General features: G+C 37.3%; 2 protein-coding genes across 5 annotated transcripts; one reads left to right on the top strand and one right to left on the bottom strand.

The window, feature by feature from the left end:
* Positions 1–1,945: 1,945 nt before the first annotated feature.
* LOC129924631 (uncharacterized) lies at positions 1,946–106,433 on the bottom strand. Of its 4 annotated transcripts, XM_056020918.1 has the most exons (5): positions 106,179–106,431; positions 40,493–40,552; positions 30,956–31,241; positions 22,588–22,749; positions 1,946–2,152 (listed from the first exon to the last, which is right to left on the bottom strand). In XM_056020918.1, exons 3-5 carry the CDS (start codon positions 31,017–31,019, stop codon positions 1,947–1,949), a joined length of 432 nt encoding a protein of 143 aa, XP_055876893.1. In that variant the 5' UTR covers positions 31,020–31,241; positions 40,493–40,552; positions 106,179–106,431; the 3' UTR covers position 1,946. The 4 variants fall into 4 exon arrangements, with proteins under 4 accessions (XP_055876893.1, XP_055876894.1, XP_055876891.1 ...); XM_056020919.1 differs by lacking the exon at positions 40,493–40,552 and having other exon boundaries at positions 1,946–2,149; positions 106,179–106,433; XM_056020916.1 differs by lacking the exon at positions 40,493–40,552.
* LOC129924714 (putative uncharacterized protein DDB_G0282133) lies at positions 92,324–94,207 on the top strand. The gene has a single exon (XM_056021210.1). It carries the CDS (start codon positions 92,324–92,326, stop codon positions 94,205–94,207), a length of 1,884 nt encoding a protein of 627 aa, XP_055877185.1.
* Positions 106,434–107,966: the final 1,533 nt, after the last annotated feature.

The following is a 107,966-nucleotide window of genomic DNA, read 5'->3' as shown; positions in this document are numbered from 1 at the left end:
AAGAGATGAACTTTTAAATCCAAAGTGATCTCTGATGAAGTCTGACTTCACGTGTTTCCTTCCCTTGAGACGAGCTATGGTTATTAACTAGCAAATTCCATGAGGCAGAAGATCTGAAGGCAGACCACAGCTACGATGGATCAATGATGCCTGAAATATTTGGCAGCAGCTGGAAGCTTGGACTTTGCTGCGAAAAACTCTGAAGATTCCTGAATGGCAGGATGTCGAGGAGACCGTGTTCACTTATCAGCTTAGTGCTACCAGAGTGAGATGAGTAAAACACTAGTTTATTATTTGCTTCTAGATCTTAATCTGTACTGCGTCTCCAGGATACAAAAGTAACGTGGGTAATGAACTCATTTGTTTTAGAGCATCCGATGAGTAGCTCTCCTTACGTCAATGTAACCATTTTGTTTAGTCCACGATCAGACCAAGCGAATACATCCTAAAAGTCTGAATACATCCTAAAAGTCGAATACATTCTAAAAGTCTGAATACATCCTAAAAGTCTGATTACATCCCAAAAGTCGAATACATCCTAAAAGTCTGATTACATCCCAAAAGTCGAATACATCCTAAAAGTCTGATTACATCCCAAAAGTCGAATACATTCTAAAAGTCTGAATACATCCTAAAGTCTGATTACATCCCAAAAGTCGAATACATCCTAAAGTCTGATTACATCCCAAAAGTCGAATACATCCTAAAAGTCTGAATACATCCTAAAAGTCGAATACATCCTAAAAGTCTGATTACATCCCAAAAGTCGAATACATTCTAAAAGTCTGAATACATCCTAAAAGTCTGATTACATCCCAAAAGTCGAATACATCCTAAAAGTCTGATTACATCCCAAAAGTCGAATACATCCTAAAAGTCTGATTACATCCCAAAAGTCGAATACATTCTAAAAGTCTGAATACATCCTAAAAGTCTGATTACATCCCAAAAGTCGAATACATCCTAAAAGTCTAAATACATCCTAAAAGTCTGATTACATCCCAAAAGTCGAATACATCCTAAAGTCTGAATACATCCTAAAAGTCTGAATACATCCTAAAAGTCTGATTACATCCCAAAAGTCGAATACATCCTAACAGTCTGATTACATCCCAAAAGTCGAATACATCCTAAAAGTCTGAATACATCCTAAAGTCTGATACATCCTAAAAGTCTGATTACATCCCAAAAGTCGAATACATCCTAAAAGTCTGATTACATCCCAAAAGTCGAATACATTCTAAAAGTCTGTATACATCCCAAAAAGTCGAATACATCCTAAAAGTCTGAATACATCCCAAAAAGTCCAAATACATTCCAAAGTCCGAATAGATTTGCACTGACGTTAAACTTGAGATCTTTGTGTGAATACGTACAATAGCTGCTGGTTCAAGACTATGCCTTTTATTAGTGTGGTTTTGAATATAAAATGAATGCTATTTTATTTTCATGTCATTTGTTGACGTATTTGCATTTTATTTCAACGCAATGAGGCAAGTTGTACAGGTGAAAGTTAGGTCCAAGGTTCCAGACCTGACGGTTAGAGCTTCTTGCACCTTTATGTCGTGCGTCCAGGCCAAAGATAGAATATAATTCCCCGAGCTAAAGGGCGGACGTCTACAGAAAAGGCGTAATGAGTCAGCATACATGAGGAATGAAAAAGAAATGAATCAATAGATGCGCGCTTATCTCCGTTGATAAATAAAACAACTGAATACATTGCAATTATTTACTTAACATAAGTGATAGTCTAATGCATCCGTAGTAAATATCAATTATAATTATATAGAAAAAACAAACAGTTGATTTTGAAATAGGCATTGCCTTTAGTAGAATGGGAGGTCGGGCAACATTTTGATGACGTGAGACACGTGCTTATGTTTCTCATTTATTTTTGCCTTTCTTAGGATGGCATCAGGGTTCTCCAAAAGTAGCTCCGGCCATAGTCAATGAGTGAATAATGCCAACATGAGCACCAGAGGCAGGAGTGGCGCACGTTGCCTGGCGGTGTTGCATCCGTCGTGGGCGCACGCCTCCAGGCATCCATAGATCATCTGCTCTGTAGCCCCGTCATACTGGTAACGGATGCCTCCGCAGTGGCTGCCCCAGTCTGAGTTACTGCAGTCCCGAACTGTAATCTTTGTGCCATCTTCTGAGGACAGAAAAAAAATGAAGTTGGCGTTAGAGAAGACAACACTAATTCTGATTCGCTTTATAAGAGACACAAATTCTGATTGGCTTTAGAAGAGACATAAATTCTGATTGCTTAGAAGAGACACAAATAAGGTTGGCTTTAGAAGAGACACAAATAAGGTTGGCTTTAGAAGAGACACAAATAGGATTGGCTTTAGAAGAGACACAAATAGGATTGGCTTTAGAAGAGACACAAATAGGATTGGCTTTAGAAGAGACACAAATAAGGTTGGCTTTAGAAGAGACACAAATAAGGTTGGCTTTAGAAGAGACACAAATAGGATTGGCTTTAGAAGAGACACAAATAGGATTGGCTTTAGAAGAGACACAAATAGGATTGGCTTTAGAAGAGACACAAATAAGGTTGGCTTTAGAAGAGACACAAATAGGATTGGCTTTAGAAGAGACACAAATAGGATTGGCTTTAGAAGAGACACAAATAGGATTGGCTTTAGAAGAGACACTAATAGGATTGGCTTTAGAAGAGACACAAATAGGATTGGCTTTAGAAGAGACACAAATAAGGTTGGCTTTAGAAGAGACACAAATAAGGTTGGCTTTAGAAGAGACACAAATAAGGTTGGCTTTAGAAGAGACACAAATAAGGTTGGCTTTAGAAGAGACACAAATAGGATTGGCTTTAGAAGAGACACAAATAGGATTGGCTTTAGAAGAGACACAAATAGGATTGGCTTTAGAAGAGACACAAATAAGGTTGGCTTTAGAAGAGACACAAATAGGATTGGCTTTAGAAGAGACACAAATAGGATTGGCTTTAGAAGAGACACAAATAGGATTGGCTTTAGAAGAGACACAAATAAGGTTGGCTTTAGAAGAGACACAAATAGGATTGGCTTTAGAAGAGACACAAATAGGATTGGCTTTAGAAGAGACACAAATAGGATTGGCTTTAGAAGAGACACTAATAAGGTTGGCTTTAGAAGAGACACAAATAGGATTGGCTTTAGAAGAGACACAAATAAGGTTGGCTTTAGAAGAGACACTAATAAGGTTGGCTTTAGAAGAGACACAAATAGGGTTGGCTTTAGAAGAGACACAAATAAGGTTGGCTTTAGAAGAGACACAAATAATGTTGGCTTTAGAAGAGACACAAATAAGGTTGGCTTTAGAAGAGACTGAGCGGTAAAGTGCATGGCTTCCAAACATGTATACGTATATGCTGTATGCGCGTTTATGCTTAGGGTTAGGGTTTGGAAAAAAATCGCCCCCCCCCCTCAAAAGTTCTGGATCCGCTAGTGGTGTGTATGTGTATAAATCTGACAAGTATCTCTGCCTGTTTTCAAAGTACACTTTTGGAATGTAAATAAGTGATATATTTTGAAGATATTTATTTTAGCTTATTATAAGTTTTGCTTTCTGTTTGCATATTTATATTTTAAGATATCTAAAGTGTTTCCTGCAAAATAACTGAAAAACAATAACATTAAAACAAACAAAACAAATATTGGCCCTATTCATATTTTACGATATCAAAAGTATTTCTTTCTAAATGACTGAAATATTTTTTTTCTACGCTATTTTGTCGGCACTTTTTTATCCGCTCTATTTTGTCGGCACTTTTTTATCGGCGCTATTTTGTCGGCACTTTTTTATCAGCACTATTTTGTCGGCGCTATTTTGTCGGCACTTTTTTATCAGCACTATTTTGTCGGCGCTATTTTGTCGGCACTATTTTGTCGGCACTATTTTGTCGGCGCTATTTTGTCGGCGCTATTTTATCGGCACTATTTTGTCAGCACTATTTTATCGGCGCTATTTTGTCGGCACTATTTTATCGGCGCTCTTTTGTCGGCACTATTTTATTGGCGCTCTTTTGTCGGCACTATTTTATCGGCACTATTTTGTCGGCACTATTTTATCGGCACTATTTTGTCGGCACTATTTTATCGGCGCTATTTTGTCGGGGTACCGTTTCTATCATCTTTTCGTATATCTAACACAGAAAATAAGAAACAAGTGTTGTTGTTTTTTGTCAGGACATTTACATCCTCCCTGATCACACTCACACTATGACCTACTCAAGCTAACGCGTGTCTTCTCTTGTGTAATCTAGTCCTCGACAGGTTCAGTACTAAGAACAAATGCGTAGGAAGTGGAGTGAAAAACAAAAAAAAATTTAAACAGCTGTTAAGTCCGATCTGCCCTAGCAAAAAATGGCTTCTTCTGTATCTGACTGGAAACTTGAGAACCACTGGATTAATTCTGCCATTAAGTGAGACTTGGTAGGGCCAGGGGAGTTCACTCGTGACTTCCCAATCGAAGCCATAAACGATTTTAAATCACCTGAAATGAAGTGGGAGGGTGTGGGGTTGGTATCAGGGAGTGCATTCAACAAAATGATACGCAAACTACTCTAACTACTTTCTGTCAAAGGGAGACAATAATAGAAATGTCTTTTTTTTTGACACACACATATGTCACTGTATGGTGAATACTTTTTTTTTGTACAAACACAAATACAAATAAAGTGTAGAAGAAAAAACAACAGTTTTAAGGGTTTTTTTTTTCAGTTGATTTATTAATACCAAAAAAAAAAATGATAGTAAATTATAGCAATCAGTACTGGGACAATGGGTCTATGGCAACTGCGCTTACCATATGTCAAGTTACAAAATAAAGAAACAGAATATAGAAGTATTAGTAAGTTACCACTGACAACCATAAATGATATATCATAGATTACACACGCTAACATGTACTACATTAGGAACCGGATTTGACAGATATGCAACCTAACGACCTCTATTCACCATAAATCGCAAATTCTATCGAACCTTCTATTTTATTTTATTATCTCCGGTACTTCCCCCAAAAAGCCGCAGTCTACATTCAATGCATTCCAAAAGTATCACGCCTATTCTGTATTTTGTAAGTAATTTTATTTTCTTTTTCCCTAAGTTTACTTTTTATTAATATGCCTGGCGTCACAATTATTCATTGTTCCAAACAAAGTATGAATTAATTTAAAAATAACCAATTGATTAATTAATTAGTGATAATTAATGTATTTTGATATTGATTTGATGTTGATTAAGGGAAATATATCTCACAGTACTGATAAATTGGGCTATAAACTTTAGTTCTTCCCCTTAGATAAGTTTTTATTTAAAGTTTTTTTTTTTGTTAAATTGTATTTCGAATCAATCAATGGCTTAAAGAAAACATCCCTCGTCTAAATGTTGACCAAAGAGGTCCAGACTAATGTAAACTTAAGTTAATCACTTTAATTGCAAGATTTGCTCCCTTTGACATTGTCAGCTTGTAAGAGGAACTTAGCTTGCTAGACAAAAAGGCGTTCCTCGACCCGTCCCTCATCTCGCAATGTTGAGATATCACGTGACTTAGCCAGGGATTGGGCCCTCATGAAATAGACAAGTTCAACACAGCTCTGGTTAGTTTATTCCTCCCCCCCCCCCCCCCATTTTTTTTCACTACTTAAAAGTGTTTTAAAACTATTCTGTGATTCTAGCAAGGCGGGAGGCACAAAAATGGGTGACAACCCGTAGTATCCCGAACCTCGACAATAGATTTGGAAAACAAAGATGTCGGGCAATAAGAGAGAGAGAGGGTCGAAGGAGGGAGTGCGTTGGAGAGAGAGAGAGAGAGAGCGTTTGAGAGGAAAGAGAGAACATTTGTTTGAGAAGAGAATGCAGAGAAAGAGTTTGTGAGGGGGAGAGTGCGCACGTAAGAGAGAGCGTTTGGGAGAAAGATTTCGTGTGAGAGATCGCATGTGTGTGTCTGTGAGGGAGAAAACGTTTATGAATGTGTGTGTGTAAGAGAGTTTGTTTAAGAGAGAATGTATTTAAAGAGAATGTGAGAGATTGCTTTGTGTTTTGTGAGAGAGAGAGAAAGAAAGAGAAAGAGAGAGAGAGAAAGAGAGAGCGTGCAGCGTTATTGAAAGTCAATCTGTGTGTGAGAGTGTGACAGCGTTTTTGTGAGAGAGACTGTGCTTGTGTGAGTATGAGGAACGAAAGACATGTGGGGGGGTGGGCGAGATAATCCTAATGGTTCTTTACATTAAAACGTGGCTGAGTGAAGGAACGCTAAACCTTCTCTAAAGGTCTCAGGTTCAAGTCCCCTCAGCTCATACAAAATAGAAAACGATTCGGTTTGTTGTGCAGGTGACGTCACACCTGGGTAAACCCGATTTACAAACAATCTACGAAAGCTCGAACATTCACAGTCTATAAAATGGCTATTCCTGAACAGAACAGTCCTACATGTTTCTCGAGTGTTAGGTTATTGAACTAAATGTCACACGAGCAGGCAACATAACGAGATACTAGACGACCCGGACTGTTTGTGTGTGTGTGTGTGTGTGTGTGTGTGTGTGTGGACTTATTTGTTCTTTTGATTAGTTCAATATACAAGACAAAACAACTCAGATTGGGCGGACGTATTCCCATCACGTGACAAGTGCGATGACAGTTCAGACGTCAACAAAAGTTGTCAAAGGTTTGTGGCGCAATGGATCGTCTTTTACGCCATGGGTTAAATAATATTTCTCTTTCTTTTTATTTTCGTTTCAAAAACTCTTTTCCTCATATCGTTCTTTATTTTCCCTTTTATCACACTTTTCTTTGTGTGTGTGTGTGTGTATATATATAGCTTTGATTTCACCCGGCTTTTTATTCATTCATCACTTGCATTGGATAGCTAGATAGACAGACAGTCAGAAAGACAGATAGATAGATAGATAGGTAGATAGATAGATAGAAACATAGATAGATAGATAGATAGATAGATAGATAGATAGATAGATAGATAGATACATACATACATACATACATACATACATACATACATACATACATAGATACATAGATACATAGATAGAAACATAGATAGACGGATAGACAGATAGACGGATAGACAGATAGATAGATATATAGATAGATAGATAGATAGATAGATAGATAGATAGATAGATAGATAGATAGATAGATAGTCTACTTTGTTTGATCATGTCGCTCAGATTTGATGAAAACTGGATATTCGACCTTACATTTGTAGAGACGCACTGTAGGTGACTAATAGTGAACGCATAATTGTGACGACATGAATCCAAAGCGAGACTGTAGCTTATAGATTAAACAGACAGTTGAGACTAGACATTCATATAGGTAACATCGTACATGCTAGTGACTGAGACTAGACTGCTCCCGTTATGAATTAAACAGTTAGACTTCTTCCTACGCCTGTTGGTTGTCCACTCTATTTGTGGAGGGATGTTATTTATCAAGTTAGACTTCTTCCTACGCCTGTTGGTTGTTCACTCTATTTGTGGAGGGATGTTATTTATCAAGTTAGACTTCTTCCTACGCCTGTTGGTTGTTCACTCTATTTGTGGAGGGATGTTATTTATCAAGTTAGACTTCTTCCTACGCCTGTTGGTTGTTCACTCTATTTGTGGAGGGATGTTATTTATCAAGTTAGACTTCTTCCTACGCCTGTTGGTTGTCCACTCTATTTGTGGAGGGATGTTATTTATCAAGTTAGACTTCTTCCTACGCCTGTTGGTTGTTCACTCTATTTGTGGAGGGATGTTATTTATCAAGTTAGACTTCTTCCTACGCCTGTTGGTTGTCCACTCTATTTGTGGAGGGATGTTATTTATCAAGTTAGACTTCTTCCTACGCCTGTTGATTGTCCACTCTGTGGAGGGATGTTATTTATCAAGTTAGACTTCTTCCTACGCCTGTTGGTTGTTCACTCTATTTGTGGAGGGATGTTATTTATCAAGTTAGACTTCTTCCTACGCCTGTTGGTTGTTCACTCTATTTGTGGAGGGATGTTATTTATCAAGTTAGACTTCTTCCTACGCCTGTTGGTTGTTCACTCTATTTGTGGAGGGATGTTATTTATCAAGTTAGACTTCTTCCTACGCCTGTTGGTTGTCCACTCTATTTGTGGAGGGATGTTATTTATCAAGTTAGACTTCTTCCTACGCCTGTTGGTTGTTCACTCTATTTGTGGAGGGATGTTATTTATCAAGTTAGACTTCTTCCTACGCCTGTTGGTTGTCCACTCTATTTGTGGAGGGATGTTATTTATCTGCATGTCTGTTGCTCCGAGCTCGCCAGTAATTTGACGCGTACAGAAACATGCAACCTACTTGCTGAACAGTACACTTTATACAGACGCAGGTTAGACATACATCTCTACTCTCTACACATTTGACACTTTACCACACTCAAAGAAAAGCCGAAATACGGACAAGGAATTAAGAGCAGTCTCAAGTAAAGCTGATACAATCTTAATCTAGGTTCCGAAACGTAAATCGCCTTTACGGAATGAAGATCGACCCAAGAGTTACTAGACAATGGAGTTTCATTCTGTGACGGAGGAGCTTCAGCCGCATTCCACTCTGTCACGAGTCTAGGAGGCCTGCCTAGATTCAGCCCCAGGCTAGTTAAAGTACTCATTGCCTAAGCAACGTCAAAATATCTATATATTTGCGAATCAACGTTTCGGCAGTACTCTATTTCTTCATTGTCCCTCTACGTATCAGTGTCTCGGCAGTACTCTATTTCTTCATTGTCCCGCTACGTATCAGTGTCTCGGCAGTACTCTATTTCTTCATTGTCCCGCTACGTATCAGTGTCTCGGCAGTACTCTATTTCTTCATTGTCCCGGGGCGATTCATTTCATGGTCGAGTCCATCACTTGAACAATGGAGCTAATAGCCAACACACAATGGCCAGATAGTGACGTGTTCATGTTCAATATGTTTCTCGATACTCCTGGCCTAATTCTCTTCCTTCCCACTGGCTGCGCACACTAATTAGGTCAAAGGTCATCTCGATAGATTGAACCGACTGCAATTATCTTTTGTAAAGAAGCCGGTGATGCAGCTAATCCGTTCAACAACAACAAAAAAAAAAACCAGAAAGAAACGAAGATAATAGAAGGGGATCAACAACAACGGATTGTTTTCCTTTCGTCTTATTACAAAATAATTTTGTGTGTGTGTTCGACTTTTTGCGCGGATGTTTAGGCTTGTTAACATGGTGTGTGTGTATATAAGTGTGCGTCAATGTTTGAATTTTAGTTTGTATTCTAAATATTCATTTTGTTTTTTCTAGTCGGGATGAGACATTCTGGAGCTAGAAACATGGTACATTATAGATTCATATCAATGATGAAGAAAAGAAAATAGGTTGTTACGAAATAATAACACATTCTCTTTAATTTCAATTGATCAAGATAATGTTGTTTTTGTAAGTTAACCATTACATGGTAATAAAATGACAACAACAACAACAAAAAATGCCAACCAAAAAAAACCCGACATTTTCTAAATTTCCTTGAAGTTTTAACATTTGTGAAAGATGTATAGAAAAGTTTATTGTTTTATTTTCACATTAGATTGTCTCATTAGATTGAACTCGACCACAACAAATCATTTCACACAGAAATCAAGATCACAGATTATATAAAACCCATACTTCAAAGAAATATCATTAACTCGTTTTTTCCCCTTTAAATCTGAAATAAAAGTAAAGATTTTTTATAGAAGTCCACGTAGGGCTCATTCTGTACCGGTTCTGTACTGTCCCTCTGTTTGTATATCACGCTTAGATCTCAAAAACTAAAATGCTTACTATCGGCCGGTGCAACGTTTCTCTTTGATCTTCTGAAAACAAACCTTTTTCTTGTAAAAATTAAAACAGTTTTGAAAATACATTTACACCAACAACACTCTCTATTTTGATTTTGTCATGGGACAGAGCAGGTCATGGGGCAGAGCAGGTCATGAAGAGGGCAGAGAAGAGTCATGGGACAGGGCTGAGCAGGTCATGAAGAAGAGCAGGTCATGAAAGGGGCAGAGAAGGTCATGGGACAGGGCAGAGCAGGTCATGAAGAAGAGCAGGTCATGAAGGGGGCAGAGAAGGTTATGGGGCAGAGCAGGTCATGAAGAAGAACAGGTCATGAAGGGGCAGAGAAGGTCATGGGGCAGAGCAGTTTATGAAGGGGGCAGAGAAGGTCATGGGACAGAGCAGGTCATGAAGAAGAGCAGGTCATGAAGAGGCAGAGAAGGTCATGGGCCAGAGCAGGTCATGGGACAGAGCAGGTCATGAAGAAAAGCAGGTCATGAAGAAGAGTAGGTCATGAAAGGGGGGCAGAGAAGGTCATGGGGCAGAGCAGGTCATGGGACAGAGCAGGTCATGAAGAAAAGCAGGTCATGAAGAAAAGCAGGTCATGAAGAAGAGCAGGTCATGAAGGGGGGCAGAGAAGGTCATGAAGCAGAGTACGCTTGTTTATACAACATTGTAAGTTTGATAAAGTTTTCACTTCCAAGTTCTCCTCTGTTCAACACTTCGTCTCTGTGAGTTCTGGTGATTTACTGACATTTATTCTTGGGTTTAAATACCTATTCTTTTCCACTTTTGATCATCTAGAATATTTGACAATATCAACAAAGGTATCAGAGATATAACACGGTTTCAACTATTATTTTGGTCACTTGTATTCATGGGCGTAGCCGGGGGGGGGGGGTGTTACGTTTCTATTTTCTCCATTTTCTTTTCTCCTCTCCGTTCAACACGCATTCGCACCATTTCACATTTACATTAACATGCGCACGTAACACCCCCCCCCCCTGTTTAACAAGTTCGATGTACATCGAACGTCCAAAATATAAATTGTCGAACTTCCAAAATATAAATTGTCACATATCTTATCAGCCTATTCCAAGTTAAAACTACTTTAAATTCTCTGTAACATAGAGAACCATAATGTACTACAAAACAAAATCATACACAATGACATATTAATACCAATACAATTCTAACATTAGATTTAACATATAGCATTTATATTCACCCATTGTGACAGTAACAATCACAATACTAATTGTTATTATGAACAATTGACACATATATATATCTATGCATATCTCTATGTAATCATGCAGATTTCGTTAATACCACTCCCCGCCTATAATTCAATTTAAATCTATATTTGTTCACTAATCATTGTTGTGTATACTCCCAATTGGACAATCCTCTGTGAAATATCTACTACACTCCGTGCCAGAATTTACAATTGTAAACAATAAAATAGATTAATTCTTAACAGCATGTAAGTAATCATTATATACCCTACACAATCTCACCAACCTAAGTACATCGTGATAATGTATCTGCCACAACATTTTCTTTCCCTGGTATTGTCTTGATCTCAAATTTATAGTCCATCAGTTGTAATGCCCACCTAGCAATTCTATTATTACCACATTTATTTAAATTAATAAATGCCAACGGAGCATGATCAGTCCATAATTGGAATTTAGCCCCCATCAGATAAAAACTTAGCTTTGTTATGCACCACACAATTGCCAGCCCCTCTTTTTCAATAGTTGCATAGTTTAACTCTGCAAGGGTTAGTTTCCTGCTTACATAAAAAACAGGGTGTGCAATTCCACTATACTCTTGCATCAAACAGCCCCCTATAGCTATGGATGAAGCATCCGTTGCCAAAATAAATTCTCTAGTACTATCGGGCAATTTTAATATTGGGTTTTCAGAAAACACCCTCTTAATCTTGTCTAGCGATCTTTGACATTGTTCAGACCAAACTATAATGTTAGATTTCCCTTTCTTGGTAAGATTTGTAAGAGGTTCAATCATTTCTGCAAATTTTGGAACAAATTTTCTATAAAAATTGCATAGACCTAAAAGGCTTCTAATTTGTTTTTTTGTTTTTGGTACACTAATATCCATTATTTTTGCAACTGTTTCTTCCAGTGGTGTAATTGATTCATTTTTTATCTTGTATCCCAAAAAAGGAATTTCACTAAGTCCAATTTTTATTTTTGTTGGTTTCAATGTCAAATTGTTTCCCTTGATAATAGCAAATATCTCTCTTAGACTCTGTAAGTGTTCGTTCCAGTCCTCACTGAAGATGCAGATATCATCTAAATAGCAAATAGTGTCTCTTCTGTGGCCCAGTATCTTTGCCATCATCCTGTTAAAAGTGGCTGGGGCATTTACTAAGCCAAAACTCATCACATTCCACTGATAAACTCCGAATGGTGTCTTAAATGCGGATAGTGGTCTAGCTTCTTCCTTTAGAGGTACTTGCCAGTATCCTCTAGAAAGGTCCAACGTGGTGAAAATTTTCGCTTTTTTCAATTTAGTAAACATTTCCTCTGCCTGTGGCATTGGGAATGGGTCAAATTCTGTAACTTTATTTAGTTGGCGGTAATCTACACACAGTCTAATGTTACCACATTTTTTTTAACCAGTACAACTGGTGCAGCACATGACGAATTAGATGGTTCTATCACTCCCAATTGAAGTAGTTCATCTATTTCTTTCTGTAATGCTTCTCTGTGATGCAATGGTACAGCATATTGAGGTAGTTTATTTGGAACTCTGCCTGTTAATTTGATATCATGTTCTATGATATTCGTTTTTCCTGGTAAATCTGTAAAAATATTCTTAAAATCTTCTAATAATGTTGTTACTTCCTTAGCTCTGTCTGACGAGATTCCCTTCACTTCCACATCTTTCCATGTTTGACTGGCATCGGTTGAAATTGTTTCTATGTGTCCCAATCTTTCTTCTGTCTCAATGTCTACACTCACGGATGTACCCATGACCAATGGGTCTTCTTTACTGCTTTTTTCACTTTTTTGTTTCGACCTAAATTCTTTTAGCATATCCACATGAAATATTTTCAGCCTTGAATCAATATTAATTTCATAATCCACATCACTAATTTTCCTTGTTACCTTATAAGGACCCAACCATTTCGTGAATAGTACATTCTCCTTATCCTTTAGTAATACCAAAACATCTTGACCTACTTCTAGTTTGGTCAATTTCCTGTGTTCATTCACCCTAGACTGTGTTAGTTCATTTTTATCAAGCACATGTTTGCTCGCTTCCTCACAAGCCTTTATTACTTTATTTCTAGTTTCTGTCACTATATCGTAACTTTCTTTATTTCCAACATGTTCTTGTGGGAGTATTAGTTCTTTTAGGATTGCCATTGGGCCTCTTGGATTTCCTCCATAAATCATCTGAAATGGCGAATACCCCGTGGTTTCGTTACGGCTCTCTCTGTATGCGAAAAGGATTGAGGGTAATGCCACATCCCATTCTTTGGGATTGTCATCTGCTACTTTCGACAACGCTTTCTTTAACGTACAGTTAAAACGTTCACAAATACCGTTGCTCTGCGGGTGGTACGGGGCTGTAAACCGTTGCCGAATTCCAAACATTTTCAAAAATGTTGTCGTTAGTTGGCAGTGGAACTGTGTGCCCCTATCTGACAGTACCTCTTCAGGAAATCCAAACCGTGTAAATAATGTATATAACGCTTGAACTATATCACTGGCTTCAATTCTTTTTAGTGGGATCGCTTCTGGCCATCTTGAGCAAACGTCTATTACAGTTAGAATATATCGATGACCCCTATTTGATATCACCGGCATGGGTCCAATCAAATCAATCGCAATCTTCCTAAATGGCCTTTCTGGTATATCTACCTTTTGTAATAGAGCTCTGATTTTTTTAGTGCCTTTCATTTGACAAACTTTGCACGACAACACATAATTTTTGATGTCCTTGCTAATAGATGGCCAATAAAAGTCCCTAAATATTCTTTGTTTTGTTTTGTGAATTCCCATGTGGCCTGCATATGCTTCATCATGCCCATTCTTCAATATAACATTTCTAAATTCAGCTGGTACAACAACCTGTATAATTTTTCTTCCTTGTGACTCAATTTCTCTTACCAAAATTCCTCTTTCTATATAAAATCTTCCTCCTCTACCTCCTTTCTGGGCCAACTGACGCATCTCTGGGTCATTTTTTTGTTCTGTAATAAACCTTTCTTTGTTGAATACTACATCATTAAGTTCTAATGTTTCTGAGTTTCCTATTAATCCTTCTTTTTTTTTTTTCTTATCTGGTAACTGAAATAATTTTTCCAGATCTCCTGCATCCAGGTCCTTACATTTGGATCGAGTAATACTCATTCCGAAACACTTCTTCCAATTTCCCATATCCTTTTCATTGCAATTCTTTATACCTGGAATATTTCCAATAATCAAATCAATATGAGCATGGTCTATTACACATGCATCCACAATTCCAGTAAAATATGGTGTATCAATTTTAATTCTAGCAACTGGTAATTGTACAGTCTTCCCATCAAACATCACACAATTCCTGGTTTTGCCGGTATATTCTTGTTCTTCTACTAATTTCTTATTAATACCCACAATTGTACTGCCTGAATCTCGTATCGTCCTTGCTATTTTGTTTCCCACGAAAGTCTCAAAATACTCAAGGCTTCCTGCACATGTTAACATTGAAAGGCTTTGATCTCTTCTATCTCTCACTCCGCCGTATCTTCCCTGTACATTTCTTTGGTATCGCCCTCGGTTACTATAAAAATGTCCTTGTCTACTACCCATTTGGTTCCTTCCTTGTCCTCTAAATCTATTTTGTTCATCATATCTAAATCGTCTTCCATTGTTGATGTAGTTGTCTCGTGTATCTCTTGTTCTGTTAAATGCAACTATTTCTTCTATGTCACTGCCTCTGGATAGTTTCTTATCGAGATGTGCCACTTTATAAGCCCTTATCAGTCTCACTATGTCTTCTATGGCTTTTGGTTTCCTCTCCAACAAAAATATTTTTAATTCCTCCTGACACTCATAAATTGCTTTGTCTATCATTAGAAATGTCTTTAAACCGTCAAAGGTCTTTTCTATTTTAGCGGTTTCAGTCCAATTTTCAAAACTACTGGTCATTCTGTCCAGGAATGTCTGTGGGTCATCATTTGTTTCTATCGCACAGTTAACAAATTGTTCACGGTAGTACGCCTCTGTTTTTCCGTACGTTCGTAGTAATTGTTCTTTCACCACGCTATAGCTGCTCTGGTTCATGCATATCTTCGATGGAACCTCTGCTACGAATGACTTCGATAATAAGAATGACCATTTGTCTTCGGGGTATTCCAGTTCCCTCATTTCAATTTCAAATTTCTTCAAAAAAATGTCTATGTCCATTTTAGCTTCTTCGAATATTGCACCTTTATACTTTGCTAGTTTGTTCCCTGTAGTTTCCCCTTTTCTTTTATCACTCTCTTTTTCTTGGGTTGTTTTTAACTTTTTCTCGGCCGTCTCTTTTTCGAACGCCAATCTCTCTCTTTCAATGGCAACTAATTCGTTTTTCTTTTCCCTTTCAATGGCTATCTTTTCTCTTTCTCTTTTGTCCTCCTTGTCTAATCTTTCCTTTTCTTTTTCTCTTTCTCTTTTGTCCTCCATGTCTAATCTCTCCTTTTCTTTTTCTCTTTCCATTGCTAATCTCTCCTTTTCTTTTTCTCTTTCCATTGCTAATCTCTCCTTTTCTTTTTCTCTTTCCATTGCTAATCTCTCCCTCTCCATCAACCTTTCTTGTACGTATTTTCTTAGTTCTGCCCCTTCAAGCTCTAACAACCTTCCCTCTTCTTTCAACGCTGCTACCTCAGCCTTGTCCGCCATTTTCTATTACTATTAATCAAATTGAATAGTATCCTATCACTAGATCTAGACTATATAATATGATATCTCTACTATCTGTTGACAGGAGATCAACTGTGTATAAAGGACTACGTAGGTTTTACCTTTACGTTGGGCGCCACTTGTTACGTTCCTTTCTAGAATGAGACTCTTTAAACAGTACATTAACACTAAAACAACAACGTCATCGCTTAGAACTCATTTTAATTCTCATGAACACTAGAACACTATTTCGTTTCTATTTTCTCCATTTTCTTTTCTCCTCTCCGTTCAACACGCATTCGCACCATTTCACATTTACATTAACATGCGCACGTAACAGGGGGGTTTAAAACCCCCTACCAGGGGGGTTCGTTTTTAAAAACCCCTACCAGGGGGGTTTGAGTTTAAAACCCCTACCAGAGGGGTTCAAGTTTAAAAACCCCTACCAGGGAATTTGAGTTTAAAACCCCCCTACCTGGGGTTTTTGCAGTTAACTCGCCCTCTTCTATAAAACAAAACAAAAAAAAATGCATACGAAAATTCCCTAATTCCAAGAGCACAGTTAAGGAAGATTTTGATTTTAAAACCCCTCTAAAATTTACGATAAACCCCCTCTTCAACATAAAAAAAAGCTAATTACGCACTCAAAATGTTATGAGCGTAGCTAAATGGGTTTCGACTCAGTTTTAAGTTTAAATCCCATTTCAGCGGGGTTTGAAGGTAAAAAATACCTCTTTAATAATAAAAACAAAGCAAATTATACACTCAAAATGTTATGAGTGTAGTCAAAGGGGTTTTGAGTTTAAACTCACCACCAGTGGAGTTTGAAGCTAAAAAGTACCTCTTTAATATAAATAAAAGCAAATTACTCAATCTAAAATCTATGAGCGTAGCCAAAGGGGTTTTGAGTTTAAACCCCCCGCCAGGGGGGTTTGAGGCTAAAAAATACATCGTCAGTGTAAGAAAAAAAGCAAATTACGCACTCAAAATGCTAAGAGCGTTGCCAAAAGGAGTTTTGAGTTTAAACCCCCATTCAGAGGGGTTTGATGCTAAAAATACCTCTTCAATATAAAAAAAAGCAAATTACACACTAAAATTATTTGAGCGTAGCCATGCCAATTGGGGGTTTTGAGTTTAAACCCCTCTTCTACAGATGGCTTTTTTTTTAAAGTTTAAAACCCCTCCAGATGGTTTTGAGTTTAAGATCCCCCGACAGAGCATTTTGAGATGGAAAACCCCCAACAGATGATTTTGACGATAAAACTTCCCTTTTCGATATAAAATGTAAAGCAAACTACAGTCACTTAATTCCAAGAGCGTATTCAAGAGAGGTTACACATTTTTACCAGTGGCAGGGCTCCATTAATAAACTGCAGTGAATAGTCATCTGCCGAAATTGAAAAACACTAAATGTGGCTCAACAAAGATGGCTAAGACAGATTTTAGGAGTCAGTTATAGAGATCGGGTCTAATATAAGGAAATCCTATGCCGAACTGGGAGTCGACCCCTTAGTACGATTGTGAGAGAGCGACGCATGAGGTTTGCGGGACATGTTCTCCGACAAAATGAATTACGCATAAGAAGAGTTGCAATGATATCCTAGTACAACTTGACGCCACTCATTCATGGGGGTCCTCATGGCAGGTGGGAAGAGGCTTTAGACATTACCAGTGACAGATTTTTATGGAAACAGCTTGACGGCAAATGCGCCGAACGGCGCGGGAGAGTCTAAGTCAGTAAGAATAGCACATTAGGTTTTTGAAATAAAACTTTTTAATAGCAGGAAAATGCACTGTAGATACCTCAGAAAATGCATTTTGTTGGCTTTCAAAACCAGAAATAGTGCTTGGCGGCGGGGCTTCACCCTGCGCTGGGGGAGCTCCTAGCGCTCCCCCAGACCCCCTTGCTAGTAATGTCGGGGAGTCTACAATTTTATGGAAACAGCTTGACGGCAAATGCGCCGAACGGCGCGTGAGGATATAAGTCAATAAGAACAGCACATTACGTTTTTGAAATAGAACTTTTTAATAGCAGGAAAATGCACTGTAGATACCTCAGAATATGCATTTTATTGGCTTTCAATATCAGAAAGTGTTTGGCGACGGGGCTTCGCCCAGCGCTGGGGGAGCTCCTAGCACCCTCCCATACCCCATTGCTAGAAATGGCGGGGAATCTACAATTTTCCCACTAACTCATGGAAGAACCTATTCTAGGGCACAATAAACGTCTACCGAAAGAATGAAGGGTCAGAATGTAATAAAGATTATGTACACACACACACACACATAAATACATATAAAAAAATATTTCGCGGGGTGGGGGGGGGAGGGGTCGGGGTATGGAGAAAAAAAATCCCCCCCAATCCCCCCCCCCCGAAAAAAAATCCTGGCTACGCCCATGCTTGTATTGATCTTTGTGAAATCAATCCTTGGAAATGTCCTCATCCTTTTGTTCAGTGTGGAAGCAAATAGAACAAACAGTTGCAGTTTATTCTTCTAGTCTCTAAACATTTCTACAAGACTTTTGTTTTTTACACCAATGTGAAATAAAAGATCTTCAATAGGTTACATAAAGGGGAAAGTAAAAATCTGAACCACGTGACAGGAAATCTAATATGGCACGTAAAATATGATTAGATTAAACATAAACCTTACACACTGTATGTTTTGCCTGCACGTGTGTATGTGTTTGTCTGGCTTTAATCAATGCGTAAGTCAGACAGGGGGGAACAACTCTGAATGAAAAGCACTTGAATAGAGACGGGAAGTGAAAAGAAATCATTTCTTTAAGTCGGCCACAAGGTTATGTCCCCTTGATGAATCGATGGACGTAGAAAGACTAGGTAAATGGCCCTCAAATAGTTGCTGTGCCGTGTCCTGGAGGGTTGACCTTTCGCAATGGGTGCCATTTTAAATGCAATCGGGCGCCTCTCTAATAATTCTTTGTACGCCTGAACTACACGCGATAACATGGAAGTCATTTGGACGTCTTTTTGCATTATAATATTCAATTAAAATTTATGGGCACTATTACACTTGGCCTGTCTTGTGTGTGTGTGTTTCAATTGGTATTTTCATGATTTATTCAAAGTGTGTATCAACCCTGCAGTCTCTCGCTTCAATCGAAGAAGGCATACAAGTCAAATCTTCAGACTTAATCGCCGACCACCTTTACAGAGTCATACTGACTTTCTTGCTGCATTGACCTCCTTGTAGAGGGTAAAAAAAAAAAAGTCGAACTTAAGCCATTGTTGACTCTAGACTCTAGACCAAAGGTTCTACCTAGAGGCCAGGAATGAGAGACTGACTCTAGACCAAAGGTTCTACCTAGAGGCCAGGAATGAGAGACTGACTCTAGACCAAAGGTTCTACCTAGAGGCCAGGAATGAGAGACTGACTCTAGACCAAAGGTTCTACCTAGAGGCCAGGAATGAGAGACTGACTCTAGACCAAAGGTTCTACCTAGAGGCCAGGAATGAGAGACTGACTCTAGACCAAAGGTTCTACCTAGAGGCCAGGAATGAGACACTGACTCTAGACCAAAGGTTCTACCTAGAGGCCAGGAATGAGAGACTGACTCTAGACCAAAGGTTCTACCTAGAGGCCAGGAATGAGAGACTGACTCTAGACCAAAGGTTCTACCTAGAGGCCAGAAATGAGAGACTGGCTCTAGACCAAAGGTTCTACCTAGAGGCCAGGAATGAGAGACTGACTCTAGACCAAAGGTTCTACCTAGAGGCCAGGAATGAGAGACTGACTCTAGACCAAAGGTTCTACCTAGAGGCCAGGAATGAGAGACTGGCTCTAGACCAAAGGTTCTACCTAGAGGCCAGGAATGAGAGACTGACTCTAGACCAAAGGTTCTACCTAGAGGCCAGGAATGAGAGACTGACTCTAGACCAAAGGTTCTACCTAGAGGCCAGGAATGAGACACTGACTCTAGACCAAAGGTTCTACCTAGAGGCCAGGAATGAGAGACTGACTCTAGACCAAAGGTTCTACCTAGAGGCCAGGAATGAGACACTGACTCTAGACCAAAGGTTCTACCTAGAGGCCAGGAATGAGAGACTGACTCTAGACCAAAGGTTCTACCTAGAGGCCAGGAATGAGAGACTGACTCTAGACCAAAGGTTCTACCTAGAGGCCAGGAATGAGAGACTGACTCTAGACCAAAGGTTCTACCTAGAGGCCAGGAATGAGAGACTGACTCTAGACCAAAGGTTCTACCTAGAGGCCAGGAATGAGAGACTGACTCTAGACCAAAGGTTCTACCTAGAGGCCAGGAATGAGAGACTGACTCTAGACCAAAGGTTCTACCTAGAGGCCAGGAATGAGAGACTGACTCTAGACCAAAGGTTCTACCTAGAGGCCAGGAATGAGAGACTGACTCTAGACCAAAGGTTCTACCTAGAGGCCAGGAATGAGAGACTGACTCTAGACCAAAGGTTCTACCTAGAGGCCAGGAATGAGAGACTGACTCTAGACCAAAGGTTCTACCTAGAGGCCAGGAATGAGAGACTGACTCTAGACCAAAGGTTCTACCTAGAGGCCAGGAATGAGAGACTGACTCTAGACCAAAGGTTCTACCTAGAGGCCAGGAATGAGAGACTGGCTCTTCATTGATCACGTGTTTTTGGGGTTCCCCATCAACTAAATTATCATTTGATCACATCCGTTTATTTTTGAGTATCGACTTCATGAGGCCGAACTTTGCGTATTCCTACACTGTACTGCCATCAACACGCGAGAGGACCGCAACAGCAGCGCGCAACTGCCGTGTTGAACATTGTGGGTGAGCATTTTTCTATTCTCTCCTCGTGCCAGTCGGTGCTGCACAGTCTACTAAAACACACAATCAAAGCCCACTGATGGCAGTGTTCCTTCCCCTGTACGACAGACTATCTCCTTAAATTGACTTTTCAACTAGGGTTATTATTATAGCTTTTTTTATATAGCGCTACTTTCATGGTTATAGCATGCTCAGAGCGCTTTGGTCCAATCTCATTTGTGGACCAGTGGGGGGAGGGGGTATCTAGGAGTTGGTTTTCCGTGCTGCCTTTAGGCAGCTCAGTAAACACAACTCTGCCCGAGTCGGGTGTCGAACCTCGAGCCCCCTTCTAGGTAGCCAAGCCAAGCCAAGTTCAAGCGCACAGAATTTAAGTCACTGGTTAATATGCATGACTAAATGCATGACGCGTAGGACATAATCATCTTCTTTTTTGAAGTAAGATATAGACTACAAGATAAAGTGTACAGCTCAACTTGAGGTAAGATATAAACTACAAGATAAAGTGTACAGCTCAACTTGAAGTAAGATATAGACTACAAGATAAAGTGTACATCTCAACTTGAAGTAAGATATAGACTACAAGATAAAGTGTACAGCTCAACTTGAAGAGGTATAGGCTACAAGATAAAGTGTACAGCTCAACTTGAAGTAAGATATAGACTAGAAGATAAAGTGTACAGCTCAACTTGAAGTAAGATATAGACTACAAGATAAATTGTTCAGCTAAACTTGAAGAGATATAGACTACAAGATAAAGTGTACAGCTAAACTTGAAGAGATATAGACTACAAGATAAAGTGTACAGCTCAACTTGAAGTAAGATATAGACTAGAAGATAAAGTGTACAGCTCAACTTGAAGTAAGATATAGACTACTAGATAAAGTGTACAGCTAAACTTGAAGAGATAAAGACTACAAGATAAAGTGTACAGCTCAACTTGAAGTAAGATATAGACTACAAGATAAAGTGTACAGCTCAACTTGAAGTAAGATATAGACTAGAAGATAAAGTGTACAGCTCAACTTGAAGTAAGATATAGACTACAAGATAAAGTGTACAGCTAAACTTGAAGAGATATAGACTACAAGATAAAGTGTACAGCTAAACTTGAAGAGATATAGACTACAAGATAAAGTGTACAGCTCAACTTGAAGTAAGATATAGACTAGAAGATAAAGTGTACAGTTCAACTTGAAGTAAGATATAGACTACAAGATAAAGTGTACAGCTAAACTTGAAGTAAGATATAGACTACAAGATAAAGTGTACAGCTCAACTTGAAGTAAGATATAGACTACAAGATAAAGTGTACAGCTCAACTTGAAGTAAGATATAGACTACAAGATAAAGTGTACAGCTCAACTTGAAGTAAGATATAGACTACAAGATAAAGTGTACAGCTCAACTTGAAGTAAGATATAGACTACAAGATAAAGTGTACAGCTCAACTTGAAGAGGTATAGACTACAAGATAAAGTGTACAGCTAAACTTGAAGTAAGATATAGACTACAAGATAAAGTGTACAGCTCAACTTGAAGTAAGATATAGACTACAAGATAAAGTGTACATCTCAACTTGAAGTAAGATATAGACTACAAGATAAAGTGTACAGCTCAACTTGAAGAGGTATAGGCTACAAGATAAAGTGTACAGCTCAACTTGAAGTAAGATATAGACTACAAGATAAAGTGTACAGCTCAACTTGAAGTAAGATATAGACTACAAGATAAAGTGTACAGCTCAACTTGAAGTAAGATATAGACTACAAGATAAAGTGTACAGCTCAACTTGAAGTAAGATATAGACTACAAGATAAAGTGTACAGCTCAACTTGAAGCGAGACCAGTCGTTATAAAAGGCCTCACCACTGACCTGCTTACGTCATAATCTTTGGGCAGGTTGTGACGTTGCAGGTCAGTGTTGAGGTCATCTATAACGTCTGGTCTAACTTGAGGAGTGGCCGCTAATGAAAAGTCTTATTTGATCATGAAAGTAATTAAAACAACCACAGCCACTTGTATGATGTTGAACACAGTACATCATGAGGTGACAACATGACCTTGACAAAAAAAAACGCTTACCCCTTTCACCTTTGAACTTGATGCAGTGTGTGCCCTTGAAGTAGCCGTACTGACAACTCCGCTGTATAAAGTGCACGGTGCTCATCCCAATGTCAAACTTGTCCTCACACTCCTCTGTTGCCCCATCAATGGATGTACATTTGTAGCAGTCGATGGCCTCAACTGGAAACGTCAAGGTGAACAAATGGTAGTCGTTGGTGGTCAAGATATTAAATGACGGAATGGTTGATGATGTCACGGGACAGCGATGTCATAGGACAATGATGGGATAAAACATCTGGTGAAAGGACGGTGATGTCATATGACAATGATTTGAGAGGACAATGATTTCAGAAGACAGTGATTTGATAGGACAATGATTTTAAAGGACAGTGATTTTAAAGGACAAAGATTTGAGAGGACAGTGACGTGATGTGATAGTCAAAGATGTGATAAGGCAATAGTGCGGTAGGACAATTATTTGATAAGGCGTTGATATGATTAGACATTTAATTCTGAACTGGACATTTTATGAGGTCACTCGACGCTTTGTGATGTGACTGGACTATGTGTGAATGACGTCACTTAACTTTGAATGTAGGGATATACCATGTTAGCATTGATAAGCCATTTCCGGATTTGAAATAACTAATGACATATTGTGTTGTTTTGTGCATTTATTTATGCAAGTGTTTTATTAAACATACGCAGCCTATTATAATACCCGAAATAGCTGCAGATTATTATTTTGATTTGTTTCATTTTTTAAATACTAAAGTGCCCGTATCCAGTAAGTAGCCCCCCCCCCCCTCTTTCTTCTGATATACCATCACTAGCCATCGTTGGAAACAGGAGCTGGTAAAGGTCCATAATCCTGATAGAAGGTCATAATGAGGCGCGATCGTAAACCCTCTTGTGGGTTTCGGTGTATTATTTTAACTTGGTTACAAGACCACCCGAGGCGGATTTACTGACATAGAGATCTAGGACGCATACCAAATGGGTTTGTTTTATCCTAGCTGAGTTGCCCTGTGGCGTTCACATTTGTAGTGGGTGGGAAGGGGGGGGGGAGTTAATAGTCTTCGTTGGGTCAGATCGGAGAGATCGCGGTCAGTGCTGTTCTGTTCTTATTACAGTTACAGAGTCCGTCAGTCAATGGGAATTGTTTTGTCTCCAAGGAAATGTACTTTATGTGTGTCAAAGTAGTTGGACTTATAGGTGAACAACATTGAATTTGATCAAACAACATCTATTCGTTTTAGTATAAGCCTCTCTCTCCTCAGGTCCGCCCATCGGTCCAGCGTCCGCATTTGCAGCTATGAAAGGTTTCTTACTTACTTTATAATATTTTCTTTTTAATACGGTTGTGACAATGCTATTTTATTTCATTAATATTCAAATATCCTTTAGGACAGGTGATGTAAAGGCCATCTGTTTCTGTGGCCTACAGTAAACGAGAATGTCATGTAGCCATCACAACTACTAACCGGCTTTACTTTCCATGTGCATGGTTTTGAATTATAAATTTAGTGAATTTAAGTGAATATATGTAAATATTTTTGTGAAAACAATGTATTTATTGGTATAATTGTATTAAAATTGTTCCATTCATGACCAGAAATAAATTATTAGTCTCTTTACAATGAGAAATGATAGAGCAGGCATATACAAACAAGGTGAAATGAATCTAACCTTGTCTTCAGGAACTTATTTGGTTACTTAATCATTTTCTATTATGCACAACTCTGCAACTCGAACCAGAAACAGTTCGACCAAATGCGTACTTGAGGGCTTGGGAGTAGCTTCAAACCAAACAGCTCGACCAAATGCGTACTTGAGGGCTTGGGAGTAGCTTCAAACCAAACAGCTCGACCAAATGCGTACTTGAGTGCTTGGGAGTAGCTTCAAACCAATCCTATGGAGCCACGTCCTACAGATCCACTTAGTACAAAGTCATTGGTTTCCATTGGAAAGTCCATCAGGTCTATAGAAGTTCAGGTCTATAGAAGTTATATCAGACTCACCTGTCTTTGTGTGAGTGTTTCTGTTGCCTAGCTGTATAAAATAAAGACCAATCCTTTTTTCGTTAAGCCAATTTGAAACCATCTTAGGTTCTGGTCTCTTCCATATTGAAACGAAACTCTAAACCCTTGCAACACTACCGATTGATTGTCAAAAGAGTTGAGCGGAAAGCTCTTCGAACTCTAGGTGTGTAAGCCTGCTTGAACAAACCGTTCTGTCTGGAAGAGATCCAAGTCAATGCCTATGTAAGACATTGCTATTTCCGATATATCCGGCACTCCGGGCGCATGGAGTAGAATGCATGGCCGAAGGTCGAGTACACCGGAATCCCCCGCCATTTTCCTATGTTGTGCCAAGCTAAACCTGCAGGACTTGCCATTAATGAAACGGTCCCTTGAGGAACGGCGCATGGATTATCGACAGGGACTTGGAAGATCTCTTTCAACTCCGCACCGTGCAATGGGAAAGCTCTCACATTCCCTTGGACACTCCCACAGGAGTTTTGTTTTGCTATTTATTTAGCTTAATCACTTCCTCAAGTAATCGTTTCCACCCGAGTGCCACGTTGAGGCAGAATAGCGTACCCGGGTGCAACACTACCTGCAACATCTGTAGAAACTCCTGGTAATTCCAAGTACAAATGAAGTTCCATTTAATTTTTAAAAAAATCTAAATCCATTCTTCAAGTCTGTCCCTGTATAACCAAAACGTCTGTCAGCTTCACTAGCACAACACAGTTATTCCATTTCATGGCCATAATGGTAGCACCATTGTAAGGCTAAATACTCATTTTTTTTTACCATTCCTGTTATCAGCTTGCGAATTCTTCATGGGTTAAAAAAAAACTTAGGTGGACACACATCTCAAAAACGGCTCTAACGTTTTCCAAGAATTTTTACAGTTTATGCATATCTTTGAGGCAATTGCGGGCCCTATGCAAAACGGAATGCGCGGGGCCCAGTCTGGGTATGTCAAAATTAAGATTTTGTATTAGAAAACACATTCGTCTCTTCAATAGTTTTTTTATAAATGAAAGCTGACAATGCCTTTTTTTAAACGCGATTTTGTCTATTTTTCAGGAGGCCCTGGAAACCCTGTTATTATATATAAGTTATAATATTAGCGAATTCAGCTTGAAGCACAAGAAGGCAACATCAGAGAGATGTATGGCGGAATCAAAAAGGCTCTCAGACCCATTCAAAAAGAAGTCAGCATGTCTCAAATCAATCACATGGAAACCATCAGACAAAAGCAAAGAAATGCAGAGATGGGTCAAACACTACTCCAAACTCTATGCGACTTAAAGCTCAGTCTCTGCCTGAACCATTGACGCTATAAATGAACTACCCACAATGACTGAGTTAGATGAAGTGCCCATCTTAATAAATCTAAAAAAAGGCCATGGACTAGACTTTTGGCATAGCACCTTGTTGCGATGGCATCACACCAGATCTTCTAAAACAATACAAAAGTACATTAAGCCAACCTCTACATGAACTGCTCAGCAAATGTTGGCAAGGTGGTGTTGTGCCACAGGACCTGCAGGATGCGAAGATCGTCACGATTTATAAGAACAAACATGACAGAAGCGACCGCAACAATTTCAGGGGATTTCCCTACCTAAGTATAGTAGGCAAAATTTTTGCATCCCACTGAGGTGGATTCGGTCAACCCAGAATCCCAATGTGGCTTTCCCTCAGGGAGCTCTTGAAAATCACATGACAAGAAAGAGTGTGTAACATTGAAATACTAGCTCGAACTGGAGTTCCCAGCATCTTTACAATCCTCAGATAACACTTGGCCTGGTCATGTCCACCAAATGGATAGGATAGAAACTATATTGATGTTTAGGATTGTTACTTTATTGCAAGCGATGATTATCATATTCTAGAGATAAAATAACTCCACTGGAAAGAAGATTTTGTTGAACTCTAACTAAAGAATGCGAATTAGTTGGCTCCCTTTTATTATACTTTGTATATCACTGTTAATCTCTATGTTATATTCCTTATTAAATGTTGAACTCTCCTTGTTTCTTAGTCCTCTGTACTCCTCACTTTGTCGGCTAGTTTGAGACTGTATTTTATTGGACAGAGCTGTTTTATACATGACAGGTTATGGATGTCTGTTTAATAATTCGGGTGTCCACAATTTAATTGTCTTCTAAATTATTAGAGTGTATTCAATCTTATGGAAGTGTTTTGAATTATTATTCTGACTGTGATGTCTGATGTAATGATATCTGTCTGACTGGGATGTCTGGTGTAATGACATCCGTCTGACTGGGATGTCTGATGTAATTGTTTTGTCTGACTGGGATGTCTGTCATCTATTTGGTCAGTTAGGTCAGTCTACAATATCAGCCTTCTGCCTCTTGTGTCCGTTTGACCTAGCTGTTTAAAAAAACAATATCCGTTAAATTACCCAGCATGTAGATTGAGGTATGTGATATATAATGATGGTATTGTGTATATCTATGTGGAGTATCAACTTTCTGACAAAACCTCTCTTACCGACGTGTTTTCGTTGTCTATAAAACTCTATGCAAAAAGATTTCAGAACTGCATCACTGGCCTAAGGACATGTGAGTTTATTGTGCCTAATGGTCCTGTTAAAAGCTTTTGCGCAGCAAGCATCCAGTATTAATGCATTCAGTATTAATGCATCCAGTATTAATGCATCCCGTATTAATGCATCCAGTATTAATGCATCCAGTGTTAATGCATCCAGTATTAATGCATCCCGTATTAATGCATCCCGTATTAATGCATCCAGTGTTAATGCATCCAGTATTAATGCATCCCGTATTAATGCATCCAGTGTTAATGCATCCAGTATTAATGCATCCAGTATTAATGCATCCAGTATTAATGCATCCCGTATTAATGCATCCAGTGTTAATGCATCCAGTATTAATGCATCCCGTATTAATGCATCCAGTGTTAATGCATCCAGTATTAATGTATCCAGTATTCATGCATCCAGTATTCAAGCATCCAGTGTGTTGGATAGGGAAATCTATTAGAGAACGTCATGTGATTGGCTGTCATTGCCAGAGTGTTGGCCTATGTCCAGTCCTATCCTAGTTCAAGGGCCCGTCCCCAACGTTTAAAGGCCAGTGTTGTTTTTTCTTGGGTCATTGAATCGTTTGTGTCGCAGTAAAAAAACAAAACAACAAAGCCTCCCGAGAGTTAATTCAGAGGTGTCTCGTCACGTGACCAGACCACATATTACTGTCAGTATAAACACATCAACCAGCTCAATCATGACCGCACAAAGTTACGTAAGAACTGGATATGGATGGATAGGGAACAGAGGCTTTGGTGTGTGTGTGTACATTGTATGTGTGTGAGATAGAAGGAGAAAGAAGTAAATGAGAGAGATTTAGAGAGAGAGAGAGAGGGGAAGGGGTAGAAATGGATACACGTGAAATGTAAGACTAAAGAAACATTGAGTGAGGCAGAAAGACATATAGAAAGAGGAGGAGAGAGGTTTGGAATGACAGAAACAAAAGAACATGAAGAGTCGAAAAAGAAAGAAAGACAAAAGAAATATGTGTGTGTGACAGAAAAGAGAGAAAGAATGAGAGAGAGAGAGAGAGAGTGACATGTATATCAAGTTGAATAAATGGTTTAGAAAGACTATATAATGAAAGGCTGCTAAATGAGACATAGTCTACTTGGTAAGAAGACCTTCCTAATTATATCAGATCTACACAGAACTGTAGGGTCAACATGGGCTTCTGCCTATTTTGTGTGAATGGGCATGCAAGAAAACTTAGGATATAAAAGTGTACGAATACTGGGTTAGGAATATTTAGTTGACTTTGGCAAGGTGCCCCCACCACCCCACCCACACCTCTCCTATTTCGCTCTTATATATTTGTATGGAGCTGTCACGTGTGCTACCCGTCAACGTTGCCAGAGATGTGTAAACAGGAAGCTGTTACTTTCAGTTTCTACACAGAAGAGTCAAAAAAAGGAAAAGTTAGAGAACATTCGATTTCAGAGTTCGGGAACCTATAAATAGAGGAGATAGCCTTATAGCGGGGTTCCTATTGTTCATAAGTTTCAAACTTTATCGAAGTCCACTTTTAAAAATCCATAACTCAATTCAAATTATAAAGTGTATTATTGAATGATTGTGTGATATAAGAGATATAACCAAAATTAAATGTTAACCGATACATTGTCTATTTACTAGTAGAGTCTCTTCAAAGAGTGACACTCCTCTTACATAATTAGAAATAGAAAAGCAAGGGAGATAAATAGAAGAGTCACTCTTGTCATTTTCCGAACACAACGATTCGGGAGGCAATAGCATTAGAATAGATTTAGAGGACGAAATTGTTAAAAATAAAAGCATCATCTCAGAAACAGCCGTCGCAGTGACACTATATTAAAGTGGGATAGAAGGAGTTAAAATGTCTGGATGTTGGGAGCTTGCACGTGGTCGACTCTCACACTCAATGTCATTGGACAGACAGAAGACATGTGACAGGAAATGAACTCTATATTGATTTATAACCGTGTATGTGGTTAATTCATGAGTCTTAACTGTGACGGTTCAACGGTTTTATTATAGTCTAAGCTCGTTTGTTCGCCCATGGTCTAGCCCCCCACCCCCTCTCCCCCTCTCTCTATTTTCTTTTACCGCTCCCTCTTTCTTACTCTCTTCTATCTTTCTTTTTCTCTCTCAATATCACGTGATCAGCTGTGTTAGGCGTGATCCAGCATGTACCAGGCCGTATGGAACACTTATGATTTAGACTTTTTAATAGCGGCCGCCGAAAGGGGAAAAGACACTATTAGTTTTGTGTGGCATGTCCGTCTGTCAGTCCGTCCCGTTTAGATCTCGTAAACTAGAAAAGACAGTGAAAATCCGACATCATAATATTTTAGTCCTTACAAAGTTCTGATACAACGGCTACTTTTTTCTTTTCTGAAAGCGAAAAATCTAATTTTTTAAATCAATTATGCAAGCAGTTTTTTTTTTCATAAAAATACACCACTTTTACAACTATTCACTATTAGTATTAACAAACAGGGAGGTTCTTTGGTAAGGAAAAGAAATATCTACCGAATTTTTAACACATTTACGCAAATGGTTTTAGATTATTTGTCATAAATTATATATTTTTTCTATTTGTATTTGTTAAGTTAAGTAAGTTCTGTCATACTAACTATACATTTACACACAAAAAAATGTTTACCTTTTTTTTTAAAGAGAAAATATCATTTTAGTAAGCATAAAAACTGGACATAATTTAAAACAACAATTAATAAATAGTTTTTCATATTATCGCGTGAACTGTAGATTCACATAAGAAAGTAATTTTTTAATTTTTTTTTTACGGAAATGTTTTTTTTTTTTTTTTTTGAGAATTGGAATAAGAGATTGACCCTTTACAAAACAATTACATTAATTATATATTAATTATACATCAGTTAGGCCAGGTTCACATCTAACTTCCGATTTTAAGTATGTGTTTCCACACAAACTGTTTTTGTAACCTTGTAGTCAATACAGTGTTGGCTTTCTTCAACTTGTACCTGTACATGTGTTGAGTTGTCTCCTTTTCAAACTTAGAACTTAGGACCAGGAACAAAACTAGTTCTTCCACATCTTACTTTTTGTAAAAATGAATGTTTTTTTTCTTTGCTATTTTATCCACACAACATCCAGGTGGGGAGAAATCCATTACCAGGGCCGGATTTAAATAACAGGCAGGATTTTTGTGAAGTTCCCTAGACTTTTCCAAAACCTTCAATAATAATAATGAAATTTTTTTTTAGATGTAAGAAGGTTTCTACATAATAATAGGCCCATATGGTTTTCCATGTTTAATATATATATATTAGTCCAAGAAAATAATTTTGTTGGGCTTACGCACATCCTTAAATTCGGAGCAGCATTTATATATTATGAATACACTACAAGCGGACATTTCTTAACCTCGACAGTTTTGCCAACAGTAAAATTGTAAGCAGTGTCGGTAAAAATGCGAAAAAAATATTTTAAAAAAATACACTGCAAACGTAGCTGACCCATCTCTGTTGTGGGAGCCCCTCTCTTGAAGATCCCCGGGGCAGTAGTCCCGCTTACACTACGACTGGCGCAATGCATAATGAGATCTTTTGAAGAAAATATGCTATCACATATTTTCATCAGATTAGGTTTCTCTTGTATAAATATATTCGATTTAAAACATACAAGAATAAACAAGTGCGTTGAATTGCATAAAACCAACGAAGATTTATATTATATTATATTATATTATATTATCACTTTAAAATACATATGCCACTCACTTTTTCTACAAATAAATTGAAAACAAAAATAAGCAAAAACAAGGGAGACTACTCACCCATTTCGAAAGTGCTAAGGAGTCCCCCGACAAAGAAAGCAACAAGATAACTGACGATGTCCATAGCGGGTAGACAATCTCATGTCAGAGATGACCAGTCGAGACGTGAATGGCAAACAATGGACGGTCAATGCAATTTCGGGACAAGTCCTGTCATCAGTAGAGATTGACCGACCTCCCCGGATTGCAGTGCCTGGGGGCCAACCGCTTCAGTAGAGAATATGCCAGGTATTCTTCAACGTCATGAGGATTTCAGAGCAGCTTATGATGGCGTACATTTAGTCTGCTGTAGAAAAACATTCAATAATTTAAGATAAACAAAAAAAAAAAGAAATACTTGATCATTATATTTGGATTCAAAGCCTACGTATTATAACAATGACCGAAAAAAACTGTAGCAGGGGAGGCAAATAACACAGGTCACTATCAATTGCCCTCGATCGGGCGTGAGTAGCCACACTTGCTTGATATTTGAACTGTTCTGGCAGGAGGCCTAATGCTGATGTAAGCTAAGCCTCATACATTATTGACCTCGTTTAGCGGAATTGAACTGTTATTGTTTAGCCCAAGTGCATGTACGTGTGACATGAATATGTGTTTGAGAATGTGTGTGTGTATGTGTTTACTAACGTGAGTAAGTGCGAATGTCCACTGAATGTGCGTGTGTGTGTGTGCATAAACCTGAAAGAGTGTGGATGTCATGTCGCTTGATTGACGTTACGTGTTGAAAATGTTTCCTAAGTAATCAATCCACTTTAAAGTCTTCCGTGTGAAGTCAAGTTGTGATATTTTAACTAAACACCATTAACTCTAGTCAAATGCTATATCAAAATTATAATGAACTAGAAGAAATACACGCGGTGGCGGGTAGGTAGTAAACTATACGGCTTCCACAGTGGTCATACATTCTTGCAGTTTCACTCAAGACTGGGTCAACCAGTGTGGATTTCTATGAGGAACATACATACACAAGAGATTCGGCTTTAATTTTTAGATTCGAACGAAAATTGTGTGTACGCAAAACATGTTACTATACCAAACAGGCAAAAGCTAACACTAAGATACATGCACACAAGACAATGTAACAAATGATATCGATTATGGCTTCTCCAACACCACTGGTGTGAAGAAAAACATTGATACCTGTAGGCCTACCTATGAAATTCTAAACTTCACAAACATACAATTTTAGTCTTATCTTATCTTATATATTACAGACGTTACTTCAAACTAGAAGATATTTACGTCCTACGCATTTCATGTGTCAATCTAGTCAAGCATGTTAATCAATGAGTTAAACTCTGTTAAGTCTTTGTTTTTTCCTGGCTGATTCAGGCAACCCATTCCTTTCTCTAATGGCACTAGGGAAGAAGGACTATAAAATGAGTTAGGTGATTAGCGACGCACTATAGTTGACGGACTTTGAACGCGACATTTGGAGACATCATGGATAACAGGTTTTAATTTTTTTATATGTTAATTTATTCAGTCGGTCTCGGAGGAAATCCTTATTTTTTTAAGATTTCAAGGTGCATCGATTATTGAAAGAGCCACGACTGAGGACCATTTTGTATTAAACGTTGATTTACATTGTTGACCAGTCTGGACGTGGTTCTTCGTCTGCTAATGTGATGGTAGTCTTTGCTAAGAACTTACATTAGTTAAAATACGCCTGTACAAGACACTCCAGCACCTCCTGAGTAATCGTGGAAGTCAGACACACATTTACATCAGCAAGGAACCATTACAAATAGCGGCTAAATTTGTTTATGATTTTGTCAACTATAAGGACTATGGGTGTTAAACAAAATAACAATATAGCCATATATCAGAGTTGGTGACTAAAGATCCCAAGACTTCTTCAGGATTCCTGTAAATACTTACACTTTTAGTTACAAGTCAGCTGAGACAGCTGCAGACCTGCCATGGCTTGAGGAAATGCCTCAGATGAACTGATCAATGGAGTCTAGTCAGCCTACTATGTTATTGGTTTCTTTTGAACCAATACCTATCTGGTGCCAGAGAATGTCTATCAGCTTATGTTTCTATGATAATTAGCTTTATCAATGGGAGAAAATTCGATAAAAAAACGTATGAATGGACAGCGGCTTCTTGAAAACAAATCCAGACCAAGTTTAATACCTTGTTAGTTCTATAAAAAATAAAATCAGTCAACTTGGTTCTCGGCCAGGTTGACATCCTATTATATCCCACGTCTCACAGGAAAGTATGGACAGCTCTTTATTGGACAGGCTCTCGCCTTACTTTTTTGTCTGTCTGTCTGCTCTAAATGCATTTCGTTTGTGTCTAGTTCGATGATTCTAAATTCAGTGGTCATCACCCCCAATATATTTAGAAGCATTTCATAATGTATTAGATTTGATACAATAGGATCGTAAGATTAGAAAAGGGAACCATTGGTCTAGGGACTTAAATTAAAGAGAAGAACTGTGCTAAGGGAGATGTCACTAGTCATCTTCGAAGTTTCTCCCCTCGCTGGGTCAAAGTGGCTAGAGGTAAAGGAGTTAATTTGGCTTCATCGAAGTTTCAACCAAAAAAAATATTAAAATATATATACACATGCATATGGTACATTATACATATTTCCTGTACAAAAAAGTCTTACAAATATATGTCCGATTTTTTTCACAATTAGATTGACACAGGTTTAAAATAGTATATATCTATTTCATATTTAAAAGCTGACGGTATTTCTTTAGCATGAGAGGCACTGGTCTTCGTATTACATAACTTTTTTAAAAATTTCATAACTGATCTGAAAATGTAATAAAAAAGCATAACAACTCATCCACACTAACATTTTGTTGTAACAGAATAAACGTTTTGCAGGTAGACAGGTCACTAATCCAAAGTCGATGCAAGCAGTGCTTCGTTATTGCATCAAAGCGTAAGTCCAATTCGAACATTCTGATGAGTAGGTTGAACATGTCTAAACCAAATTCCTAGTCATCAATTTTCATGTCCTTCTATCGAGGACAGATGTGAGATTCTATTGTCAAACGTAACGTTTGGGATTGTTGCTTCCGTCAAATTGTAAACAAATCCGAAAGACTACATTCGACTTAACCCAGCTTTGTCTTCCATTCAAAGAAATGTCCGACTTGTATTAATAGTCTGGCATCTACAACAAAATATCAAGAAATTAATTTGGTTAAACATTGTCATTACCACGACGAGTACATAGACTTGTTATTATCCACCTTGTGCTTGTAACTCTTATTTTCATTTACTGATAGACTTGTATGTATGTCTCTTGTCTTGTCCAGCGTTTTAAAACTATTTATATATTCCTCTGCCCGCCCTAACTTGTCTTACTCTGTTGTTTGTATATCATTTGGGATAGTGCAGTTTTATGGTTGTTGAGATTTGAATATTGCCTGTATTATTGTAGTTACGATTTTCATGTTGCCTGTATTATTGTAGTTAATATTTTCATATTGCCTGTATTATTGTAGTTAAGATTTTCAAATTGTCTGTATTATTGCATTTTAGATTTGAATATTGTCTGTATTATTGTATTTTAGACTTGAATATTGTCTGTATTATTGTATTTTAGATTTGAATATTGCCTGTATTATTGCAGTTTAGATTTGAATATTGTCTGTATTATTGTAGTTAAGATTTTCATATTGTCTGTATTATTGCATTTTAGATTTGAATATTGTCTGTATTATTGTATTTTAGACTTGAATATTGTCTGTATTATTGTATTTTAGACTTGAATATTGTCTATATTATTGTTGTCTGTTTTAATGTCTGTGTAGATTTAAAAAAGAAAACGACACAAATTAGATAGTGGCAGAACTAATCAAATCGTCTATTGCAATGTGATGGATTCCTTGTCGTGTCGTTTGCGCTTCAGACACTTGTTACAATGGTTCCGTGTTCAGACCCTTCCCCTGACGTCCGACAGGAGGCTAGAATGTCAGAGACATCCCCTGACGTCCAACAGGAGGCTAGAATGTCAGAGAGATTCCCTGACGTCCAACAGGAGGCTAGAATGTCAGAGACATTCCCTGACGTCCAACAGGAGGCTAGAATGTAAGAATGTCCTGAGAGACATCTGAATGTTTGAAACTAATAAAACAAACAAAATGTCTGCTGTAACAAAATCACGACTTTGGTCACAGGAGAGTTCCCACTCTTTTTTAGGGTAAGAGATTCCATGATTTTTTAAAACTCTATATGTAAAGAAAATTCTTTTGAATCTCAGCTCCTATTTTTGTTTTAAACGTCCCTATTGTATTATATATAACAATGTTGCCAAAGCGTGTGTACCCACGACAACGTTATCTTCAAGAAAGTTCTATCAATCAGTCACGAATAATTTTGTAAAAAGTGAATGTATTAAACTCTGCACATCAAGTCATTAGACTACCCGTGCCGGGGCGGTAGTGGACAATAAAATCAGATCTTCCGTTCCGCGCCTATGCATGTGAAAATGAATATATATTTCTGAACAATGTCTCAATAATCTTGAGCGTGTGAAACAGTCTGGACATTTGGCGTGAGCCATGGACGTTATTGTCTTGTGTATTCTTGTCATCGGATATAGATAAGGAATTAAAAAAGTATAATGAAATTTGATCTTTAAATAAAAAAAAAAATCAGTATACTAACAGAGATATAATTAAAGGGAGTTAATCATGTTTCATTTCATTCAAAGTGGAACCCGTCCTAAGAGTGACCGAAAGCTTGCTTTTTTAAACAAGGCAATCCAGCTGAAAAACATATCGGGTCCAAGGAATGTATCCACAATCTGTTTCCAGATCTCCAGTGGCCAGGATGAATGACCTTTAATGATGGGGCGACAGACACAAAGATGTACATGACACGCCAGTTTATCGATTACAGTTTACTTTTATTTTGGCATTAATTCGCCTAGCTCTCTGCTGCAGAAGTTTGGTTTGCGATCTACATGGAATTCGAGTCAGTTTAATTAATTCAAAGATTGATTACATCGAATCCGAAATACAATCATGTCAAACCCTTGAGTGTGTGTGTAGCATTAACAATGTAGGGCTACATTCAATCTAGTTCCATTAGCATTTCATATTGTGTACAGTGTGTAGAATCTCATTCAGCATCGTTACATTCAATATAAAACATTCAGTAGAAATTTCCTATTACTTTACTTTGCTATTTCTTTACTTTCCTATTACTTTACTTTCCAATTACTTTAATTTGATGTCAGCTAAGATTGAGTTCTACTTCTACTTATCAGTGATTGATCTGTTCACACATTTGTATCAATCATCAACGTGCATTGATTATTTTTTACTTTCGAATCTACAGCAAACGTTGATCTTTCTATTCTACTGTCAGACCTTTTCATGTGTTCACTGAATTATTTGGATTGCTGTGTCGCATGGCTTTCGATTTGGACCTACACTAGTGGCTGCCGTCGTGGGGTATGCGCTCTGGAATGTTGTCTCGGTGGTCGGAGCCCTCCCTTCCAGGTTTGGTCTAAAATGTAACGATATTTACTTTAGAAGGAACATCTGAAAACATTTCCAAGGAACATACATTTTGAAGGAACACATGAAAACAATTTGAAGGAATATCTGAAAACATTTTGAAGGAACATCTGAAAACATTTTGAAGGAACATCTTAAACATAAATAAAACAAACACTGTGATCCTATAGAATCCCACTGGGAACTTCCTCGAAAGGATTTTGTTTTCCTGCAAAATGTTTTTGTTTGATATGTTTCCGATGTTCCTTCAAGTTGAAGACAATCAATATTCTAGCCCGAACTTTCAGCAGGAAGACAGCAGGTCGACAGGGGTCGGCAGTGGGCAAGGTATGAACCCAGAGACTTCGAGACACCGAATGAGTCTTTTCTTTTCAGTACAAATTACCCCCCCCCCCCTCGGCCCAGAAAAAATCGCCTGCTAAACACACAAACAAGCTTGTAAAGTAAAACAGACTATTCTATGACAGATCTCAATGTTACATTTTTTTTCCAAGTTGCAGTGTCTAGACCAATGACTTCTACCTAGTGTAAGTAGCTAATGCGCAGAAACTAACATTGATCTGTGTTTAAAATCAAGTGTTTGAACCAGAGGCGTAGTGATTGGGGGGGGGGCAATGGGGGCACGACGCCTCTGGTTTGAACCTGTCCCATCAAAGTTAACATTTAATGGCACCTTTAGCGGTTAACAAATAATTGTCGCTTTTAATACTTAAGTTAGTGTTAGGCTTTACAAGAGTTGTACCATTCAAACATGAGAATTACTTGCACGTGCTAGGTATGTAAACTACAGCGAGGAAAAGAAGATATTTACTTCGTGGAAAGCATCACAAGCACTTCAATCTCATGACATTAAAAATAAAATAGAATGAACAATGTTATGAAGATCAATAGTAAGTGATTGAAAACATTAGTTGTAAATAAAGAACATCAGTGACAGGGAACCTTAGTTGGAAGTGATAGGGAACATTAGTTGGAAGTGATAGGGAACATTAGTTGGACGTGATTGGAAACATTAGATGGAAGTGATAGGGAACATCGGTTGGAAGTGACGGGAACATTTGATAAAAAAAGAGAGATAACTTGAAATGATATTCTAACAATAAGACAAATTAAAACAATTAGAATGAAACGACAAGAAATATTCGTGTGTCATTGGGATTTTAGTGTTTAAACAACGGGAGGGGCTTGGGATAAAATTTGACAGAGAACATCAATTGTAAGTAAGGCAGTTTATCAAGAAGTAAAACTGAAGTACTATATAGACAATAAAATAGAAGGGATTTTTTGAAAGGAGTCAAACGAAACTCATATCAAGTTTCGATCATCAAAACATTTACAGTACGCTCATGGTTTTATATGAGACAGAGTTCAATTTTATGCACAGCTTTGAAAATATGCTTTCTGTGCTCTCTCTTGAAAATAGTCTAGTCTTTGTTCAAGTCTGTGTGTTATAAAAACAGTAGTCTTCACCGCTGTCTCTATAGGACTAAACATCACACAGAGACTATAGCCGCGATGTACGAGAAGAGAGGAAGTGATACAAAACTATTACCGAGTACAATTTCTCCCATTGAATGTCAAATGTCTTGGCGATGACATTTCCACTCAAACCTGAACGCATCAAGACATACGCGCTCACACTGACTCTTAAGATCGAACGTCACGTGAGAACTAATAGCAAAAGATTAAGTCAACTTCCTTCACTACAAAACATGACGTCATGCTTGTTGTCAACCTCTCCCTCTCTATAAAAACACACACACACACACACACAAACTTATCCCGCCCTACTGTATATATTTTCAAATAATTATTTCCATAGACTCTTGTGGATAGATTGATAGTAATAAACTCTTCCTCCGTGGTCGAGGATGAACTCAATCTCACTTTCCATAAACTCGGGAAGGCTGTGGAGTCCGATTTTAACTGATTTGAGTTGTTAACTATGTCATTGGCTAACCTTTGACCCCGTAGCTTAACGTCTTTGACGGCTCAGCGATATGGGATAGTTTTTCAAAGTAGATGATATCGAGATAGATAGTTAGATAGATAGATAGATAGATAGATAGATAGATAGACTGACTGACTGACTGACATATAGATAGATAGATAGATAGATAGATAGATAGATAGATAGATAGATAGATAGACTGACTGACTGTCATATAGATAGATAGATAGATAGATAGATAGATAGATAGATAGATAGATAGATAGATAGATAGACTGACTGACATATAGATAGATAGATAGATAGATAGATAGATAGATAGATAGATAGATAGATAGATAGATAGATAGATAGATAGATAGATAGACTGACTGACTGACTGACATATAGATAGATAGATAGATAGATAGACTGACTGACTGTCATATAGATAGATAGATAGATAGATAGACTGACTGACATATAGATAGATAGATAGATAGATAGATAGATAGATAGATAGATAGATAGATAGATAGATAGATAGACAGACTGACTGACTGACATATAGATAGATAGATAGATAGATAGACTGACTGACTGACATATAGATAGATAGATAGATAGATAGATAGATAGATAGATAGATAGATAGACTGACTGACTGGCATATAGATAGATAGATAGATAGATAGATAGATAGATAGATAGACAGACTGACTGACATATAGATAGATAGATAGATAGATAGATAGATAGATAGATAGATAGATAGATAGATAGACAGACTGACTGACATATAGATAAATAGATAGATAGATAGATAGATAGATAGATAGATAGATAGACTGACTGACTGACATATAGATAGATAGATAGATAGATAGATAGATAGATAGATAGATAGATAGATAGATAGATAGACAGATAGACAGACAGATAGATAGATAGATAGTTAGATAGACTGACTGACATATAGATAGATAGACAGACTGACTGACTGACTGACATATAGATAGATAGATAGATAGATAGATAGATAGATAGATAGATAGATAGATAGATAGACAGATAGATAGATAGATAGATAGATAGATAGATAGATAGATAGATAGATAGACAGACTGACTGACTGACATATAGATAGATAGATAGATAGATAGATAGATAGATAGATAGATAGATAGATAGATAGACTGACTAACTGACATATAGACATATAGATAGATAGATAGATAGATAGATAGATAGATAGATAGATAGATAGATAGATAGATAGAAATGTGTATAATAAATTATTTCAGTACTGAACAGATTCACTTGAATGAAATAAAAGTTAATCGTTCCACTTAAATGTATTTGTTTTTTCAACACTAAGTCTCTCTAGAACTAAGTGATTAATGTGAAGAGAGAACTAAGTGACTAGGTGAAGAGAGAACTAAGTGACTAGGTGAAGAGAGAACTAAGTGACTAGGTGAAGAGAGAACTAAGTGACTAGGTGAAGAGAGAACTAAGTGACTAGGTGACCACTGAAAAACACACATTCCAAATCAAATGTTTTAAAAAAGCAAATTGGTAGTTAAAAAAAATATATTTTAAACCCGTTTCCTTTCTCCCTAGCTTACCCAGCCCCAATACACAATCGTAACTGGTCGTGTCTATGATGGTACTGAGTTCATTTGAAGTTCATCTGAGAGTAGATCTTGTCGGGGAGAATGTCAGCTTCCCTGCTTAGATAGTTATCAGCTCATTCCAGATGACATTTAAGAATTATCAATCTGAGTGTGTTGGGAGGTTGGGGAAAGTTCGCAAGGTTTGGCTTTTGATGCTTTCTTTAGGCATTCTCTTCTTATCTGTATGCATTGAGTCAATCAGGTTGTTTGTTTCATATCTAGGTCAGTGCTGTACACATTGTCTTGTGATGACAGATTTGAATCTTACTACATGTAGAGAAGCGATTGATTTAATTCTTACACACACACACGCATCCAAACACAAAGACAAACTTGTACTTATAGACCAACAGACAAGAAGACACAAGCAATTAGACAAACATGTAATAGACCAACAGACAATAAGACACAGACAGATAGACAAATATGTACTTACAGACCAGGCATGATAGACAAAACGGCCCCCGACCACTTTGCATGCGGCCCGCTTGGCCACCTAAAAAATTATCAAAATAATGTTAAACGATTGCGCTGGAAAATAAGAGATGACAAGCTACTTGAATTGATAAATAGTATTGTACGTATAGACCAACAGACAAAAAGACACAAACACTTAGACAAACTGTCCCACGAACACCCATACAAAGGCAATGGTGCTCAGACAACAAATCTGCTTCAAATGGGGTCATTGCAATTGCGTGGTCACGTGAGACAGTGTTTTCAGCTTTAATCTTCGGAATCGATGATATTGCCTTGTTTCTGGAATAACATTAAAGTGTCAGTTTTTAAGTCTTGCTTCTTCAATATAATGCTAGAGGCCAGTACTGTATTCATGACAATAACTCCGGCAAAATGTGATTTGGAATATTTTGTGTAATATGTAAGTCTAAATGAATCTTCTGAGCAGCCAGTTTATGGTAGCCTATCCTATTCCTATTCCTATTCACAATTTGAAACTTTATCCAGTGGTTTCGTGGTTTACCTGGTCTACAGTAGATGAACGAACCATCACGTGACCATCATATAAACTACACGGTGTGAGTCTTAATTTAGATGAGTCAAATGATTAGTCAAAACGATTGTGTTATAATAAGTATTTGTAAGACTTTCTGACCAATCAAATTCATTAACAATTTCATAGGAAGGGGAAGAGGGAGGGGGAAACACTTTTCAGTTCAAAACTCTAAGGAGGTATGAAATGTCATGGCACATATTTCCAAACAGTATAACATCTAGAATATTATTCTAAAAGAGGTCATAACAGGTCAAGTTCACGGCCTATTCTTCACTAAATTCATACACAGTAAAAAAAAATAAATTTGTCTAGTGTGTGTGTGTTTTGGTAAAGGCTGCTTTTTTATTGGCTCATTCGAAATGCTTTGTTATAATTCCGTTTCCCCACAAAGTTTATCTATTGATTTTATATATCACAATGTTTATCTATTGATTTTATATATCACAATGTTTATCTATTGATTTTATATATCACAATGTTTATCTATTGATTTTATATATCACAATGTTTATCTATTGATTTTATATATCACAATGTTTATCTATTGATTTTATATATCACAATGTTTATCTATTGATTTCATATATCACAATGTTTATCTATTGATTTTATATATCACAATGTTATCTATTGATTTTATATGTTACAATGTTTATCTATTGATTTCATATATCACAATGTTTATCTATTGATTTTATATATCACAATGTTATCTATTGATTTTATATGTTACAATGTTTATCTATTGATTTTTTATATCACAATGTTTATCTATTGATTTTATATGTTACAATGTTTATCCATTGATTTTATATATCACGAAGTTTATCTATTGATTTTATATATCACAATGTTTATCTATTGATTTTATATATCACAAAGTTTATCTATTGATTTTATATATCACAATGTTTATCTATTGATTTTATATATCACAATGTTTATCTATTGATTTCATATATCACAATGTTTATCTATTGATTTTATATATCACAATGTTTTTCTATTGATTTTATATATCACAATATTTATCTATTGATTTTATATATCACAATGTTTATCTATTGATTTTATATATCACAATGTTTATCTATTGATTTTATATATCACAATGTTTATCTATTGATTTTATAAATCACAATGTTTATCTATTGATTTTATATATCACAATGTTTATCTATTGATTTTATATATCACAATATTTATCTATTGATTTTATATATCGCAATGTTTATCTATTGATTTTATATATCACAATGTTTATCTATTGATTTTATATATCACAATGTTTATCTATTGATTTCATATATCACAATGTTTATCTATTGATTTTATATATCACAATGTTTATCTATTGATTTTATATATCACAATGTTTATCTATTGATTTCATATATCACAATGTTTATCTATTGATTTTATATATCACAATGTTATCTATTGATTTTATATGTTACAATGTTTATCTATTGATTTCATATATCACAATGTTTATCTATTGATTTTATATATCACAATGTTTATCTATTGATTTTATATATCACAATGCTTATCTATTGATTTTTTATATCACAATGTTTATCTATTGATTTTATATGTTGCAATGTTTATCTATTGATTTTATATATCACAAAGTTTATCTATTGATTTTATATATCACAATGTTTATCTATTGATTTTATATCTCACAATGTTTATCTATTGATTTTATATATCAAAATGTTTATCTATTGATTTTATATATCACAATGTTTATCTATTGATTTTATATATCACAATGTTTATCTATTGATTTTATATATCACAATGTTTATCTATTGATTTTATATATCACAATGTTTATCTATTGATTTTATATATCAAAATGTTTATCTATTGATTTTATATATCAAAATGTTTATCTATTGATTTTATATATCACAATGTTTATCTATGGTTTATAAGTAGCCGATTTAGATTTCATCATAAGAGTTAGAGAAGCTTTCTCGGTTTTAGTTAAAGAAAACATATAATGACATGGAGAGGCTTTCTTAGTTTTAAAGGAAACATTTCATGAAACATAAAAGTTGTCCTAGGAAACATTTCATGACAGAGGAACCATAACAGTATCAAATAAGAAAAAAACACATTTCACGCAAGTCCTTCTCACAGCACCGCATTCCCAATTTAAATTCATCATTGAAGAAACAAGACTCATCTATAATTCTGTCGCCCAGATCCAATTCCATAAACAAACCTGTTGTTAGAAATAGCACAGCTAGGAGACGACTGCTCATTAAAGATCTCGGTTGGTATTTTCCAGTGATCGGTTATTCACGGACCTTCCACTGGTCGTTATTGCTATACAGTCTTAGTGATAGGAATACATAATTACTATTGATAATTTTCTATTTTCAAAGTAAACAAAGACTTGGGAGCCGAGCGCTCGATTGAATTTCAATGGCGTTTGAGATGTCAGCGAGATATTGATTTAAGTGTTAATGTATTTATGACCAGGGGTGCCACCAAATGGATGTGTTTCACTTGGACTACTAAGAATATTTTGTACAAAAAGAGGAGTGGGTATCAAAATAATAGGCTAGTGTTTCATACTATTTAAAATTATTTGCTTAGTAGTTGATATTTGTACAAAGCTTATATCAACTTACTCTGTCTGTCTGGTCAACATTTTGTACACGTTAATTCTCCCACACCCAATCTTGTCATGTCTTCTCACTGGCAGCAGATGGCCTCTACAAGAGACAGTTGAAGAGCTCTCACAAAGGCTGCGGGACAAACATTTGAGACCCAAAGGAAATTCTTTATTGAACACAGGCGCAGAAGACGGACAGAAATCTTAAATGGACCCCGGCGGACAACGGACGAGGGATAAGCATGAAGGATCGGGCCTTTGATCCGTGGTGAGTTTGAAATGCTACCATAATAGAAATAACCACAATAATCTTGATTGATTCAACGATAGCCATTGCTTCTTTCTCTACCGAGTATTGACGTCTCTCGCTAGGAGATAGTGTTCTGGAGAAGAAAGCAACTGGTCTTTTCTTCTGGGATAAGGTAGCGGATATAGCGATATCCAATGCATCTGTTTCAACATCCTAGTTCTTCTTTCAAAGCTTGAAATGTATCTTTGACTCTCTCTTCTAGTGGGAAAGTTCTGTTGTGTACCAAAGGATGCATCTTATCTGAAAAATGCCATATCCAGTTGGCATCGTACGAGAATAGACCTATAGCTCGCCTTTGTGCATTTAAGTTCTCGGGTGGCGGAAGCTGCCGCAAGGGCAATAGTCTGTCGGGGTCTGGTTTCATCTCATACCCTAGTAATCTTATTCTTGAAGAAGCGTATGCACAATTTTCCTCATTAAGAGTTAGTCCATATTTTTTTATAGCCTCAAGAAATTTAAGCGGATTTTTATCATGCTCTTCTCTGTCCTTACCACAAATGGTGATGTTGTTAATGTAAGCATATGCACCCTCCAGTGACTCTTGTTCTATGATCTTGTCGATTGTCCGTTGAAAACAAGCTACCCCGTTAGTTTATCCAAAGGGTATCCTACAGAATAGGTATAACTTTCCTCCGGCTTCAAAGAAGTATAAGGGCGATCAGTCTTCCTTAGAGGATGGTATGCGTTACCAAGATCAAGGGTGCTATATATTTTTTATTTAGCTATTTGAGAGACCATATCATCAATTCGAGGTAAGGGATAAGCATCCCGAAGTGTGAACAGTTTGAACAGTTTGGCTGTAGTCCACTACCATTCTTCGTTTGAGTCGTTCGTTAGTTGTTACTACTACTTGAGCCCGCCATGGAGACGACGAAGGCTCAATGATGCAATCTTTCAAGAGTCTGGCTACCTCTCGTTATGTTTCCTTTGAGTTCCTTATGGAACTTATGGCCTCCGTAAAAACACGCCACTCTCCACGGTCTCTTGCTACTTTTTTTTATGGCTTCCCAGCTCTTTCCGGTCCTCTCGGATTCCTCTAGTATACTGCGTCGCCATGTTCTTTTTGGTCTTCCTCTGCATCTTGTTCCCTGGGGGGGTCCATTCTCTTAAGGCCTGCCTAGCTCTGTTGTTGGTATCTTTTCTCAGGGTGTGACCAATACCCACTTCCTCTCTAAGATCTGCACCTCTATATTTTTCTGCCCACTCATCACCCACAGTTTGGTGTTTTCTCCTTCGTCGTACTAGTGTCTTTTTAGGATATTTCTCAAGCATCTGTTGATAAAGAGAATGTGTGAAGCCACTGCTTCCAGATCTTTTGAGCGTCCGAATTATTCGGATCCACCACCAATCTTTCAGGTTTTAGAAAACGATCCATACTTGAAGCACGATTAATCCACAAGATTCTTGTTCAATAAATTGTAGTAACCTAATAAAATACTACAAGAAGACATGTCTTGATTTCAGGCTTTATTGAACAAGAATGACAAAACAGTTCACAATAACACAGTACAAACACACACAAGCTGACCTGGACACCAAGACATTTTGACACACAAGAACAGACCAGTTCACAACACACAACAAGAAACACAAGTACACATTAGGGTTGCTATCTGGGGTGCTGTTAGCGGTCATCACATAGACTGAATAGACAGTTTGAATAATTGAAAGGAGTTGTCCCAATGTTTACTGCAGCCAGTGGAGAATGAAATCAAGTTGAAGGAAGTTGGAAGTTAAGAAGATTTAAATAATTTGCCAAGAATCTGCTGCATGTGTTCTTAACATGCACAAATACCAAAAACAAACGTTTTTAATGCCATTTCCTATCAACACATCTATCACCAATTTAAAAAAAAACAATAACTTCGCATAAGTTTACCTGAGGCCTCGAAACGGCTTAGACGGTTCCTTTGTTTATTTTAATTAATAAAAAAAAAAGTTGATTGCAAAAGTGTACGTGTTTGTACAACTATGTAAAGGAGTAAACGATCAAAGGCTGGAGTGTACAACTCCTTTGTAGATCAAAGTGGCTATAAGTTCAGTCTATCAACTTCAGTCTGTCAACCCCCAGTCTATCAGTCTTAATCTGGGGCTCCATCAGTGGAATGTCTTTACATCAACAATTACATTTTTGTCTTAACCTTTTTTAAAACACAATGTGCTTTGTACAGAATTCCCCCCCCCCCTAAACCCTCCCTCTTGCTTACTGAAGCAGTATAAACCATCGGGTTATTCGTAAGATTTTTCGCTCTCTTTACCCCTTACTTCCTCTATTTCTCTTTCATTCATTACTCCTCAATCCTTCTTCCCGTTTACAATCTCCGTGGATAATTTCTATCTATAACTTGAACTAGTCGTTGAGTTAGTCCAGTGATGCAGTGGATTTAATCAAAGCTAATAACAACTGACTCTCTGGTCCAAAGTTGAAACACGTTATGTCTCCAGCATCCAAGCACGGATGAAGTTGAAACTTTGCCCACAATTATTCATTGGCATAGTCAGACATGAATCATTTTAAAAAATTAACCATTATGTTAATTTGTTTTTGGTTGATATCGAATAAGGGATATAACTTCGACATTATTGATAGATATAGCTGTAAGTGCGGAATTCTTTTCCTTAGATAAGCTTTTTTTTTTTAATTTGCTTGTTTTTTTGTTTTGTTTTGTTCAAGGAAGGCAATGGGTAGTGCAACGTATCAAAGGAAGTGAACACACAGTTCATGTCGATGGGAGAAATGAGAAAGTGGAAACTGGCGGAAACAATGAACTTTGTTCCAGGGGCTACACACTTTATCTTGTGTTGTTAAAGAAAAGGAATATAAACTTCAATTCAAGCTGTTAAAGGAAGACAATGGAATGTTCAACTTATGTCTTCAAAGGAAAGAAATAGAAATTCAACTTATCTCGAATGTTTTAAGATCTTCAGGGTTTTAGCCATTCACATTTTTGTTGCTATTCCGCAACTGTACATGAGTTTTTCTAGCAGGTTACTTCCCATCTCAGACGACCAACAGAAATTCACAGTAGAAGCAAGACGATATTAAAACAGTTCGAGCTCCTGGAGCAGGTTGTTGTTTTTCTCGTATTGGTAAGTAAGAAGAAGCAATGCTGCCAACTTTAACTTCAAACCATTCAATTAAATTTATTTCAACTTAATGTAATTAAAACATTAAGCGATCAAACTTATGCAATTAATAACTTCAGGAGCCACGAGCCTATCAAATTGGAACAGGTGAACATTATTTTCGCTGTTTTTGCTAGGAAAACAAAACAAAAGTATGGAATAATTTTTTTTTTTATAATAGCATACCTAAGCAGTTTATAACTAGTAGGTATCCTCCTAGAATTCAACAGTTAGAGAGCACGTTTGAGAGAAGGTCTATTGAAGACCCCCGTCCCCCTTTCACTTTTCGACAATAATATATAGGCCCTACCACAATTTGAATAAAACAACTCCCCAGTTATTTCTTTTGTTTTAGCTGGTTAAATATTACAGCCAAATACTAGCAGAGCCACAGCCAAATACTAGCAGAGCCACAGCCAAATACTAGCAGAGTCACAGCCAAATATAAGCAGAGCCACAGCCAAATACTAGCAGAGTCACAGCCAAATATAAGCAGAGCCACAGCCAAATACTAGCAGAGCCACAGCCAAATACTAGCAGAGTCACAGCCAAATATAAGCAGAGCCACAGCCAAATACTAGCAGAGCCACAGCCAAATACTAGCAGAGTCACAGCCAAATATAAGCAGAGCCACAGCCAAATACTAGCAGAGTCACAGCCAAATATAAGCAGAGTCACAGCCAAATACTAGCAGAGCCACAGCCAAATACTAGCAGAGTCACAGCCAAATATAAGCAGAGCCACAGCCAAATACTAGCAGAGCCACAGCCAAATACTAGCAGAGTCACAGCCAAATATAAGCAGAGCCACAGCCAAATACTAGCAGAGTCACAGCCAAATATAAGCAGAGTCACAGCCAAATACTAGTAGAGCCACAGCCAAATACTAGCAGAGCCACAGCCAAATACTAGCAGAGCCACAGCCAAATACTAGCAGAGTCACAGCCAAATATAAGCAGAGCCACAGCCAAATACTAGCAGAGCCACAGCCAAATACTAGCAGAGCCACAGCCAAATACTAGCAGAGCCACAGCCAAATACTAGCAGAGTCACAGCCAAATATAAGCAGAGTCACAGCCAAATATAAGCAGAGCCACAGCCAAATACTAGCAGAGTCACAGCCAAATATAAGCAGAGTCACAGCCAAATACTAGCAGAGTCACAGCCAAATATAAGCAGAGTCACAGCCAAATATAAGCAGAGCCACAGCCAAATACTAGCAGAGTCACAGCCAAATATAAGCAGAGCCACAGCCAAATACTAGCAGAGTCACAGCCAAATATAAGCAGAGCCACAGCCAAATACTAGCAGAGTCACAGCCAAATATAAGCAGAGTCACAGCAAAATATAAGCAGAGCCACAGCCAAATACTAGCAGAGTCACAGCCAAATATAAGCAGAGCCACAGCCAAATACTAGCAGAGTCACAGCCAAATATAAGCAGAGCCACAGCCAAATACTAGCAGAGCCACAGCCAAATACTAGCAGAGCCACAGCCAAATATTAGCAGAGCCACAGCCAAATACTAGCAGAGTCACAGCCAAATACTAGCAGAGCCACAGCCAAATATAAGCAGAGCCACAGCCAAATATAAGCAGAGCCACAGCCAAATATAAGCAGAGCCACAGCCAAATACTAGCAGAGCCACAGCCAAATACTAGCAGAGTCACAGCCAAATACTAGCAGAGTCAACTGTGAGGCTAATTTGGCAGTAGCTTTAATTTTAAAATCAAAATAATTACATTCTTAAATAGTTTATTACAAAATGTCATTATTGTTCTACTCGCGTAATGGCATTGTTTTTATAGTCTAGTCAATTGAGTGACTGATGTAAATGAAGTTACATGGTAGAGAGAATAGGGGAACATGTTTGTGTGCAAAGTTTTGTGCAAAGTTTTGCACCGAAACAAAGGCCACCCTAGCATTGCACTTAGACAAGGTGACCTTAGCATTGCATTTGAGACAAGGTGACCTTAGCATTGCACTTGAGACAAGGTGACCCTAGAGGCACTAGCACTTTCTTATAAAGTCTCACAAGGTCACTGTGTAAAGTTGTCCTTCCATTTATATCTCAGAGCCAGCATATATATATATATATATATATATATATATATATATATATATATATATATATATATATATATATATATATATATATATATATATATATATATATATATATGTCCATACATCTATCCTTCCAATCATATCTATCAATCTATCCATCCATCACCTATCTATCTTATCTATTGTGACGATATATGTTTGAGTGTCAGATGACAAAGATGTCTTGAGATTATGTTGGTCTGTCAATGCGTTTCTGATGTTAGAATTGTGTACAGTTCTCTAAAGTAGACAATTCATGAATTCTCAAATAATGAGATACAACTTGAAAGTATAAACTCAAAAACTAAAATCTTCTCTAAATAAATACAAAGCTTTAAGTCGGGACTTTGTAATCGTACATATAACACACTACATAAATGTAAATGTACAAAATACAATGCAATGTAAATTCTTTTATTCTAGTCACAGCTTTCTCTCAGAAGTGAATATGCAAGTCTTTAAATACTACCTCTAGCTCCCTTTCTAGAAACATATACATAATACTTAAAGCTTTTGGAAAAAACGCCATCGTTTTAAATTAACTTGGAATTATTGTCAACATCATACAATCAAGGGTCATAACATTGCGCTGCAAATATACATCTAAATATAAGCTTAATTCAATCATTCCTCTCCCTCATTCTATCTATCTATCTATCTATCTATCTATCTATCTATCTATCTATCTATCTATCTATCTATCTATCTATCTATCTAACTATCTATCTATCTATCTATTTATCTATTTATCTATCTATCTATCTATCTATCTATCTAACTATCTATCTATCTATTTATCTATTTGTCTATTTATCTATCTATCTATCTATCTATCTATTTATCTATCTATCTATCTACCTATCTATCTATCTATCTATCTATCTATCTGTCTGTCTATCTATCTATCTATCTATCTATCTATCTATCTATCTATCTATCTATCTATCTATCTATTTATCTATCTATCTATCTATCTATCTATCTATCTAACTATCTATCTATCTATTTATCTATTTATCTATCTATCTATCTATCTATCTATCTATTTATCTATCTATCTATCTACCTATCTATCTACCTATCTATCTATCTGTACTTTATATATATCTATATATACTTAGTCTATCTATCTATGATGTGCAATATGTCGCACAATGTGGAATGTACAACTGTTCACGTGACAGGAAGTGCTCTCAGCTGATTGCCGTGCTACTCACACCTTGATCGCATCAAAAGTCGTATCTGCAACATCTCCCGCACATTGCTAGCAGGTGATCACGAAAGTAAACAAGCCTGATCCAATGTTATTGAAAAAGTAGTCCGATGTTTATGTTAGTCCAGGGACCACCTTTTAAAACTTTTGCAACGTTCTGCGCAGAGAAGTCTTTCTTACACATTCTAGTGGCCGCTCCATGCAAATGTGTTTGTTACGTTGAAAGATAGAATCTAAGATTTCAAACACATGTTTTGTAAAAAAGACTTTGAACTAAGTTACATGTTACTGTTTTATAAAATAGATGAAAGATGAAAAAATAAACAGACTTGAAGTAAAATATGAATTAACTGGTTTTATAATATTGCCCTGTGTCTATCTAAATGTTTTGTTTTATTTAAACAGTACTAAACTAGATCAATGTTTTGTTTTGTTTGAACAGTATTAAACTAGAACAATGTTTTGTTTTATTTAACCAGTACTAAACTAGATCAATGTTTTGTTTTATTTAAACAGTACTAAACTAGATCAATGTTTTGTTTTATTTAAACAGTACCAAACTAGATCAATGTTTTGTTTTATTTAAACAGTACTAAACTAGATCAATGTTTTGTTTTATTTAAACAGTACCAAACTAGATCAATGTTTTGTTTTATTTAAACAGTACTAAACTAGATCAATGTTTTGTTTTATTTAAACAGTACTAAACTAGATCAATGTTTTGTTTTATTTAAACAGTACTAAACTAGATCAATGTTTTGTTTTATTTAAACAGTACCAAACTAGATCAATGTTTGTTTTATTTAAACAGTACTAAACTAGATCAATGTTTTGTTTTATTTAAACAGTACTAAACTAGATCAATGTTTTGTTTTATTTAAACAGTACCAAACTAGATCAATGTTTTGTTTTATTTAAACAGTACCAAACTAGATCAATGTTTTGTTTTATTTAAACAGTACTAAACTAGATCAATGTTTTGTTTTATTTAAACAGTACTAAACTAGATCAATGTTTTGTTTTATTTAAACAGTACCAAACTAGATCAATGTTTTGTTTTGTTTGAACAGTACTAAACTAGATCAATGTTTTTTTTAGTGGTAGAGTCAGGCTACTGTTCTCTTCATCCTAAAAAGGGGGGGGGGGAGTCTAATCAGAGATTGTTTTAGAACTTTAAAAAAAAAGTGTTTTATCTTTGTTTCTTTCGGACCCTATTTTATTTTTTGCGTAGAATCATTATTGGGAAAGTTATGGTTTAATGTTTGAATATGGTATTGTTCTTTTTTTTACTTGATTCACTTTCTGAATTCGTATATCTAAAAAGTTAATGAATGTACTCATGCTATAAAAATACAGTTTGAATTTTATTTTTGATAAACTTCACATCTTTTTAAATGTTTGTAAATACTTTTACTAAGTCGTTATGTATTTTTTTTAAATTATTTAATCAATTAAGAGTAACGTGATATTTTTGTCTATCTCGAATTATCTAGACTTAATTTGCATTATATCAATACTTCAATATGCATTACATCTAGACATTAAAATGCATTATATCTAGACTTCGTGTATATTCTATTAAAACCTCATTAGACATTATATCTAGACTAGTGTGCATTATATCTAGATTTCAGTATGTAGTATATCTAGACTGATAATACGAATAAAATATAAATATATATCTTACAGAAGCGTAAGGTGCAAATCGAACACTGCTCCCAGTCCCAGACACATTGGCGCCCTCTATCAGCAGCTAGTAATTCATTAGTTGACACATGCCTATTATTTTTCTGGACAACAGAATGCTCATGTAAAAATCATGAAAAAAGGGGGAGGGGGGAGTGAAAGCAAAGAGGAGTGCGGAGGTGTGATAAAGTAGAACATATTGCCGCACAGAGATACTTTACTAAATGTAGTGTGTATTGTGGAGGGGTGATAAGGTAGAACATATTGCCACACAGAGATACTTTACTAAATGTAGTGTGTATTGTGGAGGGGTGATAAGGTAGAACATATTGCCACACAGAGATACTTTACTAAATGTAGTGTGTATTGTGGAGGGGTGATAAGGTAGAACATATTGCCACACAGAGATACTTTACTAAATGTAGTGTGTATTGTGGAGGGGTGATAAGGTAGAACATATTGCCGCACAGAGATACTTTACTAAATGTAGTGTGTATTGTGGAGGGGTGATAAGGTAGAACATATTGCCACACAGAGATACTTTACTAAATGTAGTGTGTATTGTGGAGGGGTGATAAGGTAGAACATATTGCCACACAGAGATACTTTACTAAATGTAGTGTGTATTGTGGAGGGGTGATAAGGTAGAACATATTGCCGCACAGAGATACTTTACTAAATGTAGTGTGTATTGTGGAGGGGTGATAAGGTAGAACATATTGCCACACAGAGATACTTTACTAAATGTAGTGTGTATTGTGGAGGGGTGATAAGGTAGAACATATTGCCACACAGAGATACTTTACTAAATGTAGTGTGTATTGTGGAGGGGTGATAAGGTAGAACATATTGCCGCACAGAGATACTTTACTAAATGTAGTGTGTATTGTGGAGGGGTGATAAGGTAGAACATATTGCCACACAGAGATACTTTACTAAATGTAGTGTGTATTGTGGAGGGGTGATAAGGTAGAACATATTGCCGCACAGAGATACTTTACTAAATGTAGTGTGTATTGTGGAGGGGTGATAAGGTAGAACATATTGCCACACAGAGATACTTTACTAATTGTAGTGTGTATTGTGGAGATATGATAAGGTAGAACATATTGCCACACAGAGATACTTTACTAAATGTAGTGTGTATTGTGGAGGGGTGATAAGGTAGAACATATTGCCGCACAGAGATACTTTACTAAATGTAGTGTGTATTGTGGAGGGGTGATAAGGTAGAACATATTGCCACACAGAGATACTTTACTAAATGTAGTGTGTATTGTGGAGGGGTGATAAGGTAGAACATATTGCCGCACAGAGATACTTTACTAAATGTAGTGTGTATTGTGGAGATGTGATAAGGTAGAACATATTGCCGCACAGAGATACTTTACTAAATGTAGTGTGTATTGTGGAGGTGTGATAAAGTAGAACATATTGCCACACAGAGATACTTTACTAAATGTAGTGTGTATTGTGGAGATGTGATAAGGTAGAACATATTGCCGCACAGAGATACTTTACTAAATGTAGTGTGTATTGTGGAGATGTGATAAGGTAGAACATATTGCCGCACAGAGATACTTTACTAAATGTAGTGTGTATTGTGGAGGGGTGATAAGGTAGAACATATTGCCGCACAGAGATACTTTACTAAATGTAGTGTGTATTGTGGAGGTGTGATAAGGTAGAACATATTGCCGCACAGAGATACTTTACTAAATGTAGTGTGTATTGTGGAGATGTGATAAGGTAGAACATATTGCCGCACAGAGATACTTTACTAAATGTAGTGTGTATTGTGGAGGGGTGATAAGGTAGAACATATTGCCACACAGAGATACTTTACTAATTGTAGTGTGTATTGTGGAGATGTGATAAGGTAGAACATATTGCCACACAGAGATACTTTACTAAATGTAGTGTGTATTGTGGAGATGTGATAAGGTAGAACATATTGCCACACAGAGATACTTTACTAAATGTAGTGTGTATTGTGGAGATGTGATAAGGTAGAACATATTGCCGCACAGAGATACTTTACTAAATGTAGTGTGTATTGTGGAGGGGTGATAAGGTAGAACATATTGCCACACAGAGATACTTTACTAATTGTAGTGTGTATTGTGGAGGGGTGATAAGGTAGAACATATTGCCACACAGAGATACTTTACTAAATGTAGTGTGTATTGTGGAGATGTGATAAGGTAGAACATATTGCCGCACAGAGATACTTTACTAAATGTAGTGTGTATTGTGGAGGTGTGATAAAGTAGAACATATTGCCACACAGAGATACTTTACTAAATGTAGTGTGTATTGTGGAGGGGTGATAAGGTAGAACATATTGCCACACAGAGATACTTTACTAATTGTAGTGTGTATTGTGGAGGGGTGATAAGGTAGAACATATTGCCATACAGAGATACTTTACTAAATGTAGTGTGTATTGTGGAGATGTGATAAGGTAGAACATATTGCCGCACAGAGATACTTTACTAAATGTAGTGTGTATTGTGGAGGTGTGATAAAGTAGAACATATTGCCACACAGAGATACTTTACTAAATGTAGTGTGTATTGTGGAGGTGTGATAAAGTAGAACATATTGCCACACAGAGATACTTTACTAATTGTAGTGTGTATTGTGGAGATGTGATAAGGTAGAACATATTGCTGCACAGAGATACTTTACTAAATGTAGTGTGTATTGTGGAGGTGTGATAAAGTAGAACATATTGCCACACAGAGATACTTTACTAAATGTAGTGTGTATTGTGGAGATGTGATAAGGTAGAACATATTGCCGCACAGAGATACTTTACTAAATGTAGTGTGTATTGTGGAGGTGTGATAAAGTAGAACATATTGCCACACAGAGATACTTTACTAAATGTAGTGTGTATTGTGGAGGTGTGATTAGGTAGAACATATTGCCACACAGAGATACTTTACTAAATCTAGTGTGTATTGTGGAGGGGTGATAAAGTAGAACATATTGCCACACAGAGATACTTTACTAAATGTAGTGTGTATTGTGGAGGGGTGATAAGGTAGAACATATTGCCACACAGAGATACTTTACTAAATGTAGTGTGTATTGTGGAGGTGTGATAAGGTAGAACATATTGCCACACAGAGATACTTTACTAAATGTAGTGTGTATTGTGGAGGTGTGATAAGGTAGAACATATTGCCACACAGAGATACTTTACTAAATGTAGTGTGTATTGTGGAGGGAGATCTAAGGTTTATCAGAGAAAAAAAAGACGCTTCCTTCAGGGCAAGTCTAAGGTAACTGGAGGCCCTAGGCGAAGTGACTTTGGTGGCCCCCAAAATAAAAATTGAAAATAAACTACGAAAAAATAAAGTCACGCAATTTATTAAAAACATATATGTATCAATATAGAAATCAATCAATACGATTTTAACTCGTTCTTTATTGCTAATTAAAGACCAGAAGCCTAGAATGGCCTAGATCTTTCCAATCACAGCCGATATGCATAGCCAGTTCTCCTATGCATCGCTTGAACTCTTTTTGATGCACCAGACTCGTAATAACGTCACGACATTTTCACCAAAAGGTCTTTGAACATTGGTAGTCTAACAAGTCAATCTAAGTTATCGTTAATAAATAGTTAAAGTAAACTGGTCTAGCAGGACATAGAGCTGTAGAGCTTTACTATGTTTGAGATTGGATCTAAGTTACACTGTTGTTTTTTTTTTTGTTTGTTTATTTTTTCTAAAAACAATAATTGTTAGTCCTCCATCAATCAGAGGGCCTAGGCGGCTGCCTTGTTTGCCTATGCCGATATCTGCCCTGCTTACTTTAAACTCTGGGTAAAGGGCTTTGCTTAGGAGCTTACTTAAATGTTTGATTAGTATAAAAATAATAATTTCGTTCCTGATTTAGCTACTTTCTAGTCAGTGTGATAAATTAACAAGTTGTCTGCTAATTGATGAACCTACAAGTAGCACTGTCTACAGATGTATGTAAGTAAATTGCGATCTATGGGGGCAGATGAGTGTTACGTGTCACATGACCAGCAACGACCAACCGCCTTCACTTTCCCCAACCAATGTCAGATACCCATTACAGCTGGGTGGATCCCGAAATGAAAAATCAGCCTTCATCAGGGTTCGAACCTGGGACCCCTTGGTTCGGAAACCAAGCGCTTTACCACCTATTCACCGCGCCTCTTGTCTACGCTGTAGGGTATTACATTATTTCAGGAAAGTGTATTAGATTAAATTAGTTAACATTGTAAACGATTTTTTTGAACAAGGCACTCAAAGGGCCACTTTTTTAAGAGGATATTATAAGCTTATAATAATTGAATACGTGTGACAGTGACATCCACGAGGGGGCCCTTTCGCCCTACCGGCTCACCGACCTTTTGCCAGAACGTCCTTCTAGCCAGTCCGCCCCTGCTATGAGGTTCCCTTTATGACAATGACGCAATTAGAGTTAACTTTGAAACAAATAAATGGGTAAATAGAGCGGTAAGTGAGCGGAGATCGTTCGAAGATCCAATGCAACTCAAATGTTTCGCAACAGTTATCTTTTCCTTTAGCCTACATAAACATTGCTTACTCAAAACTGTTGTTGTTCTCGTTATCTTCCTCTGTTCTTTTTTTCTTTCTTTTTCTTCTTTCTCAATACTACTGACGTGTCAATACTACTGATGTGTCAATACTACTGATGTGTCAAGACTACTGACGTGTCAATACTACTGATGTGTCAATACTACTGATGTGTCAATACTACTGATGTGTCAATACTACTGACGTGTCAATACTACTGACGTGTCAATACTACTGACGTGTCAAGACCAGGACACGTGCAAACAAAGAACATAATACTTTGATTAGTAAATTGTGAAATAGCATCAAAAGGTATAAAAAAAAGAATGTATAGAATTTGCAGCAAAATAGAATCAGTTTCTATCTGCTCATACAACTTTTTAAAATGGACTTGCAACTTTGTGTTGTTGTTTTTTCATTAAGAGATAATAGATATTAACTTATATTTATAACACTGATCTTAATTAGAAAATAAAATCTATTTTTTGGAAAAAACAAAACAAAACAAAAAAAATCTCACATCAATGAGTAGCGGGACGTTATTCTAAATCTGATTGGATGTGAACTTGTCAAGAAACCACGTGACCATGCGTCTTCACGTCTCTACGTCTTTGGAACTGGGGAAAATGTTTTATAACGTGACCTAAGGCTATTAATAAACAACCTTGTAAGCCCACGTGCGTACTCTTGGTAAGCACACACATACAATCTGTGTGGTTACACACACACACAAATTTCTTTTCTAAGAAATTAATTTTGTCTATCACGAGGCCTAAAAGCCGAAGTTGTGGTAACATCTTAGAGAGAGAGGCGAAATGAAGACTGTGCTAAAAACAATATTGAGAAATAGTTTTGAATGGTGCTATGGGCATAACATCACATACAATCATTACGTATCATTTTATATGTACACAAATATAGGACGTAATAATGAACAAGAAATAAGACATAGCGATGTTTTTAACTAAATCATCATTGAAATGTTTGTACTAAATCATCCATCCAGTTTAGACCATCAAAACCAATGGACTAACTAATGTAAATTTGTGGAAATATAAAATGACTAATATTTTTGTTATAAGTCATACTTAGATATTCATAAGATATTGCATTTAGATATTTGAAGTCATTCTTAGAGAATCATGGATTACCATGTATATATGTCTGTTTGCGCGTGTGTACGAAATTAATCTTCATTACATTCTGACTGACTATTCATTCTTTCGGAGTTGTTTTTTTTTAAATCTTAGAATAGGTTAGTAGAGAACCCTCCCTTGCCAGCTAGGGGTCTGGGAGAGTGCTGTGCGTTCCCCTAGCGGGATCCTGGGTGTTAATTCGCTCACACACGATCTTGGATCAAGCTGAAATTTTGCACAATTATTATTTTTTCCTCGACAAAACAAGAATCAATAAAAACATTAAGCAATGAGTGAATTGAGTATTGGTCATTTTGTATTTTCTTTGGCATCGAATACGGGAAAGAAATCGTACTTGACTTATGTAGTAGTATTAGTTGAATTTTTTACCTTTACATATCCCTTAGTCTGTTGGACCGTTGGGGCACCAGGCAAGATTTGTCGACCGTCTTTCTCCATTCCTCCCTTTTTTTGCCTTGTTTAGAACCTCTCTCCATTCTTTAATGTTGTCCTCCCATCGCTTTTTCTGTCTGCCTCTTCTCCTTTCCCTGGAACTGTTCCATGAAGGAAGGTCTTTGCGAGTCCCGTAGATCTTGTAATGTGGCCAAAGGTTTTAAGCTTTCGTCTTTTTACAATAGTTAGCAGGTCTTCATGGGCTCCGATCGCTACAGTAACCCTGTCTCTGATTTCTTGGTTTGTGATGCGGTCTTTGAATGTGATGCCTAGGATCCTTCTGTAGCATCTCAATTCCATTGCTAGGATCCTCCTCTCAAGCTCTGCATTCAACGTCCACGACTCGCAAGCATATAAATATGTGGCCATGACCAGAGAGCGCATCAGTCTGATTTTGGTGCCGAGTGCTAAGCCCTTATCTTTCCATATTATTTTAAGTTTTGAAAGGGCTGCTGTGGACTGTGCTATTCGGGCCAATAGTTCGGGTTTTGTTCCCTCATCTGAGACAATAGCTCCGAGGTATTTGAAGCTGTTAACACTAGTTAGCTTTTCACCTCCAATACTGATGCCTCTTTTAAAGCCCTGATGGCTATTGGTCATAATTTGAGTTTTTTCGGCATTTATTTGCATGCCATATGCTGCGGAAGTCTTGTCAATGCGCATCACCAGGTCAGCTAGTTCTTCTTCTGTCCCTGCTAGGCCGTCAATGTCATTTGCGAAGCGCAAGTTAGTAATTCCTCCAATGCTAACAGTACCTTCATAGCCCTCGAGGGCATCTTCCATTATCCTTTCAAGGAAGATATTGAAGAGTGTTGGTGACAGTAGGCAGCCTTGTCTTACTCCAACTGTGGTTTTGAACCAGTCCCCAATATTATTGTTGAAGTACATCGCACTGGTGGCATCCTTGTAGAGGTTCGGGATAACTTTGATTATGTTTTTATTAATGTTGTACTTTTCCATTGTCGCCCAGAGTGCTCCGTGCCATACTCGATCGAAAGCTTTCTTGAAATCAATAAAGACTGGGAAAAGATTCTCTTGGTGTTGGAGATATTTCTCACAGAGTAATTTGAGGTTTAGAATTTGTTCTGTTGTGCTGCGACCTTGTCTAAAACCTGCTTGTTCTTCTGATATGATGTTGTCTGCTATTGGTTTTAGCCGGTTTAATAGGTGACAGAGTTGTAAGTTGCCTTTCTTTGGAAGGGTTATTATGAGAGATTGGGTCCAGGGTTTGGGCCATTCTCCTGATTGCCAGATCTTGTTGCAAATCATATAGAGTGCGTTTATCATAGTTTCTCCTCCCGCCTGAAGAAGTTCACCAAGGGCCGCGCCTACCGTTACAGACCAGGGCGGGGGTGAGAAGTATACTACTGGTCCATGCAAAACTAAAATAAATACCAGAAATAAAATCACCATAGGAACATGGAATGTGAGATCACTAAGAGACGAAGGAAAAGTTGAAGAGCTCACACATGAACTTAACCGACTCCGTTTCAACATCATAGGACTCTCTGAAATGCGCTGGAAAAACATAGGTGAAACAACAACAGAAGATGGCCATAAACTGTACTGCAGTGGACTACCAGATGTTCACGAACAAGGAGTAGGATTTCTTGTACACAGGAACTACAGCAACTGCGTTGTGAATTGTTACCCTATATCCAGTCGACTCATCTCCATACGTTTAAAGGCATCACCCTTCAATATCACCATCATTCAAGCCTACGCTCCTACATCAACATATGACGATGAGGCAGTAGAAGAGTTTTATGATCAATTACAGGAAGTGGTCAATAAGGTCCCGAAAAAGGAACATCCTTGTTGTACAAGGAGACTGGAATGCCAAAGTAGGAAGTGACTTCTACCAAACCTGGAAAGGCACGTGTGGAAAATACAGTAACCTCTCAACCAATGAACGAGGTCAAAGACTTTTAGAATTTGCGAAATATAACAATCTCTTACTGGCTAACACACCAAGGTGCCACAAAAAATCGCGTATAACCACAAGGCACAGTCCGAACGGAGAACACCACAACCAGATCGACTATATCATGGTGCAGCAGCGTTTTAAGGCAAGCATCAATACTGCCAAAACAAGAAGTTTTCCTGGAGCTGACATTGGAAGCGACCATGACCTTGTTATGATGACCTTCAAATTACACCTAAAAAAGGTAACAAAACAAGGACGCACCAGGATAAAATTTGACCTGGACAAGCTTAAAGACCCCCAAGTAGCTGCCATATTCGAGGCACAAGTAGGAGGACGCTTTGCAGCCCTCAATATCTTGGACTCCAATGACCAGGATATCGATACGCAAGTCAATATGCTAAACACAGCAGTCACAGATACAGCCCTGGAAATATTACGGAAGCTCCGCCCGCCCAAAAAACCCTGGGTAACAGAGGATATACTCCAACTCTGTGACAAGCGACGGGAGCTTAAAGGGAAAAAGCTGTCCGACCCAAAATATGTCCACGAATACAAAAGCGTCAACAAACGGATTAGAAAGGGAATGAAAGAAGCGAAGAAAAAGTGGATAGAGAATAAGTGTCAAGAAATTGAACAGGGACTTAATAGGAACAACAGCAAAAAAAGCGTACCAATTAGTAAAGGACCTCACTACCTCAAAACATGGCAGAACCAACACAATACAAGACAAAAACAACAAATGCTTAACTGAGGAAAAAGATGTGTTAAAAAGGTGGACGGAATACTGTTCAGAGTTGTATAACTTTGAAATCTCAGGAGCTACAGAGATAGTAAATGTACCGGCAGTTTCCAACATTGACGACTATCCGATTCTTTGCTAGGAAGTAGCAGCAGCAGTAAAAGCCCTGAAAAAGGGAAAATCGGCCGGAGCTGACAACATTCCTGGTGATTAGTTAAATTAGCCCCCTTTAAATTTTTTAGATCGCCGCTTTAAAGTTTGAAGATAACAATAGATAAGTATAAAGTTTGAAGCTAACAATAGATAAGTATAAAGTTTGAAGCTAACAATAGATAAGTATAAAATCTTGGCTTGAGTAGACTTGAGCCCTCGAGTTCGAATTTAGGTCTTTAAACTTTTTTAAAAAAAAAAGAGATCACAGTAATCTAAACCCAGATACCCCCTTCATTCTTTCCCCATCCCTTTCCCAGCTGGTCAAGACAACTTATAGGATAATAGCGTACAAAGGCGTAGCTAGGGTGGGGGAGAGAGGGGCACCAACTTGAGGGGGGGGGGCAAATTAGTGTTTCTTATATTAAGTATTGAATATTACGCAAAATGCAGGGGTCCCCAAAGAGGTCAAGCCACGGGCCCCCCAAATGATGGCAAATTTCTAGCTACGGCACTCATAGCGTATTGAGAAAGATAAAAGCTTTGAAATATCTCCAACTCTTGCACTCCTAACTGACGATATAAACGTTGTTTTGACCCCTGAAATTAAATCAATTTTTGGTTTTATAAACTTTAATGTTTGTTACATAAAAACAGCATGCATTCTTCTATAATTATACACCTACTATAACATTTCCTGATTACAAAATAAAAAGTTATTGAAGTTTAACCGTTACAGGGGAGTGACACACAAATGAGCAAAATGAATAATTTCTTTGGAACGTGGAGAAAAATTACGGAGAGAAAGAGTTAATCAAAAACAATTGGTTACAAATATTTCTAATCGCGCAGATGTATTATTGTTAGTCTAGATCTACTACATATTGACATGACTGACCCAAACTACAAACTAATAGACACAAGTACATTTTCTATAAGCTTTGTTTTTTTTTTTTAATGTTTTTTTTTTCTGGTTCTACTTGAATATTTTTGTTTTACTTTCCTTCACATGTTCAACTAGTGAGAACCACGTGATCACTGTGCTCATTGTTTAGACCTCCTAGAATTACTGTTTCAAAGTTTCCTAACTTAATAGATTGAAGCTGACGGGTGCAGAACAGTTGACAGGAAATACAGTATGGATATTGTATTCTATCACAAGTTTATTTTAGTGTTTATTCCAAGTCATATCTTTATGTTTATAGGTGTGTGTGTGTGTGTGTGTATTTCGACAGATGTTCTTTCTACTACTTCAATGTAATGCAGCTTGTACTAATTACTGTCCCTTTGTACCAGAATATTGAAACTGAAATGTTACAGTTCAAATGTATAGTCATAATAGTTTATTATGGTCAAACAACTAGAGCTAGAGATACATGTATCTAGCTATGGAACTGAAATGATCTCGTATGTTGACTTATAGGATGTGAAAACTAAAACTTATGATTGGTAATGAACTACCTGAATCCTTCAATTTATTTTGGAATTTTCTGCTAAAGAAGCCACGTATTTTGTTTTCTCCCTCTATAATATACATTAGGAATGTACGATCTGATTGATAAAATTAGCTCCCTTTGTAGGCAGCTAGAGAAAGTCATAAAATCAGATCTGACAAAATAATTGATGAAGCCAGTCAGTAGGATCGATCTATCCACGGCTTTTCTTACATCAGATTCTAAGATACAAAGTCTGGGTTCCAGAAGTTGATGTTTGGTATAGGTCAGTGAACGTTCAAAATTTTATTCTTTCTTAAAAAAAACAACCTCCCATGAGGATCTTGCGAGGAATTAGAATATTGAACTCTTCTCTGCATTCTTTGTTTCAGCTTGTAAACTCTTTTTGCTTTGAACAATAACAAGTTGAACCCTCAAAGTTTCCACTACCTACTATTGGAGTAGGAATGTTGATGTCATTTCAACCAACTCGAGAGACACAAAACACACACACACACACACATGATTTACTTAACATTCCAGTGATATGTTCAACTCCGCAGGGGGGGGGGGGAGGCGGCCCTATAACAAATGGATAGTACAGATATTCAGTAATAACAAAAATACAATTGGAGATTTCAAAGATTGACTAAACCACGTCAATGAGGCTAAAGTCAACTTGAATGTTGCCAACTAACTACAAAACAAAATTAAGCAACATACAGAAGAGGTTGGAACTTTAAAGTGCACACAAAGTAATATAGATTTAAAAAAAAAACACATAGATTATCAACACTCCCTTTATGCTGTACATCAGATACATTAATAAGCTAGTTAGTTATACTTTTTTTTCCCGTCATAAACGAACATCTCCGATATAATTGTTAAACATACATGGACCACGAGCATAGATCGAAAACTTTCCAAATGCGCTGCTTGGAACGCGTCGTGTGAAACTCCTAAAAAGATCATAAGTATCCTGGAACTTTTGGAATCACCCTACACTCAGAGTGTCTGTGCACTACAGACTTCTAGAAGACAACGTTGGTTCAGGTGGAAGAACTCATCAGAAAATCTTCTTATCTTTCTGAGGCAAGCAGACCATGGAGACGTCCAAGAAGAACAGAAAGATACGTCTGGATTGAAGAACTAATAACTCTGTCTATCGAATGTATGTGGGATGAAATAGCCCAATGTAGGACAGCATGGATACTGCATGCGCTGGTGCAGGCCTTTACAGAGAACAAAAGAACTGAGGTTGCCACAACTCTCAAACAGAGAAAAACAAAAATCTCAAAGACAAAATTGGTTTGGTTTAGTCTCAGAACAGTCAAGAGATAAGAAGGAGAAATCCCCACCAATTAATTTATCAATGTCAGTGCAGTTAAAAAATTATGTCTTGAAGCCCACATAGCACTCTCTCATATTTTGTCTTGAAACTCTTAGAGCACGCTTATATCTTGAAGCCCACATAGCACTCTCATATTATGACTTGAAGCCTACATAGCACATTCACATTATGTTGTAAAGCCGACAAATAAAGAATGGATTTAAAAAAAAAAACAAAAGGTTACGTAGACCTTTTTAAGAGACCTTGACCTTAAATCCCTTCCTATCACTTTGACACGGGGGAGAAGAAAGGAAACGCAAGCAGAGGACGTGTGTTAGGTCTATGTAGGAGAGGAGGAGAGAAACAAGGCAATCAATAGTTTGATTACAGAGCATTAAAGACAACAGGTACTTGTGTATACTATCTGAAGAAACAAAACCTACAAGGCAACCATTCAAGTGCAGTCTGGTGGAACAGAGAGCTATAAACTCCATCTTAAGATCAAGGTTTCAATGTGTCTGCTAGGAAGTTTGTGTTGCTGGGAAATTTCCAAAAGGTTACTACGACCTAAAGAAAAACAGACTTTAACATAATTCAGATCTTAATAACAATTAAGCCACGGCCAAGGTTGAATTTTAAAAAATTCGCAGTTTTCTTCATTAACACAATAAATCTGTGCTGCATATCAGAAGCAAGAAATTTGAATCTAGATATATATATATATATATAATTACAAAAAAAAAAAGTGAATAGGTTATTGCTTATTGACTAGCATCTAACCCATAACCCTCGAAAAGCAAGCTTACGAGAGATATCATAAGACAGTTATAAGTAATATTGGGATGTATTCATGATCATAAGATATACGCTCTAGGCTGTCGTCTGAAAGGTTTCGGGTTCTAACCCTGCCCATTGTCATCATCTGCCGCCCAGCAGTAGAGGCATGGGCTAGCTGGTAATAATCTTCTATTAAAAAATAACGTCATAGTACTTGACTCTATCCTTATCTTATACATTACAGACGTTCCATTGAAGAAGAAGATAAGTACGTCCTACGCGTATTCATGTGTCAATCTAGACGTACATGTTAATTAGAGACTTATACTAAGTCATTGGTTTTCCTGGCTGATTCAAGCAACCCATTCCATGCTCTATTCGCACAAGTGAAAAAAGAGCACTTGAAAGGATTAGTTTTAGCAAAGGGAATTAGAAATGTGCCTTGCATGTTGGCCTCCTTCAGTCGTAGAGCCTTCATCTTGTACTAACGTATGTACTGTTGCAATAGTTATTCTTTTCATCTGTAGCGTTTAAAATTTGTTTTTGTGTTTTATTTCAATTCATTGTTGTTGTTTTTTGTATTCTATTCGGATAATTTGTAAATATTATATATAAACTAACTCGTTTCACAGTCTCTAACGCGTTGGAATCAAGCTGGACATTAAACCTCTACGCTGTGGTAGTAATGTCCGAAGATGTAACGTTTTAGAGCGTAACATTAGAAAAATTTTTACCTGAAAACATGAAAGTTTCATTTTATTTACTGTTTTACTTAAAAGGGAGGGGACTCGCGTTACGAACTTTCACATTACACAACGTGGTTTTTAAGAACGTGAATAAAATAGGATTTGTACAATGTCAGACTTTCCTTTAGAAAATGAAGATTATTATCTCCTAGATCTAAAAACATTCAAGAGGAGTAAATTGTATTTTTTAAAATCCCTTAGTGTTCAGTAAGAAACAATCAAACGACCACAGAACACTGTACATACTGCATTGAACACTCTTCCACTATGCATACAAGAGTTCCCAAAAGAGTTTGTTCTATTTTTTTATTTTGAAATATTCAAGTAGGTAGTTCTAGGTTTTTGTCTTCTGTTTAGAATTTCTTGAGTGTTTACAATAACACATAACACATAAAAATAAACCCCATATTTCGACTAATTTAGACCACAAAGAACAATCAAACAATGGGAAAACTTTTTCTTTGCAGACCAGAATATTTTGGCTCACTTCAGCCTCATCCGAACGAGGTAAGGTCGGAGGCCGAACATTTCGGGGCTTTATATTCTTACCACGCTCTCTTTGAAAAGTCTTTCTGGTCAGTTGTAATGAAAAATAAAATGAGCTTTTCGGACTGTCACTTGAGTCTCCTCCAGTGACACTGCCGAGAGTGCAGCGTACTGTAATTCGGATTTAGATCTAGGTTCCTCATCTAGCTGGTACGTGACGTTTTGGCGCGAGACGTTTTGGCGCTAGATATAATTTGACGATAATTTAATAACCGTGTAGCTTTTATAACAATGTTTATTCAATTCTAGTATAGTATTGTATATATAGTATGAATTCTAACACCATCTAGCTTTTTTAAATAAAGGTTTTGGTTATTTCATGAATATATAATAAGTCAGATTCATAAATAGTATCGACATGCTTCCCCCTCCCCTTTAATTATAGTTGAGTTCTGCTAAGCGCACTGGATGACATTCTTCGATTTGTTTCCAAAAGACATTAAAAAAAAAGATTTGACATCAGTTTAATATCAGAACAAACTAAGATACTTTTAAAAGATATACTTTGAGAAATTGGGTTAGTGGTGATTTGGGTGACACATCTCCCCTTGACCTTGACGCAGGTAAAATCAAACAAATGAAGACAAGACCAGCACCGACCACTGGTCGTTTGCGTCATGCGTCTGGCGATCATCTCCTTCGCATTGGTCATTACCTATGAGACCTATCCCGTCCCCTCTCTTCTGGGCACATTTCACTCCTTGCATATACTCTTTCCTCCACCCTTCCCGAGAGCGGCCCAAGGTCTACCACTCTATTTCAATCTCTTCGCCCCTACGTCTTTAGAATCTCGCGTAGTTTTGAACATTCACTATTCATTTGTCCAGCACGCTGACAGACTGGCAAAACTTTCGCCATTTCATTCTATTATATTTTAAACTGAAAACATTATAGCAGTCTATATAAACAACGGAAAACTTTCAGTCGAAGCGAGGAAAAGAAAAAAAATTCGCATGAACGATATCTCTGTGTTTTTCATAGGCTTAGTGCAGACCTCGTAAGACGTAAACAACGACCTTGTCAACTAGGCCAGCACAGCCTCTATTTTACAACAATTAAATAGAGGGCTGAGATCCCATCTTGTATTATAAACAGCGCTCTACAGCAGTGCATGCCAAATTGCCCAAGAAAGACGCTTCGCGTAAAGTAATTCAGCGGAGAAGAAATGAGCTCCTCCACAGCCTGAACATAGGTCAACTTTAACTATTTCATTAGACTACCAGAACTATATAGTTTCACCTGAGCTGAAAGAAAAGTTTCTTTTGTATGACTCGAGAGAAAAGGACAATTAAAGAATTTTACTATTTGGTAAAGAATCAAATGGCAGTTGGAGCAGTCAAATGAAAAAGCTTTACGTGGATGGGACATTCAGAATCTCCCCTTCTGTATTCTCACAGATCTACGTGATTATGGCAGCTAGAGGTGGGTTTGTACTGCCTGCCCTATATGCACTTCTGCATTATCCCCCCCCCCGCCCCCAACGAAAAAAGTTTTAATAACTTTAACTATTTAATGCACGCTTACTGTGAAGTATGGAGTGTTGCCTGGTCTTGTTTATTGTCAATGATCTAACAATAAATAAATAACAAACTTAAATAGCAAAAATAACGCAAAAAATATCTCTTGTTCTGTACATGATAAATACATCTTAACCCAAACACTCACAAGAAACATAGATGTGTCTCATTCTTTTTAAAGAAATAACACAATGAACGTAAATAATGTGACCAAAGCATTTCGCGCCAAAACGTCTTATGCACCATAACGGCTGCGGCTGCGCCAAAACGACCTTCGCGCCAAAACGGCTGCGTCAAAACGTCCTGCTTCGTCATCTAGCATATTTATTTCAATTGTATCAACTTTGACAACGAGCGAACACGCTCAACTACGAATAAACTCATAGAAAAAACGGTGGGGTTAGTTTTGTTAAGACAACAAAATTCTGAAAATGTTCCAAATACACACCAACATGCAGACAGTGAGAGTTCTAGTCCTAGGGTTAAGCTTTAGTTTAGACTCCAGCCCATTTCGAAGGTAAAGGAGAGCTCCTCCCCTGTTGTAATTACGGCTGCACAATACACCTTGACCTGGGCACAGCTTCTGATCAAACAGATAGCCTTCTCTCCCTTTGTCTACACGTCTATCGCTTGATCAGTTTACAGAGCAGCATTGTCTTCAACAGGCTTCCGATAGTTGACAAGATAATTACAGTCGCCCCCCCCCCCCCCCGTCTCAATAACAATTCACTTTCACACACACACACGCTCAGTCACACACCAAGTAGTCAGCATCACCATTGTCAGTTTAACTCGATCTGCGCGGAGTGATTTCCTTGCTGGCCCCCAAACAGTGCTTCACTAACTGGCCCATTCAAGAATTGATCTGCTGCTTTCGTGAAACAGTACTCCATTTCCAGGAAGCTAGTTCAAGTCTAACTAAAAGCCTTTTATCGTGAGATCAATCACGATGGGCTTATTTGATATACACAAACTAGAATTTAAGCTCAGCTAATGGCCGTTGTTAAAATCAACAAACTTTACATTCTAAACTAATGTTGAAACAACGCTAATTTGCTAGTTCTAAAATTTCAGTACTGTAACTCTAATTTATTTTAAAGTTTATTCATATTTGGCTCAAAAGGATATTGGTGTTTTAAAATAAAAACATACCATAAAATATTTTAAAAACTTAATGGCAATGTGACGGGCGGATGAGAAATGTTTCTAAAGAGACATGTGCATTTGTGTAAACTTAAATTCATCAAAGTGTTCTGATCTTTATTGACAAACAATTACACACATATTCTTTTCAAATATATAGCGTATCAATACTTCCTGAGGTTTTATGCACCGGATACAACAAAGTCTACAATAATAAAAATCGCCCAGAAGACATATTGAGTATTCGACATTTATAAACATGTTCAATTAAGATCTGGATATTTGGACATGGGTAAGATAGAGATCAGGCAGGATGTGTGTGGGAACTCGTTCAGTTAGTGTTTATGCAAAGCAGAGAAATCTCTCAGGTCACCATGATATAATTTGTTGGCAAAAAAAAAACAACAACAGGCATCAGGCAACACACACATACACACTACACACACACATATATATATATATATATATAATGGGGTGTGTCTGTGTATATCAGTGATATAAACATTGCGCTCATTCAACACTATTATCAAGGTTGCCATCTAAACCTGTGAAACCAATGTTATCAGCTACAGGAGTTGTAAAAAAAAACAAAAAAACAAACAAAAACAACAACTTGTCAGCTTCTTCATTGATATCAACTTTGTCATCAAATCAATTACAAACTTTGTCAGCTTCATCATTGATATCAACTTTGTCATCAAATCAATTACAAACTTTGTCAGCTTCATCATTGATATCAACTTTGTCATCTAATCAATTCTAAGCTTTGTCAGCTTCATCAGTGATATATAAAGGTGGCAGCCTGGTTGTGTGGTGTGCGCTTTGGACTGTCGTCACAATGGTCCAGGGTTTGAACTCTGCCCATGCCCTACAGCCATACATGCCGCCATGTTTGAGTTCTGGTGTATTAACCTTTATTTCTGAAGGAATGCCCTACTCGTGTAAAGCATAAAGTTAGATCTAGGACTTTGTATTATTATGTTTTATCAGCTTTGTCACCAAATCAATATCAGCCTAGTCGAATACATGATTGATATCAATTCTGTCAATAACAAAATACTATCTGCATTCCGAACTGGATTACTTAGATCAACATTAGGGATGATACCAAATTCTATTATGAAATAGACTGTAGACATAAGTGGTAAAAGCTGAACTCTTGTTTTGAAGATATCTGCCATTGATCCTGCTCTAGCCAAGACTTCTGGGATATGTTAGCTAAATAATTGAATCATTCATGACCTAGACTTGTTGAAATCCACTACATTTAATTAGTGACCAGTCCACCCCAGAGAATACGACATGGTGAGAATGCACTCTCTAGTGGAGTGACTGAAGCAGGAGAAAAAAACCACGTGAAAAAAAAAGGGTTTGACTCTTGGGTCATTATGTTGACAAGAGCTGATTAAAACCAAATAATGACAGGAGTAGCCACTAGAATGCTACCTAAGAGACGTAGACAATGCAGCAACAACTTTCCTGTCAGCCAACAGTGGTTATGTCACCTCTTGCCCCGCTAGAAACTTGACCTGATACAGAGATAGGATCAGCGATAAGACATAAACATTGCTGAGTGGAGTCGGGCTGTCGACTGGACTGACAGTGTTGGAGGTCGTCATCTTAGCGGAAACTTTGTGACATGTGTGAGTGTTTGAGATAGAGAGACAAGAAAGAGAGAGAGCAAGAACAAGATAACGAGAGAGAGAGAGGGAGAAAGAGAGAAAAAATGGAAAGACGGAGAGAAAGTCTTTTGACACTAGAATTGATTTTGGCAAAGATTTGATGCTTCATCTTTACAGAGTTCTACAGATGTATTGCAGAGATTATGTCTAGTCTGACTTGGTTCTCTCAGACACTAGAACACAATCATCTTTCATAACATTCTGACTTGGTTCTCTCAGACACTAGAACACAATCATCTTTCATAACATTCTGACTTGATTCTCTCAGACACTAGAACACAATCATCTTTCATAACATTCTGACTTGATTCTCTCAGACACTAGAACACAATCATCTTTCATAACATTCTGACTTGATTCTCTCAGACACTAGAACACAATCATCTTTCATAACATTCTGACTTGATTCTCTCAGACACTAGAACACAATCATCTTTCATAACATTCTGACTTGATTCTCTCAGACACTAGAACACAATCATCTTTCATAACATTCTGACTTGATTCTCTCAGACACTAGAACACAATCATCTTTCATAACTTCATTCAAGGTTGAACGGTCTGGACTTAATCTTTTTAACTTGTTAATGTGTAGGATTTTGTACTATAATAGTTAACACACATCTAATACACTCGTACAAGAAACTCAAACAACTTCTGGCTTCTGAGTAATCTGTGGAAGTCAGACATCATACAAGTAAAAGATAAAGGCCTATCACACTCATTATTCAAACTCATTTAGACTTTATAGGAATTTGCATCAATAAAAATCATTTTTGCTTGAAACAAACAATCAAAATCAAAATCCATCTTATAAGTATGCCAACATTTATTCCATCAAGACATCAGGGAACAAAGAAAATAACTTTTTTCTACCTTCTTCTTCTTCTTCATCGTTCTCATTGTTATGTTGGAGTGTTCATATGACTAGACCAATACATGAGATGAACTGCGCAGTGGTTTCCAAATCAGGGAGCTCTCCATATAGTTTTCTTTCTATTGGGGTGATTTGGGGCCAATGTCTTATACGGGCCTCTTGGTAGAGAGAGCAGTTTTGGAGGACGTGGTCGGCATTTTCTGGTGATACTCCACATGGGCAGATTTCACTGGTTCCAATTTTTAGCTTCCGGAACATGTGTTGTCGCATTCTGTTGTGTCCGGTCCTGAGTCGAAAGATTAGACGTTGGTCTTGTCGGGATAGCTTATAGTAAGCGTCATCTTTCTTGTGATTTGGATGGGAGCTCGTCCATTTCTCATTTATTTTATCTACAATTAATGTCTTCATTTCTTCTGGATAGAGTGCAGAGTTTACTTGTGAGTTTGTTCTCCCACTCTTGGCGAGTGTGTCAGCCTTCTCATCTTTTTTTCTACCAACTCTTTGGACCGCTGACAGCTCAATACAGTCTCAACATATATGCTGTGCTATTTTCTGTTACTTTGTGTATTGTAATACATAGTGTGTAGTTCGATTAAACGTGTGTCTACAAGTGAACGTGTATCTCGGTGTCAATAGTTCAACAGAACGTGTTCAAACAATGCCCGAGTCTATAAAACATCTAGAAAATCAGGCTCGATTAGTTTCTGCTGTTGTAATTTCACCAGAGTCTCTCGGATCTGACATTACGTCATTATAACAAATATTAGATCTTTGTACAGTCAGAATCAATCGATCTGTAGTCGACACTTTTCTCCCCTAGTAAAGATTTAGATTCAAGCGAGAAGAATATTTTGTGGTCTGTACTGGTGAAATAAATGGAGTTTGTAAGGGATGATCTTAATGCAACACTCACATAGTTATAAACATCTATATTTATATATCAGAGGCAACTGGTGTCTTGGGTTCGACGATATGCCAATATCAAGAAACTTTGAGGAAATGTAACAAATGTTGCAGTTGCTAGCGTTAGCCAACAAAATGTTTAGAGTCTTTTAGAAATCATAAAACAGACTCAAAAAGAATCCAAAATGATATCTGAAAGATACATTCGATTCCATGTATTTTGTCAATGATAAAAACATTATATGTTTTAGTTCAAAAAAGTTTTACTACCGACAACTAGGTTTAGTTTAACGTGAAATTAAAAGACAAATACGTTTTAAATCGCCCCCCCCCCCAAAAAAAAAAAAATGACGGTTCAGTGTAATCATGATTTTTTTCAAGAGAAAATAAATCTAGGCAATAGACACAAGCTCCAGCTGGAATAACCTTTTCAGGGTGCAGCCTAACATTCCGGGCACACAAGTCTCACCAGCCACACGATTAGGCAGAAAGCCGCAGTACAAAGCCAGCTGGATGATAAAAGTGGTCATCATCGTATCACTACGGACGAACTATATATATATATATATCATGGGCGTAGCCCGGGGGGGGGGTAGTGACTGATCTTTTGCTTTAATTTTGTTTATTTTAGGTGAAATTTTAATACTAAACGGTCACTTGCCCTAGCACAGCCAAGGGGGTTTTAAGTTGGAAACCCCCTACCAGGGGGTTTTGAGGGGTTTTGAGTTGGAAACCACCTACCAAGGGGTTTTGAGTTTGAAACCATATACCAGGGGGCTTTGAGTTTAAAACCCCCTACCAGGGGGTTTAAGTTTAAAATCCCCTACCAGGCGTTTTTAGTTTGAAAACCCCTACCAGAGGGTTTTAAGTTTAAAACCCCCTACCAGGGGGGTTTAAGTTTAAAATCCCCTACCAGGCGTTTTTAGTTTGAAAACCCCTACAGGGGGCTTTTAAAACCCCTACCAGGGGGTTTAAGTTTAAAACCCCCTACCAGGGGGTTTTGAGTTTGAAACCACCTACCAGGGGGTTTTGCATTTAAATCCCCCTCTTCTATAAAACAAAAAAAAATGCAAACGACAATACCAAAATTTCAAGAGCACATATAAGGAAGATTTTTATTTTAAACCCCTCTCCAAAATTTGCGATAAACCCCTCTTCAATATAAAAAAGCAAATTACACACTCAAAATTGTATGCCTAAGGGGTTTTGAATTTAAACCCCTCTTCAGCTGCGTTTGAAGCTAAAAATACCTCTTCAATATAAAAAAAAAGCAAATTACGCACTCAAAATGCTATGAGCATAGCCAAAGGGGTTTTTAGTTTAACCCCCCCCCCCGCCAGCGGGGTTTGAAGCTAAAAAATAAATCTTCAAAATAAAAAAATTAAAATTTCGCAATCAAAATGCTATGAGCGTAGCCAAGCCTATTGGGTGTTTTGAGTTTAAATTTCCCTTCAGGGAGGTTTGATGATAAAACATACCTTCAAGATTTAAAAAAAAGCAAATAACGCACTAAAATTCTTTGAGCGTAGTCAAGCCCATTGTGTGTGTTTGGGGGGGGGGGGTGAGTTTCAACCCTTCTCCTCCAGATGGCCTTTTTAAAAGTTTAAAACCCCTCAAGATAGTTTTGAGTTTAAAATCCCCCTACAGAGCGTTTTAAGATTGAAAGTCTCTCTCTTCAATAATATTTCTAAAGCAAACTACAGTCACCAAATTCTATGACCGTAGCTAAATGTAGTTTTGAATTTAAAAAAAACAACAACTCCAGATATATTTTAAAAACCCCCAACAGATGATTTTGAAGATAAAACTTCCCTTTTCGATATAACATCTAAAGCAAAATAGTCACCTAATTCCAAGTTCGTAGTCAAGAGAAGTTACACATGTCTACCAGTGGCTGGGCTCCATTAATAAAGTGCAATGAAATTGAAAAGCACTAAATGTGGCTCTACAAAGATGGCTAAGACGGAGGGTCTAAGTCAGTAAGAATAGCACATTAGGTTTTTGAAAGAAAACTTTTTAATAGCAAAATAATGCACTGTAGGTACCTCAGAATATACATTTAGTTGGCTTTGAATACCGGAAATAGTGCTTGGCGGCGGGGCTCTGCCGCGGGTGGAGGGGGGGGGGAGAAAAAATCCCCCCAAAACCCCCACTCCGGAAAAAAAATCCTGGCTACGCCCATTATATATAAAAGTAGATTTTAACTTCGCCCAAAGCTATGAGACTTCTGTGTAAAAATGTCTGTATGGGTGACAAGTTTCCATCAGAGAAGTCTCCATCCATTGGCCTGCGCGTGGTACAAGACGAATGGGTGGAGTGTTCTCTGAAGTGTGAAGACAAAACACTCACCCTCTCGACTCGTCTGAACCTTAATGGTCAGGTCTACAGGTCTCGTGCATCAACTGTTAAGATCCTAACCCCTGACTCTGAGAAGAAATGGAAGAATTCTATTTCCCCCCCCCCCGCTGCACAGCTCCCACCACCCACCCAGAAACTGATGCACTCCTACCATTCTGTCACACATGGACATTAGCATTTGTTTGTTTGTCCGCGAGTAAAGGGAAGCGACGAGACAGATTAAATCCATCTGCTTGAGGGCTCATCAATATTCAGGTGGTTAACCTTATTTGTATGTACATCTAAAACCACTTACTAGCCATGCACATTCAGCCTTCACCAAGCTCAAGCTTCTTTCCCCCGCCAGAAACAAAAGAAAGTCTGTTTGCATCTTTTGAACACTTGCTTTACATAAAGGAACATTCGGGGGGGGGGGACTGAATTTCGACTGATGACCTTTGTGCACTGTTCACCTAGAAAGAAATAGTCTTAGCCAGTCTTTTTTCTTTCATTCAACAAAACTTAGAGACACGACCGAAGAAATGACGCAAAGATGTGACTGAAGTACTGACGCAAAGATGTGACTTAAGAACTGACGCAAAGATATGACTGAAGAATTGACTAAAATAATCACTGAACCACTGTGTTTAACATATCATTGGACCACTGTGTTTAACATATCACTGGACCACTGTGTTTAACATATCACTGAACCACTGTGTTTAACATATCACTGGACCACCGTGTTTAACATATCACTGGACCACCGTGTTTAACATATCACTGGACCACCGTGTTTAACATATCACTGGACCACTGAATTGTGTCTCATGGACTTAACCGAGACCTTTCACTGAAGACGTTCATTAAACCACGTTTTTACAACTTAGGTACAAAACCAAAAAAGTGTTTCTGTGTAAACATTCCTTCAATTGAGCTCACTGACAGGAGCACGCAGAGAGAGGGGGCAGACATTTAGGCCAGAAAAACATAAAACATACTTTAAAAAAAAACAAGCTAATATAAAGTCTAATTGTGTCAATTAGTTTGGATCAGTCCTGTTTTGACTCTATATTGTACATACAATAGACGTACATATTGTGTATAGTTGACCTAGACCTAATAAATCTGTGCGATTTGAGATATATTGACCAACTGTTTTTGTTTAGCTTTCTCAATGCCCTCTGATCCTATCACTTGTCTTGACCAGTTGGGAAAGGGGGAGGGAAGATGGGGGTATCTTGGTGAATATTTACATGATCGTTTTTTAAATGCATAAACAGAAAAGTCCACTCAAGGGAACTAACTCAACTTATACCACCACATTTGTCAAGTACGATCTGTCAAGATACAAAAAAAAAATTGTTAATTACCAAATTAACTAATTTAAATAATGAACTAAACTAATTGGTTGTTTTTGTGTATAGATTCTTATGTTGTTAGGTAAAAGACAAAGTTTAGCTAGAGTGGGTGTGGAAGAAATAATGTGTACTCACTTTTTACCAGACAGACAGACAAACAGACAGAGTTGATATAAGCTTTGTAAAAACCAGTAAAATGAAAGGAAAAAAACTTTTACTAATCAAAACATACAAGGGAAAGAACAGCAATATTACTGCCACATATCCCTCAATGCTGCACGATTTATCTTCCTTTTTCTATATAATCAAAATGTATTAATTACCAACAATTAATGAACTAATTGGCTAATTTATTGACAGTAACAGTTGTCCTTTTTGTTTTTTGTTTGTTTTAAAGGCTCACCTTAGTTAATGCTTCGCTGCTTACTTGAATTGTTCTGTGAAAGAATGTTTAGCTTGTGTATAATCGAATATTTGGACAGATTTGATGATTTGTTTATCGGTTGTCTACTTTGTCATACAAGGCAAACCAACCACAAAAGAAAATGGCTTTTAAACCAATCTGGCAGCAAATCAAAGCTGTAGACCAGAACTCGTCCATTTCTGAAAAGTCTGGTCCTGGAAACAAAGCTGCAATTGATTGATCAGAAACTCAACGCTAAGACTTTACAATGTTAACAATGAAGATATCTCATTCGCTATTGATTTGGTCTGGAGTCTTGAGCTAAGAGTTGCATGACATTAGGATCAGCGCTGACTGAAATATCATCCTCAACGATGGAAACATAGAAACACAGGGGAAGAAAGATTTTGAAAATCATCCAAGTTGTAGATTTTTTTCTCTACAAGATTCGCAAGAATGAAATGTCTTTAAAGATTTTTTTTTTAAATAATGGCTTTGTGGGCCATTGAAAAGTGCATTGGTTAAACGTATGGCTTTGAGGGCCATTTTGTAAGTGCATTGGTTAAACTTATGGCTCTTTGGGCTATTGGGAAGTTTGTTAAAGTTATTGTTTTATGGGCCATAGGAAAATGTGTTTAAGCTTATGGCTTTATGGGCTATAGAAAAATGTGTTTTAAACTTATGTCTTTATGGGCCATAGGAAAATGTGTTTAAACTTTTAAGGCTTTATGGGCCATTGGAAAATGTGTTTATACTTATGGCTTTATCAAGCAAGTTTAATTAAAATAATAGAAAGTGACTGCTATCGTTGAATCTGGTTAATCAGATCAGCCGGTTATTGGACCAAAACGGTGGGCTGATTAAGCAAATTCCACTATATTTCTCTCTACCTTGTTCTCTTCTCTTCTCTCTCTCTCTCTCTCTCTCTCTCTCTCTGCGTGAATGTTAATGTGTATGAATGTGTATATAAAAATGGTTTGTCTGATCTAAAGGTACATTAATAAGACGAGGCAATTATTTGGTTATTTCAAAGTGCTTTGTCCTACAATAACAACCAACTCCAAACCGCAAGGTCTGATTTACATTGGCTATCAAATTTAATCTTGATCTATTGAAGGTAATTGGTTTGGGCTGGCTCTTAGTAAATTACTTCCAACAAAAAAATGAAATCATTTAGATCACATAGAATTATAGTGTTACTTTTCACGTAGTCTGTCATGAAGTAATTCATTTCTAAATTTACTGATTGCAATTAAATCCAAATGGATATCCACTGCTCATGTGATCAGATAATGTTCTAATTGTTAGTGAATGCAAAAGAATCTTTTGATGCTTTCTTTCAATGTCATTATAGTAAATATAACAAATTTTCTTAGTCTAATCATATGAAGATGTTTCATGTAGATCTATTTGTAAAGAAATGTGATGTCATGTGACTTCAGTCTAGGACTCAAGGACATAAAAATGAGGCCCGAAATGAAGGGTTGTCCTCGTATATCTTAACATTTCTTTTCATTTTTATTACATAGATTTTTAACAAGATGGAATGTTAAAATTGTCCACAATTAATCTGGCACTTCGATTCCATCCAACTCTCGTGGGTACATGGCATTAGTTGAGAAAGTTAAGGCGGTTGGTCGTTGTGCTGGCCTCGTTAACCGACGGCCTTAAAAATAGATTGTCGTTTTGTCATATGCCATATAGATGGCAAGATCTGAAAGAGGTCCTTCTTTTTGCGAGTACGGGGCTAGAAAATACAGAGATCCAAAGAATGGAATGCGTCTGTTTAGTGACACAAACTTAAAAGATGTTGAGCGTTCAGAGGTACAATAACAGCTCTTGTGTAATGAAGTCTGTTCTTTCCCAAGTAATTGATGCCAATTAAATGCTCCACATGGAAAGAACACTCTGGCCTAATGATGAAGCTGGTCCTATTCCAAACACGTAACAGCGAGGCTGGAAGTTAGGACAGATACATCGTCTGGCTAATTTCCAAGTGATCTGATTAGCATTGGCCTGCAGGATGGCACAGAACAAAACACACGCTCGTCCGACGTGGACAGAACTTTCTAGTGAGTTTGTATGGACAATGGCCAGCTGACAGAGAAAGGTTTTCTGCGGACAATGCTACAATTTATTGATCTAGTTAAAGTTAATTAGTCATGGTCTTTATAAACTCTTTAATGGGGTAAAATCTGGTTAGGAATTTGACCCCTTTCTGCCAGTAGTTAAACATTTAGTTGATGTTTTTTTTTTTTTTCAATTTAGGGCAGACTTGAAAGAAAACATTTTTTTGAAAATCGAACAAAAAAAAATAATCAGATTTATGTTTACATTTGTTTGTAATGTACAGATGATATAGATGAGTATAAAAAAAAGTGTTTTAAAGACAACAGTTACATTGCGGGGGTCATCTCCATCTAGTTATCTGAATCCTCCAGCGTGATAGTTAGAACTCAAAAGAATATGTATTTATATTTTATATTGTTAGCTTTCAGAAGATAAAAAGAAGCAAAAGTAACTAAACGTTGTAAGATGTAAAATATCACAAAATCGAATATCAGATTTTCAATATTTTTTTAAATTTTATATTTAATTATAACATGCGGATGGACGTACGGACGTACAGACAGACCACACAAAACCAATAGCGACTTTTCCCTTTTCGGGTTCAGCTAAGAGTAGGAATATTGATATGTATAAAAAGTGAACCGGAAGTTGGATATGAGAGACTGTAGATGATGGTCTATTGCATGTTATATAAAAATAATATCTTCCTTATATGCCCGAATCCTTACCAGACTGTAAGAACATAAATGAGAAATGTTTTCATAGGGGAAAAAAATTTTCCAAAATTCTGATAGCTTGACAGCTTTGCGTGACCAGAAAGATTGTGTGTTTAACACAATTCACGTTCAGACTTGGGGGGACAAATGATAACTTTAAGGGGCAGAGAGATTGTTCTCTGCTGTTTGATTGGGGTGTGTGTCCTGTGGCCCTGGCTTGGCAACTAACTCTGCGTAGGCGGGGAGGGGGGATGAGGGTATTCTATTTGGTTATCCGCGAGGCAGCCGTCCCTAAAGCAATCACATTAGATCTGCACCGGTGCTTGTGAAATGGTGTGCGGGGCTAGAAAGGAATGGCTTTCAGAGAGAGATTGAAAAAACAAAAACAAGAAAAAAAAAGCAAAAAAAAAAAAAACAAAACAAAACCTGCATTGCATTCTGGACGTGTTTATTTCTCTTGCATTGATTGCACTTTTGGATAGTCACAAGTCGATGGAAAGGAAAAAGTGTTTAGTTTCATTGACAATAAATTGTGTGATTGTTTTGAACTAAGCAATGGTTTTTCTTACAATTCGATGTAAGGAGATTTTATTTACATTTGAAATTTGTGAAAAGTTTACTAGCTTGTAAAATGTGTGGAGGCTTTACAGACATATGAAGTGTAGTATTATTTATGAAGTCGCATTTGTTTTGTTTTTTTAATTTAGACATTTTTCAAGAAAAATAAAATAATTTACATCACGAAGTTTTGAAAAAAACAACTTCGTTTCATTTTCAATGAAGACCTTTGGCTTGCAAAGAGCTTCCAGGGAAAAGAAGAAGAGGCAGACTGAGAAAGCGATGGGAACAGTCAAACGAATGACCTATGAGCTCTATCATTAAAAGCGACACCTCAAGGCGACAGACAGTCGACAGTTCATGCGTTACTGTCCAACAGACTTATGGATACATGAAAGTGGGGCAATGGAAGCCTTCTGAGTAACTGTAAGTAAATGATAGAGCGTCATGGCGTCGCGCTGTGGAAACTGGCGCACTAATTGCGGAGGACAAGAGAACATCGCTGGAAGAAGAAAAGCGCCAGAGAAAAAAAAAGCAAGGTCAATGACACTACCTTCAGCTGGAATAACCTGCCCAGTGTGCAGCCGAACATTCCGGGCTCACATAGGCAGTAGCCCGCCCTAGGGGTGGCAAGTGGGGCAACCGCCCCAGGCCCCGCCCTTGATGGGGGCCCCGCGATCGTAGATTTCCTTGTCAACTTCAGCTTCTCAATCCAGATCATTTTTCACTCACTAGGACTTGTTACTCAATATTTTGGAAGCCTTCCCGGCATCTATATGATACCAATTACCGTGCAAGCTCTTAACATGACATTATTGGTTTCAAATACGTTCATTTTCGGTAGAGACAGCATCTTATGACCTGTCGATTCTACGAGGCTATCATTGTTTAACAGTTCACCATAGCATCAATAAAAACAAGTAGCCGGAAGCGACCAACTAACATTGTTTATTTTGTAAATAAACGACATCCAATCCGATGCATAGTGATCAAGTTTGAACCAGTTGCAAGGCTATAGATATTTCTACATGAAAGAGTCATTGGTTATCTATATTGTTGTAACATAAATGAAACTTTTGAAAAATTGATTTTTTAAAATGAAAATTTCTTGACCCTCGAAGAGGATATGTTCCGAGACTGCCAGCGAAATTAAAATTTCCGCGGTATTTCATGCCCTATATGTACACTATTGTTTGATCCGCGGTATTTCATGCCCTATATGTACACTATTGTTTGATCCGCGGTATTTCATGCCCTAAATGTACACTATTGTTTGATCCGCGGTATTTCATGCCCTATATGTACACTATTGTTTGATCCGCGGTATTTCATGCCCTATATGTACACTATTGTTTGATCAGCGGTATTTCATGCCCTATATGTACACTATTGTTGGATCCGCGGTATTTCATGCCCTATATGTACACTATTGTTTGATCCGCGGTATTTCATGCCCTATATGTACACTATTGTTTGATCCGCGGTATTTCATGCCCTATATGTACACTATTGTTTGATCCGCGGTATTTCATGCCCTATATGTACACTATTGTTTGATCCGCGGTATTTCATGCCCTAAATGTACACTATTGTTTGATCAGCGGTATTTCATGCCCTATATGTACACTATTGTTTGATCCGCGGTATTTCATGCCCTATATGTACACTATTATTTGATCCGCGGTATTTCATGCCCTATATGTACACTATTGTTTGATCCGCGGTATTTCATGCCCTATATGTACACTATTGTTTGATCCGCGGTATTTCATGCCCTTTATGTACACTATTGTTTGATCCGCGGTATTTCATGCCCTATATGTACACTATTGTTTGATCCGCGGTATTTCATGCCCTAAATGTACACTATTGTTTGATCAGCGGTATTTCATGCCCTATATGTACACTATTGTTTGATCCGCGGTATTTCATGCCCTATATGTACACTATTGTTTGATCCGCGGTATTTCATGCCCTATATGTACACTATTGTTTGATCAGCGGTATTTCATGCCCTATATGTACACTATTGTTGGATCCGCGGTATTTCATGCCCTATATGTACACTATTGTTTGATCAGCGGTATTTCATGCCCTAAATGTACACTATTGTTTGATCAGCGGTATTTCATGCCCTATATGTACACTATTGTTGGATACGAACTACTTCCCATTCTGACGGGCAACGAGCTATTGGTCTACACAGGTTGTTCGTAGTAAACATCAATGGACCTCATTCACCAATCGTAAACAAACATCATTTAGCCACGTGATAATATTGATAAAACAATGAAAATTACGTATCACGTGACAGCCTTTATGGATTGCGTAATTTGTATTGAAGATATAGAGAACCACGTGGCAAAATGTTGTTTGTTCCGACAGCGCATCGGGAGAGAAGAGACATAATATTATTATTAGTGCAAAGCGACAAGCCAGGAAAGTTCCGTGACTGAATCCGTCTAAGCAACTGTTAGCAACTATTTGATTATTGCAAATGTTCTGATTCTCCTCCGCAATTAATACTTTCCGACTCCAGCGTGCTTAGCAGAAATTATTATCTAGTTTGTTTTATTTTTTTATGCAAAATGTTTCTGAATCATTAGTTACTTTTATTAACCTTAAAAGACGAAATCTTTCATGCAGAACAATTATAATACAGAATGTAATTAGTGAAAAGCCAATAGTATAGCAAAAATAAGGCGTTAGAGGCGGTCGAGCCCGTTAGCGCGATGTTGTACGGTGTATATAGGCCCAGGGCCCCGTATTTGACACTCGCTCAGGGCCCCGCGCTCTGATAAGGCCGCCCCCTGCACATAGGTTTCACCATTTGTAAGCCTCCATGCACTAAGGTTCCGTGCTCTCATTAATCCCTTACAGCACGGTCCAGGTATCTGGCAGTGTTCTGTAGGGTTCGCTTGGCTCCGTACAGAGCGAGACCCCGCATGCACCAGTTCTATCTGTTTCAAGACTAGCCGTATGTTTGAAAGTGTCTCACCAGCCACACGAGGAGGCACGAAAGCCCCCATGGATGGACAAACGTGGTCATCATCGAACCACAATGGATGAACTATACATAGGATTACATCTGTTCGAATCTTGTTTATCCAACTGGTTAAATCACCTTCACCTGTCTCTTAGTCTGTTGGACCGCTGGGGCACCACACAAATCTGTTGACCGTTTTTCTCCATTCCTCTCAGTCTTTTGCCTTTGCTAGAATCTCTTTTAATGACAGGTTCGTGTTCCCATCCCTTTTTCTGTCTGCTTCTTCCTTTTTTCCTGGCACTGTTCCCTGAAGGAAGGTGTTTACGAGCTGAGGACTTTGTGATATAGATATTTAGAGTGCGTTTTGGTTGTTGTTGTTGTTGTTGACAGTGGTTAGCAGTTAAATAAAACTGGTCATATCAAGCTAGTTTAAATTAACAGTCAATTACAACTGGTTAACTCAAATTGTTTACTCAAACTGTTAAATCAAGCTGGTTAAATAGTTGGGTTGCATCTATCTAGGATTTGAAAGGAAATACATGTGTGTACTGTTTGTCTTGTGATTAGAGCGAGGGTTTACTCAAGAAACAAATGATAACATGCCTCAATAGCTGACCTTTTAGATACACGCGCAGACACTGACAGTGTTTAGCATTTTATCAGATGGACACACTCATTCAATGTGCAGGGTGTGTGTGTGGCGTTAAGGTCAAACCCATTAGCCGATGTCTCTACAGGGTTAAGTCCAGGTAATAGTGTTAAGTCTCAATTGATATCTGACTCTGAGTCTGTAAGATCGTTCCAAAGTACCCCGCAGTGGTATTAGGGAGGCTTAACAAACGACTGTTGCGCCAAACGAGAGACGATTGTTAGAAAACAATTCGGCAATGGGTGAAATTAACTTATCATCTACTTTGTGTTTGAAGTCAAATGACTAAGAATAATGGCGACCAAAGCCAGTAAGAAAATGTAACAACTGAGGTTTACTGAAGATTATTATAACGGAACATTGTTGTACATACAAAGTGTCAGTAGAATATCTGGGTTTATTGTTTAGAATATCTGGGTTTATTGTTTAGAATATCTGGGTTTATTGTTTACTTCATGACTGACTAACAGGAATGTAGGCCTACTACTTATTAACAGTAACACGTCTGGCTGGTCGAGTCGTATCTTTGTGGCATTTTGCGTCTTTGTAGACGGTCCTTTCCCTTGGCAACTTCTTGTGTGACTAAAGGGCCAATCCTTGATACACAGCTGTGGTCACAGGTTGGGCATATGTAATCACCAGCGGCTCTCCTGCCTTCTGTTAGATCGCCATACAGAATGTCCTGTGGAAGTCGACCTACTGGCATTCTACGAACGTGGCCAAGCCAGCCAAGGCGTCTGCTGCTGATAACAGAGCGGATGTCCTGGCATCCTTCTCTTCGTAGCACTTCCTCGTTGGTTATCTTATCTTGCCACTTTATTTTAAAGATCTCCCTTAGGCAACAGAGGTGGAAGACATTCAGCTTTTTTTCGCCTGGTTTGTGCTCTGGACTATCGTTTCGATGATCCTAAATTCCTGTTCGCTAACTTCCCCCCCCCTCCCCGCCGTCCTTGTAAAAGGTCTGGGGGCCCGGATGGAATCATCTTCAACTCTGAAGGGACGTCCCAAACATGTCAAAGAAATGTCAAGGAAATTTCAAACTTTGTAGTTACGTGTTTGATGTGTGACGTTTGCAGTCACGTGTTTGATGTGTGACGTTTACAGTCACTTGTTTGATGTGTGACGTTTGTAGTCACGTGTTTGATGTGTGACGTTTGTAGTCACGTGTTTGATGTGTGACGTTTGTAGTCACGTGTTTGATGTGTAACGTTGACAATCTTGAAACGTTCATTGAAGCTTAGCAAGTGTCCAGATATGTGGCGTAGCTAGTGCGGAGAGGGGGAGAATTTAAAAATCCCCCCGGCCACCACTTGAAGAGGCCTTCAAATGAGTTTTCGAAATAGTTTTTTTTACATTAAATATTAAATATTACGCAGAGAGGTCAAACCCCCCGGGCCCCCAAATGATGGCAAATTTCTAGCTAAGCCACTGGTTCAGATAAGTGGAACCGATGAAATACAGGTGTCGCTAACCTTGTTGTCGAATGCTAGAGGGATGCACAGATCAAGTGTACACGCTCTCAATGATAGTTCAGTGACTGAATTCTTCCTCGGCAACCAAACTTTTTAGGTCATCTATTTCTTAGGCCAGCTTTTAACAAGCAGGGTGTTATATGTCCAGCACAACGACCAACTGATTTTACTTTACCCAATTAAGATCAGGTACCCATTTGAGGTGGGTGGCCTCGGGGGCGTCCGAAATTAAAAAAAAAACCATTCTTCACCGAGACCCCTCGGTTCAGAAGCCAAGCGTTTTACCTTTTCCTTATCGTCCCCATAGATTGCAAGATCTGAAAGGGAGTACTTAACGTTTTGTTTTAACCAATTGATTTGACTCGTAAATGGGCCATTCATTTGCTAAGAGCTTACAGCACCAACCGACTAGCTTGTATTAGCTTTCTTAGCTCATTATGCTCACGCAGTTGTACCTATATATTATTTATAGAACATCGACATTTATCGCCGAGGAAACTGTCTTTTCGCATTTTAGATCGATTCTAATCTATATCCTCCAAAAAAAATCTGCACTCGTGAGTACTCTTAAATTTTATTAGGCCCTAGACTTTCTCCTTACTCTGTCACAAGCAACTGGTTCAACGGAGCATGAAATCAGTCAACAATAGTCAGCGCCAGAAGGTTTCAGATACCGCCCATATTGATTGCTTGATCAGCAGAGCGTGAACAGTTTTGTCTGAAGCGGTCATTCGATCTAGAGTCTGTTTCATCGTTCTCCTGATGGCGATTGGTCAGGAAAGGAAATCAGAAGTGCCGAGGACTGCAATACCCCCAAATAACACATTGACACAAATATCCTTTTTAGATTATTAGATTATCATATCTTATACATGGTATGATAGTAGTCTATACATCTGAGACCATTATTAATACATTTTTATTGCTATATTTTATGCTCTTTATAAACTACAGCGATTGGACCCCACGATCACCTGCTAAGTATTGTAAAAAAAAAAAAAAACGCAAAGTAAAACTTTATAGCCATATTACAAGATCTTCGGGGTTCGCAAAGACCTTCCTTTAGAGAACAGTACTAGGAAAAAGAAGAAGAGGCAGACAGAGAAAGTGGTGAAAAGACAACATAAAAGAACTGACGGCCAGCCATTGAAAGAGGTTCTATTCAAGGCAAATGGCAGAGAGGAATGTAGAAAGATGGTCGACAGATCTGGTGTGGTGCCCCAACGTTCCAACAGACAATATTAGACAGAGAGAGAAACTGGTGAAGTACGGCAGTACGCTTTAGGTAGAGTGAAGTCTCTGTAGTCAGTGTATCTTGTTATGCAGTAGTGTTGAGTTGGTCGTTAGTTAAATATAACGTCTATGTAGCGTCCTTGTTGTTATGATCTTCAAGTTATAGTTGTCGTGTTTGTACAGAGCCTGATTCGAGAGGATCCTAACTCTATATAATCTCCTTTTCCCCAAATAAGAAACAAGCAATGCAAATATTGCATGAGATCCTGAACATTGGTAAGTAGACATCAATAAGCATGAACCTTAAGGCCACCTTCATTAGCTAATTAGCTACAGCTACAGCTCAGCTTGATATCACCTTGATTGACTTTCTCTGCGGGTCGATAGGTTGTTTCCCCTGGCCAAGTCTGTCATCAATATATTAAGTAGACAAGACAGAATAGGAAAAAATATATAATCGAAATTCATTTTCTTCCAAACATCTTGAGTGTGTGTTTAACTCCTGCACATGATTTTGATGTTATTTTAAGGACACTTCATTGCCCATGACTAATGACTGTGGGATGCGCTGGTGCAAGTTCTCCCGGTTGACCTCCCACGCTTTAAACTTAAGGTTTAATTTCTCTGCCACGAACTTTCTGTTTTCTTTGAAGAATGTTTTTGAATGACCGACATTAACTTAAAGATTCCCATTAGTTTGGACATTCTAAGATTTGTGCGCAAAATGACCAAATTGCCATTGAAAAATATTTAGCTTTGACGAACTATTGATTTCATAACCTTTGTAATCATTAGACTATGATTAGACTAAAAGGCACAAAAGAACTACTGACAGCTTGGCTGTTGATTAACAAAGAAAAAAAAAAGACTTGAGCCTACATTTTATTCAAAAAAAAATCTACTAAATTAAAAAAAATGTCAGAAGCGAGTCTCTTCTATTTTTATACAAATTTTCTTTTGTTCAAAATGTTTTATAGACCTGGATTGCAATTGAACTGTTCAAGCCAAAATTCTAAAATTGTATTTCTGTGTTGGCAGAATGATTGACCAGGTTTTCTGAATGCAAAAATCGCACCAATCGATACGTTCTTAGCGATGGGATCGATCCTCACCAAAGCATTTAGAAATATTAGATCGACGTGCGAGTAGTCATGCGAGGCCATATACTCAAGTATCGTGCCAGCTAGGCTGGAGACAAAAGCATGGGAAAACATTTTGGTTTCATTACCTAGTGATCAAAGAAAGATGTATTGGAATTCATTGAGGGTATATATTAATAGAACTACAGAGGGGCGGTAACTTCCTGTAGCCAATGTAAGGAACTTACTTATGACGCTACTGTTCAATTGGTTAATTTACTGTTCGATTGGTTAATTCTTGTTTCTTGTCGGGTGTTAATAAACTTGATTAATGAACTTCATAAAGAGGGAAAACAGAATGAAGGCCTAAATATGTTTGAGTGTGTCGACCGTTGATGGGTGTATATTGAGTACCCGACATTTGGCGCAGCTTTTTTTATCTAGAGCCGTTTTGGCGCAGCCTTTTTGTCCAGAGCCGTTTTGGCGCGAGAATTCTGATGATAACTAATAAAACACAAAACCTGTAAACATTTTCCCCACTATACTACAGTACATATAGTATACATTACCCCTACCCCTTGTCAGGTGGTTTTTTTTTCCGGGTTCATCTAGGAGTAGACATAAGTTCATTACTCTCCGGGTTCCTCCCCACCTGAACAGTGTTTATTAACTTCCTGCAGGGTTTTTAATTTGGCCGTGGCTCGTCTGCTCGGACACCCCGGACAGTTTATCGGTTAATACGTAAATAATTATGAAACACAAATACTGACTATACGTGAACTTTTATCAGTTAATAACAAGAGTGTAAATGCAACAATTTAATGAATAAACAATGTAACATGTTTGAACCCCAAGACCCCCCCCCAGCCACGCCCATGATATATATTACATTTTTTACCTCACGTCGTTGTGTGTGTGTTTGTGTGTGTGTGTGTCTCTCTCTCTCTCTCTCTCTCATTCTTAGTACAGAAGTTTCAACTGCCCTGTGAATCATTGTATTCAACTTCATACTATGGGTAATACCTTAGAGCCGAACTAATAAAGTGCAGCACTGAGCAGGATTTTCTGTAGAGGCCCCTAGCCTGATTTGAAAACATACGTTTTTGAAAATACTTCATGCAATTATAGATAAAAACTACTTTTTTAAAATAATAGTATGTATATATATATATTTGTTGATTCTTGAGGCAGTACCCTTAATTTGGCTCTAGGATACCAATTACAGCTATTATAGTGTAAAATGTACAGACATTCAGTAAAGTTTTTAGATTATGGTATATATGCCCTCAAGAGTTGTTGTTTTTAAATATACCCTTCGGTGTTCCCAATACATCTAAAATAAGTTACTAAACGCTAAAAAATATTTCTCTATGGTGTTTGAAATGTAAAACCAATGACGTCAGTTCTGTGTAGTGACCTTTAATTTCATTAAATCTAATATATAATACCACAGAACCTGATTGATCTCCCCTTTCCTATTGTGTACATTCTGTCTCTCTCTATTGTATTGCTTCCCATTTGTCCGTCTCGCTGTCTGTATTTTAACTCCCACGACTTTCAGAAAATAAAACTACAACTATATAATAGCAATGACCTAGTTGATTTAACGGGATGGCACGCTGAGACTTGTGTTTGATACATATAATTTTTATTTCATTTATTTCATCTAGTTTTCTTTTTTTTTAATGTTTAGTATGTTATTTATAACATTGAGAGTTTTAAAATTTCAGATGAGGCAAAGGGCGGCTACACAGTCTGCAATCCCTAAAATCCAGTTCTGACACCTATTTACATTTATCTAGCAGGACCCTATTTCAAAATAATAAAAAAAAAACAATAACAACATCAGAAAAACATATATTTTTAAAAATACTTATATATAAGAGCCCAAATATGGTATATGAAATTTAAACGTGGAGCACCAGGTTTGTTTTAAACTTTGTTTTAATTTGCTAGTTAGTAGTCTATTCTCTCTAAGTTCTCCGCCCGCAATCCAAAATAACTGTCCATTAGTAGTTTTGATTGGTATCTTGAACAAGGGAAAGACGAATTTTTGTATAGAATTCACACAATTTGTATACGAATTTATTACTTATGTTAATAATATATAATAATTATTTATATTTAAACCTATTTTTAGATTATTTCGCCCCCCCCCCCTCTAGTATGTTTGTCGATATGGTGGGATCGGGAGGCATCAAGTCCGCCCCCCCCCCTAAACTTTCGAGTGGGGGGGGGGCGGTCCAATTTATATGTAGAAATCACAGCTTGCTAACAGAATCAATTGAATATCTATATGATTAAAACTTGTTATTGGTATTTTAACCGATCTTTATATTATATCGTTCCCCTGTTGGCAGATGGGGTGGGGATCGAATACCTCTACTACCCTTCCCACCTAAAACCTTTGAGTGGAGGGGGGGCGGTCCTACTTTTCTGAGAAATCATAGTTTGTTAACAAAATTAGTTGAATTAATATATAAATTTTATATTATGTCGCTCTCCTTCAGGTATTTTTGCCGATTCGGTGGGGTGGGGTGGGGGGGGGGGCGATTGTATGTACTGTCCTCCCCAATCTAGGTCTCTGAGTGGGAGGGGCGGTCCTATTTTTACGGAGAAATCATTGTATGTGAACAAAATTAGTTGAATATGTATATAATATAAACTACGTGAACCCATTGTATATTATGTCGCACCACACTCTAATCTCAAATTTTATCATTAGTAAATATAACATGAAAAGGGTTGTACCAGGTGGAAGGGGCGATACATGCAATCGCCTTCCGCCCATGGGACAAACCAATACTTTTTCTTTTTGTTTTATAGTTAAGAAATTACAAAATTAAAAAAATCAGTCACTTATATAATTTATACATGCTATAAAATTAAATTCTTATACCGAGTCGCCCCAACCCTATTCTTTAATGCCAAATGCAATCATTAGCAGAAATTATAAAAAGGAGTGAGGATTAATCATTTTCACTCTATCGCCCCCTACCCTTTCCAGACAGAGTTTATGTAATTTCACATGAATTTATCTTAATTATTTTAAGAAAGACTTTGCTTTGGAAAAGTTATAATTCAAACAAAATTTTTCAGTATAAGAGTCACGATTGAGATGAGTTCTAAACCCAGATAATCTTTTCCTAGTCGCCTTTTTCCAACCTTTACTCAATCTGATATTTTTCTAGTTAAATAATATTGGACTATAACTAACAATTTATGCTTGAATTTTACTGAATATTATTTATCGAATAATTTTTTTTTCGGCGGCGATCCCGAAAGCCTTAATCTAAAGATGTGGGGTATCTTATCTTTTCAAGGAACAAATCGGTTTGATTGGCGATGTATTAAGTGCCTAAAAATTTCTATTAGAATATTTTTCAACATTATTCAAAAGGTCCTTTATAATAGGATGAATAATGAGCTTTAGGTCAGGAGAATGCGTTTCTTCAGTGAAGAATGCAAGAAAACGCTTTTCGTTATTGGGCTTCGACCCGAACCCCACTGATGAATAATGAGCTATGAATGTCAGGAGAATGCGTTTCTGCAATGAAGAATGCAAGAAAACACTTTTTGCGTCGGGGCTTCGCCCCGAACCCCACTGATTAATAATGAGCTGTATATGTCAGAAGGATGCGTTTCTGCAGTGAAAAATGCAAGAAAACCCTTTTTGTGTCGGGATTCGCCCCGAACCACACTAAGCAATCTTACATCGCTCCCCCAGACCCTCAAGCTTGCAAGAGAAAGGCCTCAACATGACTTTTTAATTTTTTTCGCCGAAGGTTGAGAAACACTGCTCTATTTTATTCTCATATATATATATATATATATATATATATATATATATATATATATATATATATATATATATATATATATATATATATATATATATATATATATATATATATATATATATATATATATATATATATATGCTGTACGCACGTTTATGCATAGGGTTAGGGTTTACTCGGCTTTAGGGTTAGGGTTTGGAAATAAAATCGCCCCCCCCCACTCCGAAGTTCTGGATCCGCTAGTGATCAGAGCGTAGTGAGAAAGTGATAGGATCAGAGCGTAGTGAGAAAGTGATAGGATCAGAGCGTAGTGAGAAAGTGATAGGATCGGAGCGTAGTGAGAACGTGATAGGATCAGAGCGTAGTGAGAAAGTGATAGGATCGGAGCGTAGTGAGAAAGTGATAGGGTCGGAGCGTAGTGAGAAAGTGATAGGATCAGAGCGTAGTGAGAAAGTGATAGGATCGGAGCGTAGTGAGAAAGTGATAGGATCGGAGCGTAGTGAGAAAGTGATAGGATCGGAGCCTAGTGAGAAAGTGATAGGATCAGAGCGTAGTGAGAAAGTGATAGGATCGGAGCGTAGTAAGAAAGTGACAGGATCAGAGCGTAGTGAGAAAGTGATAGGATCATAGGGTAGTGAGAAAGTGATAGGATCAGAGCGTAGTGAGAAAACTAAAAGCATGAAATAGCGCTAAACAAAAACAATTAATAAAAATATTATTAATCGCTGTAGCTCTAGTTCTACTACAAATTTAATTACACGACTTATACTAACTAATTGATACCTCTTAACTTCATATAAGCATTTTTTTTTAAGTATTCAATGTTCTCTTTCATTTATAGAATGTGTTTGTTACTAAGCGCCCTTGCCACGCACACACACTATAAAAAAATGTAAAAACTTTATCATGAGCTTAAAGATGTTTCTTGTGATTTCAAACCAATAAATGGAAACATTTCAAACTGTTTGAGAAACTGTTACACATACGATAATACACATGCACACACTTACACACAAACGCATACACAAACACATCAATTTGTGTATTCAATTTTCTAACAGTAACCTAAACAAAGTGTTCTGCATGGGATCCAGTCTGTACAGTGTGCACAATACACAGGCAGTAGATACATAGATACACTGGACAGATGGGCTGATCAAGAAATCTCAGGTAGGAAGAAGATACATGCAAGAATGCAAGAGAGAAAGAAAAAGAGAAAGAAAAAGAGAGAGAAAGAAAAAGAAAGAGAAAGGCGGATGTGGAGGATAAAGTGAGAAGAGATACAGAAAATGTGTGTCTGTGTGCGTCTGTGATAGAGAAAATGTTAATAAACAATGTTAGATTTACGTTACACCACTGATATTAAATCATTAGTAGCGCGGACATGAACTGATGTGTTTTGTTTCATGAACAAGGAGCATGATCTAACCTACAAACACTTTCTATGTTCTAATTATAGATCTTTTAACCTTTCACCCTTCATAATTACAAAGTGGTCAATATAATAAATTAAATTATAAAATAATCTTATTATTGCAATGGAGTGAAATTTATATAAATGAACTCAATAGAACGAATATGAAAAATGTACTAGATACTAATTTTGTAACAAATGACACTTTCAACAGAACAAATGACACTGTCAACAGAACAAATGACACTGTCAACAGAACAAATGACACTTTCAACAGAACAAAGGACACTTTCAACAGAACAAATGACACTTTCAACAGAACAAATGACACTTTCAACAGAACTAATGACACTGTCAACAGAACAAATGACACTTTCAACAGAACAAAGGACACTTTCAACAGAACAAATGACACTTTCAACAGAACAAATGACACTTTCAACAGAACAAAGGACATTTTCAACAGAACAAATGACACTCACAACAGAACAAATGACACTGTCAACAGAACAAATGACACTTTCAACAGAACAAAGGACACTTTCAACAGAACAAATGACACTTTCAACAAAACAAAGGACACTGTCAACAGAACAAATGACACTGTCAACAGAACAAATGACACTTTCAACAGAACAAAGGACATTTTCAACAGAACAAAGGACACTGTCAACAGAACAAAGGACATTTTCAACAGAACAAATGACACTGTCAACAGAACAAAGGACATTTTCAACAGAACAAAGGACACTGTCAACAGAACAAATGACACTTTCAACAGAACAAATGACACTTTCAACAGAACAAAGGACATTTTCAACAGAACAAATGACACTGTCAACAGAACAAATGACACTGTCAACAGAACAAATGACACTTTCAACAGAACAAAGGACACTTTCAACCGAACAAATGACACTTTCAACAGAACAAAGGACACTGTCAACAGAACAAATGACACTTTCAACAGAACAAAGGACACTTTCAACAGAACAAATGACACTTTCAACAGAACAAATGACACTTTCAACAGAACAAAGGACACTGTCAACAGAACAAAGGACATTTTCAACAGAACAAATGACACTGTCAACAGAACAAAGGACATTTTCAACAGAACAAAGGACACTGTCAACAGAACAAAGGACATTTTCAACAGAACAAATGACACTGTCAACAGAACAAAGGACATTTTCAACAGAACAAAGGACATTTTCAACAGAACAAAGGACACTGTCAACAGAACAAAGGACATTTTCAACAGAACAAATGACACTGTCAACAGAACAAATGACACTGTCAACAGAACAAATGACACTTTCAACAGAACAAATGACACTTTCAACAGAACAAAGGACACTTTCAACAGAACAAATGACACTTTCAACAGAACAAATGACACTTTCAACAGAACAAAGGACATTTTTAACAGAACAAATGACACTTTCAAAAGAACAAATGACACTTTCAACAGAACAAAGGACATTTTCAACAGAACAAAGGACATTTTCAACAGAACAAAGGACATTTTCAACAGAACAAATGACAGATTCAACAGAACAAATGACACTTTCAACAGAACAAAGGACACTTTCAACAGAACAAATGACACTTTCAACAGAACAAAGGACACTGTCAACAGAACAAAGGCCATTTTCAACAGAACAAATGACACTTTCAACAGAACAAATGACACTTTCAACAGAACAAATGACACTTTCAACAGAACAAATGACACTGTCAACAGAACAAAGGACATTTTCAACAGAACAAAGGACACTGTCAACAGAACAAAGGACATTTTCAACAGAACAAATGACACTGTCAACAGAACAAAGGACATTTTCAACAGAACAAAGGACACTGTCAACAGAACAAAGGACATTTTCAACAGAACAAATGACACTGTCAACAGAACAAAGGACATTTTCAACAGAACAAAGGACACTGTCAACAGAACAAAGGACATTTTCAACAGAACAAATGACATTTTCAACAGAACAAATGACATTTTCAACAGAACAAATGACACTTTCAACACATATTAAATTTCAACCACTTTTCGATACATGAATGTACAAATCGGGTAACCATTGTTAGAAAGCATAATATAAAAAAAAAATCTTCCCCAGAGAAAGAAAATTGAGATAAATATTTGAATGACCCGGCTTGTACTATTTGCCCCATTAAATATTTGTCATCTGGTCAGACACTGTTTATTTTGCCGGGTCCCTACAAACTCTGGAGAGACTATGTTACCCCGAGTGATGTAACTCTATTCAATGGTCGATGCCTGCCTGTTCTTGGTTGACTACAAGTCTGCAGTTTTACTTAGTTTGATTGAAGAACGAATTGTTGAACACGAACTGTGGATTCTAGTAAGTGTGCTGTGACCCGTAGAGAACTATTAGACTAATGTGCTCACTTCAATCATATAGTTGCTTTGGTTACAGTATTGTTTTTTTAACGGTAAGTAGTCACAAAGTCATTAATCATTAATTATTTAGAGCAGTATAGCTCCTCCTTCGTGATCGAAGATAAGCACAATACTTATGGACTCAAGTCCAATCTTCGCTTTAAAAAGCCGCCGCATTTGTGGCATGGGTAGATTGGGTCAGTTGCAGACAACCTGCTTCTTCTCTCAGTTTTTATGTGGATTCGGCGCTCTTTCACCCTGGCCACTGTTCTTGCTTCAAATTTCGAGACTCCCAGACTCACAGCTTCACGCGATCAAGAGCTAGTGCTTCCCAGCTGTGAAAGTCAATATCGCATTCCTTGAAGGAGCTCTTGAGACTGTCTTTATAGCGCATTTTTTGACCTCCCTGGGAGCGCTTTCCTGCACACAACTCCCCGTACAGAAGTCGTTTGGGAAGGCGATTGTCTGGCATGCGGACTACATGTCCCGCCCATCAAAGTTGGGACCTCTCACTGTCGCAATGATACTGTTCATGTTGGACAGCTCTAAGATTTATGTGTCTGGTATGTGGTCGGACCAACGCACCTTATGGATACTCCTTAGACAGCGAAGGTGGAAGGAGTTTAACTTTTTGATGAGTTTTGTGGATATGCTGAGTCCTCTCCGTTGCCACACGTGTCCTTGAAGTCTGTCAAAAGCAGCATGGTACGAGCAATGGGGTGTATGGGGTTCTGTAGGAGGAGTAGTACCTCTGTCAACTGGGCAGTTGGGCTCCCTGAGCAGCTCGTTGACCTTGGTCTTTACACAGAGACACCTCTCACCAGTGGCTCCAAGCAGGTGTCTGCATGCGGCAACTGTCACACCCCGGCAAACCTTCTCGACTGACGGGCCAAACAAGGTGATGGTTAGCCAGAGCAGTAATCATGCAGTGTTTCACTACTAGATAATTCAGCAATGCAGCGTTTCTCTACAAAATAATTCAATATGCAGCATTTCTTACAAAATAATTCAATATGCAGCATTTCTTACAAAATAATTCAGTATGCAGCATTTCTTACAAAATAATTCAATATGCATCGTTTCTTACAAAATAATTCAATATGCAGCATTTCCCAATAAGATAGTTCAACTTGCCTCGTTTCTCTAATAAATAATTGAACATGCTTTATTACTAGACAATAAGGTCCACACACATAAAAAAAAAGCTCCAAGCGATAAAGTTCACTAACTGTCTAGAAATTGTCAATGTGAAGAAAATGTCAACGTCCCTAATATTTTATCCTTATTCTGTAGCTGGAGAGACTATTGAAATTGTGCAAACCTTTAAATACCTTGGTACTATCCTAGACAATAAACTAAATTTTACTGCAAATACTGATTATATCAGCAAAAAAGGGCAGCAAAGATTACGATTACTAAGAAAACTGTCCTCGTTTAATGTTAGCGAAAAGGCCTTGGCTATGTTTTATCACGCTCACATCTGCAATATTTTAAGTTTCAATATCACTGCCTGGTATGGCAATCTGAGCATTAAAAATAGGAATAAACTTTATAGAATCCTAAATGCTGCTGGCAAAATCATTGGCAAAAAACAAACCCCCATTTGGGCAGTTGTTTTAGACAAACATCTATAAAAAAGCTAACAAGATCCTCGAAATAAAGAATCACCCTTTGTGTCAGGATTTTGTGATTTTACCATCACAAAAGAGATACAAGACACCGATAGCAAAGACAAACAGACACAAACACTCTTTTGTTCCCCTGGCAATCAAATCATTAAATAACAACAATCTGGTATAAACTTTGTCACATGTAAATTATGAGTGAGTCTGGTGTGAATGTACATTTTGGTTTCTTATAGTTATAATGTTTTTTGTTTGGTGTAATGCACAAATTGTAAGACAAATTTCCTTATGGATAATAAAGATTATTATTATTATTATTATTATTATTATTATTACAATGTCCACAAGTGCTTTTAACCGATGGAGTATCCATAGAGTTGACATCTAAAAAAATCATAAAATCTCATTTTCTCAAAATTGAACAAAAGTTTGTCTAATATCTAAACTATGAGGCTGTTGAATTTGTGGTTACTGAGTATTGTAAAGAAGAAGTGTCCATCACTACCAACTAGTCTGACAGTCTAACAAGAACGTGTAGACGGGACAAAATCAGTCTTGCCGAGTAACAAAGGCTCTATTGACTTAGCCGTTCCACGCACTAATGGAGCTCAGCGGTGAGATGTCAATATCATGTTTCAGTACAAACGACCACATTTAATGCTTAACGATTGAGAACTAATCTATACTGTACACGAGACCACACCTTCAGTGGCCAGTGCTGGTGCTGTACAGACAATCAAAATGATACCTTGCAGCTCATTCTAGTGGTAGTTTTTTTATAGACACTCCAGTCTTTGTTGTTGTTTTTTTATAGACACTCAAGTCTTTGTTGTTGTTTTTTTATAGACACTCCAGTCTTTGTTGTTGTTTTTTTTATAGACACTCCAGTCTTTGTTGTTGTTTTTTTATAGACACTCCAGTCTTTGTTGTTGTTTTTTTATAGACACTCAAGTCTTTGTTGTTGTTTTTTTTATAGACACTCCAGTCTTTGTTGTTGTTTTTTTTATAGACACTCCAGTCTTTGTTGTTGTTTTTTTATAGACACTCCAGTCTTTGTTGTTGTTTTTTTATAGACACTCCAGTCTTTGTTGTTGTTTTTTTATAGACACTCCAGTCTTTGTTGTTGTTTTTTTATAGACACTCCAGTCTTTGTTGTTGTTTTTTTATAGACACTCCAGTCTTTGTTGTTGTTTTATAGACACTCCAGTCTTTGTTGTTGTTTTTTTATAGACACTCCAGTCTTTGTTGTTGTTTTTTTATAGACACTCCAGTCTTAGTTGTTGTTTTATAGACACTCAAGTCTTAGTTGTTTTTTTTATAGACACTCCACTCTTTGTTGTTGTTTTATAGACACTCAAGTCTTTGTTGTTGTTTTATAGACACTCAAGTCTTAGTTGTTTTTTTTATAGACACTCCAGTCTTTGTTGTTGTTTTATAGACACTCCGGTCTTTGTTGTTGTTTTATAGACACTCCGGTCTTAGTTTTCTGATAGAGTACAGACTAAGTCGTGAAATCAAAGACTTCACTAATACTTTGAGGCTTTAGTACTTCTTTCTTTTTTTTAACGCACTTGTCACTTTAAAAAAAAAGCTGTTTGAAGTTTCCACAAACAAAAACCTACCCGTTGTAGATATATCTAAAAAACAAATAGACTGTAATGTCTGTATTTATAGGGATAGTATGTGTTTATGAAGAAAGGAAAATCCTCAGCAAAATGTACAGTGCCATACGTCAGGAAACCGGATGGAGGACTCGCACCAACCAAGAAATTTACCAGCTACCTAAAGACCCCTTCATAGCAATGGAAATAAAAAGGAAGCAGATTACTTTGGGCAGGTCACCTCGAAGGAATGTCAGAGAACAGAGGAGCAAGGATTGCTCACCGGCTAAATACAAAATGGAGGCGCCCCAAAAGCAGACCACGAGTACGGTGGCTTAATGATATAGAGGCAGATCTACAACAGCTAAAAGTCCGGGCATGGAGACAGTTAAGTACAGGATAGATGGATAGAATGGAAGGATTTGCTAGAGCAGGCCAGGGACCTCCATGGGATGTAGCGCCAAATGGGATGGATGGATGTGTTAATAAAAACGTAGCAACAAATGTCAGTTCTCCTAAGAATAAGACTTCCTAATGTGTCAGCGACGTACCAAAAAAAAACTGGCTTTATGTTATCTTATTGTCAAATATCACATAGTATACGGATGAGTGAGCCCATAATTATGATCAGAATCGAAACAGTATGGTAGTGATAGCATTAACTTAAAAAACCTAGCTTCTATCTTATGTTAATAATCAGGGCCGCATTTAAGGAAGGACAGGTGGGGTTACTGCCCCTGAGCCACACAAGTAAGAGATTATTGTAGATTAGTCGTATTTTCAATCTAAAACAATTTAAAACATACAATTGGCAACACTATCGTGGTTAAGAAATGTCCGCGTGTAGTGTGCTTGTAATATAGAAATGAAGCTCCAGATTTACGGAGCCTTACCTTCCACAAACTCAATAATATACTTTTTTGTTTTACTAATAAAAAATGCACATTAAATTTGTTTTAAAGAAGGAAAATAAAATCGAAAATCTATTTCTGTCTTCTAAAATAAAAAAAAAAAAGTGTAGGGGGTTCCACAAAAATCCTTCACCGAGGCCTTCACATGCTTAAATCCGGCCCTGTTTATAATTTAAAACCAAACCTTCTGCCAGATATCAATATGTTGCTTCTCTATTCTTTTATTTTCTTTGTGCTGAGAGTGTGAAAGCCTGTCATTGTTTCGCTGACAGAATGATGTCCCAGAAAGACGGCACCATGAACCAGTTGTCCCACTCTACGTCAGCCCTCAGTTGTAATCCTCTACTTCCACCACAAATGAGGATTAAATGAGAGTTGAAACAACAGAACCGACAGATTAGTACTGGGGGGGGGGATTTGAAGAAAAAACAAAATCATTATCTAAAATTTAACATTGTTTTTTTTTTGTTGTTGTTGTTGCTGTTTTATACCAAGCTTCAATCAACTCACTCCGTCTGTTTGTTGGTTCGGTCAACATCTTAAACACGTTGTTTCTACCATGTATTGGATCAAGTGGAAACTTCACACAATTATTCTTTATCGATGACAACAATCAATGACAAACCATTTAGTGAATCGATGAGTTATAAAAAAAATAATAACACGGAAAAGTTAACGAGAGTTATGCCTTGCAGTAATGAAATATAGGACAGCGATTGGAAGTGCTGACTCTGCGCCCCCATCCAAAGCGAACCCCGTCTAACCAGCACAACCAGCGAACCTAGACCAATTGTGGTAGAAGGTTTGAACACTGACACTTACTGTTATTTGGCATGTATAATATTTATGGAGTTAGTGGGCATCATTTTACATTGTTACACCATGTTTCATTGGATATTATGTTTAGCAGATAAGTGTCATTTGCCATTGTGTATAGTTACTGTCATTTGACATTTTCTGTATTTGTTGTCAATTGATATTGTATGTAGCTACTGTCATTTGATATTTAGTATAGTTGTTGTCATTTGATATTGTATGTAGCTACTGTCATTTGATATTTTGAGTAGTTGTTGCCATTTGATATTTTATGTAGCTACTGTCAATTGATATTTTGTGTAGTTGCCATTTGATATTGTATTTAGCTACTGTCATTTGGCATTTTGTGAAGTTGATCAGTGTCATTTGGCTTTGTATGTATTTGATTATTGTCATTTGACATTGTGAATAGTTACTAGTGACATTTAACGTTGTGAATAGTTTTTAAAAAAGTAAAGTTCCCCTTTCAGACCATGTGATCTATGGGGCAGATGATGTAAAGGTCATCTGTTTATGTGGCCCACGGTTAAAAAGGGTGTCATGTGGCCAGCACAACGACCAACCGCCTTCAGGTTGCCCCAACTAATGTCAGAGCTGGGTGGACTCAGAGGCGCCTTAAAGGTCCCTAAAGTAAAAATCCCAGTCTTCACGATTCGAACCCAGCACCCCCGGTTTGGAAGCCAAACGCCTTACCACTCAGCCACCTAGCCTCCTAGTGGGCATGTTGTTTGTTTGTTAGTTCTTATAATTTAAATGATGAAGTAGCCAACAAAATACTTCTTCTCAAAGCTCAGCAAGTAGATGTACTATGTGACTGTGAGCTAATCAATAGTAGGCCAGCCTTCATTGCTTCCCATCACAACACACTGCATCAGCACAGCAAGGCCTTTAGGAGAAATAAAGATCTACCAATAGTTTCAACTGAATCCTTATTTCACAGTCACGATGTCACTTAGAGTTGTCACTTTTACACAGCCCACCTTCTTTGTTCTGTTCAAGAATTATTTACAAAATAGTTGCCTGACTGACTATGAAGTCTGTGCAAGGACTCTTTCATGCATAAACTCATATAATAAAGTCTCGTAGCACGTAATTATTTTCCTTCTGCAGAAATGTGTGTAAATTATAAGATAGGATGAGTCATTAATGTGTGTGTGTGTTTGACTAAAATTATAGGTGTCAAGAAAAGATTCGACGGTGGTCTCATTGGAGATTTAAAATGCAGTCAAACCCAAAATAGATTTTTTTAATTTTTTTTATTCGGTGTACCGAATACGGAGGTATTTATAAACTTTACATTTTCAAAGGTTTGGAATAATATAATAGTTATAAAGTACATTACAACAAATTGAAGCTGAACACAAAAATAATTCCATTGAGATCCATTGTCTTTATGTTAGACTCTGCTTTTCATGTTGACATAAATACATATGTGGTATTTGTACAGACATACGTCATTTTCTAAAAGACATTCACGTTTTCTGTGGTACTTGAGCCCAAACCACGTGCCCTCGAACTCAACAATTTGTTCTCTGCTCTGATGTGGCCGTGACACGGTGTCAGAAATGTATTTGTTCCCCTGGTCTATAAAAGGTTTGTCACTACTGCCAACATAATAACGTGGTCCACCCCGACCTGTTTTAAAAGGTTCCTTAGTTCAAGAAAATGAACAAATGGACTCTTCCTTTCAGTTAGCCTTGATCTACAGGTCTCTACGTCTACCCTGTTTCATGTAAGAGCGAAATAATCTTTAGCCATCACATTGTATGTTACGGGCAAAGTAGGCAATCCGTTGTCAGACAAAGTAGAAAAAACCTTTACGATTTCTTACTTTGCCTAGGCATTGGATAGAATGAATAACACGTGTTCAGTTGTGTGTGTGTGTTCAGGGCCGGTCTTAAGTATAGGCAAACTAAGAAATCGCCTAAGGCCTCCGATTGGTGGCGCCTCACACAGGACTCAAAACATTTTTTTAGAGACACTGAGGAGTACACTGAGCTGAATGAAAGATGAAAGCCTGGGCATTGTTTATGGTCGGAACGATGTCGCCCACAAAGCAGTTCCCCCCTCTCGGCGCAACTAATGTGACCAAAGGAACGGAATATCCAATACAGTTTGGGATCAGTAGCGTCGCAGTCTCTGCCAGGCTGTAGCACGGTGTGCCACAGTCTACCTAAGGGTCACCAGCTCCTGATTTTTCCACAGGGTTGTCTCCCGAAGCCTTTCCCGTGTTTGGGTATAGCCGCAAGGCAACGGAGGTTTGGATTCCTGGCCTTCACGTGTGGTTCAGTTACTGAGCCTGGCGGAACTGTTACCACAGACAAGAGAAGGGGCAAAGGCGAGCAACTGGCGCCTAAACCAGTAAGCTTCGGGCAGGAGGGGCTCGTTAGCCTTGGTTGGCTACCCATTTAGGAGAAGGAAAACACTGGAGTACACTGAATGAATGCTTTTTCTAACAGAATCCTTTTAGGATGTAACCAAGGTGAATGAGACCATTAAAAAGAAACTAGATTTCGCTCTATAAACTACTGGAACATTTAAATGAAATATTGTTGGGTAGTAGGTAACAATGAGCTAACGTATCCTGTTCAACAAGACTTCGGAAGGCCTCGGTTCTCTCCAGCTCTAAGTCGGAAATATTTAATACAATTTATGACGTTAATTGAGCTAATGAACATTGAGGAAAAGACAGAATGTTAGAAGAACTTGTACTCAATTGCAAGAACTCTGTAACCACCTGTGCCAGCTGTGCTTGAAAAAAAACAACTGTTTAAAAAAATTATATTGCTACCATACTATTTTCTTTTTTTTTTTTTATTTTGTAGTGAGATGAATCTAATCGATTCTCAACTTGAGAAAGACGGGATATAAGCTTGTAATTGTGCATCAAGATCAAATTACTTTGTGATTCTCACCCCAAGAAGAAGAAACTTACAACTTGACAGACATAGATCTATATTTACATTGCTGGATGCATCATTAAGCATGACGTCCGGCAAAGATGGGGAATGTTTGGAAAAAGTGGTCAATTGTCTGATGTATTAATGGCTTTTAAAGATTACGCTGAAATCAATGCCAATAACAAAACCAGGGCAATGTTAAGACAATTACCAAGATAGTGGAAGAGGATTTATAATTTAAAATGAAAAATTGTACACAATGAATGAAAGCATTGTTTGCAACATATTTATGTATTTATTATATTTAACCCCAGGATTCTTGGAACACCTTAGATTCTCTCTCTCTTTGGCCTCAAAGTTATACTAGGTCTATTTCCATTTTATCTACCCAAAATAAGTTTCTATCTTATAAATCGATGAGGAGCTAGAACATAGAATAATAAGCAAACACACTACAGCTGAAAGAAACAAACCATATGGTCTCTAAAATAAGTAGAATGTTTAGTCTAAAACAAGGCACAAGAGGTGAAATGTTTAGTCTAAACAAGGCAAAACAGGTGAAATGTTTAGTCTAAAACAAGGCAAAACAAGTGAAATGTTTAGTCTACAACAGGCAATACAAGTGAAATGTTTATATATCTTTTCCTTCCTCTCTGTAAACTAATTAATAAAAACTAAACAAAATTTGTTTTACTAAAGCATAATAATTTTTTTTTTTTAGATTCATTGGGTGAACGAAAAAAAAAAGGAATCGTTAAACAGACAATGAGACATACAAATGTATAAATGTATTTTTAATCTTGAGATATTTAATTGCTTGTGTTCCTTTGTTATTTAAATACTATTATAGAATAATCGATACCTGTGTTATATCTCGGTGAACGTTTAGACAACATCTATGAATAACAAAATCGTATCACAAAGAGTTAATCACACATTTATTTTTAAAATTTTACATTTAGAATACTAAATAATTTAATAGCACAAACTTGGAGTGCATGATCAATAGACACATTTGATTCCATAAAGAATTAGTATTTACACTTGAATAAATAATAATACATGATTAAATCATGACAATGTTAGAACTAGGAAATAAAGAACTAATGAACCATTAACTCAAAATTGTAGAGTCTCCCTCTTCTTTAATCCTTGTGACTAGAGTTTAGATAGAAAGAAAGAGAACTTGAGATAAAGCAAAAACTATTTACTTTGGGGGAGCGGTGGAGGCGCTTGGCTTTCGAACCTGAGGTCCCGAGTTCAAATCCTGCTGAAGACAGGGATTTTTTTTTTTATTTATTTCAGGATCCATGACACCCTCGTTAACCGTGGGCCATAGAAACAGATGACCATCAGCGCCACTCGCATCATCTGCCCTATAGATCGCAAAGTTTGGAAACTTTAGTTAGATTTAGCTCCCCTGGGGCCTGGGGTAGATATAAAATGAAACAAAACAACTTCCGTTTTTTTTATTAGTAACTAGTGCTTTCCCTTGACAATCTTTGTAATTCATCAAACATATTCCACTTGGCCTGAAGATGTTCTAGTCATTCTAAAGAAGGCATTCTAATCATGTCTAGACAAATTAGGAAATTGTAAAATTGTTAGAGCTAAAAAAAAAATGTACTTTTGACAAATAAAATAGAAAATCAATTCAATGTTAAGGAGCAATATGCTCTATTTTACCCGAGAATGAATTAAGAAATATCTTTTTTAACAAAAAGAAAAACTAATTGTCCGCTGTCCTAAAAGCTGGAAAGGTCTGGTACATCTGTCACAACTTACTCTGTGATCAATGATTTGTTTTTCTTCTTTCAACAAATAAAATAATTTAAACTTCTAGTAAAGGGGAAATAATCCTAAATAGGGATTTGGTCAAAAGAGAAATAAGAATTTACTGTACGATTTATAAAAATGAACTTGTATTATATTTTCCAGTTATACTTCCTTTTAATGCATCCCAGAGAGGGAATGCCGATAGATGGAGTGTTTGTACTCTGTGCCATGCACTAATACGTTTAGCCTGCAGCCTTATCGTCAAGTCAATTAAGTAAATTACAGATAAAGACTTAGGAGGTCGATGAAGCAGCGGAAGCGGTTTGTCTCTGTTCCTCAAAGGTTATTCATTAGAAGAACACTAGAGCTAGAGGATTGTTGTTGTTTTTTAAATGTGCCATATATACCTGGTACTTAATCTGGCTGAGTGGACATACAACAAAAAATATATGGACAACCATTGCAAGGAGTCGAACTCGAGATCATCTGCTTAGAAATGACAAACAGTAAGGTGCTGATAGAGCGGTAGTGTCGAAGAAAGGTAAGAAATAAAATCAGACTCTACGTGAAAAAACAATACTCATAACTATATGAATAAGTTATCATTTAAGAAAAGGAGATATTTTTTTGCAAAGTGCATGTACATGTTTCTCATTATAATCTACAAGCCGCTGGCTCATTAGTGGCAGAAATATTTAGCAAATGAGAAAATTAACGATACACATACACACAAACATACCAACACATACACACATGGACACAAAAATACACATAGACAACACATACACACACACACACACACATGGAATCACACACACATATGCACACAGAATGACCATTGCATGTTTAAAAAAAAAACGATGTGAATTCTACTTGGTGATCCCATTCAGTGTCGTGTTGATTAGAAAGTTACAGAGGTAGAGAATTGTGAGCTAGAAAAGAATCATGAATCCAAACTAGAGAAGACCATTCTTTATTGCCTGTCTGGCTGAGCTGAGTGGCCGACATAGTAGTATTTGACTGGACCTGATTTCAAGTCTCATAAAGGCTTGAATTATTTCTACTGGGATGCTTAGAGCTTTAGGGCACCCTTTGTTCCACCTCTGATAGTTGGGTGGCATTGTAAATTCTGTTGGTCATTGTGCTGGCCACACGATAGCCTTGTCAATCATAGTCCCTCTGAAAATCTGTCAAGCTCTACATTCTATGTTCAAGTGTTCCCTATTCTTCAATAAAATCATTGACATGGGAAGGAATGTCCCATTACACATCCTGGCTGATCCACGATCTACTAGATCCAGTATTCTATCAACGTGACTCGACTGCCATAATTTTCTTTTTTATGTTGGCTATTGTCAACCGATTCTATGTTTTAGACCTGAGCATCGCGAAGGCTAGCAGACACGCATGGTGGCATGTTTATTGATCAGTTGACTGATTGACTGGTCGATGGAAAGACAAAAAAAAAATGCAGGCAAATCTATTTATAAAATGAATCACAAATAGATTTAGAATGAGAAGCAAGGAGTCGTGTATTGGCTTATGTTTCTAGTTTGTCGTTTGTGTAGTGTTTTTTTTTTGTTTTGAATAGTTACATCTTTAAAATGTCCAAGAATTAATGATTTAAAAGGGCAATCACGGAGAGAGAGAGAGATAGAGAGAGATAGAAAGAGAGGGAGAGAGAAAGAGTAGAGAGAAAAAACAATATGACAAAGATACAATACTAATATCAGGCTAAAACTCGTGTCATATTGTGATGTCATGACTCTTGGTCAATGATCTTGTAAAATACGCATACATTATGTGTGTGTGTGTGTCTTGTATTATGTCCTGCATTGTTCACTTTGTGTATGTGTCAGATTTTAAAGAGACTTTCTTTTCTCTACATTATTTTCTTATGGAATTTGATTCGTCCATATTTCACAACAACGCATATAGTCATACGCACACTTCAAAACAACTTGAAATGATTACCTTAAATCAGGAAGTCTTGGAATCAAATAATATACAATGAATTAATGTTTCTCTGGAATTTATGAAATCACAGACCAAGAAAAACCCAACACTTGTCACAGCACAACTGTTATGTATAGAGACACACTAGCTACGGGTGAGATTCTGAGGAAATTAAACCGGGTCCTATGATACCCGCTGTGAGCAGTGTATTGACTAGTGTCAACTCTCTAAGCCCTGCACTGCAGCGATGCTCACACCCGTCACGTGCGTAGATAGCATTCTTCCTCGCTCTCGTGCCTACGTCGTTGTCTTGTTCGAAGACCAAGTGAGCTGTTGGGGCGTGCACTGGGAGGGGCTGGGGGTTAGGGGCTCTAACTTCTCCGAGTTTATGTATCGAGCTTAGGCTCTGTTAATGAAACGCAGGCCTAAAAGGAATAAACAGAGCAGGTATATGTATACCTGAGAGATAAGACGTGCGTCTGTGCGAGGTGTGTTGTGTGCATGAGAGAAAAGAGAAAGAAAGAAAACAACAAAGAAACAGGGTGAAAGAGAAACAGCGAGAATAAGATAAAGACAAAGCGTTAGAGAAACAGAACGAGGGAGAGAAAAATAATAAACTAGACACATAAGTATACAGAGAGAGAGAGAATGAAAGTAAGGAAAAGCGACAGTGTGAAAGAGAGACTGTAAGAGAGAGTAAAAAGAAGAAAGAGATAAGAGAGAGAGAGAGAGAGAGCTAGGGAGAAAAGAGAGAGAGAGAGATAGAGAGAAATAGAGAGGGAGAAATAGAGAGAAAGTGAAATAGAGAAAGAGAAATAGCGAGAGAGCAATAGAAAAAGAGAGAAATAGAGAGAGAGAAGAAGAGAGAAAGTTAAATAGAGAAAGAGAAGTAGCGAGAGAGCAATAGAAAAAGAGAGAAATAGAGAGAGAGAAATAGAGAGAAAGTGACAGATGAAAGAGAGTGAAAAAAAAATGACAGAAGAAAACAGAATGGAGAGAGAGAGAGAGAGAGAGAGAGAGGTGATGAGGGGAGTGAAATATGGATAGAGAAAGTAATACAGAAGATAGATGTGAATACGTGACATCTCTCAATACTACCGTGTCATAAACTTGCATGATTCTTTCTTTAATGTACCCAGTCTTATATATACAACTTGAATATTCATGTTGCAGCAGATGGTATTGGAACCAACAGACGCTTCCATTTTATCATGTCATTCAAGAGAATATCTGTTCTCTGCTTCGCTCTAACAATGTCATTCAATATGAGTATAAACAGCAAAAGAACAGTTGTTTATTAAATAATACTCTGTTCACTTGTTTAGGCAAAACAATATTTTTGAGGAAATATATTAGATATAGTATTTAAATAATCCTGTATCCGTTATTTGCAGCAGCCTCGTTTTAATTCAACTTGCTGGAAGCTTTATTTCTTTTTTTGTCTTCAACGGACTTTATTCACCAATCGTAAACAAACAACATTTAGTCACATGATCTTATTGATAAAACAACGAAAAAAAAACTGTCACGTGACAACCATTATGAATTAAACATGAGATCGTAAATTCTATAGAAGAGATAGAGCACCACGTGGCTAAATGTTGTTTGTTGACGATTGGTGATTGAGGTCCATTCATATCAAACGGTTTCATTTTATCTTCTCATGAACTCAGACAATGACCTGGAAAGAAAAGGAGAAAAATAACAAGGGGAAGTAAGAATGAAAAAAAAAGCCAAATGAAAGTGTGAACTGTTCTATCATTATTATAGTCATTAAGTCCAAATAATAATCGGAAACTGTTCAGT

The sequence above is a fragment of the Biomphalaria glabrata genome, chromosome 2, assembly GCF_947242115.1.
Source record: "Biomphalaria glabrata chromosome 2, xgBioGlab47.1, whole genome shotgun sequence".
In the NCBI taxonomy this organism is placed as follows: Eukaryota; Metazoa; Mollusca; class Gastropoda; family Planorbidae; genus Biomphalaria; species Biomphalaria glabrata.
Note: the sequence above shows the minus strand (reverse complement) of the source record. Positions and strands in the feature narration are given on the sequence as shown.

Coding starts and splice junctions, on each gene's coding strand:
- LOC129924714 (XM_056021210.1), top strand. CDS start 92,324: ATGAAAAATGTACTAGATACTAATTTTGTAACAAATGACACTTTCAAC.
- LOC129924631 (XM_056020918.1), bottom strand. CDS start 31,019: ATGGACATCGTCAGTTATCTTGTTGCTTTCTTTGTCGGGGGACTCCTT. Junction 22,750..30,955: donor CCTTAGCACTTTCGAAATGG/GTGAGTAGTCTC, acceptor TGACGTTTCCAG/TTGAGGCCATCGACTGCTAC. Junction 2,153..22,587: donor CAAGTTCAAAGGTGAAAGGG/GTAAGCGTTTTT, acceptor TTCTGTCCTCAG/AAGATGGCACAAAGATTACA.